The sequence below is a fragment of the Cyprinus carpio genome, chromosome B7 (assembly GCF_018340385.1).
Source record: "Cyprinus carpio isolate SPL01 chromosome B7, ASM1834038v1, whole genome shotgun sequence".
NCBI classification, from domain to species: domain Eukaryota; kingdom Metazoa; phylum Chordata; class Actinopteri; order Cypriniformes; family Cyprinidae; genus Cyprinus; species Cyprinus carpio.
In genome coordinates, this window is record NC_056603.1 from 15,253,870 (window position 1) to 15,393,260 (window position 139,391).

At 37.4% G+C, this 139,391-nt stretch overlaps 9 protein-coding genes, 1 long non-coding RNA gene and 2 other non-coding genes across 17 annotated transcripts in view; 4 read left to right on the top strand and 8 right to left on the bottom strand.

Annotated features, from left to right (window-relative positions):
• The first annotated feature begins 22,358 nt into the window (after nucleotides 1–22,358).
• Nucleotides 22,359–28,531, top strand: vgf (VGF nerve growth factor inducible). The gene is made up of 2 exons (XM_042727473.1): nucleotides 22,359–22,606; nucleotides 24,823–28,531. Exon 2 carries the CDS (start codon nucleotides 24,844–24,846, stop codon nucleotides 26,794–26,796), a length of 1,953 nt encoding a protein of 650 aa, XP_042583407.1. The 5' UTR covers nucleotides 22,359–22,606; nucleotides 24,823–24,843; the 3' UTR covers nucleotides 26,797–28,531.
• A 6,142-nt stretch (nucleotides 28,532–34,673) lies between these two features.
• ap1s1 (adaptor related protein complex 1 subunit sigma 1) lies at nucleotides 34,674–41,036 on the bottom strand. Its single transcript, XM_019106726.2, has 5 exons — nucleotides 40,698–41,036; nucleotides 37,919–38,097; nucleotides 37,215–37,323; nucleotides 36,084–36,221; nucleotides 34,674–35,859 (listed from the first exon to the last, which is right to left on the bottom strand). The coding sequence occupies exons 1-5, from the start codon at nucleotides 40,698–40,700 to the stop codon at nucleotides 35,812–35,814; spliced, it is 477 nt and encodes a 158-aa protein (XP_018962271.2). The 5' UTR covers nucleotides 40,701–41,036; the 3' UTR covers nucleotides 34,674–35,811.
• Nucleotides 41,037–41,697: 661 nt separating this feature from the next.
• serpine1 (serpin peptidase inhibitor, clade E (nexin, plasminogen activator inhibitor type 1), member 1) lies at nucleotides 41,698–45,098 on the bottom strand. The gene is made up of 9 exons (XM_042727474.1): nucleotides 44,942–45,098; nucleotides 44,080–44,321; nucleotides 43,638–43,862; nucleotides 43,297–43,491; nucleotides 43,011–43,209; nucleotides 42,812–42,912; nucleotides 42,590–42,676; nucleotides 42,394–42,477; nucleotides 41,698–42,267 (listed from the first exon to the last, which is right to left on the bottom strand). Exons 2-9 carry the CDS (start codon nucleotides 44,318–44,320, stop codon nucleotides 42,221–42,223), a joined length of 1,179 nt encoding a protein of 392 aa, XP_042583408.1. The 5' UTR covers nucleotide 44,321; nucleotides 44,942–45,098; the 3' UTR covers nucleotides 41,698–42,220.
• A 6,157-nt stretch (nucleotides 45,099–51,255) lies between these two features.
• On the top strand, nucleotides 51,256–52,906 carry LOC122137954. The gene is made up of 3 exons (XR_006155167.1): nucleotides 51,256–51,388; nucleotides 52,021–52,110; nucleotides 52,770–52,906. It is a non-coding gene; the product is annotated as an uncharacterized LOC122137954 (long non-coding RNA).
• A 4,238-nt stretch (nucleotides 52,907–57,144) lies between these two features.
• trnat-agu lies at nucleotides 57,145–57,218 on the top strand. The gene has a single exon. It is a non-coding gene; the product is annotated as a tRNA-Thr (tRNA).
• A 227-nt stretch (nucleotides 57,219–57,445) lies between these two features.
• On the bottom strand, nucleotides 57,446–62,515 carry zgc:77439 (uncharacterized protein LOC378987 homolog). 5 transcript variants are annotated; one of them, XM_042727476.1, is made up of 9 exons: nucleotides 62,415–62,505; nucleotides 61,463–61,613; nucleotides 61,112–61,326; nucleotides 60,681–60,819; nucleotides 60,178–60,320; nucleotides 59,864–59,916; nucleotides 59,071–59,195; nucleotides 58,110–58,424; nucleotides 57,446–58,003 (listed from the first exon to the last, which is right to left on the bottom strand). In XM_042727476.1, the coding sequence occupies exons 3-9, from the start codon at nucleotides 61,324–61,326 to the stop codon at nucleotides 57,653–57,655; spliced, it is 1,341 nt and encodes a 446-aa protein (XP_042583410.1). In that variant the 5' UTR covers nucleotides 61,463–61,613; nucleotides 62,415–62,505; the 3' UTR covers nucleotides 57,446–57,652. The 5 variants fall into 5 exon arrangements, with proteins under 5 accessions (XP_042583410.1, XP_042583409.1, XP_042583412.1 ...); XM_042727475.1 differs by having other exon boundaries at nucleotides 61,112–61,365; nucleotides 62,415–62,504; XM_042727478.1 differs by lacking the exon at nucleotides 61,463–61,613 and having other exon boundaries at nucleotides 62,415–62,515.
• On the bottom strand, nucleotides 62,045–62,126 carry trnas-uga. The gene has a single exon. It is a non-coding gene; the product is annotated as a tRNA-Ser (tRNA).
• A 10,563-nt stretch (nucleotides 62,516–73,078) lies between the features above and the next one.
• Nucleotides 73,079–93,543, top strand: LOC109092563 (zonadhesin-like). The gene is made up of 51 exons (XM_042727480.1): nucleotides 73,079–73,181; nucleotides 73,754–73,779; nucleotides 74,383–74,526; nucleotides 74,785–75,050; nucleotides 75,445–75,529; nucleotides 75,624–75,773; nucleotides 75,874–76,038; nucleotides 76,257–76,357; nucleotides 76,502–76,580; nucleotides 76,698–78,470; nucleotides 78,563–78,756; nucleotides 78,854–78,998; nucleotides 79,178–79,422; nucleotides 79,553–79,701; nucleotides 79,798–79,926; nucleotides 80,021–80,159; nucleotides 80,244–80,385; nucleotides 80,492–80,688; nucleotides 80,786–80,924; nucleotides 81,376–81,492; nucleotides 81,707–81,831; nucleotides 82,173–82,318; nucleotides 82,516–82,659; nucleotides 82,800–82,907; nucleotides 83,066–83,235; nucleotides 83,644–83,846; nucleotides 84,521–84,662; nucleotides 84,799–85,046; nucleotides 85,147–85,324; nucleotides 85,441–85,549; nucleotides 85,676–85,770; nucleotides 86,120–86,296; nucleotides 86,619–86,821; nucleotides 87,015–87,159; nucleotides 87,274–87,515; nucleotides 87,721–87,885; nucleotides 87,987–88,114; nucleotides 88,288–88,559; nucleotides 88,863–89,071; nucleotides 89,769–89,913; nucleotides 90,209–90,456; nucleotides 90,572–90,701; nucleotides 90,882–91,080; nucleotides 91,206–91,367; nucleotides 91,508–91,638; nucleotides 91,892–92,094; nucleotides 92,201–92,336; nucleotides 92,572–92,715; nucleotides 92,837–92,927; nucleotides 93,057–93,109; nucleotides 93,210–93,543. The coding sequence occupies exons 1-51, from the start codon at nucleotides 73,108–73,110 to the stop codon at nucleotides 93,284–93,286; spliced, it is 9,387 nt and encodes a 3,128-aa protein (XP_042583414.1). The 5' UTR covers nucleotides 73,079–73,107; the 3' UTR covers nucleotides 93,287–93,543.
• Nucleotides 93,544–94,139: 596 nt separating this feature from the next.
• Nucleotides 94,140–105,855, bottom strand: trappc14 (trafficking protein particle complex subunit 14). 2 transcript variants are annotated; one of them, XM_019106724.2, is made up of 11 exons: nucleotides 105,698–105,855; nucleotides 105,101–105,595; nucleotides 102,597–102,692; nucleotides 102,167–102,296; nucleotides 101,812–101,898; nucleotides 100,159–100,279; nucleotides 99,536–99,683; nucleotides 99,149–99,383; nucleotides 97,426–97,562; nucleotides 97,100–97,299; nucleotides 94,140–95,896 (listed from the first exon to the last, which is right to left on the bottom strand). In XM_019106724.2, the coding sequence occupies exons 2-11, from the start codon at nucleotides 105,584–105,586 to the stop codon at nucleotides 95,743–95,745; spliced, it is 1,794 nt and encodes a 597-aa protein (XP_018962269.2). In that variant the 5' UTR covers nucleotides 105,587–105,595; nucleotides 105,698–105,855; the 3' UTR covers nucleotides 94,140–95,742. The 2 variants fall into 2 exon arrangements, with proteins under 2 accessions (XP_018962269.2, XP_018962268.2); XM_019106723.2 differs by having other exon boundaries at nucleotides 105,101–105,837.
• A 3,060-nt stretch (nucleotides 105,856–108,915) lies between these two features.
• Nucleotides 108,916–113,160, bottom strand: LOC109092990 (galactose-3-O-sulfotransferase 2-like). Its single transcript, XM_019106722.2, has 4 exons — nucleotides 112,707–113,160; nucleotides 111,997–112,107; nucleotides 110,923–111,232; nucleotides 108,916–110,521 (listed from the first exon to the last, which is right to left on the bottom strand). Exons 1-4 carry the CDS (start codon nucleotides 112,727–112,729, stop codon nucleotides 109,532–109,534), a joined length of 1,434 nt encoding a protein of 477 aa, XP_018962267.2. The 5' UTR covers nucleotides 112,730–113,160; the 3' UTR covers nucleotides 108,916–109,531.
• A 17,186-nt stretch (nucleotides 113,161–130,346) lies between these two features.
• On the bottom strand, nucleotides 130,347–133,947 carry her8a (hairy-related 8a). The gene is made up of 4 exons (XM_042727481.1): nucleotides 133,666–133,947; nucleotides 132,959–133,054; nucleotides 132,664–132,736; nucleotides 130,347–132,501 (listed from the first exon to the last, which is right to left on the bottom strand). The coding sequence occupies exons 1-4, from the start codon at nucleotides 133,726–133,728 to the stop codon at nucleotides 132,041–132,043; spliced, it is 693 nt and encodes a 230-aa protein (XP_042583415.1). The 5' UTR covers nucleotides 133,729–133,947; the 3' UTR covers nucleotides 130,347–132,040.
• Nucleotides 133,948–136,587: 2,640 nt separating this feature from the next.
• Nucleotides 136,588–139,391, bottom strand: part of LOC109046792 (lysophosphatidic acid receptor 6-like) — a 3,873-nt gene continuing 1,069 nt past the window's right edge. Inside the window, exon 2 of the mRNA XM_042727482.1 lies at nucleotides 136,588–139,391. This exon is cut by the window's right edge and continues 263 nt beyond it. Coding sequence (XP_042583416.1) covers nucleotides 138,647–139,391 — 745 coding nt within the window. The 3' untranslated portion in view covers nucleotides 136,588–138,646.

The window sequence follows — 139,391 nt, forward strand, 5'->3', positions numbered from 1 at the left end:
ATGCTGCCACCACCGTGCTTCCTTGTTGGGACTGTATTGGATAGGTTGATGAGCAGTGCCTGGTTTTCTCCACACATACCGCTTAGAATTAAGGCCAAAAAGTTCTATCTTGGTCTCATCAGACCAGAGAATCTTATTTCTCACCATCTTAGAGTCCTTCAGGTGTTTTTTCATGTGTCTTGCACTGAGGAGAGGCTTCCGTCGGGCTACTCTGCCATAAAGCCCCGACTGGTGGAGGGCTGCAGTGATGGTTGACTATCTACAACTTTCTCCCATCTCCCGACTGCATCTCTGGAGCTCAGCCACAGTGATCTTTGGGTTCTTCTTTACCTCTCTCACCAAGGATCTTCTCCCCCGATAGCTCAGTTTGGCCGGACGGCCAGCTCGAGGAAGGGTTCTGGTCATCCCAAATGTTTTGCATTTAAGGATTATGGAGGCCACTGTGCTCTTAGGAACCTTAAGTGAAGCAGAATTTTTTTTGTAACCTTGGCCAGATCTCTGCCTTGCCACAATTCTGTCTCTGAGCTCTTCAGGCAGTTCCTTTGACCTCATGATTCTTATTTGCTCTGACATGCACTGTGAGCTGTAAGGTGTTATATAGACAGGTGTGTGGCTTTCCTAATCAAGTCCAATCAGTATAATCAAACACAGCTGGACTCAAATGAAGGTGTAGAACCATCTTAAGGATGATCAGAAGAAATGGACAGCACCTGAGTTAAATATATGAGTGTCACAGCAAAGGGTCTGAATAATTAGGACCATGTGATATTTCAGTTTTTCTTTTTTTAATAAATCTGCAAAAATGTCAACAATTCTGTGTTTTCTGTCAATATGGGGTGCTGTGTGTACATTAATGAGGAAAAAAATGAACTTAAATGATTTTAGCAAATGGCTGAAATATAACAAAGAGTGTTTAAGGGGTCTGAATACTTTCCGTACCCACTGTGTATATATATATATATATATATATATATATATATATATATATATAGAAACTCTACCGACCTCAGTGTGTATCAGTCTCTCCTCTCCTCCTTCTCTGCAAATGTCTTCACTGCTAAAACATCATATTACCACGACAAGATTAACAACTGTTGTGACGCTCGGACACTCTTCAAAACGTTCTCTTCTCTTCTTAATCCGCCTCCACCATCGACTCTTACAGCTGACGACTTTGCAGTTTTCTTCACAAATAAGACAAGAACCATCAGTGACCAAATTCTCCACACCGCAGACTGAGGATAACTTCACAACGACTAATGCTCACTCGTTCTCCTCCTTCTCTCCACTCTCAGAGACGGACGTTTCCAAACTTATCCTGTCCAGTCATCCTACTACTTGCCCACTGGATCTGATCCCCACTCACCTCCTTCAAGCGATTTCTTCTTCAGTCGTACCTTCACTTACTCACATTATCAACTCCTCTCTTTCACTCTAGAACATTTCCCTCAGCATTTAAGCAGGCTCGGGTAAGCCCACTGCTGAAGAAATCATCTCTAAATCCAGCACTTCTAGAAAACTACAGACCGGTATCCCTTCTTCCATTCATTGCAAAGACACTCGAACGAGCTGTGTTCAACCAGCTCTCTATGTTTCTTGTACAGAACAACCTCCTGGACAGCAACCAATCTGGCTTCAAAAGTGGCCACTCAACTGAGACTGCCCTGCTCTCGGTTACTGAAGCCCTGCGACTGGCAAGAGCAGCTTCAAAATCCTCAGTACTCATTTTGCTGGACCTGTCTGCTGCTTTTGACACTGTTAATCACCAGATTCTCCTATCCACCCTCAGAAAGATGGGCATCTCTGGAACCGCACTCCAGTGGCTTAACTCCTACCTGTCTGATAGATCCTTCATGGTGTCTTGGAGGGGGTGAAGTTTCTAAGTCACAACAACTTGCTAATGGGGTTCCTCAAGGCTCAGTACTTGGACCGCTTCTCTTCTCCATCTACATGACGTCATTAGGATCTGTCATTCAGAAGCATGGCTTTTCTTATCACTGCTACGCTGATGACACTCAACTCTACTTCTCATTCCAACCAGATGACCCAACGGTAGTTGCTCGCATTTCAGCCTGTCTGAGTGACATTTCTAGCTGGATGAATGACCATCACCTTCAGCTCAACCTTACTAAGACTGAACTGCTGGTGGTTCCAGCTAACCCATCGTTTCATCACAACTTCTCTATACAGCTGGGTTCGTCAACCATAACTCCTTCCAGGACAGCCAGAAACCTAGGAGTTGTGATGGATCGTCAGTTAAGCTTCACAGACCATATTGCTACAACCGACCCGGTCCTGTAGATTTGCCTTATTCAACATTAGGAAGATTAGACCCTTCCTGTCAGAGCAATCCACCCAACTTCTTGTCCAAGCTCTTGTTCTCTCCAGACTGGACTATTGCAATGCTCTCCTGGCGGGCCTTCCTGCATGTACTATCAAGCCTCTACAACTGATCCAGAATGCAGCAGCGAGGGTTGTCTTCAATGAGCCGAAAACAGCCCATGTTACTCCTCTCCTCATCAGGTTACACTGGCTACCAGTAGCCACTCGCATCAAATTCAAGGTACTGATGCTTGCCTACAAAACGACCACTGGCACGGCGCCAACTTACCTAAACTCACTAGTTCAATCTTATGCACCCTCCAGAAGTTTGCGCTCTGCAAGTGAACGACGCCTTGTGTTGCCATCCCAAAGAGGTTCAAAATCACTCTCACGGACTTTTTCCTGGACTGCTCCCAGCTGGTGGAATGACCTCCCAATCTCAATTCGAACAGCTGAGTCTTTACTCATTTTCAAAAAACAACTAAAGACTCATCTTTTTCGCCTGCACTTAACCAACTAATACTAGTACTTAACTTTTTTCTTTTCTATCATATTCCCAAAAAAAAAAAAAAAAATGGCTACGTGTTCTGTACTAGACTAACTGAGACTTGTCATAGCACTTGTATACCGTTGTTGTTCTCGTTGATCTGATTGTTTCTACTGTTCTCATTTGTAAGTCGCTTTGGATAAAAGCGTCTGCTAAATGATTAAATGTAAATGTTAAATGTACAACTACACCGAGTGTGGACCTGCCGCGTGTACAACAGCTTTCAGCCGAGATCGGCCCATAGAGAAAAAGCAGTCTGTCAGCCAGCAGTGTTTTGTAAAGTCGTCGCGGCTCTGGTCCATTATCTTCTCACCGATGCCGAGACTGAACCGACAGAGATGCATTTCAGCCAGAATCAGCCCGAGTGTTATTGCTATCTGGGTATATATTTACATGTTATAACTTAAACATTTGAATGTAATGCCTTTTTTCCTAATTGTTTTGCGATCAAATATTTTGTTATGTTCACGTATTATACTGAGACGATGCGCATCAAAGTTTTAGTGGAAAAAGAGAGTTTCAGACAGTCCTCATCTCTGGCGCACATCAGTGCTGACGCACACAGTCTGATAAACGCAGCTCCGCTGTGCAGCGCGAGAGAAATGACAGAGACGGAAGAAGGGAAAGTGCAGAAAATACAGCGTCTATAGGGCTTGGGCGCCGCGTTGCATTCTGGGACGTGGCGGCCATGTTGATGGCGTCGTGAATGTAAACATACAGCAAGTCGAACGAGAAGAAACAGAGTTGGGAGAAAGAAAAAATATGTTAAAATCGCGAAAAGGTTGTGGGATTTACAGGGATACGCTAAGTAGGGATGCCAGGGATCGGTATGTGGACAAAATCGGCACTATTAACGGTTTGGATCAATATGAAAATCCCAACAAAGAGTGGAGCACCGACGACGAGTTGCTGCCGCACTTTTGCATTACAGATATCTTCGGCTACCTTGTTTGTTTTGTGAGCGCCTACACTTCAGAACAGTTCCGAAGCTACAAGTCATTGGAGTCTCATGTGCAGTTCACAAATGGATGGGTTAGGGAGCTGCAGATCATAAAGCCGGCAAACAGTATACAGTAATCCAGACAAAGGTAAACTGCACTCCGCCTAGTTGCTAGTTTAGTAACCGTTAGTGCTAACAACCATTCACGTGTACTTTTAACTAACTTATGTGTTTCAAAAGTTTAGTTAGTAGCTGTCAACCCTCCCGTTTTTTTCCGGGGTTCTCATGTATTTGAGCTCTTTTTCCCGCTGTCTTCCCGTTGTAGTATTTTCCTGTAAAATATCCCGTTAGCCCTTCCATCGGACCTGTCAGTCTCTGTGCTGTTGTCCTGTTGATACACAGTTGCCCTTCCAGCAAAACAGATATTTTCAAACCATCGTTTTGCTTAACGTTACTTGAATGCAACCTTAGCGTGATATTGGCCTTTTTAAGATAACAGCGTGGTTGTTGTGAGAGCACGATTTCACACCAATGTAAGCAAAGTCACGTTAGACATAGCTTCACAATCTCGCTTAGTTAATGCAGCAGTTTTGTAGTACGAATTTTTGCTGTCAGCAGAGGGACAGCAACAGAAAGATGAATGTAGAAATTTTCCGGTTTTTTGGATGAGTAGCCCAGGAAATTTCCCTTATTTTCAGTGTTTACTTAAGCTATATAAATTAATTTCAGATATTATACCTCACTTGGTCTCCGTGGTCGCGCCTCCAAGCAGGAAAGCAGTGGCAAGTTAATCCATTTTTTTTTCAAAGGGCGATTATGTGTTGCGCTATTACACCCCACAATACAGCAACGGTTTACCATGGTTGAAATAGATTTTTAATTAATCAAATTAAGACACACGGCTGAGGGGGAGTATGTCTAAACACTGCGCAGTAGTCCGAGTAGCAGTAAAGGAGGCCATCAGCATGGCGGCCACGCCAAGTAATGACGTCACGACGCCCAAGCCCTATTTCATGCACAACTTGAACAAACTAGAACAGGTAAAGCTGTCAGCTGTGTGGATATTGGCAATATCGTTAACAATTCTCGTTTATAATAATTACTAATTTGGCTTCTTCTAAACAAGATCTTGGTCTGTGTTCTTTTAATGCGTGAACTTCATTATTTGAAGTGCAACTGCCGTCCAGTAATCGCAAAAAGCTCTGTGCTTTGTCACTTTTTAATAAAAAGTACCAGCTTTAAAATTATTCCGAATTCATAACGAAATTCAAACAATGCAGTTTTGGCGCTCCTCAATGGGGCAGGCGCGGTCGCTTTAGCGCCTCAGTTCAAGGGCAAGTGAACCCATTTAATCTTTCTCTTTACTAATATAGTACATAATGAACATGAATTAACATCAAAAGGTAGGCTATTTTATAAGAGATCCTACAGTACAACTTACTGAAATCTCTCATGTAGGAGGAGCCCAAGCTACACTCAGTGGCCAAGTGATGCTTATGCTCCGTGATACTGGTACAGATTCTGTGTAATGAACAATTCTTTCTGACTGTAGATTTCAAGCTGGAAAAGACATTTAGTTCCCACTTTAAGTGAACCTTAGTTCCCAGGTCATCTAAAAGATGGATTAAAATGCTGATAAAGTCAAGAAAAGATGAGACCTAAACACATGACAGTATGATTGAAATGTTGAAATGTAAATAAATAAATAATAATAATAGTAAAATAAATAAAACACGTTTATTCTGTGGCACCTAAAAAAAATTATTTGGCTCCTAAGTTTTTTCTTATAGGAGCCAATGGCTCCTTACTCAATTTTTTTGTTTGAAGCCCTGAAAATAGTATTTTTGATCAAATAAATGCAACCATACTGAAGTGTAGAACAGAAGACAGAACAGCAGTGAAACATTAATACACACAAAATCAGCCTTAAAAATGATTCACACACACTTCTAATGAGGCAGAAAAATCATAGTCACAGGGCTTGTTACTCGTCATGTTCTAGTCATCTGCTGATACAAGAATAAATAAAACATTTCTAACAATAACACCAGGTCTTACCTTATAATATTATAATGAAGTGAGCTATTACTCTATAAAGGTGATCTCTTGACATCTGTGTAACCCTGTTATTTTAAATATATTATTTTACATTTATCTGGCAAGTATGATTACTGTTCCGACATCCACATTTGAAACCCCTGGAACCAGTAAAAGCAACATAGATATTATAGTTGACAATAATGTATTATGCAACAAGCTGTATTCTAGAATAATGCATTAATTTATTATGTTATTGTTATATTTTCTATATAATTTTTAGCACAAAATAAGCCAACCAGTCAACAATTTTTATGTGTATACATTTATCAGTTGAAAAAGTGCCTTATTTAAAATCTTTAATTTTTAACTAATAATTTGAGGATTAATTCATACGTCCTTAATATGTTCATGTATCAATTACATCATATATTATATACTCTATGTTTAAATAAAATGTATGCAGTATTTGTCTCAGTATAAGTCTCAAGTGTCAGTTTTTAGTCATGCACAATTGCCACCGGGTTTGGCCATATAGTGTCTCACAAATGTCAGCAACAAAAACTTGTTTTGTTTCTTGAAAATGACCTTTTCTATCAGAAAATCTGTCATATCTGCCTGACATTTGTTTCACGTCCTTACTGCAAACAGTTCTATACAATCCATATGACGAATATCTTTATCATGTGGTATCTACACATTTAACCACCAATATTTTAGGTAATCTGTAGCAATACTTACAGGCACTGCAAGTACCAGTGTTATATAGTGTGTGTGTGTGTGTGTGTGTGTGATTTCTAAACCTGCTCACAGCTTTAAATCTCTACAAAATAAACTATGAGTCATCACAGTATGCACTGTGGACATGTGCAATTCTATTATCCTTTTCTGCCTTTATAAACCAACTACTTTCTGTATATATATATTCACACACAAATGAGCTTTATACAGTACAATTAAACCCTCCAAAACAGCAGCAAAGACATCTGCTGTCATATGGAGTGACATAACAGTTGAGAGACTGTAGAGATCTTTGTTTTTACCTTAAGCACAAAGGGAAAACAATGTGCCTGCCTCAAATGTGACACATACTACTTTCCCTCAAGTCTCTTAACCCCACTAGATATGGGCCTACACACAGAGCTGACACATAATGCTCTTTCACACTCCCTCTGGTGCTGCACAATCCATAAAACAGTGCATCAGCCACCCACCAACTCCGAGAAAAAGACTATTGCTGCCTCTGAATATGCATACTTCTATATTATATAGTATGTGAAAAACAGTATAGCAAAAGAGCAGTATGTCTGAATTCATAGTATTTGAAAAACGTAGATGAAAAGTATCTGGATGACCTACTACTTCGGCTGAGATCCTGGAGTTTGTATTCAAATGGACACTTTATGGCTATCCCAGGAAGTTTTGAAAGTGAATGGAAGTGAAGTGACATAACATAACAGACATGACAGCGCCATATTCATTATCCATATAGAATATATATAGTTTTAACATCAGCATATGAGTAAGAATAACTACCTGGAAAGAATGTGGCTTTTCAGCTGTGGATTCCTTCAATAAGACCTGTATTTATAATTTAAATTAAAACTCAGAAAAAAGTACAAATCTGTCACTAGGTTGGTATCCTAAGTTAGAAAAGCTAAAATGTATTGTACCTTATTTACACCTAAATGGTATATATTAGAACTTTAAAAGTACATATAAGTACATAAAGAGTACATACTACTAGTTTTTTTTTTTTTAAGTACCATCCCAGTGACAGTTTTGTTCCTTTTTTCTGACAGTGGCCCACACAGCAATCAATATTTATTATAATATTGGCTGTTCTGATTCATACACAACCTTAAACTCCATTTTCCAAATGTTAAGCCCAAACATAAGACATACGTGATAAACAGCAAAGTTGTCACAAATGTGTTTTTTTTTTTTTTTTTGCCTTTTTGTCATTATGTTGTATGGAATGTTCATTGATGTGTGGAAAAAAAGTATTTGTAACAGTTTTACATAAGGCAGAAACATAACAAAAGGTGAAAACAAATTAAGGGTATAAAAACTTTCGCAAGGCACTGTATACATATATGTGTGTGTGTGTGTGTCTGTGTGTGTGTACTTGTTTATGCTACATTATGCTACATACAGGATAGTAAAACCTGACATTTTTGACATTGTGAAAAAACATTAAAAATAGTAAATTATGTTTATCTGAAGGTGAAACAATGCAAAAAGGTTTTCTGTAAGACTGCAAACTGGTTTTCTGTAGGTTTAGGGTTGGGTTAGGGGATAGTAAATATTGTTTGGTCATTATAAAATTATTAGAAGTCTGTGGAAAATCCCCACAATTTACAGTAACAAATGTGTGTGTGTGTGTGTGGTTTATTTAATATGTTTGTTTGTTTATTAGCACTTATCTTACAAAATTTACATTTGCACTTCATTCACACTTATGCCTTTTCTCTAATTGATCCTTTTTTGTTTCACTTTTTTACTCTAAGTCTTCACATTTGTTCATGGTCTAGTAGTGAGCAAACAAGACTGCAGGCATGAAACCTCATTACTGGGAAGAGAGAGTGAAAGAAATAACAAGACAGAGAGAGACACATGCAGGGAACAAAAGGGGGACAGCTTGAGAAATGAAAAGGAGAACAAAATGAAGAGGGACGACAAAGACAATTTATGAAAAGTAGCAGGTGAAAAAGTGAAAGAGGAAGGACGGATGGAAAAAGAGCAACAAGAAGAAAAGCGAGACTTTGTCAGTTAAAGATTTAATGTTGCTCCTCAAGTGAATAAAGGCTTTATGACCCTCACTAAAGGTGATAAATAAGAATAATAGAGAAACCTTTATCATTGAGCAGCTAAAACTTGGGCACACACAAAACTTGTTTCATAACAAATCAAAATCCAAAATGCATATCTGACTATTAAAGACTGCTCGACCTCAGTATGCAATTCTTTCCAGACATCTACATTTTTGTCCAGCTTATTTGTTCACGGCTTTGCCCCAAATGCATCACCATGAGAAAAAGTATATTGCTGTGAAAGGAATGATCTAGTGCCTTGTAAAGAAAGGCTGGGTATCAGATAAGGCACACCACCTAGATACAAGTAAAACTAGCTCAGTCATGTCACCAAAAACCTCTGGCAATTTACCACCCTGAATTTGTTTAGTGTTTTAAACACAAAGCCATTTTGATCCATCCGCTAATGTGAGACCCTTTAGTAGGGTGTAGGGTTTAGTCATTTAGCATCCGCTGTGTGGCCCTTGATAAGCACTCTTTCTTTTTTTAAGCCTGACAACCAAATGTGCATCATCAATTCTGCCTTCCTCTCCGGTTGCTCTGATTAAATTCGCTACATGTTGGCAGCAACAGGCTCTTGTAAGGTGCTATGTGACAGTAATTGAGATTATGATGATGCACTTCTTCATCATGCTGTCATTATTAATCATGTAAGTACTTGTTGCGTTAACATGGTGCCGGTTGCGGGATCTGCACAGAGAAAAACAAACAGGGAGCGTCACTGTCACTGCAACAAGCTGTTCCTTCATCTGGTCCAATAGCAGTTTACTCACATAACAGAGATAGCACCCAATGCAATGTGCATCTCTCTCGCACACACAGTCAGAATGAGCATGAGCCACAGCAGCATACAGAGACAGCAAAATGCCTTCCAAACAAACCATTCAGAATTATACACTTCGAAAAAGAACACACACTCTAGTCAAAAAGATATGTTTCTAGACATGTACACACACTGACCAAAAAAAAAATTAAATATATAAAATTATATATATCAGATGCAGAAGCCTCTAAGTGCCTTCTGAAATTTTCATCTAAAATTACCATTTTTATCAGGCTCCTATATTTATGTTCAGATCTTTCACTTTAATGGAATAGAAAAGGACCTATACATTGCCATTAAAGTAAAATTACTGAACCTAAACATAAAAGCCTGTCAATGCTAATTTTAGAAGACAATTTCAGACAGCACTTAGAGGCTTTTGCATCTGAACTCTTCTGAAATTCTAAAACAGCTCACAGCTGCGTTTGCTCATATTTACCATGGGTGCCAGTATTAGTGCAGGGCACTGTATATATGATATTGATCATATAACTTTTACAGCGTACCATTCAAAAGTTTTCATGTTTTGTTTTTTTCCTATTTCTCTTATACTCAACAAGGCTGCATTTGTTTGATAAAAATACTGTAAAACGGTGACATTGTGGACAATTAATTATTACTATTAAAAAAATATATTTTCTATTTTTCTATGTTTTAATATTTTACTAAGTAAATGTAATGGTAAAACTGAATTTTCAGCAGCAAAATGCAGTTTTTAGTGTCACTTCAGAAATCATTGTAATATGCTCAATAAACATTTTTACTGGATTATTTGATAAATATAAAGAACAAATTATTTATTTAAAACAAAGTTAATTATGAAAGCACAAAAGTCATGTTTGATTAATTTTAGTTCTGATGTACTCTGCTTGACTGAAACCTGGCTCAAATCAAATGACTATACTGGTCTAAATGTGTCTACTCCACCAAACTACTGTTATAACCATGAGCACCGTCAGACTGGTTATGGTGGCAGTGTTGCAACAATATATAGTGATATTCTCAATGTTACTCAGAAAACAGGATACAGGTTTAACTCATTTGAAATACTTCTGCGTAATGTTACACTGTCAGATATGCAGAAGAGATCTCTCCTATCTCTTGCTCTGGCTACTGTTTATAAAATAAACTTATCACTGCATCTAAACCAACAACGTTTATTAGATCCTGTACCCACTAAATTACTGAAAGAGTTGTTACCTGTAGCAGAAGAACGGCTTCTCAATATTATTAACTCGTCGTTGTCTTGAGGTCACGTCCCAAAACCATTCAAGCTGGCGGTTATTAAGTCTCTTATTAAGAAACAACAACTAGACCCTAGTAAACTGGCAAATTACAGACCCATTTAAAATCTTCCATTTATGTCTAAAATTTTAGAAATGTTGTGTCTGCTCAATTGTGCTCCTTCCTGCAAAAAATTATCTCTATGAAGAATTTCAGTCAGGTTTTAGGCCTCACCGTAGCACAGAAACTGCACTTGTTAAAATTAGAAATGACTTGCTTCTTGCGTCAGACCAAGGCTGCATTTTATTGCTAGTTTGTACTTAATCTTAGTGCTGCGTTCGACACCATAGATCACAACATACTCATAGATCGATTACAAAACCATACAGGTATTCAAGAGCAGGCTTTAAGATGGTTTAGATCCCTGTCTGATCACTACAACTTAGTTTATTTAAACGGGGATTGATCTCAATTATTACCAGTAAAGTATGGAGTGCCACAAGGATCTGTCCTAGGTCCTCTGCTATTTTCAATATACATGTTACCCCTTGGTAATATTATTAGAAAACACTGGATTAGTTTCCATTGTTGTGCTGATTATACTCAACTATTTATCTCAACAAGACCAGATGAAACTTTTAAATTATCTAAGATAACAGAGTGTGTTAAAAATGTAAAAGATTGGATCAATAATTTTCTCTTATTAAATTTGGATAAGACAGAGATAGTACTTATTGGACCAAAAACAGTACACAGAATCTTTTAAAATATAATTTGCAACTAGACGGATTGTACTGTTACTTCCTCTACAGTCAAAAATCTGGGTGTTATATTAGACAGCAACTTGTCTTTTGAAAATCATATTTCCCATGTTTACAAAAACAGCATTCTTCCATCTCAGAAACATTGCCAAGCTATGAAACATGTTACCTGCTAGAAAAGCTAGTTCATGCATTCATGACCTCTTGACTGGACTATTGTAATGCACTGCTAGGTGGTTGTTCTGCATCTTCAATAAACAAGCTACAGGTAGTCCAAAATGCAGTGGTTAGAGTCCTTACCAGGTCAAGAAAATATGATCATATTACCCCAATTCTACAGTCTCTGCACTGGCTACCTATTACGTTGCATATCAGTTTCAAAATATTATTACTTACCTATAAGGCCCTTAATGGTTTAGCACCTGTGTGCCAAACTTGTCTTCTACCAACCACAATCCATCACACTCCTTAAGACCGCAAACCTCTGGACTTTTGGTAGTACCTAGAAGGCAAAGTCCACTAAAGGAGGTAGATCTTTTTCTCATTTGACTACCAAACTCTGAAATATCCTTCCTTATAGCGTTTGGGGTTCAGACACACTCTCTCTGTTTAAATCTAGATTAAAGACATTTCTTTGGCCAAGCATTCAAATAATGCACCTCATAAGCTTGAACTGCAGTTATATCTGATCAAATGCACATTATTATTCTTTAGGGGTTAAACAAATAATTTTTGCTTGGTTGGAACAGCAGCTAAGCTAATTATGCCTCTATTTGTTTCTCGGTTTCTGCCACGGGATTGACATCCTGTGGTAACTAGGATTTACACAAGCTTCAGTCTGGATCCAGAACACCTGATAAGAGATGATGCCAAACCCTCAGAGGACCTCAGATGATGCCAACCCTGAAACAACATATAGAACTAACAAATTTTGCCTTAAGTTTGATTGTTAATCTTATTTTGATAGATTTTTTATGCAGGACCTTTTGTTTTTGCTCCCTTTTTTCACGAGCTGAACTCAAAGATGTAAGACTTTTCTATGTACACAAAAAGCCTATTTCTCTTAAATATTGTTCACAAATCTTTCTAAATCTGTGTTAGTGAGCACTTCTCCTTTGCCGAGATAATCCATCCACCTCACAGGTGTGGCATATCAAGATGCTGATTAGACAGCATGATTATTGCACAGGTGTGCCTTATGCTGTCCACAATAAAAGGCCAAAATAGGGGCAAAACCAAAAGTGTTGCATTTATAATTTTGTTCAGTGATTTTTACAGTACCTTTCTGCCATATGTACATCAACTTGACAGTCGCCACTGATAAGCTACTACTAAATATATTGTAGAAACTTAATTTTCTGTAAAGCTACTTTGCAAAGATTTTTATCGTGGAAAGCACTATACAGATCAGCTTGAATTGAATCGAATTAAATTTTAATTTAATGCATATATATAATATATATATATTCTGTTTTTTTATATAAATATATGTGAAGACATTATTTTACTGTATGGGTCAATTAGCACCATTGTTTCTAAAGGTCTTGTGTAGAATGAAAACATCCATTAGCATGATAGCAGATTCATTTTCCTCTCTTAACAGGTTCTAATACATTGGCACCATTGAGGACATTGTCACCTCATCTGTAATGATTTGCTTTGGGGCTACATCCGTCCACGCTAGTGACCTGATGAGGAGGTGTGCAGATAAAATCATGCCCAGCCCCCCCTTCCCACATGTCTCCACCTTCCATCTGAGCACCGCCTTATAGCACGTGGCTCAAGTCAACAAAAGGCACGAGGTCTTAGAATGTGCCATCGACCTCTGTAACAATTCATTCAATATGCATCCTTTGCTGACGTTTTAATGAGTATACATTGCATAAATGCAACTCTATCAATCCGTTTCTTTGTTTTATTCACGCGCTAATCTCATTATGCTGTAGCTGTCTGTATTAACATTGATTATGGTTACCTAATGGGCTAATAAGAAGAAATAATTAGAGCCAAACCTGTTTGTGAACAACAAGCTTTCATAAAGTCTAATGCAAACAAAGAGTGTGGGTGTATACGTGTATTTGTTTGTTATTTAGCAGTCCATTTCTCAATATGGCCAATGTCTGTTTATTTGTGTGTGTGTGCAAAAAAACATGTTTGACCTTTTTCTGTCAATCTCCACATCTGTTAATTGATTATGTGTGTGCATGTGTGTGTATCACTACAGTGCATATAAATTGGCAGGCCATAATTAAATGCACAGACCTCTCCACTATCTCCACCTCCAGCACCGCGCCAGTGACGCACGAGCCAGCAGCAGGAGAGTGAGTCATACAGCCCCCGGGGAGCCGCACCCCTCCTTCCTCTAGCTTCTCTGCCTCTCTCTCCTTCTCATTCATTCCTTTTGCTCTCATTTTTTACCCTTGTCCTTTTTTCTCTGTTGTCCTTTCACTCACTTTAGCATTCGGCGTATGGTTAAAGACTTTTATTTACATTTATACATCGCTTGCTTTTTTCTTTGTTTCTGCTTCATACTTCTGTTCTATTTGCTTGCTTCCTCTCGGATACACATAAGTTTATTTGTATAGCACTTTTCACAATATTGTTTCAAAGCAGCTTTATAGAAAATGCTTGTGTCAATGTTACAATTAGAAAGTATTTTGTTATCAGCCAGAGATGATGAAGTAATGTCCATATAGCAGTAATATATAGCTATAATATAATGGTTCAGTGGTGGTTAGTTAACGTCATCAGTTAAGCAAAAATGCAAACAATGTTAGGCAGTGATTACAGCTTGTGATGATTACAATATATGGATAATGACATGCATTGTAAGAAAAAAAAATCCATAGAAAAATGGAAAGTGTACTGGTAATTTGTAAAAATAAAAATAAATAAAAATAAAAAATACAGCTAACACAATAAAACAATAAAAACATGATAACATGATAATATAATTTAAAAAAAAAACCTGAGTTACCTGTTTTTGCAAACAAAGTCTTCATTTATATATATATATATCATTTATATATATAATATGGTTTCTGTATTCTGTATTTTAAAATAGAAATATGAAAATGTATCATTTAGCACTGTTGCACTTATAGCATTTTTGTTTCCAAAGGTCACATGTGGACTGAAAAAACATCCACAATTCAAAATACAGGTAAAACACAGGTGAAAAATCTATATGAAAAATTCCTTCATATTAACAGTACATTGAGCCCTATTTTTAGGACATTGATACTTTTCTGAGTGTGCACAAGCCCAGTGCCAAACCATTGGCCTTTGAAATGCCTCACCAGCCTCAATGAAATGGCCAAAGGGAGACCCATTGTACTCGCAAGCCCTGCTATGGACTGCCAATCCCCTGCCAACTTTCTAGGTCTTTCATTTTGATTATTTGGAGGGGGAGCAAAGCGTATTTACCAGCATCACATAAATCTGACCCACCCTGGCAGCTCGGTAAGACTCACTGGTATCCTATTTAGGGTATGCAGAGTGAGAAGTATGTGCATGGGTGTGTTATCAACAGATGACACACCATCTGGAGGCTAAAGGTAATGGTGAGATCAAGCACATGGCTGCACACATCGCTGCCGCAGTCTCCACGATGTTCATTAATCATTTCATATTTAATGAATAAAATTCCATGAAGCAATATTAATATGACATGATTGTCCTAACAGTGTCTTAAGGTATGAGTGAGTTCTTGTGCGTAAAAGAGCTTGTGAGATGACATTGAAAAACTGTTTAGACAGTTGTAGGCACTGCAATGGCCCATCTCTTTCTCTCTCTATCTCTCTCTTTCTCTCTCTCCTCGCCCACACATGTGCAGTGGGGGGTGAAAGTGTGTGGGAGAGAGTCCGGTTCCAAACAAGGTGATAAATCGTCAGGTCCAATAACATCAGCTCTTATAGTACTACAACAAAACCACAGAAAGAGAGAGGAAAAGAAACAGCGAGGGGGTGGCATCATCAGACTAATGCGTATTGACATTATGGGGGGATCTGAAATTAAATGGGAAATAAGTCTGCATCATTTATATTTTATTTATTGCATTTGGCAGATCTTGGCACTCTTAAAAATTAAGGTTCTAAAAGGTGGTTTTCGCAATGATGCTATAAAAGAACCATTCTGGGTTCCCCAACAAGTCTCTCAGTGAACAGTTCTTAAGAAAGAAGGGTGCAAAAGCTGACACTATGGTGGTACCTTTTCAAAATGTACACCTTTGTACTTAAGGGTGCATATTAGTACATTAAGTACCTAAGAGTGCCATATAAAAGTACTGTACCATATAAAATTATTCTCAAAGCACCATATCAGATTCTTCATGAAACCATAGATATCAATAAAAAGTTTTATTTTTAAAGTCGCAATCAAAGTCCAGAGATAAGTCCAGATTTTCGCTAGAATGTCCAGTTATGACATATTTATTAAACATGAGACATAAGATTTTTTAAAATTGAAAGCTAACCACAGATAAACTTTGTTCACAATAAGATCTTTAACATGCATTTAGAATATAGGGTAAATTATTTCATGCCAATTTTAAGTTTGTAGTATATTGCAGATTCACTGACTAGGTGTGAAACCTCTCTGAATTGCTGCATTTGTGCAGCTTGAGAAGCGAGTGCAAGCGTCTATATAAATTTGCCACTGCCTGCATTATTTATCTTTTTCTCTGAATTACACTTCACTTTTCATTCATCTCCTCTACTCCTCCTTTCTCTCCCCATCTTTCTCTCTGTGCTTCCGTCACACCCCACAGATCCCCTTCTCCCCTTTCATCATTCTCCTTTTCCTCCCAGAACACGTTCAATTTCAGGCCCCTCCATTTTTTCCTCTATTTACATTCACAATACATCAGTTTTTCAATCAATGCTAAAAACGTGCACTTCAGACTCAAATAAAGCCAGCTAATCTTACAGGGATAAAGCACAGAATAAAAGTCAATAGAGGTTATCTTTGCATAGTACAGCTAAAGCGAAAATGGTTTTAAATGTTGAAATCATTTCCACAATTTATATAGTTTGTAACTGAATGCAAAGGTGATGAAAGTGGCTTCCGAGGCTATGGAATTAAAAGATGTAAGCTAAGACAGAGAGTGTTTTATTAAAATAAGTGTGAGTTTGCAGATATAAAAAAAAAAAATCACAAATCAAAATAGCAGGTATGAGAGAAAGTGACAGCTGTTGAAATCTAAAAAGAAACTTCTATCCCCTTTTTTGATTTAAACCAGATGGATATTAATGTTAAATCACTTCACCTCAATCATATAAAAGTGGGATACAAATATAAACTCTCCAAAGTGATCATGTGATGTGCTACTGTACCTTTGTTGCAATGGATATGCTTACATCTTTGAACTGACATTACTTCAAATATTGTTTATAAGATACACAGCATTTCATTGTCTCACTATATACTGCAAAGCTGCTTCTCTGCTGTAGAGCAATAGGATATGTATCAATATCAGTGACACTAAAAAGGGCACTCGGCCTGGAGGCTCAAGAGGAGGGAAAAATGAATCATTCAACATGTTCTTTACCTCCTTGATAGCTGCCTTTGTCTGGTTCAGTCCCTATCTGTGTCTAGCTGTCAAATCATCTGTGGTAAAAGAATATTCAAATGGTGCACTGGGACCCCAAATGTACCAAAGTGATTCTTTAAGCCATGTTTTTGATCTTCCAACATTAATGTCATGTAGGCCATTCATCAAAACAATGGATGCTTATAAATCACGTCAGGCTGTGATTTTTCATTCTAAATTGAATCTGCAGGGAGGTGGAAAATGCCATGCTATTTCAAAGACAAGTAGCCATAGAGGACATCTAAATAGCTTAATAAGTGTCAAGATGTGCAGAAGATTGCAGATCAGTTTCTCAAAATGCACTGTTTTCATTCACAGGGTTCTTCAATATCACATCATCCTTTATGGGAAAAAAATCAAGGTCACACATTATTTTAAGGTCCAACTCTCGCTATCAAAGGGGTCATATGATGTTACTAAAAAGAACATTATTTTGTGTATTTGGTGTTATGAAATGTGTTTATGCAGTTTAAGGTAAAAAAAACACATTATTTTCCACATTCTGTACATTATTGTTTCTCCTCTATGCCCTCCCTTTCTGAAACGCAAAGTTTTTTACAAAGCTATTTGGTCTGAAAGCGAGCCGTGCTCTGATTGGCCAGCTATTCAGTGCATTGTGATTGGCCGAATGCCTCAAGTGTGTGATGGAAATGTTAAGATCCTTGCCATACTGTGACACGTGTCCCTGTCAGAACACGGGCGCTACAAGACAAAAACAATAAAACCTTTACAAACAATTACAAAGATAGAATTTGTTGCATCCAGTGGGGACATACTGTAATTATGGCTTATAATGACTTATACTGTGTTTTTACGTGCTGTGTTGCATCGCGCCACGCAAACATAAAACCATGTCTGCATTTTTGATCAGAGAAACTACAAACAACAAGCTCTACACTACACCAGCGGTTCTCAGTTCCTGTCCTTGCACCCCCCAGCTCTGCATATTTTGCATGTCTCTCTTTGTTAACACACCTGATTCAGATAATCAGCTCGTTAGAAGTGAGCTCCATGCATGAACTGTGTTCCACTGACATGGTCCCTACACAGTGTTCATTGCTCCCTACTCCCTAAGCAGGAGAAATCTGTTGAAGTTTACCTCACTTCGGAACATTCATTCATGGATTTGCGCTGCGCAACGTCTGAAGCCATAAGAGAAACATACAAAATGTGCAGAGCAGGGGGTCACGAGGACTGAAATTGAGAACTGCTGCTCTACACTGCTCAAAACTCGCGTTTGAATCATCAGTGGCAAATCCTTTACATATGTAAACGTACTTACAGACTGTGAGTCAGAACAGCCGGCATTGTAGTCTTCTCTCCCAGGATCAGGAAACAGTCCTCCATAAAATGTGCTGCACACACTCAAATATTTGGGTTGAACTGTTCTGGAACAGTGTTGTAAATACAACTTAACCACTGATTTCTTGTTGTGTCCTCTTTTGGAAGGCCAAACAAAGTATTTTCACTTTCAAAACGAAACAGTGTCTCCACGAGATGGCGCCGACGGAAACAGTGGGAATCAAACGTTACGCCTTCTTTCTTTGCATGAACATGTGGACAGCGTTATGCAAATCTTCCCACATCATGACGTAGACATGTGGGGGCGTGTTTAAACCAGGCATTTTAGGAGGGCGTGGACGAGTCTCAACTTTCTCTTTGGATTTGAGACTTTAGTCTTTGCAACTTTACAGATCTTCTTTATGCACCAAGAGCTTGTAACACTCCAAAGAGAAAGGAAAACTTGAAATTGCATCATATGACCCCTTTAACAAACCATTAACTACAACCTTTGCATCAGTAAACTCCTAATTTGCTGCTTATTAATAGTTCGTAAGGTAGTTTTTAAATTTTGGTATTAGGTAGGATTTAGGACATAGAATATGGTCATGCAGAATATGTGGTTTATAAGTACTAATAAACAGCCAATATGTGACCCTGGACCACAAAACCAGTCATAAGGGTCAATTTTTCAAAATTGAGATTCATACATCTTCTGAAAGCTGACTCACCCTCAAAGCATCATAGGTGTATATGACTTTCTTCTTTCAGACGAATCCAATCGGAGTTATATTAGAAATTGTCCTGGGCCCTCCAATCATTACAATGGGGGTAAGCGGGTGCTTTTTGTAAACAGTCCAGAAGACGTGAAATAAAGTGCACGCATCCGTAATAAAATGTCTCACACGGCTCCGGAGGGTTAATTTTTTTCAGACTAAAAAGCCTTCATGTAAACACGACATCCAGATTCATCATTCGGAATGAATTCAGTCCAATTGAAACATGTTGTGCATGTAAACATGGCCATGGATCAACCTTGTTGGGTCTGCAACTACATGAATCTTTTTTTTTACGGAAACTGGGAATGTGGTTTTGTTTTCCCAGCATTCTTTGCTTGGGACTGCATGGAAATTGCACAAAAAAACTAAAGAATAACTTTATACAAAGCAATACTACCTTGTAATGATACTACCTTCTACTAGGCCAGTTGAGAGATAATGTGTTAATTAATGTGACTTGTTTCTGCTATTCATTTAATTGGAACATCCCTGAATCTTCATGTCACACAATGTTAAAAGTTGTAGGCCTTTTAAAAATGGGAAAGTGGTGCTCGCATGTTGTCAAACTGACAGGGGAACTCTGTTTGGATAGTACTCTGTGTTAGCAAGTCTCGCTTTGCTTTGTTTGTACGTAAGCGTGGGCAGGAAGCCTCTGTCACATATCCAATCTCAGGGCATTCCTCCCACGGTTAGTTGTCTGAATCGATTATAAATGTATTAATTTTTTTTAAGGCTTCGAGTGCTGAAATTATGCTTGCTATAGCGAGAGAGATTCATCTGGGGGAAGACCAAGACACGGTGGATGCCGCCTCATTAACTCCCAGTCAGAGCCGGGAGAACAAACGATCAGCTTGCACCGCCGCCTTTGCAAAGAACGCCAACGCGGCGTTCCCCATCCTGCGACTTACGCAGCACAGTGTGGAAATGATGGAGGAGGAAGAATTTCTCTTTCGGCTTCAGGAAATCATCGTGGGATAGGTCATTTGTCAACAGAGTGCTGTTAATTCTCTGAGGCAGAACGTACCTCTTCAGTCGCCTGTTACTGTGAGACAATCGGCGTCCCCTGCACGGTGAAGTTAACGTTAACAGTCAGCTGGTTGCAGAAACACTATCTTTTCCGACAGCCATGTACAGCCACTGTCAACTCATTCTCACCATGAGCTAATCCAATTCGTTCATGTTTAACTCCACAGACATTCTGAAAGAATCCACATGGCAGGATTTTCTTAACGTTCATTATGGAATATTCATTATCGTGTCGTCACTGTAACCAAAACATAAGTGACACATTTAACGACTTAAAACTGCTATTCTGCATTATATCCTGTATAAATGAGCAAAACAATAGAGGTAGAAATGGCATTAAAACTTTAGATCGATATATAAACGTTTCTTTAATTACACAAGTAAAAGAAAGGTTTAAGCACCCTCAAAATAATTTAACTAATGGCCCTTTAGCTGTCGTACTATTCGAGTGAGCCAAAAGAACTTCGTAATGAAGAAAAATAAAGGCAACAAATGAAAGCCTAGTGCCAGGATCATCCCGCATTTTTGAGAATGCATGAGCTTGCTCACTCCCTTAATGGTCAGAATAAAATATGGGGAAAAGTACAACTGAGAGAACGCTTGGATAGACTGCAGGAAAAGAGCTCATCACATTTTGAAACTGATGGCTTTCTACACTACTTCAGGTACGTTGATAAGTTTAAATGCGGCTTTGTCAACGGTCCTTTCTGCATCCCTGTTCTTGACAACAAGGCTACTCTGAATAAAGGCGTGTCTCCACGCTACAACAAAGTTGCACTTGCAGTCCCAGAGCGTTATTAATTAGTTCTGTAAAACAATTTCGCTAGAGATACTGCAACATGACATGTAATGCGTGCAAAATGAAGAGTTTACATTTTAAAAGAAAAAAGATGCGGTCCACCTGGAAACATTATAAAAACGAGCTTGAAAAATGAATGGAATAAGGAATAATTATTGCAACACCTCGTTCTTTATTGTTACACATTTTAATTTTAGTATACTATGGCCATATAAGTTGCTTAAAGGAATCCCAAAAAAGCTTTGATCATTGACTCATCCTCATGCCAAACATGACCGTTGTTTTGTGGGGATGAGAGCGACTGACAGCCTGAGTCACGTTAACTTTCTTAGTACGGAAAAAAACATGAAAGTGAACGGTGACTGAGACTGTCAGTTCCTAACATCTCCTAAAACAACATAAGAGTGAATAATAATGACACAGATCATTGGGTGAACAGGTTTTTAAAATTTCAATTGTCAGTTCGTTTAAACCGATAAAGTGCATGCATGGTCCCTGAAAACTACTGCTGACAAAAGCGAATGTTTTCTCGCACTTGCATTTACTCTGCATTTACCGAAGAGTGTCTTTTTACACACTACTAGTTTAAAGCAAACCATGACTGCGAACACTCCTGTACTCATGATATATTTTCCTATTTTTATTCAAAGGCTACAATAAAGGTCACCCGAACATTTAGGAAAGAAATGTGCATTAAATATAGAACGACATAACTTGACATTAGATGTGACATTAACGTCCGGAATGATGCATTTTAAAACAATAGGTTTTTGTTGCAAACTGAAATTGTGTTTACTTCGAGGATATTTTAACCTGTCATCTCTTTGCAGTTTGGATTTTGACGTTGCACAATGGATAACAACATAGTACACTGAAACACTGTACTGTAACATTGTATTGTAAATGTTTATTGTCCATTAGGCCATGCAGAAAACGGTTGCAATAGCTTTCAATAATGATACATTTCAAAACATCCTGTCACGACCTGGGTGTGGAAGAGGCACATTAGCTACTCAGTAAATACAGATTAGACAAAACATGTATAATATGCATTTATGATCTCTTTTTTCACCATGCACTGACGATTCAAGCGCCAGCTGTTTCCTCTGTGGATTTCATAGAGTAATTGCATTTATACATTTTGCTAGTGAGGCAATGCACATCGTGATGAGGATCGTTGGTTCCTTTGTGCACGCTGTCGTATGCAGCTGCATCTGGAAGGGACCGGTCTCGCGCTCCCCGTGTTGTCTAGCCCTCTCTACCCGGCGAAAAAAAGTACCATTTCATTCATCCCGTTTCCTTCCATTCATCTGGGCACTGCAGCGTAGCGAAGACTTGGGGTTCGATCAGCACCAAAATTCTTATCAATGGAGAGGGTGACGTCAATGAGCTAGAGTGACGTGCAGTCACGTGGGCGCAGTGGGGCCGAAATAAAAACACGGAGAGCTGACCGTGGTACTGAAAATATCCCCAACGCGCCGTGCAAGAAAAGCCAACCATACGGCTTACACAAACGAAATCACTGTACAAACAAAACAGCAACATTCAAAGAATTTATTGTTGAAGTGGATTCTTACACGTAGATCACGAGAATAACTTAAATACAAAGTTTGAAGAAGACACAACTGGTGCGTCGGACTGCGCTGCCACTGACAGGATTCCCGGTAAGTCCCGGCTTTCTTTTTATAGTAACAGGCAACAGTGATGGCAGAAGCCGTGGGAAAATAAGTGTATATTGTAATGTGGACAGAAGAAACAAATTAAAAACGTAAAGATTTCGCTGTACTAGCAAGTTATATATATATATATATATATATATATATATATATATATATATATATATATATATATATATATGTGTGTGTGTGTGTGTGTGTGTGTGTTAATATATATATATATATATATATCAAAAATATCTGCATTTAAAAAGAGGAGATAAGAAAAACGTAGAAACTAAAAGTAGGCTATAACATTTAATAAAATCTATATAATTGAATTATTGGTCAAGGAGCTAATGCAGTCTATTAAAACCACTTGTATATAGTATAGTGTATATGTGATTTAATGCATATGTATACTTAGTGATGAAGGTGACGGGGTTGATCAATGGCACAGCTCTTGTAATGATTTTTACCACGCCCTTGCTCATGCTTTCATCATGTTTCTCATCACCATAGCATCAGATACCCAAAATAACAACGTTGAGTCCAATCACAAAAGCACACGAGAGACACTGAGATAAAAACATGTTTTGCTTTGGCTTACCTTGACTTTTGGCGGTTGGGAGTCCAATTTGACTTTTATTTTACATACTTATATGTACCTGCTTATATGGAGCAGATAAATCTTGACATGAAATTTAACAACAGAGCATACATTATCTGTTTTCATGTCTTTCAAATGTTGTTGATTGGGTTCAATTTGGGATAGCAGTAAGGCTCAGTTTAAATCCTAAATCTAATAGATCTGTCTTAAAGCAGAAGATTATAGGCCTACTTGAGGACAAGGCTTCTTAGAGCCGGATTACTTAAGTGCTTTGTTGATGAGAACTCCCCAGTGTGCGCTGTCATTGGCGGCAGTGAAAGAGGGCGTTAGAGTTGTGCTTACATTGTGGAGACACGATTCTTGCAAGACCAAAAAAGTGCATTGGAGAGGAGATACCTACAGACTGTTGTTTTTTAATAAAAATGAGAAAAAAGTTTCTGCAGCATCTAGCAAACACCGATGGCAAACTTTAGACATGTAAATCCGTGCATTGTAAGTCAGTTGGCACATGTTTGACGATTGCTGCAGTGTTTTCTCGTGCAACGACGAGTGAAAATCTAGCCACATAACGAGATTTAACCATAAACATAGGTGTCGTGATGATCAAACCTTGAGCTCCAGGATCGCTTAATTTCAGAGTATTCATTACAAAATGAAAGTGAGATAAGAATGCGGTTTTATTCACGTTCATTGTTTTTGCGCTTCCAAAGCTTTAAAATCCAAATTCCATGGACTGCTTCATCCATATGAGTTTTGTTGTTGTTGTTTTTAAATCTTAAACTTGCTTTTCGTGGTCATACTGAGATCCTCTGATCATCTTTGTATTGCTTACTCATTAACCTCCCACGCATCGGAAGGGCTCCCCGCAAAGGCGCTTTTCCTCCTATACCTTATTAGCACCGCGCCATGTGTGCGAGCAATCACATGCACAAAAGCGCTTCAGAGCCCTCACGAACCGCACCAGCTCAAGCCGCAGAGCCATTTAAAACGCCTTTGCAAAATCAGCTAAGCAGCAGGCAATAAAACATAAATTATAGCTTAACAAAAATATTCCCCACTCAAATGATTAAACCATTTTTGTGCAAAAATATACATACTGTTAAAATGATCTCTTCAGAGTAGAAAAATCCTCATTGGATTATTTGCTAAAGTGTACAATAACATTAGTCCTTCCATTATACAAATCCATTATCCATTATACATATTCCATTATGCAAATGGGTCATGAAATGCTCTCAGGTATCAAAAGCAAATCATTCATACAAATTTATAATTAATATACAGTGACTGTTGCATTCAGGAAGTCTGGAAAGAAGTGAATCATAAAATGTGTCCACCATCTTACCTGAGAAAAATGTTCATCTTGAGCTACATTGCTCTGCATTGATGTGTGATGTTTGTGCTCAAATTCATTTTTTCATTCATTCTAGTACAATTATCACAAAAGGAAATTCAAAACACTATAGAAATATAAAGCACATATATATATATATATATATATATATATATATATATATATATATATATATATATATATATATATATATATATATATATATATAATCAGTTATCTGGCAGTAACAGATTTGAGCATTTTTGAACTTCTGTCTTTCAGGTTCAACACATATGTGCGGTCATGATCTGGTGCCGACAAACTTCAAATGTCCCCTTCATTTTCCTGTTCATGTTATTTAATCTCACAGTCAGTCCTGCAATCTTCAGTCCAGTGACAGCAGATAGAAACACAGTAAGTGATAACTATGCAGCATCCTCCTCTGCTCAGCAACAGGCTCAATATACTCAACCAGCTGAGGAACAGGGCACCCAACATGAGAAAAATGATGAAGGTGATGAGCTTTTCAAAGATGTGGATCCTAGAACCCTAGCAGCGGTCCTTCTCGAAGCCCTCAACCAGCCCCAGAAGGAAAGGATGAGTGAACGAGAAAACGGGGGAGCGGAAGTTGAAAAGGAGAAGGATCTCCAGGGCTCAGACAGAGACAGAGATGGTCACAAAGAGCTAGAGCTGGTCATGGCAGCTGCTGCAGCGCAAGGAGAAGATGAGAAAGAAAGAGAGGAGGAAGAGGAGAAAAAAAGGGCTGAGGAGGAGGAACGGCTAACGGAGAAAGTGACAAGCCGCACCACTAGTCAGACGGTACCATTAAAAGAGCAGGTGGTCCAACAGGAGGGGGCCACAAAAGAGGAGGTGATCAAGGAGGAGGTGAGGCAGGAGCCAGAGAGAGGAGAACTGGCAGAGGAGGAAGAGCAGCTGAGTCCAGAGGAAGTGAAGAATCCGGAGACTATGCTAGAGGAATTCCAGAGCTACAGCACAGCCACTAAGAGAGAGCGTGACACATCCATAGGCCAAAGGGGGAGCCGTGGAGAGTATTTTGATTACCTAGACCGTAATGGCCTCATGAATAATGAGATCAAGTCTAAAGCTAAAGGCAATGACCTAGCACTGTCCAAGAAGAAGCTAAAGTGGCAGCTCGATCAAGAGAAGAACAAAATTCAGCCCTTGCAAAGAGGAGGCAACTTCATGGATGACTTTTCCAACAACCTTGCTGACCCAGAGGAAGAAGATGAGGAAGATCAAGAGGACGAAGAACAGCTGACCCCCGAAGAAGAGGAAACTCGGGCCAAAGCAGAGCAAGAGGAGGTACGCAGACAGGCAGCAGAGGCACAAAGAGCCAAAGCAGAGGAAGAAAAGCTAGCAGACATTGCATCGGACATGCTCCTGAAATACATTGTGAAGCAGGACAAGAAAAAGTACCAAGACAACAATGGAGCAGAAGATAAGCGCTCTGATGAGGAGGACACTAGTGACGACGATGATGACATTGACCCACAGACCATCGATAAGTTGATTGAGATCTCCAGCAAGCTGCATCTTCCAGCTGATGATGTGGTGGACATCATTAACGATGTGGAGAAAAAGAAGAAAAAAGATGCTTCTGAAAATCTCCCATGGCAACGTCCTCTCGTGCCGCCTCCAGCCCCCGTTGCACCTTCTACACTGTTACGTAAACCTCCTCCCTCAAAGCCTCCTCAACCGAACACAAACCCAATAAAAGCCTGGTTCAAAGACAGGGCCTCGGTCAAGCCCAGCAAGCAAGACATTTGGACGAGGCAGCAGTGGCCCTTTCGTAACTACCCTTCCTACAGTTTCTATCAAAAACCCTACCGGGGATATTACCCCATCTACGTCCAGCCTCCAAAACCGAAATCCCGCTACTATCCCAAGCCCTCTTTCTCCCTCAATGATGTCTTGGGAAACTCTCGGGACTATGACTTTGATTACTCCTCCAGACGGAAGTCCCGTCCCTGGGCACAGTCTCGCCAAAGAGTCCAACCAGCTTTCCAGCGAAACTTCTACTTCCCTCACCCTCGGACTTTCAAAGCCGTACCCATGCCTAAACCCCGGTCACCTCCGCGTCGTTGGCCATCCTTTTATTACCCAGCCCGAGCTCCTGTAGTCACCAGGGAAGATGATTACTACAGTCCGCTGAGGCAGCCGCCACAGGACAGCGAAGAGGAGCTGGAGAACTTTATTGAGAGAGTCTTTATGAAACATCCCAGGATGTTTCAGTGAGCAGACTGGGGGGAAAGAACAGAGTGATGAGGAGGAGGAGGAGGAGGAGAGGAAAGCGAAATGGAACAACTTAAAGACTGTTCATGGCCAACATATCATGTTCTGGTTTCTTTTGCTGAATTAAGTTCAGCCATACTCACTCATTTGCCTCAGATTCAAAGTTTAGGATTCAGATTCAACATATTCAGGATCCTCATGTCTAACTAACCACATCTTCCACCCTCCTCCCCCGGAGAGACTGAAAGACCAGCAAAGCTGCTGGAGCGGTGGGAGGAAAGAGTGCTTAAATATCTCAAATACCCAACACTGATGTTCTGCAGACCCCTAGAAGGCCTTCATAAAGGAGCAGATACTTGATAGCATTAAACACTATGTTTTCATCCAATACAAAGACATTCAAGATGGAATCCTGAAAGACTTGCCATTATTATGAAAGCAACTCCATTAAGTCTTAAGTATCTTTTTTGTTTTGTTTTTTATATTTTGGACATTTAAAATCCCAGTGGTCAGTATCATTGGTCATAATGTAGAGAGGGATAGCAAAAAATACTCTAAATGCACCTTTAAGGAATGCAGACGCGCAGATTTATTCAAACAGAGAAACCATTACAGTGCCATAATGGTGGAAATATTCATTTTGTTTATTCTATACACCAAATGTATTAAGTCTTACTTGTACCTCAGAGTATTCTGCTTGAGCATTTACCATTTGTGCGTTCCCTTGTGAAACAAAGGACGCACTCTAAGTCTTGTACATAGAATTAGTTTCTTATCGCTGTCTGCATTTTGAATTTTTTCCTTCGATGTGTTTATACCATTGTTTTTTACGCAAAAAGACAGAAAGCTGGTGCAAAGGACATTCATACATTCCAACGATTTCTAAGAAACAAATCTATTATTTCATATAAGCTGTTTTGGATACAACTTTTAATTGCCTTAAAACACTCTCTTCCCCTTTTCAGATGAGCAGCATTTTTGTCACAGACTAGCTGAAAGGTTTGCTCTCAAGCTCGTAAACTGAAAAGTAGTGATCAGCCTTTCAACATGTTTTACAAATAAAACAATTATATATAAAGATAATTCAAAACATGTATTTCATGTTTGTGGTTTTAAATATGTCAAATGTTAATGGTTTATTCAAGAGTAACCTTGCCCCTACGACATTTACATCTTACCAAAATCAATCGCTGGGCCAATGAGAGCTCGATCAAAAAGCATAGACAATCTATTAAATGATTACAGTTCACATGGGAAGGAAGCAATCCAGATCTACTCAATATCAGTGGTAACATTAAGTGAAAATTGAAATTAGAAAAAACTAAACCTTGTAAAAATGATTAAACTGGCTGAAATGAACCCAAATGAAATTATTCAAAAGTAAGAAACTGGTGCTTGTCAATCTGAAAAAGAAATGTAAGGGGGAGGCATACACAGTTCTAATTTTCTTTAAATGGTCTGAAAGACTGTTAGACGAAAGCTAGGGGAAAAAATGGTTGAGAATAGCTGAAGCAGTGGAGGAGTAAAGTTTCTGCACGTTACTGTAAACTTGCATCTAAAATGTGTTGCTTCTTTGAAGACATTATGAGCATTGAAAAAAAGTATAAAAAAAAAAGATGAATGACTAGTGTATCCAAGTAAAAATGCCGTTAAGTCTTGTGAGGAAAAAATGTTTATGTCCTTTCTAGATGTATCTTGTACGTAACATAATAAACATGCGTTTGCTGGATGTAAATAACCGCATGTTGATGACTAGTTTTGCTACACAGAGAGAAATAAATAAACTTGACTATTTTTTATTAAGATTGTTTTTTTATTCCTTCTTGGAAAGAACATGGTTGTGAGATTTGCTCACGTCATACATTTATTTACACACTAATAGTTCCTGTATATAGCACACTCAAATTAAACAGCACAAATTACTACAATTAAAGTTTTGGTTTACTTGTTCCATTACCAGATGGTACCATAATAGCTTATAACAGAAAGATAAGTATGCTAACACAATATATTTGACAACAAAATTTGCACATAGCACCAAAACAATACTGAGATCGGAGTGCATTACCATAAGGAAGTTAAACATGAACATTCACAGTCCCAGAGTGAAAATCTTTCAAAGATGATCTCTCTAATTAGCTCATTTGATCAGCAATTAGCCCAACAAACTGTGTGAGCCCCTGAGCCAATCAATGCCACATAACATCTCTCTAATTGCATGCCAGGTCAAATTTTCTCTTAGCTTTGATACGGCATACGTGAGCAAATACAGGCATGTATGTGCACACACACATTATTAAGAGACAAAAGAACATTAAAATAGGGCCAGAGGACAGACTTACTGTTGAAAGGGATCATGAAGGGAAAGTGTGGGCTATGTAACAAGAAAGCAAGTGGGGCAGGGGTCTCGACTAATGAGAGACTGAACACATTAGTAGTCCCACTAGGACTGCTGCGTGCAATCAAAGACTTTCAGCAAGGAAGGCTGTTCTGGGGAGAGACGTCCCTCTATCACACCACATGAGACATGTTTAGGAGTGAGGTTTGCTTTGCATTTATGTAAATAAACTTAAAGGGAAAGTTCACTGGGAACAAAGAAAACAAAAAAAAAAAAAGATCTTTGGTGGAATACACCAATAATGTTTTTTTTATGTCTTAAATGCTTTTGTATATACAATGAAAGTCAAAGGGGTCCAAAACAATAATAATAATTAAAATAAAAAAAAAACCTCATCAATCAAAGGCACTGGAAGATATTGTGAAGAAGTAAAAAGCCTTTATTCACATGGCTTTAACATTAAAAACAGCACACATGTGCACGTCCAAAACAATATTGGAAAAAAAAAAATCTTCTTTTATGTTCCATGGAAGAAGAAAAATCATACAGTTTTGCAACAACATGAAAGTGAGTAAATCATGACAACTGTTTTGAAAGAATTTAACTCACCTGCATTAAAAAGCCCATATACAGTACATGATGCCCAAACTAATAACTTTTGTCCTTGCTCATGTTTAATTAGTTACCACACTATAATAAATGATATAAATGTTTTAATTAGTCTTTCTTTCATAAAACAAAACAATGTAAGATCAACTTACCTGTTAAGCAACACTGCATAAGGTATAAAGACTTTTTAATTAATTTAAATAAGTAAAAAATACTAGTAGTACAGTTAGATGCACTTATATAGAAATACTTTCATTCTCTGACATTCACTCTTAAGTTATATCATATGGAGATGAAGTGTCATTTCTCAAGTAAACTCATCTTGTTTCAAAATATACATTTTTAAATTACAAAACACAGATGAAGAATGATTTTTGTAGTGCATTTAGATGGTTTTTTTATTATTCAAACTGTGACTATGAGACAATCTTCTCAGAACAAACTGAATTTGAGCTTTATTTAAAACAACGTGGCAGAGCAGTAAAAAAGTAATATATTGAAAATACATTTATTTCATACTAAGTATAGTTCAAATCTATTAACACAGTATTTATACATATACAGTATTTAGACATTTCGCTCGAGACTTGTGATTTAAAAATTATAATTTAACTTTATTTGGAGTACTACTTGTGCCTATTGCACATTTCTTAATAGTATGCCTAAAATGTGGTTTAATGTCATTATTGATGAGGATTTAAGGATCTTTGAATAATACCAGTCTTTAAATGCAATATATTTAAAGTGTACCTGAAGTGTACTTGCAACAGTTCCACTTTAGCACAATCCCATTTACTTCAGTATATCTTTATTTGGACTTCAGCACTACTTCCACACAATTAAAGTGCATTAAGCATAAAATTAGTTGTTCCAATTTAGTAGACTTGAAGTATACCAGTTTAGTATACCACACGTACTATTGCAGGGTATTTTTGTTAAATAGCCTACATAAATATGTAAATGTATCTGTAGTATACTTAGCATAAAGGCATTTCAAATACATTTTAGAATATTTATTTTTCAATAGGGAACCTTAACGTTAGTAACAGTCTTTTGTGGCTCCAACTTAACCTTTTAAGTAACTACTTATATTAATTTTCCTAATAATTTATTAATATAATTCCATCTCTTACTAGACCCTTCAGCAAAAATTATTACATGACAACCTCAAGGGTACAAAGACAGCAGTTAAACGTGGTTTTGTGAACAAGGACCTTCATATGCAAAGTCCTTAGCACTTAATCACTTGACTCCAGGAATTTTCACTTCGCAATCTTATCATCAGCAAGTACTCAAGACAATGCTGGAAACAAACAAGTAGTGACAATTTCCCATGAATAAATCAATAAAACAAGAAAACGTTGATGAAGGTTTTCATAAGAAACAAAATTAGACTAATGAAATGACTAGTGAAACTGTAATTAACAACAAAAAGGCTTGGAATACAGAGATAGCAAAGAAGTGGCGAGAGGTAGTCAATAATAATGTTAATGAAGAAAGTGAGGGGGTGGCTATGAGAAAGAGAAATAGAGAGAATGGGGCGACGGAGAGGTTGATAAGGAGAGCGCAGCCCACGGAGGAGCAATGATTCATGAGTCACATGGTTGAGAGGTGAGTCATACTCGCTCTACTGCAGAACCCTCAGCCTCCAACACACATCGACAATCCTTTGTCATATTCACTTACTCAAGCACAGCCACTGGGAAGAGTAATTGTCAAATTCAGTCTAACAGACTCTATAATGCCACCCGATTCAATTAAATATAAAGAGAAACATCTAACAATGTGTGTTAAATCCAGTGGTGCACAATCAGGCAATTTTGTACAGAGACAAAAGCCAGAAAAAAGCATGTGCACTTGTCAAAGAGAAAAACACTCCCTTTTTGTGACACCTGCGCACCAGCACACAAACGAAATGACAAACATGATTTCCTTGCCCTGAAGGCTTGCCCAGAAAACAGAGGAATGAAAATGCACTTTGTTCTCTTGATCAAATATCGAATCTGTCCGACATTCTCTATGACTCAAATCCCAACACCCCCGATGCAAGCTGGAAAAAAAAGCTCAGCATAATGGGAAAACCCACGGAAAGCCCATATGTTCCGCCTCCGCTAAAAACAATCTCTGCCAAGTCCATCAGTGTGTTGGCCTGGAGCGGTCTACACATTTCATCATGGAGGTGGGAAGCTCTAGGGTGGGTTTGCCTGTAAATGCTGTCCCAAGATCAGCTTACACTGGCAGTCATCCGAACGAAAACCTCACATCATTTAAAGGGCAAGTCTAAAACAATAAGGCCAAATAACAATACAATGGACTACTCATCGGGACAGAGATAGATTATATAGGGCACCATTTCCAGAGAGGTCTCAAAGGTTAACCTAAACATCACAGGAGTCACATTTATAAAGGTAAAGCGAGGATGAGACTCACTCTTTACAGTGGATGAAGAGTTACTGTCCATAAGGATAATGGGAAAGAAGTAACAACATGACATTAAAAATTCATCACGAGGTAGGCAGAGAGGCCAGGCAATTATGACCGGCAGAAGGAGGTGGGGGAGAAAGTGTGAGAGAGAGAGAGAGAACATGCAGAGGTACTTGGCAGAAATTCAGTTTCCACTGGAGATGCGCTGGTGCCAGATCAATGGAAAAAGACTCATACAGGGGAGAAATGAGGGCAGTCATCCATCAAACCATCAGTGTGAGACCAGCATATTATACTTACCATCATAAAACGTGCTCTACAGAGGCTAAACACTGTTTTAGGTAATCACAAAGACAAGTTTGATTAACTTTTCAATTATAATGATTTGCTCATCAAATGACACACTGTGGAAATGCATCTGCTGCAAAGAGGATGAGGCTGTGTTTTATTGGCTGTGAGTTTCCAGAATTTCCATTATCCTGTGAATTTCTACAGCCAAACATGATGGATCCGTTGCAACAAAAGGGTATAAAAGTGTACTTTTAAGCTCAGTCAGTAGCACAAATTCATCATTAAGACATTTTAACTTAAAAATGTCACTTCTGGATAAAATAATACAACACCTCCAGTGAAAAAGTGTCCTCTCACATCCAGCAACATATTTAGACCAGATGTGGACTTTTTTTTCCACTTGTCAGCAGTGCTTGATCTTGCATATTTCTCTTCTGATTCAGGCAAGATTCATTTTTTCACTGGAGAAAACAATATTATAGATAGAGACAGAGAAGATAGAGAGGTATATATTTTAGCTGGAAGAAGTTGAAAACATCTTGATGATGAATTTATCACAAACAATTAATGGATTGGAGTCATTTGGAGTACTTGTGGATTATTGTGTGGTGTTTGGACTCTCATTCTGACGGCACCCATTCACTGCAATGGATTCACTGGTGAGCAAGTGATGCAAGGCTACATTTCTCTAAAAGTTCTGGTGATGAAACAAACTCATTTACATCTTGGATGGCCTAAAAGTGAGCAAATTTTCAGCAATTTTTCATTTTGGGGTGAACTATTCAACAAGCTGTTGCCCTTAAACAGTACACAAGGTACACTGTTTTCACATTTAAATAATAATTATAAAAGAAAAAAATATGCATCCCTTTACATTGAATATACATTGTTTCAGGCCCACTTTAAATTACCTGTATGGTTTTAATTTGTTTATATTTTTACATGAAAAAATAAGCTCTTTACCTAAAATCTGACAATAATCTTTAAAAAGCTGCATATGGAAAATAATATAAATAAAGCATTTTACACAGAATTTCATGCACTACATGAACGCTGCATGCATATTAGGGTAACAACAACAACAAAAAAACACACATTAGTGGACTTGTAAACAAGCATTATAATCCTAAATCCATTAAAAAGACGAAGACGCATTGCATTTGCATGAAAAACCACAGGATACACAATTAGTCACTAAGTGCTGCAGAAATGCAATTTGACAGGAGGGCGAAAAGCTGAAAGGCACATGATCGTGTCCCTAGAAACAGTCTGCTGTCCATCTCCACTGAGAGGAGATAAAGGAAGACACTGACCAACAGCTGAGCTTATATTTAGACAAAGGAGGGAGGGTTGCAATCACACTGCGGGTCAAATCGTTTGACACCTTCACACTGACGGTGGTGAAAAACACAACCGATTTCTGTTTTCATAAATCCCCAACCAAGGGAAGGAAACACAAACAGACAATAACAAAGCACTGTGAGAATGAGAGATGAAGAAGAGTGACGTCGAAAATGAAGCACCTTCTATATTACCAATGCAAATTATTAGCTCATATGAAACTGAAAACATTTTTTCTTCTGTCTTTAACATATGTAGTGTGGTGACTTCCATCTATTTAATTATCACAGACTTCATAAACATAATTCTTTACTCTAAAAGCATGTCTGCTGACATTATATGAACATGTTGTGTCTTCACCTGTAATTTCTACTTTTCCATTGCACCTTCATTGTCTTTTTCTTGGCACAATGGTGGTGCAGTCAGCTTCACTGCACCACTGTCACAAACGGCCGACTGGTGACTCATCCACTTACATACTCAATCTCACTCTCTCTCTCTTGCACTCTCTCTCTCTCTTCAGCACTCTTTATCTTGGCTCCACACACACAAATATTAAAGCATTACTGACAAAGCATCCTTTTTTTTGGAGGATGCAAACATTATATCAATAGAGGTGACACCATGGTGTATGTTTAAAAAAAAAAAAAAGATTCAAACATGAAAACTGGTTAAAAGAAATTCTCCACAACTTTCCTCTAGAAATGGTTAACAGCTGTCATTGGGTATACAATTAAATTATTTAAAAAAAGGAAAGGAAGGAAGGAAGGAAAAGGAAAAAAACTTGAATATAATATAAATAATAATGATAATATAATACAAAAAAAAAAAAAAACATGAAAACACATGAGGAAGAAAAAGTCATTGTATTTGGAAGTTTAGGCTAAAATTGTCTTTTATTATTTATAAAATTACATTCAAACATAATTCTGTTTTAGTTACCTGACAGATTTAACACAGGTTTAAACATGCCCTCATGCGGAATTATTCAATTGCTTAAAAAAAAGAAAGACAGTTCATTTCAAAATATTCCCTTATTTCACACCACGTTTAAAAAGTTTGTAAATACATTACACTTAATATCAAAGCCCTCTTTAGTTATCTGAAACAAGCTACAAATACTCCCTTACTTATTACAACTCCCCCGCCATGCTTACAGTCAGGAACACATCTTTGGAAAGCAGGATGTAGACCAAGATAAACAGGAAAGAGCTTCAGTGCCATTTTGTGGTTGAGATTCTGTGCCCTGTTCTCAAAGTACACATTCAGACGTTTTACTACAGTGGCTCAAGGGACAGAACAGAATGAATAGACTGCATAATATAGTCCATTCAGTATTATAGCCATTTAAAAAGGTCTATTTAATATTCCTCCCGTTTGGGGAACATATCCTCAAAATCGGTCCATTAGAAAAAAAACATTCGAAGATTTACTTATGGTCCATATGCGGCGATAGCACTTAATTTAAAGTGGTACAAGTACAAATATTTGCATCTCACACAAATAAACATGGCTGGATGGTCAGTGTCATTGTTTCCTGAGCAGCTACAGCAGATGTATAGTAATGGCATTTAGGAAGATTCAGTTTGAGGTTTTTATCTACTACAGATAGCTTTTACAGGTCCACTTGATCAATGTAACAATAAATCACTCTTTGAAATAAAAGCTGAGATTGCATGACCTGTTGTTAAAACTCCTTTTTCTAAATATGCTTCTGATTGCTTAATTTGAGTGTCTATCTGCTGTCTAACTCTCTTTCTACAGTTTCTCTTAAGCAAGAGAAGATCCCAGCTAGGCAGCCATTTTAACATGTAAAAGACAAAAAAAAAAAGGTTGGAATTGAAATACAATCACATGCTGATCTCAGTAGTACCAAAATTACCCCTACCTACCCTCTTTTTCCCCTGTTCTCCTCCCAACCTTTGGACCCATTCACAAACTCCCCTTCACATAGCCCATGTGTCGCAGTAGTACCAAAATTTACCATCCATGCTGACTGCATTTCGAAACAAGTATTAGGCCAGCCCCATCTCCTCTAGGACGCTCCTGGGTGACTCATCCTCCTGTCCGGAGAAAAGGAGATGAGGGTTTCCATTAAGAGATCCTCACAGTGTACATTACACAATGCAGTGATTGCTTAACTTGCCAGCTTACAGTGTGCAATGCTCAGAAGAGCTGACAGGATATAAATGACTAAGGAGCCACAAGACGAGAATTCAAGTAACATGTTTGGACTTTTCCATGCAAACAACATTCAAAAATGCATAAATAACACGCATACACACACCTCTTGCAGAAGGTCGGCCTGTTCGATGGCCTTGAGCACGCTCTTCTTGGATGTGTCCTGAATTTCTCCCCCCATAAGAAACTCGTCCAGGATAAAGTAAGCTTTCTCAAAGTTAAAAATTATGTCAAGCTCACAAACCTACAATGAAGAAATGAGCACAATCTTGTTTACATGCACAAAATCTGGTGATATTCTAAATATGAGTGTGTCACATAACTGTGTTAACCTAACTGATGTAACCCAACTGAGTCAAAATGCCAGTTCACAGAAATATGAATATGACAGTAGTTATATGGCTGTATTATTTAATGAGTATCCTGTCTCAAGTAAACATTACAAGTCTCTCATGTTCATCAAGGCTGCATTTTTTTTTTAAATGCAGTAAAACAGTGATATTGTGAAATATTATTACGATTAAAAATTACTTTTTTCTATTTCATTATATTTTAAATATTATTTATTATTATTTATCTTAAAGCTGAATTTTCAACAGTCATTACTCCAGTCTTCAGTGTCACATTATTCTCCAGATATCATTCTGATAAACTGATTTGGTGCTGAAGAGACATTTCTGATAATTAAAACAGCTGTGCTGTTTAATATTTTTGTAGAAACTGGGTTACATATTTTCAGAATTCTTTGATGAATACACAGCAGCATTTATTTAAAACAGATTTTTTGTAACATTACAAATGTCTTTCCTATTACTTTTTAATGCATAATACATCCATTTCTTTCAAAACCAAGAACAACTTAACCGGAAATGTATGTGCATGGCAAAGTGGTCAGAAAGGAACATTGTGGATGCTATACTCCATTACAAATATAGAATTATGATGCACAAGAGAATTAACCTTAATAAATGACACGCAACCAAAACAGATAATCAAAACAGAAAAGCCATGTGCACAACAGCAAACAATATAAATACAGAGAGAGGTTAAGAAAAAAAAACTTCATGTGACATTTACAGAGAAAAACAAACATAGGACAAAAAAGCAAAAAAGATGGGAAAGTAAAGAGAATTTCACAGGTTTTGGGTTGCTGTGATGTGAGGTATGAAATAGCAAGAAAGGAGGAGAGAAAAAGAGAGGCCAGATGAAAGAGGGGTGGTGGCGAGGAATGACTCACACTGCCAAAGTACTTATCCAGCAGCTCCACAAAGCGATGGATGACCTCCAGGGTAATCAGCTCATTGTCCTGCTCCTCCACCGCACAGCAGAAATATAGACTGGCATACCTACACACCCACACACAAACACACCCCGATAAAAGGATGTATAAGATGTAACCCAGTCAAAAAGTGTATAAAAAGAGAAAATTACATGAAAATTAGAAATGTTGCCTAGGCAACTAACTGAACATTCAAATATATATAAAGAGTTTATTAGCAAAAACAGATAACTCCGTTTTTAAATTTTCAAAAAAAAAAAATTTAGTGCCCCCTTATGGCCAAAAATAATGACCACCTCTCTACACCTCTTTTTATTGTCTATCCTGAGTGCAGTGACAGTATTAGATGCTTACAGAAAGGTCACATTGTTACGCAATGTAAAGGGGCGGTGAGAGAGTTCACAAGAGGTTACCAATTAATTAAGTCAAAGCAGGCGTCTATGTGCGTAGGTGACTAGATATGAAATTTATTTTGATGTTTTAAGCAATTCCACTCTTCAATAATGACGCATTAATGAGTCATCGTTCACAATAATTTGATGTACGCTTCACTAGACAGTTATTGCAGCAAGAAATAGGTGTATAGTCTACGTACTATGTGATACATTTGCAGCCTACGTTTCTGTCTCACAAAGGCATCAAATGCATGCGCGGTTTTGTACCTCTTGTAGACTATCTTTAGATCTCTCCATTCCAGGAAGCTGCACATTTTAGGTTTTCTGGCCAGCACCACCTGCATGAGCTCTCTGACCATCTTTTTCTTGTCACGCTCAGCCGTAGCCGTGTACCATTTCTGGAGACGCAGCTTCCCCTGCCGGCTGAACAGAAGCATAAAGCGCATCTGCAGAGAAACAGAGATAGAGAAACACAGGAGAGGATTGCAGAAAGAAAAAAATAGTTATTTCATAAATACTAGACAATACTCCATATAGAAGAGAAGATAAATAAATAAATTAATAAATAAACTCTCAACACCAAACAAACTAAAAAAAAAAAGTCTCTGGTAACAAATAATTAAAGAAGTGTTATTTTATTATTTATGCACTATTATAGTACCGATCAATATTGTTTAGCTTTTTTATGTTTGTGCAGTTTTTATACTTTCATTTTAGTTTAACTTGTAGTACTTTTTTTATTTTTAATATTTCTTATTAGCTTGATTTTTTATATCAGTTTTTCAGTAATTTAGCATTTCTTTTTCTTTACATTTAATATTTATATTTTCTTTTTAAATTAATAAAAGTTATTTTTACTGGTAAATAACTGTAGTTAGTTAACAATAATAACATTGAACTGAATACTTATAAAAAAATTTAAAAAACCCAGCAGACTAAAAATATAAACTAACAATTTTTCACTAAAAACTGGATGCATGTCTCATGCAATACTTCACTAAAAACCTGTTATATGATAATTATTATACATGCAGTTTTTATGAGCTCATATTAATTTAGAAACTACTAGTTTAAAAAAATCATGTCACCACAAAACTAGGACAAAAAAAGCCAAAAGATATTAAAACTAGTGAAAAACATTTAAAAACTGTGAACTAAAATGTACTATTTACCTTACACATTCAATTAAATTACAACCTAAAAATCTTGTTGCTGGTAAAAAAAAAAAAAGGTTCATGTCCATGTTATGTACAAATGATGATTAAAATGTTGTAAACTGTGCTTGTAACCAGCATCTGACTTATCAGAAAGGATGAAGGCGTAATGGAAAAATTGTGTAAAAAAAAAAAAAATTACCTTTTTTTTTTTTCTAAAAGAACTTCAGCGTCATCATTATAAAATTAGAAAGTGAGCTGGCCTATGCATATCAGGTGTGTTAAATATTTAAGAGGACAGCTGAAGAGCACTGCATCTGCTCCCATCAGACATGGCCCACATATCCAACATGCTGCATTCAGCTCAATCCACTCGAAAGGCATTCCAACTATCACATTTCCTGATCACAGAAATAGTATGACACACTATGATTAAAACCACAAGACTATCACATGGAACACTACCCTAAAGCACACGTTAGTTTAACTGTGAAGCATTTTTAAACTGAGGACTTATACTTTGTGCCAGAATTTGTCAGCCTACATCAGCTCTTGAAATAGACTAAAATGATGCATTGCACTTGGCAATGAAAGGCTCTGTTGTACAAGAGATGTTTCATATCCGAAAATAGAAAGACAGAAAAAGATGAGATGTGGGAAAAATTAATAGGGGCCACGAGACGAGAATAGTAACCTCCTAAGGGAAAGAGCGACTATATTCTTCAATGCTATAATTTTTTTTTTTCCTGGTTTCAAGTCCATATTTAGCAACCAAATCAAGTGACAATTTAGCATCCACACATACAGACAAGTTAGTTAAAACCGGCCACTGTTTTTACGTGATCAAAGCCGTGTCTCATAACACGTGTTAGTAGTTTAAACACAAATATTGGACATTAAATTCACACATTCATGAAATTCTACTGTTAATAACGAACATAAAAATCTACAGAACAGAAAATCAGATCACCATCTACTGCTAAACTACACGTCTTTACTTACAGCGATGAATGCTTTCTGCTGTTTTTCTAGTGCCATAAAAAGAGGGAAAAACAAAAGGTCTTATATGGAGAAATAAATGCTGTTTAGATTGATACTGTAACAACGTGTTTATCTCAAAGAAATCCAGTCCAGGTCAACCTGTTTATTGAACATGGCAAACAGGAAAATGATGAACAGTTTGTACAGCATACAAAGACATGACATTTTGCTTCCATCTGCTATGATCATTAGTACTTTCTTCAGTTAGTAAACACTGTTGTATGATGTGCTGGATGTTATCTCTCAGAGCAGCACTTCCTTTCATGCCTAACTGATTAAACAAAGGAAATATGTTGTGAAATACTTCTATAACGGAATATTTTTGCGAGAACACACTGTTATGACTCTAAAAACCGCAGTGAAATGTACTGTGTGGGATTAAAGGCAGTCTTCTGACTCACAGTTGAATCTCAAGTACAAAGCAGCAAGTAGACAACCGTTTCCGGGTCGAATCGAGAGTCAAAAGACAACTTTAAAAATAGGATCTCTAATGAAACCTGATGAAACGAGATCTCAAGTATTCAGAAAACGCTTCACATGAACGCCAAGCTGTGAATGGCGTCTATGTGATTAATTAATAGTACCAATCTAACATATCAAATCCAGCTGTCAAACTGACCCGGCTAGTGAACAAACGCTTTTCAATACATAACAACGTGACAATTTCACAGTGTATTTGAGAGACGTAAACCACATAAAGAGTCCGAACTGAACAGACCTCCTAGGGCCCCACAGGTGAGATGTAAATTTTTAAACAGGGTTTGAGGTGTCCAGGTAGCTGACTGCACTGACTTAGCCTTAGCTAGCTAGCTCTGCCAGAGAAAGTGCGGAATAATGTGAGCAGAACTTACCATTTTGACGGCTTATCGAGAGCAGTCAGGTGTTTTCAGGGAACAGCAAACCGCTTTTAGCTAAATACCGCAAGATATTATCAATACATGTCTATCTGACTGCTCGTGGTTTCAGAGCCCCATTGAAGCAGCCTGGAGTAGCTTTGTGAACGAATTGTTCTTTTGAGTCGGATCTTTTCAGTGCAGCGGTTAATCTGATTCATTCACGATTTATTAGAACACTTACAGTAAACATCGAATGACATTTACTCGAAAACTCGTGATAGACGGCAATATGTATTATACTTATCCGACCTACCAATCCTAATCCTAAACCTACCCTCTCTATAGCGCCTACTAGAATTCGGTGTTACAACGGCATGGCGTAAAAGAACGGCCGAGTCGGTTCACTTGAACGAACTGTTTGAAGGAACCGATTCGAGGAATTGAGCCGGACTTCCCGTCACTACAGAGGAGTCAGGTAACGTTAGCGTCATCACCACCAGCGCGCATGCGCTCTGTGCATCCCTGTCTCCACAAGATCTCTTGCAGAAAGTCCGCTTGCTGCCTTTACAAGAAACTTCCCGAATGATTTATGCGTTTACGTTTTCTAAAGCAATAAAATGGGCTTCCTTGTCTATTTGTAAAACTTAACAGCTTTGCCTCTGCCATTAGGGCAAGATTTTCAGAAGCGGCTGCCATGACAAAAAAGGGGGCCCGATTCAGGTTGCCATGGTAACGGAGATAGGGTGAGGGTAAAGAACTTAAATCTGTTCATAATATTGATAAATCCAGATTCATGCTGCTCAGTTTTGGTCATTGCGACAGTCATCATAGCAGCTCATATCACAATGCCATTTGTACTGCTAGCTCGTGTTAAGCATACATTTATCTGTAACTTGATTATTACAATATAGATCTGAAAATAGCTGTAATATATTTGACTTTTTGTCGTTGCCAAACTTTGAACACAAGATGTCGCCAGCACCAAAGTGATTTAATAACGCAAAACTAAGTCATGTTCGCGTATAGTCGCTTTTATTATAAAAAGGAAACAATTTCAGTAAACAGTCTTCAAGAAAAATATAACCTTCGACAATAAATTAATAAATACTGTAAAATCCAACTTGTAAAAAATATATATATAAGCACATTAAACAAAGCATTCAAATTAATTCACTCTTCAAATTATTAGTGCAGGTAGAACCTCCGTCTGCTGAGGCTGTAAATTTGTTCATGAAATGTCCCTGATGTTTCAGACATGTGTTTTAAACAGTAATCCTTTCTTTTATATTATAGATCTCTCCCATAGCAAAAGGACACACACTGAATAAACACCTGTACATTTCTTATTAACATTTGGCACTTCAAGCTATGCTCACATGACAGATATAGAAGGTTTTGCATTTCAAAAAATGATCAAAATCATTTTAAAACTGAGCTCTAAGCATCTCCTGTCTTCAGTAGTATGTTGTGTGCAGACTTGTTGGCAGTTTCTTTGGTCCTTCTGTTTGTGTGGGCACTCCAGACACAACCTTGGTCTGTTAGTATTCCTGAGGCTGGTTCACTTGACCGCTGAACAACAAGGCACCTGTGAAGATAACCGGGGGATTTTAATATTGAGGGAGACAGCCAACAAACAAACAAAACCACACCGACACATATCCAGTTAGCAAAATTAAATGTGAGGTTAAAGCACATGAAAAGCACAACTGACCAGTTGGTTTGTGTTGAATGAGGAAATAGAAGGGTCTGTCCAGTGTGATCTCCTCTATAGCCATGCGAGAGTAGATGACAGCCGCTGGGGGAAATCACAGAAAAATAAATAAGTAAAATATGCATTTTGGTTTCACTATAATGACTGTTAATGCTATTGAATACTTTTGTACTGTATTGTAATTCAGTGTCTGTACCTGTGGCAGATGAGCCTTTGGTTCCTTCTTCATTCACCTCAAGTTTTACCCTCTGAAGGACCTTGGATACACATAAAGGTTCCTCAGCTAATTGGAAAAAAAGGCACACACACACAACACTATTAGTTTCATCAAAAAGAGCAGCCATTAACACGTATTTATTCTTTAACAAAACAGCCACATAATTTCTAAAACTGAAATCTGGTCATTTCCAATACTCACTGGTAATGCGAGAGAAATCTGCTTTGCTCTGGCTGAAAATGTCCTCAAGACCCATCTTACTCAGTGTGGACTTCAGATCAGTTTCTGTATCCATGGAGAACCTGAGATATCATTATATAACACACATTAGGCCTCCTGTTTTAAAACGTCCATCACAATATAAAAATCCCACGCAAGTTCACAGAAATAGATGCGTTACCTTGGAATAGCAAGTTGTTTGTTAATCTTTCTCATCTCTTTTCTCCACTGGTGAATCGTGCTGCTTCTCAGCTCTTTGTTCAGGGCCAACAGAGGCACATCCCTCTCAAATGGTAACACCAGAAGCATACTCAGCGACTCCCCCTCATAAGGCACCTCGATGACATCATAGTCCACACCGTCTTCAGTCACAAACTCACCTAGATGAAGAAAATTGTAAATAAACTTTACAAAATTCTTTATCTTTTTTAATATCAGTTTATTTAACACACATCATCGACACTCACCACAGTTGAATTTTGAAGTCAAAGTCATCATAGGAACAGATACAGCACTGCCGTTGGCTCTGTGAAATAGCTGTTCCCTAGTAAGTTTAGGGTCAAAAGGTGTCTTCCAGACCCCATGGAAGTGGAGAGCATTCAACAGGACCAAGCGTGTCAGTTCACTCAACACCCCAGATGGGAGGAAGTCAGAAATCATTCCTAAAAAAAAATTAAACCAATAAATTATTTAAGCATCTTGAAAATGTGTATGGTGAGCGAGCTTACATTTAATCATTTAGCATACATTTTTATCCAAATTGATGTGGAACATCACAGGCAGTGTATTCAAAACAGCAGTGACTTACCACCAGTGTGGTCAGATGTCCAGGAGTTGATCACCTGCCGGGCCATCTCTGGTTGGCTGAAGTCTATTTGGTGTGGGACGCTCTGGAAGGCTTTGGACAAGCTGCGCCTAAATACCTTTTCCAGGATTATTTTCCGGTCAACCATGACACCGCTGGCCACTTCTACCCCGTCTTCACTGGCCAGATCTCTCTGAAGAAGCCTCTGTAGCTTTGGCATTCCTCGTGCTATCAGAAAGAAAGAGAGCGTTAGAAAAACAACAATCTTTACACATTCAATTAGGAATGTAAAATATTAGGATTTAAATATGAAAACGTAAGGTATAAGTGATGCATATAGGCCTATTCTCTACAAATATTTGCTTTATTAAAAATGATACATTCTCCTTTTTCTAAGCTGTTCCAGAACATAATAGAATTACATCTACTGCTCTCATTCATCTACCTTGAAGTGAGTAGCCCATCTTGGAGGTAAGCATTTGAAGAGTGCTGCCATAGGCACCCAGTTGGACCATGCCCAGCACTGAAGAGATGCCATAGGGAGAAAGAACCAGATTTCTGTCCGGAGCAGATTGGACTACTTCAGTGAAAACCTGCAGCCCAAAATCTGTCTGTTTTTCCTGCATAATGTTGCCCAAGCCTGACCCGCAAAGGGTCAAGATCAGCAGCACATTCAGGCTCTGCATTCTGAATGACCGAGGAAGATAAGAGAGAGAGGTCAGCTGTGCTTATTCAAAATCGTATAATGGTAAGTACAGATTTTACGAAAAAGATCATTTCAAAAGCTCTGTTGTTTTTTTAATTTCTGCTGAAGCATGTTTCTGATCACGATATGGGTGTGTTCACTTGGCAAAACCATGGAGACAAATAAATGTTTCAGCCTCCTCCTTGTGAAAATCCTCCCTAATGTGCAAGATACAACACCCACCACTCAAACGCTACGATGCCATCTCTGTTTGTCTATCTTGACTCATGCCTCACGTGTTTAACCTACAGAATACTATGGTACATAAGAAGCTTTGTCTATAAACACTTCTATCCAAATTTTAAAGTTTATAAATGTATTCTATGTATACTGATGTCTGGGTAAACAACTAGTAATTTATATCGGCAATTACATTTTCAAATTTCACATCTAATTCAGTTCTGTCCATGCTTGTTAGTCCAAAACATACGGACAAAATCTATTAGATCAAGCAATCAACTACTTGAGCTAAATGCTACCAAAACTTTACAACGTCTAAAGTTTTAATCATTAAGTTGTAGTCTATTTTCGGTATGAAGCAAAACAAGAACAGAAAAATTACCTGAAAGATGCTTTGATTTTGAAGAGTTTCTTTGTAGATTTAGTTAGTTACTGTGATCTTCGCTGCAGTGCAAGCCTAGAGCTGCTCTCAATGTGTCTGTGAGTAGCTCTGTCGCTATTTAAAGGACTTAAGCCCTCCCATTCAGACGCGCGCACACACTAGCGGAAGTTATGAAGTCATCATTGTATGCTTTTCCAGTCCCCCTCTCCCCTTTTTCACACAGACAAACATAAACACTTTTTTTCACCCAGTCTCTTTCCTTGTCCGTCTCTCCTTTTTTTACAGGACCGTTAAACAACCAAGCTATAGCTATGTTTAGTCTAAGGCAGAAGTCATTGCCAATTTTGGCATCATATCAGTCTTTAAAGCTTTGAATGAGTTTCTTTGTTTCAGTGAACTCTCACATCTACTTATATATTAGTATATTAATAAATATCATTATTTAATTATCAGTTGCTGACTTTAACATCAGTATACTTTTATATATATATATATATATATATATATATATATATATATATATATATATATATATATATATATATATATATATATATAGAAACAGCAATTAATTACAAACAGTTACTCAATAACAAAAGGTGTTTGAGTAAGCATGCACCTAATTCATTTTAATAAGGCCACTGACAGGACTGGATGTTTTAGCATCTATGTATGTGCCAAAAATAAAATTTGACATAATCCATCCCCTTATCACTCTGTTCAGCAACCACGATGACAGTAAAAATAGGTTCTTCATCTGGAGTAATTAAGAACATTAGGCTGAAGCATTGACTCACCTTTGGGAAAAAATGACACATCACATGCCCATATTTGGTTCTACCAAAAACGCATTCCTTCACACATGCTCATGAGGAAGGCCACATTTTCTTAGTATAAGGAATAGTTAGGCATCTAGGGACAAAAGGACAGAAGCCATGGAAAAACTACTGATGAAATAACTTTAAACTCTTTCAAGTCATGTCTAATGATCCCTGGTATGAGCTTTGTCATCAAGGCCAACGTCTTCAGGGAATATAACACAGACTGAATGTGTAAAGAAAGTCTGCAGAGGAGCATGTCTATAAAACATGGAAAACACACACAAGCCAGGTACTTCTTGTGAGGAATGTTATAGTACTTAACAACTGTTTTACTAAAATACAACATCTGGCATCTTGGCAACTAATTGTAGGGGCTTTAACTGCAAGAGCTTTAAAGGAGCAGACAATGAAGTGTCAAAATGAAAATTCACAAGTCATAAAGTTTGTATACTCTGAATACAAACATTATGTCATGCTTTAATTAAGTTCACAGATGTGTTTACATGTCTTTGATTTCAAGTTTCGGGTGCAAGATCTAAACAGTTAAATGCATCGTTAAATGTACTGTAATATCTCCTCTCTCTTGATTTCTGTCATTTACACACTTACACGTAGGTGTTTTATGAATTTAAGTTTCATTCCCACTGATATAATGGCCTATATAAAAATTTTGCTATATCATGGATTATTTTATTAGTAGCTTACCCTAACAGTGGTAGAACACTGATGTGTTACAGTAACATTTTGCTTTTAACTCCCTCAAATTAATTATGTCATGTGTCATGTTGTCATATCAACTGAGCCTCTCCTCCAGTAAACTGGTGAATGGAAAATTGGACTCACAGCACTCAAAAGGAACGCCAACTTCATTTCCCACTGGAATGAGCATGAGAATCTAGTTAGCTAAGTTTCATTGTAACCACAGGCAACCAACCAAGAAAAGTTTGGGAAAGGAACAAACCAAAACCACATTTTGTAAGATTAAGTGCTTTTATGCAATATTCAAAAACTCCAGCTTCCCGCTCAAGAACAAAAAACTGAAAGTAAAACTGATTGTTAATTAAACAAGTACACATTAAAACACAACAGCATTCACATACAGATTTTTTTTATATACATAACATAATATTAATTATATGTTGTTGTTTTTGGGGTAACCTTGTTAGCATATATATGTTTGTGTGAAATATAAACATGGGTTTCAATATAGTCTCATGGATTTTACAAAGACATTGTCCTCATGTTTCTCAATCAAGCAAATTATATTTCCAGTATTTGGTTGCAACATTCACTATGACAATCCACCACTAACATATCTAAATTCCATAAATGTTTTCTCTCTTTACCAGAAAGTACAATTCAACTGACTTGATGTGGATGTTTTTTTTTTTTTTTTTTGTAAATTTTTCAATTTTAATCATTAAAAGATCATTAAAAGATCATAAAAATCATTAAAATAAGTTTTATAGCTTTGAAATACTTATTTAATTCTATATATAGAAATTTGATATTTTAATAATCTAAGTCTAATTGGAGTAACAGTCTTAATGTGCTGTTTTAAAACGACTCATTAATCATAATTGTGTTATGGGGTTGGGCTTTTCTCACTTGACCTTTTCATTTGACCCTACGTTAAATCGCAGCACTATTTTATTCTGTTGTCATGGAGTTCAAACAAACAGTCAGAAAATATTGAAATATTTTGTTTGTGGTCATTATGACTAATAATAACTGATAAACTACAGCTGAAGTGTGGGCGAAAGACACCAGATGTGACTGAGGAGAACCTTATCGAACACAAATGTGGGAGCATCTTGTCGTTGAAAAAGGGAGATATCTTAGAAATCCTGAAAGTAAAACTGATGCATCTTTTCCCAGAAACATGAAATCAGTATATCAGAGCCATTGAAGAGTATAATTCATTTATACATTTACAGGACCAAATATGAACTTAATGAATAAACTGAAAATGCAAAATATGAACCTACACCTACTCTTTGTGTCTATAAGCAAGATTCTGCTGATGTATTTCTATCTGTACTACATTCTGATTGGTCTGAAACTTGCTTAACTTTTGTGCAGTGTCCCTGGAAAATGCCAGCCATGCTGATTAATGCTCTTCAAAGTGTAAATCTTGATTTATGTGGATTTAAGGAACCTATTCTAGACTAAAAAGTGCTGATGAGTGATAAAGTGATAATGAACAGGAAATTATGAAAGTGAAATGCTTTTCAGATGTTCATAGCCTTTATTTAACTTCATAGCCTAGAAAGCTTGAACGTCACCTCTTGCCTCTTTTACTTGCACATATGTTTGCATTTCAGATTGCCCAAATAAGCATCTGGCAGATCGTCCCATTTAATAAAGTTTTCAAGAAGCTTATTTACTATATAACCAAGTCAAGTTTCAAGAGAATGAAGGAGATACCAGGTGATGGGCCGTTACGCAAGTAGAGCTGGACTGGATCAGTATCTGCTCCTTTGTGCAAGGAGGAACAGGAGGAGCACTGCCAGAGCCCTTTCTGATTAAACTGTCAGAATCATGTCAGATTGGGTGGGTGGTCTGGGGAGGAATATACTTGGAGGGCCACAAAGACGTCTTAGCCAACGGTACCCTTACTGCTGTCAGGTAGGAATTAATTCCTCAGGGCCACTGTCAGACCTGACACTGGTGCAGTGGGCCCTGGGTTCCCCCTGATGCATGACAATGAGCATGTAGGCAGTTTCTGGATGATGAAGCCATTGATGCTATTGACTGGCCTTCATAATCCTCAGACCTGAATCCAATTGAGAACCTGGGATGATATGTATCGGAGCATCCACAGCCACCAAGTAACAGCACAGATTGTCCAGGAGCTCACTGATGCCCTGATCTAGGTCTGGCACAAGATCTCCCAGGGTACCATCCATTATTTCATCAGGAGCATGCTTAGATGCTGTTGGAAGTGCATACAGGCATGTGGGGGCCATAAACATATAAGTATATAAGTTACATGTTAACTGAGGTCATGTTTTTTATTTTTTTTTATTAAAATCTTAGAGATGAATTTGTTTTACCAAAGTATTTGCAAATGTTAATGTAATATACTAATATGGAGAATAACAATGACAACATTTGAAGCACAAAGCTCTTGCCAAACAGATAAGGCACAGGATATGACCAATGAGGAGAGAGCGTTGAATTAGGCAAAACATGTCCTGTGTCTCACCCTTGAGCTCCGAGAATCACAAAAATTTATATATCCAGGACTACCAAAACAGCTTGTACTTAAAGAGTGAGCAAAGTGCTTCAGGGGGTAAACAGGAAAGTTGAACCATCCAATAGGACATGCCATGAACTCTTTAACGTTTCCACGAAATTGCATGTTTTTCTAAAGGGGTGTTGGGTGTTTCTGATGGGAAATGTGGAATTTTTTTGAAGGCCAAACAATGACAATGACAATGAGTATTTTGAAGTAGATACAGTATGCTTAGATCTAAATATATGTGTTTTTCAGTTGAGAAATGCGGAGGAGGCATCTTTTATTTAATGCCCCCCAAAATCTATACTTTATATTTTGTATATATTTTTTAATCCAATAGTTAGTTTTGAGTCTACTTTATTTAATTTGACAATATTATTACATCTTTTTATCTGTTTAAGACATCACTGTAACATTAAATATCAGGGCTTTCCTTTACTGGCCAACTAAAACTAGGTTGCTAACAAGAGGCATTTTGTTCAAGGTTACATAACTGAAGACATAACATGAAAAAAACAATTATGTCTGGCAAACCCAAAGACACCAAAACACAGCCTTAAAGGGTGTATACAAAAGAATATAATTAGTCTTCAGATTTCTGAAATGATTCAGAGGCTGAGAGTTGAAAGCCTTGAGAGTCAACACTTGTGTTAACCTGTTTTGTGGCTGCGGTGCCTAGGAATGGAAGCTGTGGTTACAGTCAGAGTACAAACTGTGGTCAGAATCTTCTCCTCATCTGCACGCACATCACAGCCACATTAACTGGTACAAAACACACACACACACACACACACACACACACACACACACACACACACACACACACACACACACACACACACACACACACACACACAAACACACACACACACACACACACACAAAAAAAAACAGTAATATATTAAATGTTCTTGCAACAGTAAAACAGACCAACCCTTTTTGCATTTGCAACTTTCCATTCTGGAATTTTTTCTTCAAATCTCTGAATTTTAGAACTATTTCCAATAACTGGGTTTTTACAATTTGCAAATGCTACAAAATTTGGAAAGAAATGTATACTTTTATACAAATATGCATTAAATTGACCGAAAGTGACATTAAACACTTTTACATTGTAAAGAAAAATTTAATTGCAAATAAATGCTCTTCTTTTGAACTTTCTATTCAAAAAATTATAAAAAATCCTGAAAAAAAAGTATCATGGTTTTAGCTATTTTCAATATTAACAAACAAAAATGTTGTGAAGAAATAGTGAATGAAAAATTAACAATAAAGGAATGTTTCTTATGCACCAAATCTGAATATTAGACTGATTTCTATCAGTATCATGTGACACCGAACACTTAAGTAATAATGAATGATGAAAATTCAGCTTTGTCACCAAAATGAATAAATTACCTCTGAAAATATATTACAATAGAAAAAATTATCATAGTGTTTAAATTGTAATATTTCACAATGTTTCTGTTACTGTATGTTTGATCAAATAAATACAGCCTTGGTGAACATAAGTGACATCTTTCAAAAAACTTAAAAAAATCTTAAATCTTACTTTTTTTTGAAGGGTAGCATAGCTGATGAAATAAATTTACAAACTCAGTATCTGAATTGAGACCAAACGTTTTAATAACAAAACAAAAATGTCATTATGAAGTTTTTATTTGAGTTTAATTACATTCTATTCAACTATATAAGAAATAGTTGAGCATTTGTGAGAAACAGTCACATTCACAAAAATAAACATGCCATTTGTTTAATTCATTGCAATAGTTACAACACTGTAGACTTGTATTCAGAATCAAATCTGCAAAAGTCTCTGGGTGTCTAGGTCATGTATCATTTTTAATTTCTTTGTTTATTTTTACAATATGCATATCAATTTAACTCTTATGCCTTGTTTAGGAAAGTCAGGCAGCTGCAGGCCTCTCAGCTCATGCACACACAAATGTGCACAGATCACAGGATACAGACGCTTACATAACTTCAGCCTGTCTTCACTTGACGAAAACCTTACAGAAACATATCTCCCTGATTTCAAAGCAAACACATCAGACAGACACTGTCCCCAGGAAATTTCATGTAATCAGATTTCTATGGAACTAACAAAGCAGAAAGCATGCAGCATGTGTGTGCATGTGTATGAGCATCTATGACTCAGTGTTTAGCAGTCAGTACAGGAGCTGCTGAATCACGTGTGCTGCTGTTTGTACTCTTACCTTGATACAGCGCCTTTCCCCACAGTCACTGTCTGGGATGGTTCAGGAAGTGTTCATCTGTCTGGAGAAAAATGGTCATTAAGGAGCAACAATATCCCACCGTACACTCATACTGACTTTTGACACGCTTATTTGATTTGCAGTTTGGCTCGGACTGAATCATCAGCAGGTAAGGATGTGTTGTATGAAAATGTGAGTTTGACACTTTTTCCTGTGGCAATTACCATTATTCACTTTACTTACAAAATTAATACTAGCCTGCATAGGGACATAATAATTTGGACTTGTTATTGACACAAAATTCACTATTCAATATGATTTTGCATCACAAGTTTGTGATTCAATTCAAATTTGATTCTGATTCTATTCAAAATCGATTATTTTGGATATATCAGGTACACTATACTGTAGGCTACATGGCAAATTTTCTCAAACAACAACAACAAAAAATTTCTCAACTAATGCTGTAAAATAGGCTACGGTCAGTTGGTACTACATTAATATAATATTGAAGGTTAAAATTAACTGATTTGTATGCAAACACTTAAATTACACTCAATTAAGTTTTTATAATAATGAAGTTATAACTTTATATTCACATGATTATGTTTCTCTACTCCTATTTAAATGGCTGTCATAAAAACGTTTTGAGATTTATTCGAACATAAATTAAATACTGAAGAACAGTAAAATTATAATGGTGCATATTATTTGGCAAAATGCTCCTCTCTGGGGTTTATTTTTACTAGCTGACTAACAGGTTTATCATCACCGACTATGTTTTTTACTAATGAAATGTAGGCTACGTGACAATGTTCGCAAGCTGTTATATTGACGTTTACGAGGTTGAAACACAGAATGAGGAATTACATGGACAAGATACGGATTTCGGTACGTTGTACTCTTTCTTTTAACATAACTTTATATGTTCATTCATGTTTATTTCATGCTGTAACTGGAATTAAAGCAGGGGAAATTATCAGTTCGCGCTGTCGATTCTCTTAAACTGAGGTGCTACAGCGATCTGTCACTCCACACTAAACAGTGCCAAAACTGTATTTATTTTTGTAATATTTTAATAAACTGGACATAATTTGAAATCTGAGACTTTGTTTTATATCAAAAGTAACGAAGCACAAAGCTCATTGCGATTTATTTGATGGGAGGTTCCGTTCATTAACTGAAAACGGGCTAGACTTATCATTTCTCGGGATTTAAGCATATCGTTTCATAAAAATGAGAATCAATAAAAACAGGCAAATCTACATATTTTTACTCAGTCCTAGTAATAATTTCTAATAAGCTAATAATAGCTTATGTACAGTAAAATGTGCATATTATGTAACGAGGAAATATAGGCCTATGTAATGTGTAACACAAAGCAGAAGATACTGTCAACTCACAAACAAAACTTCACATTTATGCATTACTGATGCGTTTATCTTAAATTCAGTAGTATATTCGTCATTAAATGCATGTTTGATGTTTAATATTTAAAAGAATGCGGCCTTGTAAGACCTTATTCAATCTGTTGAAATGCTTGCTCACAGTTTCCCAGTGCTCGGGGAGATGACTCTATGAAACCACAGTGATTCACATGGTCTTTGGTGTGTGTGTGTTCAAGACAGAATGGAAAAAGTGGGACCCTTAAGATTCTGCATACAGAAGACATGCTGTTCTGCAAAAGCCAACATAAAAGAAGAAAAATGTTGAGTTGCTTCGCCAACAACCACACAAACAAACATTTGTATAAGGTCATTACCAAGCACACAGAACACAAAACAATCAACTCTCTTTTCTATAATAATCAGAAGCATGTGAGAATATTCTAGAAAAGGCTAATACAATCAATGGAACAAATCTAAACTAAGTCCATCTAAACAAGCCTAAGAGGAACTCTGTTTTGGGAACCTGACCTTTGAGCAAGATCTCTCCTCACAGTCACCTCACTCTCCCATTTCTATAGTGAGAACAAGAAATAACTCCACTACCACTGGTTATTCCTCATTTAAAATCAGTTTATCTACTGAAATACCTTTGTGACTGTACTTGTAAATAATATTATATAGTACTATACAGAAAGAAAGACATATTGTCTGAGTTTGATTTCATTTTAAATTTGACTCATCAAGGAAGCTTCGCCCTTTCTTCTGTTTTGTTTTTTCTTGTTGACTTTTTTATTGCATCATATACTTATGTAATTACTCGCTATTAATATGTATTCTAAATGAGAGTGCAGTCCCATTTTGCAATTGTGAAACTGAATTCTGTTAGACAGCAGTTGAAAACACCCCTACACATGTGTTTTTCTGTATGTCAATAAATGTGCTTAATCTGTCCAAGATCGTTTGGCTCTTGCCACCTTCCACTGTAACCACATTATAGCTCACAGAAGAAAAAAAAATAAAAATAAAAAATTCAGCCTTAGCATAATGTCAATTCAACTTTTAATCATCACTACCTATGTTTTGGTTAGATTAAAAATAAGCGTAATACAGTCACTCTTGATCCACATTAAATGTGAAATTATTATTACTGCATTAATAAAGTATAGAATTTGCAATGAAGAATGATGCATAAAATAAACATATTCACATTCCATTATGTGTGTGTCTCTGTATGTATGTGTATATACAGGTCCTTCTCAAAAAATTAGCATATTGTGAAAAAGTTCATTATTTTCCATAATGTAATGATAAAAATTAAACTTTCATATATTTTAGATTCATTGCACACCAACTGAAATATTTCAGGTCTTTTATTGTTTTAATACTGATGATTTTGGCATACAGCTCATGAAAACCCAAAATTCCTATCTCAAAAAATTAGCATATCATGAAAAGGTTCTCTAAACAAGTTATTAACCTAATCATCTGAATCAACTAATTAACTCTAAACACCTGCAAAAAATTCCTGAGGCTTTTAAAAACTCCCAGCCTGGTTCATTACTCAAAACCGCAATCATGGGTAAGACTGCCGACCTGACTGCTGTCCAGAAGGCCATCATTGACACCCTCAAGCGAGAGGGTAAGACACAGAAAGAAATTTCTGAACGAATAGGCTGTTCCCAGAGTGCTGTATCAAGGCACCTCAGTGGGAAGTCTGTGGGAAGGAAAAAGTGTGGCAAAAAACGCTGCACAACGAGAAGGAGGTGACCGGACCCTGAGGAAGATTGTGGAGAAGGACCGATTCCAGACCTTGGGGGACCTGCGGAAGCAGTGGACTGAGTCTGGAGTAGAAACATCCAGAGCCACCGTGCACAGGCGTGTGCTTTTGAACCAGAAACAGCGGCAGAAGCGCCTGACCTGGGCTACAGAGAAGCAGCACTGGACTGTTGCTCAGTGGTCCAATGTACTTTTTTCGGATGAAAGCAAATTTTGCATGTCATTCGGAAATCAAGGTGCCAGAGTCTGGAGGAAGACTGGGGAGAAGGAAATGCCAAAATGCCTGAAGTCCAGTGTCAAGTACCCACAGTCAGTGATGGTCTGGGGTGCCATGTCAGCTGCTGGTGTTGATCCACTGTGTTTTATCAAGGGCAGGGTCAATGCAGCTAGCTATCAGGTGATTTTGGAGCACTTCATGCTTCCATCTGCTGAAAAGCTTTATGGAGATGAAGATTTCGTTTTTCAGCACGACCTGGCACCTGCTCACAGTGCCAAAACCACTGGTAAATGGTTTACTGACCATGGTATTACTGTGCTCAATTGGCCTGCCAACTCTCCTGACCTGAACCCCATAGAGAATCTGTGGGATATTGTGAAGAGAAAGTTGAGAGACGCAAGACCCAACACTCTGGATGAGCTTAAGGCCGCTATCGAAGCATCCTGGGCCTCCATAACACCTCAGCAGTGCCACAGGCTGATTGCCTCCATGCCACGCCGCATTGAAGCAGTCATTTCTGCAAAAGGATTCCCGACCAAGTATTGAGTGCATAACTGAACATAATTATTTGAAGGTTGACTTTTTTGTATTAAAAACACTTTTCTTTTATTGGTCGGATGGGATGAAATATGCTAATTTTTTGAGATAGGAATTTTGGGTTTTCATGAGCTGTATGCCAAAATCATCAGTATTAAAACAATAAAAGACCTGAAATATTTCAGTTGGTGTGCAATGAATCTAAAATATATGAAAGTTTAATTTTTATCATTACATTATGGAAAATAATGAACTTTTTCACAATATGCTAATTTTTTGAGAAGGACCTGTATAGTAACCCTGGACCACAAAACCAACAAGTCACAAGTCACAGGGGTATATTTGTAGCAATAGCCACCAATACATTGTATGGGTCAATTTTTCTTTTATGCCAGAAATAGTAAGTAAATCATGTAAAGATCATGTTCCATGAAGATATTTTGTAAATTTAATACTGTAAATATATCAAAACTTAATTTTTGATTAGTAATATGCGTTGCTAAGGACTTCATTTGGACAACTTTAAAAAGGATTTTCTCAATATTTAGATTTTTTTGCACCCTCAGATTCCAGATCTTCAAATAATTGTATCTTGGCCAAAAATTGTCCATACATCAATGGAAAACTTATTTATTCAGCTTTCAGATGACGTATAAATCTCAAAATTGACCCTTATGACTGGTTTTGTGGTCCAGGGTTATATATATATATATATATATATATATATATATATATATATATATATATATATATATATATATATATATATATATATATATATATAGTTTACTTTGAATTTCATTAATATTTCATCAACATGAATTTCAACATTACACATAACTGATTTTGATATCTAAATATATTATAGCTAAAAATAGTCTAAGTAAAACACAACCATGTGTGATGCATAGAAATTTTAAGTCATGACTGTACCTCTGGGACATTGTGGTATACAGGATATTACATCACTTGGAAAACCAGTGGCTTGGACTGAAATTAGAAAAATGTGTAGAGAAGAACAGCAGAGTGGGATAGTACAGAATAGATGAGTAAAAACATCTGGAAGCAGTAGCTACACGCATCTGGGGATTATGCCTAAAAGAATCAGATTTCAAAAAGAATTTAACAATCATTAAATATGATGTTTAATGTAATAATAACACATCTGGAGCGGCGAGAGTCTGTGCTTTAACCTGTGTAGCATTACCTTTTAGTTTTTGGCCATGTGACATAAAAGTTTGAGGTGAACCCCATCACTTTCTTCTGATGAGTCAAGCTTCCATAAAGAACAGAGCGCCGGTGAATAAACAGAATGTGAAAGAATGAGAGCACGAAATTCCTGAACGATGCTGTTGCTGAACCAGTTGAATGAATAATTCGTGGTCTTTCCTTATCTCCCTGGTATACCCCATTTCTGGGATGGCGACATCAGTGAAAGTTACTTACATTGAAAAACCACAGTGACTCAGAATTGAGCTTGGATGGTGTGTCTGCATTGTATCAGTTGTGAGTGTATGCACGCACGGCACATTGGTTAATCGCGATTTCAACAGTCTTCGCTGTTTAAAATTTCCAGTACGTCCATGTTACGCTCGCTCTTGGTCGCGTAGGACGCGCTGCCACCGTGTGGCTGGAGATTTAGTCGCTGTTTTGCACTATTAGCATTAGCTTCGTGAGTTATATAAACAACCGCAGTAATACAGTTGCTTTTCACGGAGCTCCATGGTCGAAATTCTGAATTGTGTATTGCATCAAAACCGGCAGAGTTAACGTTACATAATGAAATATATTTAACACTCATAAATTGCTTAAAAAGAGTGTGTGTGTGTATTTAGAAGGCTCATATGTCAGCGTGAATCAGAATTACGGAAAAGTTAGCGTGGGACATTTCAACGTCCAAATGTTTTTAATACAGGAATGAGTTCAATAGCTTTATATAGTTCAATAGTTTTATTAATAGCTGATATGAGATATTCTTAGTATCAAAATTTCATGGCGTCGCCACGAGGCGCCGTGGCTTAGTTGGTTAAAGCGCCTGTCTAGTAAACAGGAGATCCTGGGTTCGAATCCCAGCGGTGCCTTTTGTCTCTGTGTGGTATAATTATTGAATAAAACTGACCATTCATTGACTATTGTGCTTGTACCTTTGGTTGTGAATCTCTGGTGTTGATGGCAAGTTTTAGATGATGACATGAATTCATCCTTTAAAACACTAAGTGCATACTGTTTATGTTCATTTATGGTTTATTAAAAAGCGTCTGCTAAATGCATAAATTTATTATTTAAAAAGCAGCTTATCACAAACAACTAGATTAGAAAGATATTTAATTTAGAAATGTTCTATAGGGGCTCATCTCATAGAAATAACAGTACGGTTAAATATTAAAATAAAAGAAATTGCAAAACATATTAGTACTGAACAATTTGTTAATATCCTAATTGTACTTGCTACACTGGCATATTCTTGTAGCACCTTAATGATGGTGTATTTTTTTCCCATCACATCTTACATTTGTTATTTAACAGCCAGAGGCTTCTGCAGCTGCTGGCCATGCAAATCATGCACCTTCCACTCCATGTTATCCAGGACAGTGTAGTTGTAGGTCTTGTAATTAAGCATGTCTCGGGCACGGAACACCTTGTTGGATTCATACAGGTTGCTCCAATAGCGTGGGAGCGGTTTGAATCCCCCCAGATGAGCGAGCTCGTCATTGTAGGCCCATTGCTCAGAATCCAGTTTAAGGATATGGCGGGTGGCAATTCCACGGGCACGACGGGCCGCAATGTCCAGCTCAATGTCTTTCTCCATTTCCTCCCGGGATGGCAGGCGGAAAGAACCATCCAACACGGACAGGACAAACTGAGACTGGGGATAAATGTGAGGAAGCAATTTGGAGATGTAAGGGAAATTTGAGAAGTACCTCAGTGACACATATTTCCTTAAACAAAATATTATTTGCTTTGCAACTAACCTGAACATGGAAATGTGGGAAGGGGCATATAGCTCTACAGATGCCCACTATAAAGAGTGAAGGGTAGGCTGGAGGTATTAGGAACTTATAGAGAGGCCAGACGAGGTGCTCCTGCACTTTTACACCCACTTTCTTATCCAGGAATGGGAAGGTGAAGTTGTAGCCTGTACAAAACAGGAACACCTCTGGCTTGGCTCTCTCCCCATTTTTGAACTCTAGAGTGCCATCTTCCAGTACAGAGGTTACTGGAGGAGCCTGCTGGACTCCTGGAGGAAGGGGGCAGGTCAACGGCCGCTGTCCATGACTCAGGATGACCTGGAGGTCAATAATGGTACAAAGTAAACAAGGAATTCCAGATGAAATACTTCGGATGGTAAGCATAAGGTAGTATACGTAAATTGTTACAGAGGAAAATCTGGAGGACACAAGTTAAATGACTGAAGGATCTAAAATACACTACAGTTGTTTTATAATCTGAACAGATTTTAAAAAACTAGGCATTGTAAACTTTGTAAACAACTTTGCAAATAGTCACAGAGGAAAGACTGGCCATCATACACTAAATGATTGAGATTCCCACGCTACCAGACTTTAAAGTCATTCAGAAAACAACAAACTCATGCAGAATCACATGCCTTGTTGCTAGGAGATGTGTGACAAATGAAAATAGTTCAAAAATTGGCTCAAAATATCAAACATGTTTGATATCCTTCAACAGGATAGATTCATAGTCTGTGCCTAAAAATTCAGAGTCTGTGACCATCATACACCATGCCATTGTCTATGAAATCTGTCAACTCAAATCTGCAGACTGGCTCTGACTTTCAGCAACTAGTGTCAGCTTCTCCAGACTGTAAATTGAGCCAAAAATCTGGGCAAAATTCATGTAGTGTTTTCAAGCATGTTAAAATGTAAAAATGCAGCATTACAAATAGCTAAACAATTTAATACTGTGAAAGACCTGAGCATCAACACTGGAGAGCTCCATGGCAATATCTAGTCCAGAGAGACCAGCTCCCAGCAGCACCACTGACTTTCCCGCCAAAGGTTCAGCACTACGATAATCATGACTGTGCATCAGCATTCCTAAAAACATGCAAAATACAACATTTTATAGAATAACTAGAAAATATTTAAATCCCACATGCTACTCAAACTTACATCATCACCAAAAATATTAATCAGCAATGTTTTGGTCAATCAACCTTCTTCAAGCTTCCCCTTAAGCCTGATGAATGTTGATTGACTAATACATGCTTTATACAGTATATTTTCTAGTAGTATACTTTCATGTACGCCCCTATGAATGATTTTCAGTGTGCAAGGCACTATATTTTTTTGTCACGTTTTAAAGTAATAACAACAATTACTAAAACTGCAATCCTTTAGCAAGCATGCACTATATGAAATGGATAACAAAGACTCAACATCAAAAGGAACATAAAGCTTTAACTTAATTTGACTTAATTTACATAATGATGAATGTTAAATCATTTAATGATTAACCGAAACTGGGTCTACTTTCCAGCCAAAGCCATGGTTCGATCTAAAGCATTTGTCAGTAGATCCTCACTCTGACTGATAAACTGATAACATGTTGCAACAGCAAAGAACGCCTAGGAATTTTTAAGTCTAAGCTAATTTCAAAGGTATTTTGCTGCCAAGTACACAGATAATTGCTTTTAAAGATGTCAGATTCTTTTGATTTACTTTGCCAAGTAAAACCAGATTATATAATTTAAGGAAGGGAAAACCTTTGAATTTTTCCAGTCCAGGTATTGCAGGGATGTAGGGGTCATAGAAATGTCTGGAATAAACACACATAATTTAGTTTGTAAGACTCAATTTTTTATAATCAATTTTTTCACCTGATTATGCAATGAAATCGTAGCCTAGTAAACTGGCACCGTGTATAAGTGAAAGTGCAATACAGTTTTATTGCATCATTAGTTACTGTTTAATCCACTGCACTCAATGGCCTTATTGATCTAACCATGTACCTTTTAACTATAGCTGCACATAGGAAGGTTTTACATAGAATGTTTCACTCATTTTGCTGTATACTTACCCATTGCACACCATAACAGCATCAAATCTCTCTGTAGTGGACTTGCTGTGGTCTACACCATTGTTGGAGGTGACATCCCAAGCCAACCCATTCCACCCACCCTTCACATCTACTGGGGTCACTGAAGCCACTGAGGTGCCAAACTTGTTGGAAGAGAGAAATACACCTATCTATACTTTTTGACATTCAGACTGATAGTTATCAAGCAACAGCAACATGCATCAGCAACATTCAGTCCTTTGTACTGGCCACCATTAATTCTCTAGTAGTTTTCCACAATCCCACAGACTGATCATAAATGTACAGTAAAGATAAGGTATGTGAATTTTTTTTTTTTTTAACAAGTTAGTCACTTTGACAGACTGGTCATAAACAGTGCAATTAATAATTATCTGTCAAAACTATGCAATGAGCATGAATTTACCTGAAATGCTGAACATGAACAAAGAGGTGTGAGCATTTAAAAAATGTAAGAACTGGGCTACAAATATTATCTTTTTCACCTGTATGTGGTCCCACAGGCGAAAATGATCACAGTACTGCTCAAGGTACTTCCGTACCTCGGTGTGATGGACAAAAGAGGGTAGATGCTTTGCAAAAGGAAAGTCAGGGAAAGACATCACCTCTTTGGGAATATTGGTTCTAGCAAGTGGGAAGAATACATGGCAAACCATTATAAAGCCACAATACTGCATTAAAATTTTGAAATATATCACAAGCTACTGATATTTCACGAACAGTCCATAAATAGAATAAGTAAAAATAAAATAAAAAAGTTGTTTTACAGTATATTTCAATAAGCAACAGTCCGTATCACATGGCATGTAGTAAGATGGTTACAAAACATACTGACACTTAATATTTAATAAAAAATAAATATAAAGTATTTCAGTTACATTAGTGCCATAAAAAGAATAAACACTTCTAAATTCACCTGAGGTCCCTGTACATGCTGCTGTGAATCGGCAAGCCATTGTCGTAACATCCCACTCTTTCCTCATAGACCCAGGTTCCTCCGATATTCTTGGTGAGCTCGTACACCACAGGTGTCGCGAAAGTGTCCCGGCGGGAGAGAAGGTGGCGGGCCGCGCAGAGTCCCGCAGCACCGGCTCCGATCACAGCGACGCGCAGCTTCCCCAATCCAGACATCTTTATGCAAATTGCGGGTATGAGTTAGGAAGTTGACACCTGGCAAAACAGATGCAAAACCGCAGATAGCCTACATTTCGTTTCCCTGAAAATGGAAACCGTGTGCAGATTACAATTATATTTCCATTCTGCTTACTGTATTTCGAGCTGGGATCTACAGCTGTCCTCGGGTGACAGTGTCGGGGTCTGACTGTCAGTCTCTCAAAGCGACTGCGAAAGCTCGTCTAATTATATCGAAGACGAGTTGGAATGGGTCCAGCTATCCTGGCAGCTCAATCAAATTAACCCTTCGTGTTTTGAAGTTGCATTTTCATTGCAGATTGACGGGGGAAAACAGTAAAATAAATTTGATTTTTATTAAGTTTAGGGAGAAAGTAAGTCACACGGACATGTCTTCTTCATTTACATGCATGATTTTCATAATAAAACAGCTTAGAAAACATTCTATCTAGGCCTACATGCACTTTCGTTTTTACATTAGCAATTGCAATAATTGTTTAAAAGTTTAAATATGAATTGCGGTATGCTTGAGACGATGTCACTTGCCAGCAATAATGTTAGTTTTTTTCAGTATTTCAGCACTCAAACCATATGGGTACAAGTCATGTCGTTGCTTGTTGGATTCAGCATATCTTTCATATACCAACATACCTCGCGCACTTTTCTGACATATGACTTCAAATCGTGCAGTTTTCACTTCCTCAAAACGATAAATTCTCGCTGCGAGCAGGGTTCGAACCTGCGCGGGGAGACCCCATTGGATTTCAAGTCCAACGCCTTAACCACTCGGCCATCGCAGCGCCGGAACTACGTTTTTTAACTTCCTCCTTTGTTATTGACGTACCGGAACAACAACTACTTGAATAAAGTAACTTTATTAAATTGCAAACGCTCCGCGCAAAAAAAAAAAAAAAAAAAAAAAAAAAAAAAAAAAAAACCTTAAACCCATCTTGCTTTTACTAACTAAAATGCACGCCAATGTTATTGTTAATGGGCCTATGCTATTTTATTTTGACAATGAACTAATTTCCACATTGATCTTGGTAATAATTATTTGCATTTGAGTTTAATGAAGGTATAAATCGTACCGTTAATGGATGCTAAGAGGACAAATGCAGCTTCCGCGGACCTCCAGCAAACAGGCACTGGCCTACTTTCTCGTTTAACCAAACAGAACGTCACATGATGGATTTGGTTGCCAGATGCCCTCCCCCCATTCTAATTTTTTTGGGTTTTAATTAATTAATAAACCGGTTTGTTTCAGTGTAACTTAAGGCAGATAGTACGAATAAACTATCCACTATAATAAACTACTCAGTGATTTGATTAAACCGTTTGTTTTATTAAATTAAGTTTTTATTTTCTGGAATGTCTAAAAATTACGAGCGCACGTCATGGAAACTTCGCGAGCCCAGGGCTTCACTGAACCCAAACAGATCTATTTTATCCGGATTGTTGGTTTCAAAACGAGGAGACGTCTCGCCTTTATCCACCTCACCTTTGAATGCGTAGATTAGTAAAACCCATTTGGCACCTTATTTTTTTTCTTGAGAAGATTACAGATTTGCCCTTATACTTATTTAATTAAACTCTGTCTGTGTGTCGTGTTAAGACAACTTAAAAATACAGAAATGTCTTCCATTTTTGTGGCTGTTTTCTTTTATTTTTCGATTGAAAAAATACACAAATGCACACATTCCTTATAGCTGTCCTTTTGGAAAAGGTGCAGTATGCTATGTAAAAAATTTTGCACCTAAAAAAACTACAATGTGATATTTTTTCTCTCCTTGCTGTTATGAAGTACAGTCAATGCCAAAAGTTCTTTTCAGTATTTCAGCACCCACACCATATGGGTACAAGTCATGTCGTTGCTTGTTGGATTCAGCATGTCTTTCATATACAAACATACCTCGCGCACTTTTCTGACATATGACTTCAAATCGTGCAGTTTTCACTTCCTCAAAACGATAAATGCACTAAGAAGTACAGTCATGGCCAAAAGTTTTGGCAGTGACATAAATTTTGCGTTTTGCAAAGTTTGCTTTTTAAGCTGTTGTGGTGTTCATTCAAAGCGTCAAGGACAGACTGAAATTCTGCAGGAAGTACAAGGATTGGACAGCAGAAAACTTGTGCAAAGTGTTTTTTTTTTATTTATTTTTTTTATGAAGCTCCTTTCCGACTGTTTGGGACATCTGGAAAATCAATTATCTAGAGAAGAAAATGTGAACGCTACCATGAGTCATGTGATGTGCCAACAGTGAAGCATCCTGAGCTTCATGTGTGAGGTTGCTTTTCAACCGAAGCTAACATCCAGCATAACAGAGTGAATTGCAGAGGTTATGAAGAACAAGTGTCAACACTGTAAATATTGACTCACTGTATATATATATATATATATATATATATATATTGCCAATAAAAGCCTTTAAAACTTATACCATACTTATCATTGTTTTTCAGTATACCATAGAAACATGTGGAAAAATAATCTACAAATACTGAAGTAGCAAATTCTGCAAAACACAAAATTTGTTACTGCTGAAACTTTTGGCCATGACTGTAACAAGCATGTATGTTTCAGGCAAAGTCCAGTAGGTGGAGGTATAATAATACCACAGAAATGCCAAAATCTGCATTGTTACAGCATCCAGAAAGTATTCACAGCGCTTCATTTTTTCCTCATTTTAGCCTTATTCCAAAATTGATTAAATTTATTATTTTCTTCAAAATTCTACAAACAATGCCCCATAATGACAACATCAAAGAAGTTTGTTTGAAATCTTTGCAAATTTATTAAAAACAAAAAATGAAAAAAATCACAAGTACATAAGTATTCACATCCTTTACCACTGCACTCAAAATTGAGCTCAAACTTGAGCTCAGGTGAATCCTGTTTCCACTGATCATCCTTGAGATGTTTCTACAACTTGATTGGAGTCCACCTGTGGTAAATTCAGTTGGACATGAGTTGGAAAGCCACACACGTGTTTATATAAGCTCCCACAGTTAACAGTGCATGTCAAAGCACAAACCAAGCCATAAAGTCAACGGAATTGTCTGTAGACCTCCGAGACAGGATTGTATCAAGGCACCGATCTGAGGAAGGGTGCAGAAAAATCTCTGCTGCACTGAAGGGTCACAGAAGCATGTAGTCACTGTTACCCTTAATGGAAGAAGTTTGAAACAAACAGGACCCTTCCTAGAGCTGGCCTCCTGGCCAAACTGAGCAACTGATGGAGAAGGGCCATGTCTAGACTGGTGACCGAGACACTGATGGTCACTCAAGTTGAGCTCCATGATCATATATGCAGATGGGAGAAACCTACAGAAGGAGAAACATCACTGCAACACTCCACCTATCTGTGCTTTATGGCAGTGTGGCCAAACTCAATCCTCAGATTGTGAGTAACAATTTTCTCTGGTCTGATGAACCTAAACTCTATGCATCATGCTTGAAGGAAACCAGCTCTGCTTATCACCTGCAGAATACCATCCCAAAAGTAAAGTGTGCTGGTAGCAGCCTCATGCTGTGGGGCTGTTTTTCAGTGGCAGGGACTGATGGACTTGTCAGAGTAGAAGAAAAGCTCACTGCACCAAAATATTGAGACTGAAGCCTTAATGTAAACCCAGTCCAGAGCATTCAGAATCTCAGACTGGGCAGAAGGTTCACTTTCCAACAGGACAATGACCCTAAGTACACAGCAGGAGTGGCTTATAGACAACTATGTGAATGTCCATGAGTGGCCCAGCCACAGCCTGAGCTTGAACCCAATCAAATATTTCTGGAGGAAACTGCATCGGGCCCCCATCCAACCTGACAGAGCTTGAGAGGAGAAGAGGCAAGGAGGCAAGGAGAAGAATGGTAAATAATTGCCAAATGATGATGATCAAAGCTTGTTGCATCATACCTAAAAAGATTTGAGGCTGTTGGTGCCAAAGGTGCTTCAACAAAGTATTGAGCAATGTCTGTAAATACATATGTGCGTGTGATTTTTTATTTTTTATTTATTTTTTTTAAAAAAAATTTTAATTTGCAAAGATATCAACAAACTTCTTTCACGTTGTCATTATGGGGTATTGTTTGTAGAATTTTGAGGAAAATAATTAATTTAATCAATTTTGGAATAAGGCTAAAATGAGGAAAAAATGAAGCGCTGTGAATACTTTCCGGAAGTGCTTATATCTTCAACTTTACTGACAACTTTACTAGCTATATGTGACCCTGGACCACAAAACCAGTCTTAAGTCACTGGGGTATATTTGTAACAATAGCCAAAAATACATTGTATGGGTCAAAATTATTGATTTTTCTTTTATGCCAAAAATCATTAGGCTATTAAATAAAGATCATGTTCCACAAAGATATTTTGTAAATTTTCTACTGTAAATATATCAAAACTTAATTTTTGATTAGTAATATGCATTGCTAAGAACTTCATTTGGACAACATTTAAAGGCGATTTTCTCAATATTTAGTGGTCCAGGGTCACATATATTTAAAATAAAGTCACATTTGAGTTTATGCCCTATGATGAATATCAGGATCCTGAAAAATGTGAATATATGAATTAATGAATAGAAGCTTTGCTTTGAAGATAATTGGGCCAAAATTCATTTGAATTTGAGAAAAAGGAGGATATGCTTTAGACATCCTAGTATAAGCCATTGGCATTTATTATCTAATGTTTATAATTATGTCTATATTAGAGGAGCTATATATTCAAAATAATGTCACATTTGAGGTTACGCCCTATGATCAATATAATCTGTTTGGAATCCTTGGAGTGCAACCATTGTTATTCTCACATAACAAATAATAGCAACTAACAGCACAACTAGTCATGTTTGTTACTAAAGAGTCATGTAGGTGTCTTTAAACTGATGACTTTGAATCAGTGCCTATCTATTCTTTGAATTAGCTTTTCTATTCCCTTCCATGATTAAGGTGTTTTATACAGTAAGTGTTTCATATAATAAGGGAATCCCTGCTTTTTACATAAAAAGATTTATGCTTTCTTCTACACAATTTATCAGTCAAGACCAAACAATAGATATCTGTCTATGTTATAGCACAGTAGCTAGAATCAAACAATGACGATGAAAGTGAGTCAGCATTTGACCTGGATGGACCAATAATAACAGTGGTCACCAGCAATATGCTGCATTAGTCATGACAAAACTATTCTAGAAAGTCAAACAACCTTACAACAGGGCAGACCAAATCAAAACCACACCCACAGTATCATGCAACAGCTCAGTCAAGTGGACTTCTTTGTACAAAGATCAATGCACTCTACCCAGATTTCACAAGTACATTGTTTAGTTTTGTTGCTGGCAACCACAACTCTCATATCCATATGCAATGCCAATTAAAAGTTTACAACTTTTTACAAAGACTACCAATAGAATCTAAATATCAGATGTTTCTGTAAATGACGTATCTTTAACACTCTCAGTAGACCACATATTGTTTGAAAGACAATTGTTTGAACAGAAAATCTTCAGTAATTTCAGTTTCATGGTGGTCATTTTAGTTAAAGATGCAGGCTTATTTAAAGGATCTTTTTGTGTGTGTTATGAAAAGATAAGTGTTTTATTTTTTACTTGAGACCCTATAAAAGGATTTATTATTTCCACAAACTGTGAGACACAATATCATGTTGATGTGGACAGAATAAGTCCCTGGCATGTCAGTGATAAGTTTCAATGAAAAACATGTAAAAATCAAACAACCAATCAACAAAATAAAACGATTGTTGTGGACTTTAGACATTTACATGATGACAACAGCCATCAACAAACAACAAATTTCCATGACAGACTCAATTAAATCATGGAAACCAACATCTACAGCATAGAAAAGCATATCAGAGACTGCTCTTCATCAAACAACTGCCACTAGTCTGTTATTTCAATGCCATTATAGAAAGTATACTCTAATGAAGCAAAACCTGAACACTTGTCACCAGAGCCTCAAAGATCACAGGTACTCATGAAATACCTGTACATCCATCACACCATCACAGCCAAAACATCCCGGTTAAGAACTACATCTTTCCAATGGCTGTCAAGTTTTCAAGTTTTCAAGATTTCAAGATTCAAGATTTTTATTTGTCACATACATGGTTATATGGGGAGCATTTGACCAGCAGTGAAATGTAAGTCAGGTCCGCTCCATGGACAGAGCAATTATTAAGGAACACAAACAGAAGAAAATTATACAAAAAAAAAAAAAATGATATGGAAAAAGTAAGATAAAAAAAATAAGAATAAAATAAGACGCTTAAAAACAAAATTGTGCAGGACAGTATACTGTAGACTTGTAGGAGCAGGAATGTACAAGAGGAGAATGTGCAAACAGGTTGTACAGGGTATTTACATAGCAGCAATAGAGGTAACAGTAAATAAATAAAAATAAAAATTATAGAAATTGCTGTGTGCAAGTTTCAGTGTCAGTATATTCAGTATCTTACTGATAATTAAGTGAAGTCATGTAGAGTTTAAGAGACTGAGTTTGAGTTAAGGAGCCTGATGGCGTGGGGGAAGAAGCTCCTCCTAAGTCTCTCAGTTTTTGCCATCAGGCTACGGAAGCGCTTACCAGATGGCAGCAAAATGAAAAGAGAGTTACCAGGGTGATTTGTGTCCTTAATGATTTTAACAGCTCTGCTGTTGCAGCGTTTGAGGTAGATGTCCTGCAGAGAGGGGAGAGCAGACCCTGAGATGCGCTCAGCTAAGCACACAACTCTCTGCAGGGCTTTGCAGTCTTGACTGGAGCTATTCCCATACCATACTGAGATACAGTGAGTCAATACACTTTCTATGGCCCCTGAATAGAAAGTTTTCAGGCTTTGCTGGTGAGACCCTTAATTTCCTCAGCTGACGCAGATGGTACAGTCTTTGCCTGGCTTTCTTAACCTGGGTTTGAATGTGGGTAGTCCAAGTCAGGTCCTCGGAGATGTTTACACCAAGGTACTTGAAGCTGCTCACCAGAAACCAGTTGCATAGTGAAGAATTCAGGCCAAGGTCCATGAGTTTAGAAGCTAGCTTGATGGGGACTATATGTTTATGTAACACACTGTCAAATTAAGTATCTTAAACTATCATTCTTTACCTTCACTACAACCTGTCTATACTATATCACAGTTTATGTACTGTTTGTATACGGCACTGTATATGGTTTGATATTGTACTCTACCTTGTACATTATTGTATATTGTATAGTCTTACACTTACACTCTTAAAAACAAAGATGAAAATTTCTGGGAGCAGTTCTTGAAAGAACAATGTGTGTGCATGTGTAATCTTTTAAGAACATTTTTACATTATAAAGAACTTCTGTGAAAAAATCAATGCCAATAAAGAACCTTTATTTTTAAGAGTGCAATATTTATTTTAAGGTGTCCTTGTTATAGTGTAATTATACATTTAAGTACTGAGTAATAATTAACTACATGCAGTTACTATGTTTAGGGTTAGGATTACTTGCATATAGTTATGCATAATTTATTGTTGTTACACGTACTTACTATTGTAATATGTGTAACAAGGACACCTTAAAATAAAGAGTTACTGTGCAATATTGTAATGTAACTGTCCCACAGTGTATGTCAAGCTATCCTGTGTGGTAATGAATTCTATTCTACATTATATGATCTATTCTATAATCTATAAATTATGTTCTATACTGTGCAGTAATTCTATGGTCTATTCTATAATCTATGAATTATATTCTGTACTGTGCAGTAATGAATTCTATTCTACATTCTATTATCTATTCTATATCAATTCTGTTCTATTTTTATTATATTAGTATGTTGTACCTGTGTATTTGTAATAAATAAAAAATCTGTCCACTATCAGCATTAATAAGCAATTCAATCCTATTTTAATGTTATTTTCAGCAGATCATCAGATTGATTTATCTTCATTGTAATCAAAAGGTTGTTCTTGACTAATTCTAAATTCTTCATTTCTTGTTCCAGATAGCATATAACAGACGTGTTCATGTTTTTCCTTCTATAGGTTTACAGTATTAAGAAAGTATTAATATACTCTATAAACAGAATTTTACTCAGATTTCTAGTCTAAAGTATTTAGGTGTGTCTTAAGGCTGTGTCAGGAGAACCAGACACCCTGGATGAACCCCACGAAGCAAACATAACTACTTATAAATCTGGGTTTATAAGGCTGTTTCAACAATTGCAAAATTCATCATTCCACAGTGATACTGAATAAACAGAAAAAGATCAACATTTGATACAGTTGCTAAATACAGTTGAGATGTGACAGGATCCTGAGTAAAGTTTGTCAAGACAAACTTTAAGTTGGCTTGAGAAAGCCTGACCAGAAAGTTTGAAAAAGTTTAAGAAGTTTAAAAAGTTAAAAAGTTTAAGTTTAAAAAGTTTTTAAAAGTTTTAAATGTTTAAAGTGACTTTTTCAGTCTGAAATAGTTTGAAGTTTAAAGTATTTTCAAAAGCTTAAAGTTTGATAGATAGATAGATTGCTAGAGTACCAGGGGTTGTTGCTATGGTGTTGCTATGCAGAAGCAATGCTGCAAAGATGAGTGGGGCAAAATTCATTTGAATTTGAGAAAATGTAGGATATGCTTTAGACATCCTAGTACAAGCCATATGATATTGGCATCTATTATCTAATGTTTATAATTATGTCTATATTAGAGGAACATTTTTTATGGAAAAAACAAAGACAAGCAATTATTTAAGTCCTACGTTTTTGTATAAAATAAAATTAAATTAAAATAAAAACAATCAAATGTTCTTTGATGTGAGATTATTATTGAGATTATACACAGATGAGTAACAAAGTGTGGGAGGCAGTTTTGAAGAGAATTTCTAAGATATATGATGATATAAACATTATTTTTGCAGAACAAACAGAGAATAGCATTCAAAGAACAGCAGGATCTGCATGGGAAGACAGATTTAAGTAAGTGATTAATTAAAGGAGTCTGTACATTATGTGTGTTTATTTGACTCACTGTGTGAACATAGTGATGGTGTGTAAAGGTGATCATTAAATCATGCGATTTATCAATAGCAACAGTGAGGAGGTTTTGGTATAGTCATGACTCAGAGGACTGTAATCTACCATAGTCTACCATGGGACAAAGGTTTAAATTATTTTATCAGTGTAGTTTCCTGGGATTAAGCAATTTACGTTTTGGGCGATGAAAATAAAAAGCTTTCAACATACAAGAATAGATAAAAAATTCTATGTGTAAGAAAAAAGACCTACAAGTTAACATACGTAATGCAATAGCTAATGAAAAATACTACAAGCATTTATTATCTTTTTAATGTTAATTTTTACATACAAAAGTTAATACAGTAAAACAGAAAAAAATGTTTAAAATAACAGTTTTCTATGTTAATATATTTTAAAATGTAATTTATTCCTGTAATTGTTCTTAATATATCACGGCAATTCGTACATATTTTACGAGGTGGCTAATTCGTACGAATTCGTACGACCACACTCGTACAAATTCATACGTTTTTTGCCAAATCGTACGTATTTTTACGAGTTGCACATTCGTATGATTTGTACGAATTACCTACACCAAAACCCGCCCCTAAACCTACCCCGTCACTGGGGTCTAGGCAAATCGTATGAAATCGTACGAGTGAGGTCGTACAAATTCGTACGAATTAGCCACCTCGTAAAATACGTACGAATTGGTCGTGAGATAGCGTTGTATGTTAATTTGTTTTAAATTGTAATTTTTAGGTGTTATTTCTTATTGTCAGTGTTGAAAACAGTTGTGCTGCTTAATATATTTAATATGTTAATATGTATAATGGAAACTGTTATACATATTTTACTGGATTCTAAGAAAGAGAAAGTTTAAAAGAACAGCATTTATTTTCAATAGAAATAATTTGAAACAAATGTCTGCACTGTAACTTTTGATAATTTAATGCATCCTTGCTGTATAAAAAGTAATATTTCTTTATTTTTTACCTTTTATTTTGCATCCTTTAAACCTCTGAATGATAGTGTATATTAAATTACATTTTTAACATTTAAATTTTGTACAAGGAACACTCCTTACAGTAATTAACAATAAATAACAGTATATCTAAAAATGACCATTACCATATATTTATAAAAGCTGTAAAAATAGTTATTTCATAATAAAGGTTAGGTGTAACCTTATTGTAGTGTCATATGAACTGAACCACACTCATTGGTCATGTCCATACATGAATGCAGGTACAATACATTTGTTAAATTTTTTTCCCAGCTGTGTGCCTTCCTTGACTGTAATACCATTAACCTCCAATGCTTTTACGTTAAAAAAATGATTAATCAGCTAAGCAAACAGATGCAAAGGTTTCAGTTGCAAAATAACATTTCACATTTTGAAACTTGAGCGAAACTTCTTTAAGCCAAATCCCTTTATTAATTAAAGTGTCTTTAAGCAAACAGTTCTATATTTAACATCTGGGGGAAAAAAAGTAATAGTTCAAGATCTTCAGTTTTCATTAACAAATGACAAATCAGCTCATTTCCATTGGGAGGCTACATCACGTATTCAGATGATTCAGTAACACTTTACAGTATTAACAAACATAATAAAATGCTTAACAGATCAGTATGCATATTCAAATCTGTTAAACATTATGTAAATTGATGTGTGTTAATGGCGTACTAATCAAAGTATACAGATCTTATGTATCTAATATTCAAACGATCTACTGAAGTATGTGAAGAAAAAAGGTTTGAAATTATCTTCTTTTTTATCAGTTTAGTCAAATACTTTAGAATAATTTAGAAGGGGGTTGACCTCTCATCTAGCTTTAGTGGCTCACTCTGCTGCATGGGCTGGACCTGATTTGGAACATCATTCACAGGGAGCCTCTTTTTACAGGCATCATAAACATACATGTGTTATCAGAAAACAGGGTGGAATCACATAGGAGTGATTTCCATCCGTTCTGGTCACAAGACAAAAACTAATTTTGCATCAGAAGTAATAGTTGTAAGCACTGATTCATTGTCCTAACAAGAATCATTATTTCAGTGAAAAATTACGCTTTTGTATGTTGTTAACTTGCTTCATTAAATGGCAGACTGAAAAATCTTAATTTGAATTTAAATATTACTTTAGTCATTTTGCAAATGAATATTCAGGCACACACAGTTTATTTTCATACTGTAATGAAAAACCAAACTTGTGTATGCATGTATTTTATATTATTTTTATAAAATACTCAACAAATTGAGTAATTAAGTTGTGGGTTCGAGTCTCAGGCCGGCAATACCACGACTGAGGTGCCCTTGAGCAAGGCACCGAACCCCCAACTGTTCCCCGGGCGCCGCAGCATAAATGGCTGCCCACTGCTCCGGGTGTGTGTTCATGGTGTGTGTGTTCACTGCTGTGTGTGTGCACTTTGGATGGGTTAAATGCAGAGCACAAATTCTGAGTATGGGTCACCATACTTGGCTGTATGTCACGTCACTTAAAATATGGGGATTCCTGATTTAAAAGGTCACTTCAAAGGTCTATGTACTGCATGAGCTGAATTTCACTGCATCTTCTGATAAATGTTTCCACCCATAAGACATAAGAGAATGGGGGAACACACCCAGGTCCTATCACGAACAGTTACTGATTCACTAAACTGGTTTTGTAATAAGCTATGTTAAATTATATTCATGAAAGTGATAAACCATGACCATGCATCACACGACCCTTTATAAACTCAAACAGCTTTCTCACTTCTGCTAGTGAACCTAACACCATCCATTAACCCAGACATGGGACATCTCGAGTTAATACTAGTACTAACATGGATAACAGGTTGCTTTACCATAGACAACAATGCAAATAGGTGAGATGCTCATGATTTAGTAATTTGGTATAACGATTCGGTAGGAATGTGAATGTAAATCTTATTTTGCTTTTATTAAGTACCAGATTCAGTAATAGATTTGATTATAGTTTATATTAGCAAAATGATGTAGCCTACATTGTATATTTATATGTATAACAAGCAAATATATATATATATATATATATATATATATATATATATATATATATATATATATATATATATATATATATATATAATATGCTAACATATCAGAGTCTTGCTATTTCTTAATTTTATACACAGTATTTATTAACATATTGCCATATTAAATAACACTTCCTAACAGTTTTTATTCAAATGTAATTAAGCAGTTAACATCTGACCATAATGATGGGAACAAATTATAAATATTATAATGATGCTATGCAACTGAATTACACTACTTTTATGTATTTGTAGATAAGAAAATCACGTGATTATGCAGCTAATCTAATACTTAACAAGCATGGTAAAATATAGCCAGCTCCTTCATCTTTTTTTCTGATATTAGTCAACTCAGCCTGCCTTCTTATTTCCTGTTTTTACAGATTTGACGTGACAGAGAGAGATGCGGGTAAGTAAATTATCATGTAAAATGTAATAAGGACAATGAGTAACCAGAAAATTAGTGCTATTGCAAAATTTCTATATTGCAATCATTTATTTTTACTTAATTCTTTTTCAGATATTAAGTAACATTTTATAGAAATCAATTGCTACAATACAACTAAGAACTCCTATTATCCTTTCCTACAAATCTGTGCAAAGAGTATTATCTTGTCTGTAATGAACACTGGGGAGAGACTTTGTTCTGTCACAAAAAACATGCTTGACTTCACACAAAGTGTTCATGCTTGCAATCAAGCAAGGACACGTGATTACAAAATGACATGAGAACTGATTGTAAACGGGTGGAGTATGGTAGGCCCCCATAAAGCATATCTAAGGTCCATGCCCATTACTAACATATTATGAACATATAGAGCATTTATTGCATTGTACCACTGGAAAATGATTCACATAAAAAATGTAAGCATTACTCATTCCTCATTTTAGGACTGGTTTTGTTCGAGCATATCCTTAAATAAGTAATCTGAAGTCAACTAGAACATTCCTAGTATCGTCAATTCTATACAGTTTCTACCACTGAAAACTGAAATGTCTTGTTTTTAAGCAGCGTTGGCCTCTTGTGATTTCAACCAAAATGAAGAACCGTTCTGCAACTTCCAACAAGACACTGCAGATAATGGTGACTGGACGCGTCACACTGGACCCACCCCCACCCCAGGCACTGGGCCTGATGGAGACTATCCGGATGGAAGTGAGTATGAATGCCAAATCAACAAACAACAATCCAGTAATCAGTCACTGAACTGAAGATGCAAAATCACTTGGAAATAATGTTCAAAACTGAATATTCCTGAAATTATTGCAACTACAAATGTTTACAAAATCCCAGTACATGGACTGATGAGACATGCACTAAATGGTTTGTCAAGCAACCTATAAAATGCTAAAGAACCTACTGTTTTTTTTTACTGTTTCTTGCTCTCATTAAATTGAACCCTTTCCCCCATAGCTGGCTATTATATATATCACGAGGCTGACAACTCCGTAAATGGACAGAAAATACGTTTACTCAGCCCAGTTATTAGTAGTGGACCTTCTGAGATCTGTGTACAGTTCTACTACTACATGTATGGCTCTGAGAGTAGTAACACCCTGACTGTGTTGGCCAAACGTCCTGGCTCTGAGGAACAACTGTGGCAAAAAACTGGGATACAGAGCCCGTCATGGCTTGGAGCCTCTGTCACTGTGCCCATACCAGCTGGACAGACTGTTCAGGTAATTGGGTCTGCTTAAAAACAGTAAAATATAAAACAGTATAATGCTATAAATGTATATCATTTGTTCTTCTATAGTTCTAACATGCATTTTTAAATGAAATACATATGAGTAGAGTCTTGTTATACCTCACTAAATTGCCTTAAAATTGCTTGAGTGTTATGACCTATTGACTCATTCAATTTCAGTGTGGTCATTGTGTTTAAGGCAAAAGGCTATGCATTATGTGTCTAATCTATGTACGCCTTTTCTTTAGCATCAGTTATAAAAATCAATGTTACAAAGACAAAGAACACTTCTGAAACTCATGATGACAAAATTAACTTTGTGAATCTTATACAGTTTGAAAGAAAATCCCCTTTCAGTAAATTTTAATGCCATTTTTCTTTTCTAGATTGTGTTTCAAGCAATGCGTGGGCTCTCCTCATCATGTGACACTGCCCTGGATAACATTGTCATCACTGAGGGAGCATGTGCTGGTACTTTATTTTACCCTTATTGCATGTTACAAATATAAACATTTAATATTAAAATTATGATTTTATAAACAACATTGTGTTTGCTTTTATACAGGCTGTATAGCTGGGTGTGATTTTGATGATAAGGATGAATGTGGCTGGAGGAATGTGGTACCTAATGATGAAATTACTGGTTGGGAGTTTTGGACTGGACAGACAGATACACCAGGCACTGGCCCTGATGATGACTTCTCCAAACCAGGATGTAAGTCCAATATTCCACCCTGTCATATCAATGATTTTAAGGACTGCTTTCTGTCCTCTTTGCATTCTCTATTTTCTCAAACTGTTTCTTTCCAATGCAGTGGGGTCATACCTGTTAATGGACTCCAGCTATAGTATTGAAGGAAAATCCGCTCAGCTCTGGAGTCCCTCTACCTCAGCCTCTGGTTGCCTACAGCTGGACTTCCATTACTACATGTATGGCAGCGCCACCAACATGGAGCTAAATGTCCATGCAATCACCACCGGTAAGATTTACAAGCCTACAGTCATTCTATAGGTTAAAGATTAAGAATTTATGAAATTATGGGAAATTATGAAATTACAATTATGATATGACAATCATATTCACATATACATGCAACGAAACCTAGATGATCAATGATTTTCAAAAATGTTATTATGCAGATTAATTACAGAGATTTTGGCTCAGGTTTGTTTTATGTTTTTTTTTTTTTTTTTTTAGGTGGAGGACTTGGAGCCCCTATTTTCAGCCTCAAAGGAAATCAAGGTCAGGCCTGGAAGCCTACAACCATTCACTACATTGGTTCAGCCGATTCAGTGGAGGTCAGTTTTATTCTCTCAGTTAAAATTTTGTGAATGAGCTTTATACATTTTTGACATAATGATCTGGCCCATTTGAGTGACAAAGCAATTTATATTCATCATGTATGTTGCCAAATGTTCACGTTTTTATACGTTTTTATTCAGTTTGTAATTGTAGGTGTTTATGGTGAAACAGACAAGACAGATATTGCAATTGATAGTGTCTGCATTACCACTTGTACAGGTAAGTAGGAGACAATATCATCAATGCTATTGTAAGTCTAAAAGTACCAGCTGTCATATAATACATAATTTATGGATGATGCACCAGTCCATTAATTGTTTTCTTGCTTGATTTTAGCAACTCCATCAACACCTAAGCCATCCCCACCCCAACCCACTACACCTAAACCATCAACACCACAACCCACTTCACCTAAACCAACGACACCAGGTCCATCATCCCCTAATCCATCTACACCCCAACCTACTTCACCTAAACCAACGACGCCAGGTCCATCATCCCCTAATCCGTCTACACCTCAACCTACTTCACCTAAACCAACGACGCCAGGTCCATCATCCCCTAATCCGTCTACACCCCAACCTACTTCACCTAAACCAACGACACCAGGACCATCATCACCTAATCCGTCTACACCCCAACCTACTTCACCTAAACCAACGACACCAGGTCCATCATCACCTAATCCGTCTACACCCCAACCTACTTCACCTAAACCAACGTCACCAGGTCCATCATCACCTAATCCGTCTACACCCCAACCTACTTCACCTAAACCAACGTCACCAGGTCCATCATCACCTAATCCGTCTACACCCCAACCTACTTCACCTAAACCAACGACACCAGGTCCATCATCACCTAATCCATCTACACCCCAACCTACTTCACCTAAACCAACGACACCAGGTCCTTCATCACCTAATCCATCTACACCCCAACCTACTTCACCTAAACCAACGACACCAGGTCCATCATCACCTAATCCATCTACACCCCAACCTACTTCACCTAAACCAACGACACCAGGTCCATCATCACCTAATCCATCTACACCCCAACCTACTTCACCTAAACCAACGACACCAGGTCCTTCATCACCTAATCCATCTACACCCCAACCTACTTCACCTAAACCAACGACACCAGGTCCTTCATCACCTAATCCATCTACACTCCAACCTACTTCACCTAAACCAACGACACCAGGTCCATCATCCCCTAATCCATCTACAGCCCAACCTACTTCACCTAAACCAACGACACCAGGTCCATCATCCCCTAATCCATCTACAGCCCAACCTACTTCACCTAAACCAACGACACCAGGTCCATCATCACCTAATCCATCTACAGCACAACCTACTTCACCCAAACCAACGACACCAGGTCCATCATCACCTAATCCATCTACAGCCCAACCTACTTCACCCAAACCAACGACACCAGGTCCATCATCACCTAATCCATCTACAGCCCAACCTACTTCACCCAAACCAACGACACCAGGTCCATCATCACCTAATCCATCTACAGCCCAACCTACTTCACCCAAACCAACGACACCAGGTCCATCATCCCCTAATCCATCTACAGCCCAACCTACTTCACCCAAACCAACGACACCAGGTCCATCATCCCCTAATCCATCTACAGCCCAGCCCACTTCACCCAAACCAACGACACCAGGTCCATCATCACCTAATCCATCTACACCACAACCTACTTCACCCAAACCAACGACACCAGGTCCATCATCACCTAATCCATCTACACCACAACCTACTTCACCCAAACCAACGACACCAGGTCCATCTTCACCTAATCCATCTACACCACAACCTACTTCACCTAAACCAACGACACCAGGTCCATCATCACCTAATCCATCTACACCACAACCCACTACACCCAAACCAACGACACCAGGTCCATCATCCCCTAATCCATCTACACCACAACCTACTTCACCTAAACCAACAACACCAGGTCCATCATCACCTAATCCATCTACACCACAACCCACTACACCCAAACCAACAACACCAGGTCCATCAACTCCTAAACCAACAACACCTAAGCCAACTACTCCAGGACCAACACCACCAGGTAAGCTAAACTTGTTCTATTTTGATTAGAAACATTTATCAAAACATTATAACATTTGTTTAGATAAACAAACCCTTCTTGTCTCCAAACAGTGAACTGCCCTCCAGACTCTGAGTACATTGATTGCGGCCCAGCCTGTATTCCTACCTGTGCAGAACCCTCTACTAACTGCTCTGGTTCTTGCATCAGCGGCTGCTTCTGTAAACCAGGATTTGTTTTCCGTGGCCGGCGCTGTGTCCCTATTGAGCAGTGTGGATGTCTGGATGAAGAAAATAATTACTTTGAGGTACTGTACAAGAGTTGTCATTGTAGGGCTGCATTTTTATTCAGCTTTGGGACCTAAAGTTTTGCAGTAAAAAATATTGGTTTGTATTTTCACTCAGCCTGGTGAGATCATATTTGGAGATGGTTGTTCCAAGTTGTGTCGCTGTGGTGGCAACTATACCTTTGACTGTGTAGACAACACCTGTGACCCTGTGACAGAAGAATGTCGGGATGTTGGTGAAGTGCATGGCTGCTACCCTAAAGGTATTTCAGAAAACCACAGCAACCCCTTATTCACAACTACCATAACTGACAAGTGACAAACAATACACTAATTTGCTTCTGTGGTAGCTCATGTTTCAAAGAAGCTACAAACACACAGATACAATTTATGATCAAGTTTGTATTCATGTCTTTGACACCAAGGGATTTTTCATTCACAGGAACCTCCACCTGTATTGCCTCTGGTGACCCCCATTATAACACCTTTGATAACCGGCGCTATGACTTCATGGGAAACTGTTCTTACCTGATGTCCGAACCTTGTAACAGCACAGATGTGCCTTACTTCGCTGTGTACACAGACAATGAGAATCGTTACAACAATCCTCATATCAGCTACGTAAAAGCAGTTCATGTCCATGCGCTGGGAGTCATAGTGTCCATTCTGAAAGGAGGAATTGTTCAAGTAAGAAAAAGAACATTATTTTCAATATTAATGATTTATATCATGTATAGAATATTATTTGTGCACATATACTGCATACATATTTAGGGGCACATTCAAAATGACAATTATGTTTTCTGATTTTTCTCAGGTCAATGGAACTAATGTGAACATTCCTCTGAGTCCTGTCAGTGGTGTTGACATTTTTATGTCTGGCAAGCACTACACAGTGGCCTTGAAATTTGGAGTAACTGTACGTTACGATGGAAACCACTATATGGACATTAAAGTTATCAAGGAGTGAGTATGGTTCTTAAAAATGTCTTTTAATGATTTTATAAGTTTATAACTTGATTGACTTTTAAATGTCTCTACATGTTCGTGATAATTTTACAGCTATGAGGACAAACTTTGTGGACTGTGTGGGGACTACAATGGAGACCCTCAGGATGACTTCCAGACGCCAACTAGTGAACTGGTCCAAAGCCCCAATGACTTCGGCCACAGCTGGAACACAGACCCCGAGTAAGGCATTATACGAGGCACATGCTGTTGCAACTAAAAGACATGTTTCTATTAATTCAGATCATAGATGACTCACCTCTGATTCTGCGTTCAGTTGTAACAAGCCAGAGGTTGGCCCATCCCCAGGGTGTACAGATGCTGAGCAGGAGATGTATGAAGGGCCTGCTTACTGTGGTATCATATTGGACAGCAATGGCCCATTTGCTGCTTGCCATCCAAAAGTCAACCCAAATGTGAGTGAAATCGAATAAGTTAATTTGAAATATGCATATTTTCACCATAAAACATACTTACAGATCTTAACCTTGTGTATATAGGGTTTCTTCCGAGACTGTTTGTTTGATGTGTGTGAGCTGGATGGTGCTCATTCTGCTTTGTGTGAAGCAATAGAGTCATACGTCAATGAATGTCAGGACCGTGGAGTCACAATTGGACCCTGGAGAAACAGCACCTTCTGTCGTATGTCTGAAAAATACATATTCCTTAACAATAACTCTGACAAAAAAATACAGACATGAATGGCACAAAATTATGATTAACACTAACATAAATTCTCCCTCTTCAGCTCTAAAATGCCCACCCAACAGTCACTTTGAATCATGTGCACCAGTTTGCCAGCCTTCCTGCAGTCCATTTCCACCAAGTCAATGCAGTGGGCCTTGTTCTGAAGGATGTGTTTGTGACCCTGGATATATCCTCAGTGCTGGCCAGTGCGTGAAAGAAGAAACATGTGGTTGTAGCTACAATGGAAATTATTATAAGGTGAGGAAATTGAATGTGGTATTATTTAGGACAGAAATGGTTTGTTATTGTCAGTCAAACAGTATTTTCATTGACTTTCCTCTCTCCGTGGATTTAGCCAGGTGATGAGTTCTACACTAAGGACTGTGAGCTACTGTGTAAGTGCGACCCCCCATCTGTTTCCTGTAAAGCTGCCGACTGCCCACCAATGGAACAATGTGGAGTACAGGGTGGTGTTATTGGGTGTTACCCACAAGGTGAGCACTTTGGTTAATTCAGTAAGTGTTTTTCCATTCAGTTTTCAAACATCCATCCATCAAGTTCAGTCAGGCTTAAGCAATAATGTCTTTTTAAAATAAATGGATGACTTAAAATCATACAAGTCCAGTTTTTGCAATGTTGAACAAACAGATTTCGATGTAATTATAGCTCGGCCTTATCCAGCATATATATGGATTAACAAGACAACAGTTGGGCTTGGCTTTGTGCAATGCCTCTAAAATGACAGACGTGATATGTAATTAACCCTACTAATATTAGATTAAACATTCCATCATGTATATTTGGCTAGAGAGATGGAGACTGTAGCTTGACGATGCATGTTTACAGTTCACTATTTACAAATATGTGCAACAGTAAACTATTGAAATTTACACATTCTTTAGGGCTTCAAAAATAGTTGATCAATCTTTTTCCTCAATCTTCTAGAATATCAAGACTGTATTATCTCTGGTGATCCTCATTATAACACTTTTGATGGCAAATACTACAGCTACATGGGCACTTGCACCTACACTCTGGCCCGCACCTGCAAAAACAACACTGGTAAGCAATGACCAAAGCCAACTATCCACAATCAGCGGTTAATAGAGTGTTTTGGTCATCAGATAGGTGTTTGGAATAACAAATTATTGTATCCTTAATATTTATTAAATGTACATTAAATGTCCCCAAACTTTACTTAAGTTAGCTCAAATAAGAATTGAATACATGTACAGCTTTCAAAATAACTTCACTTTCTTCTCTCCTGGGTCTGCAGGCCCCTGGTTCTCTATAGAGGGTAAGAATGAAGAGAGAGGCATTTCTGGCGTTTCTTACCTGAGGAAACTATACGTGACTGTAGATGGCATTACTGTGACACTGATGAAAAACAAGAGAACTCTGGTCAGTATCCACAGCAGCTGCATGCCTTCATTAAACCATCAATGAAGTTATTCTGTAATCTTGAGATCAAGAATTGAGATTTTAAGTAAATGGCCACAGTATATTTTAATCTCTCTTAGATTATAATCTCTTGGATTATGTTAATGCACACAATAGTTTTGAGACATTACTCTTATTTTAGATATTTTTTCTAAATTGTTCCTAATCTGTTCATAGTAACATTATCCTTATGTCAATTTTTCTGTTTTCCAAGAGTAATCTTGCCTTTACAAGTTCTTTTTGTCAAATCTAGCATTAGCCTTCAATCCACCTTTGGTTTTATCTCTTTTCCACACACTCAGGTGAATGGACTCAGGGTGTCTCTTCCTCACTCCCCCTCTCCACTCATTTTGCTGTCTCTTGCTGGACATTATGTGATCCTCACAACTCCGTTTGGCCTGGAGGTGCAGTGGGACGGCAACCATTACGCCAAGATCTCTGTTCCCAGGTAAAGATAATGTGAAAAACCCTTCACTGGAATATATGCACAGTACTGACAGTATTTAGCAGAAAACACTAAGACACACAATGATTGTGAAGGGTTATAGGTTATGAGTAAATTCAAAAAGAAAAATCAAAAAGCATTTCTGGGAAAATTAATATCTTTACATTAATCTCTTTCTCTCTTTTTCCTCATTTTATCAGTTCCTACTATGACCAGATGTGTGGTCTGTGCGGGGATTATGATGGAAACCCCAATAATGATTTCACTAAGCCGGATGGCTCCCAGACGGACAGCTCCAATCAGTTTGGTGACAGCTGGCAAACTGATGAGGATGAGGATGCAACGTCAGTAACTTTTACTTTTCTTAATTTTATCAACCACACAACAGGCAGGGCAATGTTTTTAAGACTGTTCTTAAGATTTTAAGGTTGACTTCAAATTCTCAGGCATGTCTGTCATGATGATGACAATGTTATGTTTTCAGGTGCAAGCCAGACCCCGGGCCTCAACCACCCTGCGATCCTGTGCTGGAGGGTGTCGTGTCAAACCCAGAGAACTGTGGGAGAATAACTGACACAAATGGAGCATTTAGGTTAGGACTTACCAAACTATGACATTTTCTGCTAAAAAAAAAAACGATGTAAAATGAATCAGCGGGTTTTAAAACAAATATGCATGTTCTATTATTCATATTGTTTCTAACACGAGAAAGACTTGAAAAACTTTACGTGCTTAATTTGCTCCTCACAGGGACTGCATAAAGGTGGTGGACCCCTTGCCTTTCTTCCAGAGCTGTGTGTTTGATATGTGCCGTTATCAAGGACTGCAGCAGGTCCTTTGTGACCAGCTTCAGGCTTACACTGATGTTTGCCTGAGTGCAGGTGCTCCTGTCCATCAGTGGAGGGAGCCAGACTTCTGCCGTGAGTCATTCTCTCACATATTCTATCATATTGCATAAGGTATAGGATTTGAGAAATGGTTTGAGCATATAATAAAGCAGCACAATATGGCATCTTACATCCATGCAAGAATCACATTTCCCATTCCCAGTGGCAAGCCTGTTTTCAGCTCCCTCTAATGCACAATATAAATTATTGAAGTGAATGCAGTTCAGAAGGTTAGAATAAAAAAAGCTAGAGCTGAACACTTACTTTAACTTTAGCCTTATTGTTTTTATTATTCATGGGGCTTTTATGCCTATAATGGCCAAGGCAGAGAAGACAGGAATGGCATCACAGGAATGGTGCATGTGACTGGGAAACTACATACTGTATCCTCACTTTAACCATATTTTCATAATTTAATTGTGTTTTTCATTTTTTCTTTAGCTCTGGAATGCCCTCCAAACAGCCATTACTCCATATGTGTGAGCTCCTGTCCGGAGACATGTCTGGGTATCAATGGACCACCGGGCTGCAGTGAGAAGTGTGTTGAAGGCTGTGAGTGTGACCCCGGCTTTATCCTCAGTGACAACAAATGTGTCCCTTTAAAAGACTGCGGCTGTGTGGACTCCTCAGGCTCCTACCATCCAGTGAGTTTAACACCAGGGCTGAACCATGTGGTTCTGGGGCCATAGACAATGATGGGTCCCCCGTAGTAAAACCTGGAGTTTGGATTACAAATATTCAAAGAACCACTGCAAACACTAAACTAAAAGCACCCATTTCTGTTCATGACGTTGTTCACCATTTTAGCTCTTGTAGTTCACCTAAATAGCCGTTTGACAAATAAATTATTAAAGGTAGAAAGAAACGTGAGTAACGTTATAGCTCATACCTTTTCACTCTATGACTTCTTGTCATAGACTGAATATATGACTTCTTGTCATCAAGCCTGTTGTCTAAGTTAGTCATTATTCTTGAGCGGAAATGACATGCACAATGTCTGACATCCAAAAGTGCCTTAAACACTAAACAGCAAAAACACCAACTCAAATAGCCAAACAACAAGCTCTTCGATGACTTACTTTTTGTGTGTCTGTCGAACGTGAGCACATGTGACCAAAATGGAGGAATCTTTGGGTAAACGGATTTAAATGAGTCGAATTACTGTGATAAATCAACTCTCATTGTAGCGTCTGTATCACCTATATGATTGGTTAAAACACAGTGCAGAATTTTAACAAAGTGTTAATGTTAAAAAAAAGGAGAAATGTGCTTGACTTGTGGATTTCTCACACATTCCTATCAATGTGGATATATATAGGTAAATGAGAGCTGGTATCTGGAGGGCTGTACACAGAAGTGTGCATGTGCGGGTGGAGGAAATATTCACTGTTACAACACCAGCTGTCTTCCTACTGAGAGCTGCCAACTTCAAGATGGAGACTATGTCTGCAAACCACTTGGTAACAAATAAAATACTACTTTACACATAGTTTAGTTTTAGTATCTTATCATATACAAACATGCAGTTCTGCACAAACATGTTGACACATGGAACTAAAAGTTTATCTCCCAGTTTTTTATCTCTTTCTCTTTTAGGTACAGGCATTTGCTCAGTTTCTGGTGACCCTCATTATAACACCTTTGATGATAAAGTACATCACTTCATGGGTGCCTGTTCCTACACTCTCACTAAGCCCTGTAATGAGACCTCAGGCTTGCCATACTTTTCTGTGGAGACACAGAACGAGCACAGAGACAATAATAAGAAAGTGTCTTATGTAAGATCTGTCATCATCAATGTGCATGGCACAACCATCATTTTGGGCAAGGGGCGCAAAGTTCAGGTAAGGGACATTTCCGAGATTTGTGAGACGTAAGGAACCGATTACAGGAGATTAGAACAGCAGACCATTCTTGTGCTTACCTTATTTGTACATCCTGCAGGTGAATGGAGTTCAGGTCATTGTGCCTGTCACACTGTCAAATGGTGTTAAGATCTTCCTAAGTGGCAAATTTGTTGTGCTTGAGACAGACTTCGGATTGCGTGTCCGTTTTGATGGAAACCATCATGCAGATGTCACCTTGCCTTCCTCCTACAGCGGACTGTTATGTGGACTCTGTGGTAAGCACTGCAAATTCAGATATCTAACTAACTGATGGAGATTCAAAAGCTACTTTATACTGCTACTAACCAAATCATTGTTTGACATGAGTCATTTTAATAATAATATATTACAGGAAATTATAATGGTAATCCTAATGATGACAACATCAAGTCAGATGGAACGCCAACAGGCAGCACCAATGAGCTTGGAGAAAGCTGGCAGGTTCCTGATGACAGACCAGAGTAAGTGAAAGCATATTTAATCGTGCACTGCACCAATGATAGTTAGATTTCATTAATTTTGTTTCAAAATATACACTTTTTTTCATTGAAGCTTTAATCATTCATGCCTGTTCTTATCTTGCACAGTTGTACTCATGGTGGAGGAGACATTGAATGTGATGACAAGATCGAGAGTGAAGCACAGAAACCTACTAGCTGTGGCATGATCACCGACCCCAATGGTGAGACACACATGCACTCATACAAACACACATGTTAAAATGTTTTAATGATAAGGTCACTGAATGATAATAATAAAAAAAACCATAAAAAGCTTTGTCATGTTTATGTTAGAATGCATGAATTTATTTGTCTGCTTTGGGCGGTTTGAATACAATCATTGTAACACATTTTGGATTGAATGTTACCTATGACTTGAAGAGTAAAGGGTAAATGTACAAGAGGCCTCATTTTACTCTATTTATGACTATATTCCAGCACATCTGTTCAGTGCACTGAGCTTCTCTAATTTATAGAGACACAACACCTGTTTTATGCACCATAAAATCCTACTTACCATTCTTTTCCCAGGAATCTTCAAGCCATGTCATGCAGTGGTGCCTCCCGATCCTTACTTTGAGAACTGTGTGTTTGATCAGTGTGGCACTGGTGGCGCCACAGTGGCACTGTGCCAAGCTATTCAAAGCTATGCTGACCTGTGTGCTCAAGCTGGGGTGCCAATTAACTGGAGGAATAACACCTTCTGTCGTAAGTGTTTAAACCCTACAGACATTCTGTAAAGCGCCCTTAAAACCTGCAATTAACTGTATCCTGGTTACCTTTTCAAGACTCTGCCTTTGTAGTGTGCACCCTTCAATTAGGGAGTGATCAACGAGTGCTGTGTGTCTCTTTAGTTCCTAAATTGGCTGTGCTAAAACAGTTGTACTTTTATGTTTCTCCGTCTCTGCCCATAGTCCCAGTTTCTCATCCATCCTTCTCTCTTTTCTAACTATTTTCATTCATTTGTTCTCTTCTGCCCCATTGCATTGGTTTGTTTAACACCACTCTTTTATTTTTCTGTTTCTTCCAGCTATTAAATGTCCAGTTGGTAGTCACTATGAGCCGTGTGGTTCAGCCTGTCCAGCCAGTTGTCAGGACCCTGGATCTGAAGGCAACTGCTCTGAGCCCTGTGTTGAGGGATGTGTGTGTGACACTGGTTTTGCCCTCAGTGGGGACAAGTGTGTGCCCTTCAGCGAGTGTGGATGCACTGACAAAGACAACAACTATAGGCCTGTGAGTTCTTGAGAAGACTGAATGAAACTTACTTCTGTTTTCAAATTTTGAATCATTTCTTACAAAATGAACACATTTCAGTTCAGATTTTTGTTAATAAAGGTGTAGTTTAATTATGCATGATTTCATTTCTAGTTTAGGATTGTCCCTTTGTCCATTTCAATTATTAATGTGTATCTATTTGATTTTTTAGGTTGGAGACAGCTGGTTCACAAAAGATGATTGCACAGAGCGCTGTGTTTGTTCACCTTTCAATACAGTGACATGCGAGGCATGGCAATGTGGTCCCGCTCAGGAATGTAAGGTCAATGATGGTGAACTAGGCTGTGTGAACACAGGTACATACTCTACACAATCTTTGAATCTCTTTTTGTTTGTCAGTCTATCTTTTTCTGTGTCTTTCTATCTGTCTCTCTATCTGTTTGACACATGCTTATTGACCTTTTTTGCAGGAGTGGGCATTTGTCACATTGCTGGTGATCCTCACTACTACACTTTTGATGGCATCATGCACACCTACATGGGTACCTGCACTTACACGCTGGTGGCGATATGCAACACCTCTATGGTGACACCCTTCACCATTGTGGCCAAAAACGAAGAGCGCGGCCAACCAGAAGCTTCGTATGTTCGCTCTGTGACCGTCTACCTGCCCACTGCCAACATCACCATCAGCAAGAGTGGAAGAGTACTGGTGAGAGCCCGAGAAGGAAGAGGGAAGAGATGCAATAGTGATTTTGACTGGGATGCATTTGCATGTCTTCTTCTGATTAGACATCATGAATAGGGATATAACAGTGAAATACTGTTTAATATCATAGATAAGATTCTATGTATTTAGTGATATGATTGTGCTAAATATCTGGCTTGAACTCATATTTGTTCTGTCCACTGACTAGGTGAATGAACGCAGGATAAAGACCCCCTATGACATCAGTTCAGCCAAGGCGCGGGTGTTCAGCAGTGGAGTAAACACCGTACTGGACACTGACTTCGGCCTGATTGTGAAGTTTGATGGAGTGCACCATATTGAAATCACAGTGCCTGGAGACTATTTCAGCAAGGTTTGAAACTACGCTAAAATAAAGCTAGAACATCACCCTACCTGACAGGGGTGGGCGATATATCGGTAGACACGATTAACAGGTAGAAATTTGTCTTACAGGTATGTGGAATGTGTGGTAACTACAATGGAGATTCCTCTGATGACAACTTGATGCCTGATGGCAAACCAGCCAACAATGTCACTGAACTTGGTAACAGCTGGAAGGCAGAGGGAGACAGTGATCCTGGGTGAGTATTAAATTTTTTAGTCCCTCTCCATAATTCAGAAATAAACAAACATCGAAAGATAGCAGCATTGTAGGTGCACTTATGATACATATGAATTTGAGTGAAAAATCAGTAGTTTCACTTGTCTTGATTGTTCACTTGTGTTCATCCATGCCTCGTTTCTCCATCTGCAGGTGCAAACCTGATGAACGGCCTGATGACAAACCCAACTGTGACAAGAATGAAGAAGAAATCTACAAGTCACAGTGTGCGGCATCTATCCTATCTGATCTCTTCAAGCCCTGTCACTCTCTCATTCCTCCAGAATCTTTCCTGGGGAACTGCATCTATGACATGTGCGAGTATGATGGCATGCAGTCGACTCTGTGCGATAACATTGAAGCTTACGCCCAGGCCTGTCATAGCGCTGGAGTCATGATCAGCTGGAGAAACAGCACCTTCTGTCGTAAGTGAAAGAGAAAGAGGGAAGAAAAGACTAGGAGATGTGCTGAAAATGTTATGCTGAGCTGGGTGACAGGAGGAAGAATAATTTGGCTAGAATTATACAGATCAAAAGAGCAGAACTGTGATGCTGAGAAAATGAAGCATTTATGAGATTCTTCATTGATAACCACTAGGCTATGCATAAATATTAATTAATATCTATGCATATTTTGAAAGAAGAAATGGCCTCTGAATATGTCAGAGAATCATTGTCATTCAAATCCAATGCGTCAAACCTCTTTCCTTTGTGTACTGTAATTTCCAGCTCTCCCGTGCCCATCAAACAGTCACTATTCTGAGTGCACAGCACCATGTCCTCCTACTTGTGCCGATCTCTTCCCCGTATACTGCCCATTACCACCTAATAGTTGTGTTGAAGGCTGCCAGTGCAATGGAGGTTTTGTGCTAAGTGATGGCAAGTGTGTTCCGCTCTCAAGCTGTGGATGTGTTGACAGCAATGGAAAGTATCATGATGTGAGTAAAGTTGCCAGAATTGCATACTGATTCTACTACTTTATTGAAAGAAAGAAAGAAAGAAAGAAAGAAAGAAAGAAAGAAATTTTATTCAGCAAGGAACCATTAATTGATCAAAAGTGATAGTAAAACATTTATGGTGTTACAATTTTTTTTTATTTCAAATAAATGCTGTTTATATTTTATATTCTTCGAAAAATCCTGAAAAAAGGCATTAAGCAGCACAGCTGCTTTGATAATATTAAATGTCTCTTTACCACACGATCTGTTCAGAAATCATAATACCGATATTAAAATGATTTCTGAACGGATCACGTGACACTGAAGAGTGGAGTAACTGCTGCTGAAAATTCAGCTTTACAATAATTAATTAAAATAGAAGTTATTGTAAATTGTCATTTTACTCTTATGATCACATAATTGCAGCATTGTTGAACATAGGAGACTTCTGTCTAATATTTAAAAATTTTACCGACTCCAAACTTTTGAATGGTAGTCTGTCTATTAAAGACTTGTTTTCTTCAACTCTATTCATCCAATTCTTTTTTTTCTTCAACTCATTATTGAAATCATTTTCTAAACAAATAATGGCAAAGACATGATACATAAAGAATATGTTATAAAAAGGTGCTGTAAAGATGGCAGTGTTTTTAATTTTATGTCACAAAATGTTACAATACTGCCTGGTATATTTCAGGTGGGAGATTCGTGGATAACTGACCACTGCGAACAGAGGTGCAGCTGCAGCCTTGGAGGAGTGCTGTCCTGCACGTCCTTTGAATGCAATGACAACTCGATCTGTGATCTTGACAGCAATGGAGACCGTTACTGCAAACCTGAGAGTGAGTTCAGGGCAGTTTTGCAATGAGAAATACTAAAAATGAGAGAACAATGATATCGAGTGGCTTAATTCAGACAATCAGAGCAACCAAAAATTCATATTTACTATACATGAAAGACAAAAAGTTGGCAACTTTTAATACATTTTCTCTTAGCAAGGACTACTTCAAGTTTTTGGGGTTTAATGACTGCAACTTGTGGGCATTTAAAGAAATGTAAATGTTCGAGCCTTGAAGCAGGTTAGTCTTAATGTCCACTTCATGAATTAACTAACTCAAACTCTTTTACTTCTCATAGAATTCGATGACTGCAGTATTGCTGGGGACCCTCACTATCGTACCTTTGACAGATACAATCACCACTACCAGGGAGCGTATACCTATGTATTAACTCAGACCAACAATCTGCCCAGCTCCCTCACCCCTTTCATAGTCCGCAGCAAAAACCAGCGGCAGGGAGGCATCAGCCGAGTGTCACTCCTGCGCGAGGTCTATGTGGACGTATATGGCATTACTGTTCGCATGCAGCAGAAGAAGAAAGTGCTGGTGAGGGTTTCATGGGACATGAAGTCAATTCTAATAGTCTTATGTAACATACTTCATGTATGGACCATAATAACCACATAGTATCATGAATGTCTTTGCGTTTTTTCTCCATCAGGTTAATGGAGAGAAAGTTGGTCTACCGTTCAGTCCTGTACGTGGAGTTAACATAAAAACAAAGTCTCGCTATGTGATGCTCACAACTGACTTTGGCCTTTCTGTGCGCTTTGATGGCAATGCTCAAGCAGGTAACTCAAAAAACTCACATCCACACAATTATCACGGATTTTTTATGCACACCTTTGCATATTTTAGTATATATAGTAAATATACCTTTGCATATTTTAGTATAGTATATAGTATATTTAGTATATATTTTTATTTTAAGTATATAATAAAAACTCTCGCACTCTTCTTTTTCCCTAAAGTGGTGACTCTACCAAGTGTATACAGATCTCGTGTGCTCGGTCTGTGCGGTAATTATGATGGAAACAACCGTAACGAGTACACAAAACCAGACAGCACAGTTACCCGCAACCTCAATGAGTTTGGAGACAGCTGGAGAGTGACTGACAGACAGGCGGGTCTTCGTACCACATCTCTACCAAAGATGGTGCACCTACACAAGTACAGACGACTCAGCGTATCTGTTATAAATATAATTATAAATCAACTGAGATGACATTTCTCATGAAATCTGAAATAGTCTGGCATAGTCCTACCCCTAAAAATCCTGTCTTCTTTACTATTAGGCGTGAAGTGGAAGCTGATCCAGATTCAGGGTTTGATACGACAGGCTGCACAAATGCTCTGCTGGAGGAGCTGAACGGGAATAAAATGTGTGGGGCTCTCAGTGACCCTGCTGGTCCTTTCACTGCCTGTCATGCTGTGTTAGCTCCGGATGTCTTCCAGGAGTGAGTAATGTGTGCATGTGTTTGTGTGTGAGGGTTTGTGCACTCTAGTGACAAGTATGAGTTCACTTTCTGAGCTCAGAGGATAACGGGTGTTGATACGGATGCACAGTCCTTCACAACCATGTGTGTTTGCATTGCAGGGATTGTGTGTTTGACCTATGTGCTGAGCAGGGCAGTGAAGAGCTTCGCTGTGAAAATTACGCCGTCTATGCTCGGGCTTGCCAAGATCTGGGTGTCACACTAGGGCCGTGGAGACAAGAACTGAATTGCGGTATGAAAAATAAAATAGTTCATTTATGGAATGTGGACTTTATCCATTATGTAGCCATTTAAACATCAAATGTTTCATTTAAAAATGAAATAAAATAAAAACCTGGTTTAAAATCATGGTTTCCACAAAAATATAAAGCAGCACAACACTAATAATAATAAGAAATGTTCTCTGAGCACAAAATCAGCATATTAGAATGATTACTGAAGGATCATGTGACACTAAACAACATAAATGTGTGTTTGTGATTTAGGTCTGCAGTGTGGGCCCAACAGCACTTACTCCTCCTGTATGACTCCATGCCCGGCGTCCTGCGCAGACCTGGCGGCTCCCTCTGAGTGTGAGCAAACACAGTGTGTGGAGGGATGTCAGTGCGCCTCTGGCTTTGTTCTGAGCGACCAAGACTGTGTGCCTTACAGCAAGTGTGGATGCACTTACCTCGATCGCTACTATCAGGTGAGCCTTTTGATGCATGTCAAATACTACAGGTTAAAGGTTATGATGTCAAAGGAATTGCACAAGACACTGCTGATCATGTTTCTCTGTACCTTTCCACATGCAGCTGAAGGAGACATTTGTGACAGAGGATTGTTCACAGAGTTGTGAATGTACTACCACTGGTGCTGTGTGTCAAACAAAGGGCTGTGGAGACAAAGAGACCTGCACTGTGTACGACACCAAACGTGACTGTTATAAATGTGAGCTATTTCTGATGTAAAATATATTTGATAAATATATAATGCATAGCTTTCAGAGTTTTCCTAGTCTAGGAATGATACAGAATTTGATATCATATAGTATAGTTTATTATAACCATGGAAGCCCATTTCTGCCATGGGATAAAAATAATAGCAGAAATCTGCATTTACATCTCACAATTCTGTGTTTGTAACAAACTGATTTTTAACTTCTTTTGCCCTCTTTTTCTCTCAGCGAGTCCATGTTTGAGCTCGCCCTGTCAGAATGATGGTACCTGTGTGGATAAACCAGATGGTTCTGGTTATACCTGCACATGCACTGAAGGTTTTGAGGGCACAAACTGTGAGCTCTTTAAAATCCCCTCCGAGGGAGGCCTGGGTAAGTGAATGTGAACAGGACTGTATTCATTCCTAATGTAAAATTCTTAATCTAATCTAAAAAAATAAAACCATATATGCCAGTCATATGTAACAGGTTTTTCCTGCTTGCTGTTTTGTAGATCAAACAGCTTTTATCTTGATCGGAGTTCTTGTGCCACTTGGCGTCATCCTCATACTCACAGCAACTGTGTGCATTTACAAGAATTGCAGGTAAAATTTATTTAAATCTGGCAACACTGATCTTGCAAAAACTTACCAAGCCAAATATTCACTTGAAATAATTTAAAACACTGTGATTTTATAAGGCAAGTTAATCAGTGTTTATCTCTTTTTACACAGCCGCAAAAAGATGAGTTATGATTCAAGTAAATTTGAGCTGAACAAAAAGACAGGTATGTGGTGACTGATTATAATACTTTTTTCTTTCTAAAAAAAAAAATCTGAAATGTATAATGTGAGCTGTTATTTGAGTGTTTCTAAATTTGTCCACAGATCATCCTTATAAAACTCTAGATGAGTGTAAGAAGCAGAGAAAAGACAACAGTGTGCTGAAGACAACTACATTCTGAGGCAAAATTAGTATTTTGACAATGATTTGCTGATGAAATTGTTTATATTTATTCATTTTAAACGCCTTTGTGGAATATGTGAACCAACTGGCAAAACCTGTTAATATTTTAAATTTTTCAACTTTTCAGTAACTTATTTGTAAACTTCATTGTAAGTTTTGGTGTAAGCTGTGTTTTGAGTTGGGGAATGAGTGCAATTATCAAATGTCTATGAACATCTGATGCAAAAAAAATTATATTTTCTTCTAAAAAAAATATTTATTTTTTAAAATATTTTAAATAAGTTAACAAGACAAGTTATGCCCTAGCTGCTTTTATTTAACTTGTTCAAGTGCAACACTCCAATAACCAACATTTCTTATGACTCTGAACACTTTTGTTAACACTTCAAACAGCAATTAAAGGCATATAAAAACAAACAAGTTCATAGAAGAGTATAGTCAAAATTGTCTTGCTTGACCAGCTATCTAAATGATTGAGTTCCACAAGGACTTTCCACCAGAAGAGCTTCTTGGCAGGTCTTGGCAATTCCAAAAAACCAAAACAAACAATACAAGCGCAATACTCAACATATATTTGCTCTGATACCCTTTGTATAACTTCTAACCTCAAGCTATTTACACAGACTGGGAGTTAATCCAGTGGTTAGAGTTGTCAATTAACAACTTTTCTGTGACATGCCTTGCCAAGAGGCTAAAAAACAAAGAATCCAAATGTTTTTGAAGAGAAAACACCAGTCCTTTGAGCATTCCTTCTTTTTCAAAAAAATGTTACAAAAATGAAATAAAGTGCTTACAAAAAAAAATAAACATGATAGTCTAAATCTTTTTGTTCTGCAATAAACGATCCACTCGAGCCAATACATTTTTCAATGTTAAATAAAAACAAAGTCCAAAACAAGAAAACTGGCCAAGATGCAAATATGGAAATTGCAAGTGAAATAAATTGCAAATGTGAAAATTAAAATACATCACAGTGCTTATATTAAAACGCATTACCTACATCCACAAAACGGTTTTGAATCATTGTTACATTTCCACAGAATAAGTAGTCTGTCTAAACAATTCAGTCTGAAAAAAATTAACATTCAAGATCCTATATTCGGACACAGTATAAGACCATGTGCAACATTCCACAACAAAGAAAAAGGTTTCTCAGTCCCAAGGATTAATCAGTAGTCCTCACATGTGCACAGAAATGTAAACATTGATAAAAGAAATCAATCGTAACCCCATTAAATGGCACAATGGGGTGACGCTTTACGCCAGTTGATTATTGATTATCACTACAGCCTGAGGGGTTGTACATATCAAGCTCTCTGTTAAAGTCCGATGTTCAGTGTAAATGCATAGAGATCAATACTACTGTATGACCAGCATCTGCCCTGATGCTAGCGGGAGAAGGGCGAGATCATTATGGAGCAAAAGAAAAATTATCCCACATTTTTTAAAACAAACAATGCAGCAGGAATGTGACAGAATATTTCTAAAGCCATGAAAGGAGGAGCAGAAATAAAATGGCATCTGCCAATAACACAAGCCCCACCTCCACCAGAAGTGATTTGATTTGTGTGATTACATGGGAAACCTGTAGAAATTGAACAGCCTGATGAACTGGAGTGTTAACATTACAGCAGTGAAATAATTTGATGAATTAAATAAATACTAATTTAACAACACGCACACATAACTACTGAGTAAGGAATATGGGCGATACAGTTAAACTGCAGGGTACCATAAATGGCAGACCAAAAAGATTCCAGTGTTCAGGACTGAAAATAAAAGAAACTGTCTGACTGCTCATAGGCACAACATTGCAAACCATCTTTCAAGTAATTAAGGAAAACAATAAAAGCACTTGTACAAAAATGAATGCAAAGAGGAATTCAGTTTAGGAAGGGAAATGCTGGAAGTATTGACAAATGAATTGTAAAGACATTAAAAAAATTATCCAATAGTAAGCAGTAGACAAAAAAACAGAGTGCTAGATTAATTTGTAGATGAAAACATTACCAAATTAGGCAAACCATTAAATAAACAAGTACGCATGGGTCCGGTCTGGGTATGACTAACCATAACCATCCATTCTCCTTTTAAACAGCCAGCAATACAATATTTTAACTTGTATGTAAAACAAGTCTCAAAACTTCATGACACCAGTGAAATGTCCTATGGATAAACAATAAAAACCCTTTTTGTGTTTATGTCTTCTTTTCATTCCTTCTGTCGAAAATGTCAAAAACACTAGCTGCATTTAAATTGCTTTGAAATGATTTAAAATAATCATACAGCATGTAAACAATGAATGCTGGTAAAACAAAAACAAAATAAATATAAATTGAACCGAAACTGACAGACATTAAACCACGTATTCGATTTACACTACTTCATGACACATGATTCTTTGCCAAAGTTCAAAAATATCCCTACTTCGTCTCCCTGTGTGTGCGTTTGGATTCAGGTGTGTGAATCCAGTACAAGCACCTTGCACTCTCGCTTGGCAATTTTGTCGAGTGACAAGATGTTCCTGTCTGGAGGGAGGTACAGCGGCCGTCCAACAGGAGAGCCCACGGGAGGGGTGATGGCCCTGCGCTCCATAACACTGCCTGTCCTGTAAGACACAAACAAACATGAACATAGACATCGACCTGTGCTGCATAAATGAGACGGTCATGATTTAACAAAGAAATCTGGATGTACCAGTTATAGGCTATTTCAGAGTTCCCGCCTATGAGAAGGTTCTAAATCAGTACAGAACATTGTAGTGTTTTTTTAAAACAAGTGTTTACTATTTAAATATTGTTTACAATGTAATTTATTCCTGTGATCAGTACTCCAGTCTTCAGTGTCACATGATCCTTCAGAAATTCATTCTAATATGTGGTGCTTAAGAAACATTTCTTATTATTATTAGTGTTTAAAACTGCTATAAATATATATACACACACATACATACATTAAAAATACATAATATACATAAATATATATATACATACATATGAAGAGTTCAGATGCAAAAAACTCTAAGTGCCATCTGAAATTTTCTTCTAAAATTAGCATTTTTGTCAGGCCTCTATGTTTAAGTTCACTTATTTCACTTTAATGGTAATGAAAATAACCTAGTCATTGCCATTAAAGTGAACCTACACACAGTAGCCTGAGGAAAAAAAACTAATTTTAGAAGAAAATTTCAAACAGCACTTAGAAGTCACACATATATGTGTGTGTGTGTGTGTGTGTGTGTGTTTTCTTTCAAGATATTTTGATAAATAACAAGTTAAAATGAACAGAAATTATTTGACAAAATAGCAAAGTCTTAAGTACTGTCACTTTTTATCAATTCAATGCCTTTTTGCTGAAGAAAAGCATTCATTTCTCTTAAAAAACTTACTGAACCCAACCTTTTGAACAGTGGTGTATACTGTCACTGCACTAAGAAAAAACAATTAAAACTGATTCAATTATTAACTGAATTTATTGAAAACATGTTGGTTGGCAGTGGATCTTTAAAGTAGATGTCCAGTAAAATCAAACCTTTAAAATGATTTTAAAATATTTTAATTACTATTAAAATGGCGGTCAAAAGAAAATATTTTTAATCCAAACAGAATAGAAATATATATATTAAAAAAAAAGAAATGTACTGCTATATTAAATTGTTAAACATATTTAATTCAAATATAGTGTGTATAGTGTATGTGAGAGAGAAACTGTAAGATTGTACCGTATTTACATCAAGTGAAATAAATGAAGACCATCAGTGTGTGTGTGTGTGTGTGTGTGTGTATGTTTGTGCGCATGTTTAACGCTATACCTTGTGAGGTGAAACTTTGATGGTTGCTGGTGAGAAAAGGACTGAGAGCGGCCCAGACTGAGACTGGCCTGATGTCGGTCAAGAATATCTCTGACCGCTGGACTCGAAGGACTGTTCTTGCGGGACAAAGGACGAGCATCAGGGGGAGGGTTGGACACGGACGCTGTGAACTGTAGCTTTAGTTTCATGTGCTGACTCAACTAAAGACAGAGAATAGAATAGCCGATACTGAGGTGTGCAGATCCAGTTATGTATCTCATTGGTTTTTATGAAGGAAGTGAAATAAAATACTGAATTGCTCACACACACACTTATTTACTTTTTACCTCAAAAAGACCTGCTCGCAGTATCTGGAAAGCCACACTGACGGAAATTGTACTGCCTTTTCGACAGTAACCCAGGTTACTAAGAGGAGAATGACACACCACTGCATTAACTGCAGGATCTTCTTTCTGTCCACGACCTGAGAAGAAGAAGGATTAAAAACCACGGGGACATACAACAGAAAGCATTAAACACAGACACATCAGGCACATTGAGATGTGCTGCTCATGCAAGATATGCAGGTTCTAATCTGACCCTGGTTATGTCCTAATCTTCACCTCACCATCATTTCCTGTTCTCTCTGCAATTTCCTTATCAATAAAATAGCAAAATATCCTAAAAAAAAAAAAAAATAAGAAGCATAAAAAAGAAGCCAAAAGCTACAATAACATTAAATATTTTATTCATAAAGACATTAAAAAAAAATCTAATTTGAATTAGTTTGAAAGTGTTATTGTCTGTCTGCAATGCAGTCAATATACAGTCTGGATTCTTTTACTCATACGTGTTTGATGTGCTAAGCCTGCCATTAGTAGCATTACATTACAGATACTCACAAACACAGCTCTAGCCTCAAACTCTGTGTTATCTACATCTACAAGCATTAACCACACCCCTTATGAGCAAATAACATTAAGCAACTTTTGCCTTTGCTCTGCACTTTGCTTTTACCAGGCCCGTCTCTGATAGCGTGGCAACACTTTTTTTTCCAGGGCTGCGATATTTTTTTTTCTCAACTTCACAAACAACACTTTTTTACTGATTGGCAAACTCTCACTGCTTAACATACTCTCACCTCTTCTGCTATATTTCCTCCACTTTGTTTGAACATTCTTCTTGACATTATTTTTGAACATGATCCAAGAAGTCTTTCTCCTCCCTCTTCAAACCAGTTTTGTTAATGTGTAATAAAACTAAAACTATTAAAACATTGCATTTGTTAATTGCAATAAAGCTTAAATAAAATGTAAACTATTTATTATAAAATTAGAAATGGTGCCTAACTGATAAAAAAGCAACAAATCACATAAAAAAATAATATTTTAAAATAAAATTATATTGAAACAATTATAATGAAATTATAATGAAAACTGAAAATATAAAAATAAAAGCCAACAATATAATATTACATAAATAATATTAAAATAACATATCCTAGACTTAATCATATACCTACTAGCAGGAGCATTTCTAGCCTTTCATAAGTACTGATCCCTCATCAAAAAAAGTGTTATTTGATATTGATATGGATATATAGATATAAATTGTCTTTACCTGCAGTACAAAATCAGTCACAAGCTGCCTGCCCAGTAAACTGCTTTACAGCTGACAAACTGATGTTTCCTACAATAGACTGCAGGTAAAATATCCGCCTCCTCCTCCACTGTCTCTGACTCAAAAAATATCCCATTACACTATGAGAAACCTCTGCAAAGGATTCAGTGCTTGAATGAACTGTCCATATGAATCAAACTGAATCACGGACAATTTCAGACCTTTTAGCAAATCTTATTTGTGTTCTGGCATCACTAATTCTGATGCTTAACAGCTGATAGAGATCACTCAACATGATTTCTGAAATATTATCAGAGAAAATGATTTTTGGGTGTTACGTGTTAATATGTTAAAGCGGTCACACTAATCAATTCAACAACCATGCAGCTCCATGTACCCATCTGTTCTTAAAATTAAGGCACTTGCTTTTATTATTTTACTCATCCTCACCTTCAGGCGTCCAGACTAGTCGGACTGCCAGGAAGTCCTGCAAGTTGTTCAGAAGGGTGTATCGCACCCGGAAATGCTCACGAGCCTTGACAGCACTGGGGCAGCTGGCGGTCATAATGAAGCGCGGACGGTCCAGTCTCACACTAGGGAGACTATAGTGAGTGTAGATAGAGTTGGTGAAGGGCAATTTAGAAGTGGACCACTGTAAGACTGCAACTAATGGCACCTCTAGTCCCTGTTGTAGAAAGAAACATAAACTTTCATTACTACTATTTAATTTTTAAATACATTTATATCATCAATTTTTTTAATTATTGCAAAGAAGACAAATGACTGTGGGATACATATTTGTAGCCTGTTATCACACAAAATATAATGACAGCCCACCTCATTTGAATCATCTTGTGGCTGGTTATTGAGCTGCAGCTGGAAGAGAAAGTTCTGCTCCTCTAGAGCACTGAGCATGCTGGGAAGGTGACTGGACTCACTGTCCATTCTGTAAAATGATGCCATGGCTACTTCTCCTGACTGATGACTGAAGCCAATAAACAATGAGATAAACAGCAATACAAACTCTCTCAGATTCATCTGGCAAGGGTAAAATATAAATGCATGTAATATCAAAACATTCAAAACTAAAAACTGTAATTTATTATTAATGGATGGCATATTTAAAAATAAAATCCTTGTGCATGATTGTATTTTCCCTGTGAGCTAACAAGAATAACAATGACATTTGCATTTCCTCAAGGAAATAGCAGTGCTGTTTTATACAGTTTGTTTTTGGGCTTTGATTCTGTATTTTAAAAAATAGTGTGAATAAATGGTTCAATGTATTCCAAGAGATCAAAGTGAATCAAAATTGGGTATGCATCGATTTTAATAAAGCATTTAAATATTATTTTGACATCATCATGATCAGTCACTTTTTAAATGCTGAACATTCTACAACTTTTCAAAATTTAGTGTCAAATTTCTTTTAAAAAATTACACATAATGTTTTCTCTTACCAAACGTTGTCCACCAGCAGCACTGAGCCATCTGGCATCATTGGTAAGTATGAAGCATTAAAGTTGGGAATGATTTTGACATCACGCACACACACTTCCTCTTGAGAACTCCCATTTAACACTGAAACAATCAAATGTTCAAACATACATAAACAGGGTGTCTATCACATAAAGATACAGGAAACCACAAACATAAGAGACGGTACATGCACTTCAACACTACAGAACTACTGCCTACTTATGCACAAATTATGTCTACTGATGTGCTCACACTATAGCAGCGGAGACAAAATCTATGTTTGAAGCTTTCCAGCCATGAAGCAGCTGAATGAAACCGAACCATGTACAAGTCCTATGTTTTCCCCATAAATGCATTAAATCTTTTTGAGAGTAGTTGAGAGATTTAAAGAAAAGACAGCCTAATAAAGCCATATAAACATATCCAAGCATCCTCCCTTGAAGACTGGTTGGGTAGATATGGGCAATCATTACTTCTATAATAATGTATGAATGTCTTTTTTCACTCACTTACATTAGGACCATTAAGGACAAATTCACAAGATAGCCTTTTAGGTAGGAGATTTTAGGGAGAATCACAGGGATTAGGGATTTTAATGAGAATCACAGTTACACTGACAATTAAAACACCAGCATGCCTTCAAAAGTTTAGGGTTGGTAATATAATGTTTTTGTTTAATCTTACCAAGGCTACATTTATTTGAATAAAACTAAAGTAAAAATGCTAATACTTTGAGAATATATTACAATTTGTAATGTCTGTTTTTTTTATTTCAATATATATTTTAAAATGTAATTTATTCTTGTGATGTCAAAGGGAATTTTTTAGCAGCCATTACTACATTCTTTAGTGTTACATGATCTGGTGCTCGAATAACATTGCTTGACTGTTTTCAACACTGATAATAATAAGCAGCTTAATATTTTTCTGGAAACCCTGATACAATCCCCCAGGACTTTTTGATCAATAGACATTTTAAAAGAGCAGCATTTATTTGAATAATATTATAAATATCTGTAACATTATAAATGTCTGTAATGTCATTTACGACCAATTTAATACATCCTTGCTGAAAAAATGTATTATTTCTTTAACAAAAACTTAATGACCCCAAACTTTTGAATAGTAGTGTTTATATATATCATTTGTGCTTATAAAATGTGACCCTGGACCACAAAACCAGTCTTAAGTGACACGCGTATATTGTGGCAATAGCCAACAATACATTTGGTCAAAATTATATTGATTTTCCTTTTATGCCAAAAATCATTAGGATATTAAGTAAAGATCATGTTGCATGAAGATATTTTGTAAATTTCCTACTGTAGGAAATATATATCAAAACTTAATTTTTGATTAGTAATGTGTTGCTAAGAACTTCATTTGGACAACTTTAAAGGCCAATTTCTCACTATTTTTTTTTTTTGCACCTTCAGATTCCAGATTTTCAAATAGTTGTATCTCAGCCAAATATTGTCCTATTGTCCTAACAAACCATGCATCAATGGAAAGGTTTTTTATTCAGCTTTCAGGTGATGTATAAATCTTAATTAAAAAAAAAATTACCCTTATGACTGATTTTGTGGTCCAGGGTCACAAATGTGAAGAAAAGCTAGAAATAGGACTGACATTACCTTTGAGGACAGTTAAGTGTCTCCCTGAGACTGTCATTTGTTGACACTTTACAGTCGGAGGGGGCAGGACATTAAGTGTGGTGCTGACTGTTAGCAAGCAAGAGAAAACAAGACCAATTTAAAACAAATTCCTAAACAGCATTGGTTTCTAAAAAAAAGTGACACAGCATGAAAAACTTAAATCTAAAAACAAGACATTGACACTTACAAGAACAGCAGATAAAGAAATGAAGAGAGGAGAAATAATGAAAGGAAAGCATTGGCGATGATGTGATGAGCGAAAAAGGTAGATCCCTGAGGTCCTAAATCAATAATGACAACATGCAGTATTGTGATGAAGGAAGGAAGAGCTCACCCTGCGCTTTGAAGGTGTTTAGATCCTGGCGAAATGTTTGGCAGGGGCTCTTTTGTTGGAAAATGCTGAGGTAGCCATGCTCTTGGATCTCAGCTTTCTCCTCTTCTTGCTTCCACACAGTTACAATTATCTGCATTGAGGTAACACACATACATTCATAATGTATCAGAGCAACACATGCAACATGATATATTATGAGCACTGGTGTCTGATTTTATCTACATTTCTTGCACACACACTCACACTGCTTGGCATTGGAACCTTGCAAAACTTGTACAACTAATCAGCAACACAGTTGTGTGTAAAGAAATGCATTCCTTCCTGTTCTATTAATACTAATGCCACCATACCAATATCAACTGAAAATATACAACCATATGCTTGAATACAAGAAACACAGAACACAAAAACAAATACACATCAGTCATACCTTCACTTTGAGAGTGTTGACAGGAAGCTTATCCAGGGACACTGTCAGGGGGAAGATGACTTCATCACTTAAAACAACTGGCTCATCCACAGGAGACTGAAAAAAACATAAAGTGCATGTCTGCAAAAAGTAGTAACTCAATCAAAACATTTAACTCATGCTTCAAAACATAGTTATTGTGTCAGTGATTTGGCCAGTGGCACCAAAACACATGCAATTTGCTTAAATTCAAATTGAAATTCAAATTTAATGTGAACAAGAAATTGTTCAGACATCTGAACTTATTGCTTTGAGAAAAAAAAAATAATTTGAGAATTAAGCCAAAGCAACTGAGGCAAAGGTGTAATGTGCATTTAGGAGCACAACGTATGCTAGGCTCACTCTGTTTTTGTAATTAGAGTTAATATAATAATAATTGTTGTTGTTATTGTTGTTATAATTATTAGATTAGGTTCCTTAAACACCAGTGTGAATATAATGTGGACTGAGCCACTATCACAACTAAGAAGAGGTTTGGGTCTACATTAAAGTTCAGATACAAAAACACAACAAACCACTTACTAAAAAAGATATTTCTGTTGCTTTACAGCAGAATTTGAATTTGTCTCATATTTGAAGTAGTTTGCGTCACTGATTCTGTTATTTGCCTGTTTAATACTGTGAAGCTGCTTTGAAACAATCTGTATTGTATAAAGCGCTATATAAATAAAGGTGACTTGACTTGATCTGTTTAGTTGCATGTCATGTGACTATTAACCAACATCAGAGAACATGTGATGTGTTATTGTATTATTGGAAAAATTAACTTAAAACCTCAGGGAGTACTTCAAGCAAATATATTTTGTCTAAGGAGTCCTGCTGACAAAAAAAAAAAAAAAGTTTACGAACACCTGTTGTAGAGTTTGTTCTTGTACTTCAGAATCAATATCAAAGCCATACAACCTTGGCCTACAGATGAGTATCATAACTCCGTAATGTCTGACTTCTGAAACTGGATTGGTGCATTTAAAAACATTTACACTACTGGGTGTGTGACTATGTGACTAGCAAGAAAGCAGTGCAAATAGGAGACTAAGCCCTCATTTCACAAAGTGGTATGGACCTCTTTTTAAAAAATTAACCGCCTTGCTCTGCTTCTTATGAGAATTTTGCAACAGGAAAAAACACAGAAGCATTAAATGACACCTTGGTGGGCTGTCACAATTTTGTTAGGTGTGGAAAATGTGTCCTAAACTCTTGATTTAAACTCTTGACTTTATTACAATGACCATATTTAATTCTCCAGATGTCATTTACAAACTGCAGATGGTATTTTTCTCTTAAATAGTTTCTGTATGCTGGGCTGGGGTATACAGAAATTTGAGAGAATACGGGTAGCAAGCAGGTCCAGCTTCTGAGAAAAATACTGAAAAAGAGTTCCTGAAGATACTCAGGTCAAATAGGGATAAAACCTCTCTTAGTATCAAACCCAACTTAATTTTGATCTAAATATAGCAGAATGCTGTTAGAAGACCTCAAGGTAAATGTTTCTGTTTTTTACATGTAACTTTCGTGGTCGACAAATTATAAAATGATAAAAAAAAGCAAAAATAAAAAGCTGATGCTCAACCATCTGTAGAGAAGGTTCAATAATAAAGAATCCAAATTCTAAACTTCAGAGTTAAAGTGCAACAATCGGATGTCTGATGAAGACCTTAAAGTTAGCTAAATCATCACTGTGTTTAAAGAAATAAACTTCCTATATTTGTGGAGTAAGTGATGAACTTTTCTTCTTAAGTTTGAAATTAAATATAGGAATTATATGACTTTAATCTTCATCCCCTTTTAAAGTTTAAAGTTTTACATTTACCCAGCACTTGTTTGCTTCAGAAGTGGTTATGGGTTTTTACTTTATCTGTGCTGATTCATGAACATCTGTGTTTGTTGACTAACGTTTGATTGCTTCACACTGAAGCTGACTGTTTATCTTCTGTCTAGCTCTTTTTTGTCTGTTTTTCTCCATCTCATACTACAAATATCAATAAACAGGACATCATTTGGACATCAGATGTTTGGAGTCTTCATCTAAATGTCTTTTTCTAGAAGATGTTTGGAGTCTTCATCTTATGTAACTTAATATCCTATAATTTAATTATATTTCTCAAAAGTGCTGTTCATTTCTTTTTGTATAAAATCTTCTTTAGCTAACAAAAACTTCCTGAGTGCACCTGTAAGGGTTAAAGTCAGGACTGTTATAGAAATACACCGCATGAAAGACACATGGTAGCATTCTGGCCAGAATACTAAAACAGGAAGTCCTTTCCATTACTGGGACTATCCTCAATTATAACTTGAAAGAGACTGTTCTGTATGGTTGCCAGCCATAAGAAAAGGCAAACATCTCTCTAACAGTACAACAGGAAATATCAACACTTCCGTGTTGTTATCATCAAATATATTTGCATGCATAGCAGTGAACTTTAACTGTACAAGGAACAGCTAGACTACAGTGTTTGTTTAAGCACCTGTACAGGAGCCTTGCGGAATTCCCTCACGCCGTTGCCGGGGTTGTTGTGAATGAGGAGAGGCTTGCATTCCCTGAAGCCCCGGTACCTCGGGCCCCCTCGACCAGCGCAGCCCACCTCCGCAGCATCACCATCGTCCGTATCCTCCACACACTCGTCCCCGCTGCTGTGGTAGTCGTGATACAGAGGCTGTGTCCGCTGCCGGTTGTCGCCGGGGCTAACGCTGGCCACGGCGCAGAGAGAGCCGGCCAGCTCCCTCCACGAGCGACTGCTGTGATGCTCCGAGCCGCTGCCGTCAGACCCTGACACCGACGCGACGCTCTGAGAGCGCAAAACCAGCAGAAAGCGCACGGTTTCCCCGAGGTAAAGGTGACTGCGACGCGGAAGCGTGCGGTATTTGGCCGGGTCCGACAGGTCTGAGATGGGGACGGCCGGGAAATACATAAAGTACTCGCATTGCGATTCCATCATTAACACCATGACCATCACAGCGCGCTGCAAGCAGACATACAGCGACGGTATTCGGTTAGCCTGAGCAGCCCGCAAACAACTCTCCCATTCAAACAAGAATCTCGAAATTAAACGAGACCGTTTTACCTTTCACCTCGCTAAATATCACGGTTTCCCAGACTGAAGGAAAATTACATTCATCCTATTTTGTCCCATTTCGGTTGACTGCCAGTTGACGTATACAATACATTCAAGTGCGCTATATGACAGGCACGCTTGTCGAGTTAAGATGGAGTAGAGCTGGATAATAACTAGGCGTGAATAGTCGCTTGTCGAGAAAGGTAAACAATTGGCTCGTGTTATATTATTATTTCCAACAAAATAACGTAATTATATTTGCCATGCATGGGGAAAAGCTGCTTTGCATCTACGTTTAAATGTAAAAAAAACGAGCCAATGAAGATAGTAACATGGTAAATATGGTTAAACCTGTGTTCTTATTGAGAAAACTATAGCTTTAGATTTGACTTCATAAAATCCACTCTTTTTTATCATGCATTTTACCCATTCCTTTATGTCAATAAATGCTAAACTATAATTTATTGTAGCTTATTTCATTAAAGGCAACTCATATTAAATTTACTGATTTTAATGTTTGCATACTGAACTTTGAATCATGTCATTCAAAACTGAATAAAGTTGTAGCTGTTTGAGAGTATTACATACATGTGCTAATTGTGTTTCTGTTTGCAGGCTAAAGGTCACAGCGAGTGCCCGTGTAAAGACACATGCAAACTTACAGTTCCAGTCCCTATTTCCATTGTGTTTAACTTTGTATATCCAACATGCATCCTGTAGAAGCGATCTAATCTCATTCAGTACTGAGATCCTGAGGTGCATGATAAGAACATCTATCTATTACAAAACATCAGAAACAAATCCATCACATGTAAAAGTTTTATTTTACTACATACAAGTAAACCGAAATCAGGTTCATCACACGCAAATATCTACAGAGGTTTCCCCATATATTCAAGTAACAGAGAAAAATAATAAATATGGTAAACAGGTTTGAAAAAACTTAACATAAACATCACGTGGATTGCATTATAGTCTTAAAAGTGCAGAAGAGAATGAATGTAAATGATTTTAATTATCCTGCTCAAATAAAACTGACTGATACTGACTTGCAGATTGTGTTGTAAGAGAACTGCTGCATTCTTCTTATTTGGAGAGCACACTTTTAATTAAACTACTACCCATTTCTTTTCCTTCCCTTATGAGATGATCGTTGACGCAGACCTTAGGCTGCATTTGCACCTTTGCACTCCATCTGAATTAATTTTTTTGGTCAACGAATGTAATGAAAAACTGTGCCAATTGTTGATATATATCAAGAGTCCAAGAAACATCAGTACCTCTTTGGTTTATCTTTAAATTGCAGTCCCACAGTTAATCTATCTAAGGAGTCATGAAGACACTGAACCAACTGATTTGTATGACACACAGGTATTACAGCACAATATTGCCAGACTCATTAGAGCTTTCTCTAAAATGAGATGAACAAATGTAAAAGCTATACATCTCAAGCTTAACAGGAAATCAATGCTTAAATTCAATTTACTGTGAATTTCTTCAAACACGATTCACAGTAATAGCATTATTGTTTTCTTTTTAATGGAAGAAACATTAAATCTGCCGACAGCAACGTTTATAAAGAGAAAAAAGGTATGATCAAAATGAATAATTATCTTGGATCATTGACTTTCAAATTATATTTAAAATATAATACATGTTCTATTACTTCATATTCACTGTAAACAAAATTTCATAGTTGTTTTTTAAAATCTGAATTTAAATCATTTAACTGTTTTTTATTTTATTTTTTTTTATCTCCATCAATAACCATTTAATGTGAGTTGCAAACACAGAAGCCACTGTGAACAGAAAAAAGTGAAAGATAAAGACTGTTAATTAACTGGCAATAGCACAATCCAAACTAGAATACAATGGGGTATTAAAATGCAAGTCAAATTATGCAGTTGTTTATCAATTACACAAGGAAATGATTGCTAACTATAGCCATGCATATAAATTCTAACTATACAATAAACAATGCACATGAATAGGCACGCAACAGTGACCAAACTAGTGTTTTCTTCATTTCAATACCGTCTGCCTTAGAACAATGGAAATAAATTCATTGGTAAGTTTAGATGTCATCTTGCTCTGTGCATTGAAATCTGCATATAAAAAGCTGGCTGTTCATATATGGGGCAATTCGCACAGTGCATTCCAGTCAAATTTCTACACTACGTTTTCTCAGCACTCACAATAAGAGGAAAAAACATTTTAGTTTGAGAGTATAAATGCAGAAGATACAGAGAAATTTATACAAAGCATAATAAATACAGCAAGCTTTGATAGTAAAGCACTGCTTCACAAAGGTAATAACTGTAAGGCAAAATAACCATTGAGTTTTGGAATTTCAGGTGGAACGTCATTTAAACGTCTATGACAGGCCTCAGTAATTACAGCATTTACCATGCCAATGAACATTCACCATCTACTGATTTTTTTATTATTATTTTTTTTTTTAGATTTGATGTTTATTCAAAACTTCAAAATAAAAAGCGAAAATATCAACCTCTAGTAAACATCAATAAGTAAACAGATTGTTATAGGAAGTGCAATGGCCAATCACTGAAGGTTGGTAAATACAAATCTACAGCCCATTTTGCCCTGTATGAATGGTCATATTATTTCACAGTGTTAAAAACTGGAGATGTTGTTCTCACAGAACCATGCGAGTCGTATTAGCTTATAATGTGTCACTAAAAAATGTGTGTGGCATAGAAATCAAAACTTTACAATGAATTCCTCACTTCCACACTGTCAAGATTCCTGTTGAGCAATTACCTATATAATTGGATATAAAATTAAATTCCAGCAACTCTGAAGAGTACCACTGTTTGAATCTTGTGTGCCAGACAATGAAGGGTCTGTGATTGCACTTTTGTTGAATTTCATCATGCAGCAAATTGATATCCATTGTGTCTTAGTACTATAATCAAATTAAAAATTAGCATTTCCAATATCATTTCATTATTTCACTGGATGCACAAGCCTACCTTAGTGACACTGGATGTACAGCAGCACTAACATTTAGAAGTTTGGGATAGGCTATACTTTTTTAAAGTCTTGTTTTCACAAAGGAAGCATTTATTTGATCAAAAATACAGTAAAACGGTTATTTGAAATACTGTTTTCTATTGTATTATATTTTATAATGTAATTTATACCTGCAATGGCAAAGCTGAGCTTTCAGCAGTTATTACTCCAGTTTTCAATTTCATATGAACATTTTTTCAAGATTCTTTGAGTTCAAAAGAACATATTTTATTTGAAATAGAAATATTTTATATCATAATGAATGTCTTTACTGTTACTTATTTAATTTAATGCATCCCTGCTGAATGAAATTGTTACGCTCTTTCAAAAAGAATTTTATTGACCTCAAACTTTTGAAGGCTAATGTACCAAAGATACTTTGCCTATTTAAAAGTGGGCTTTTAGCAGTATGTTTGAAACACTGCAACATCTTACATAATGTGCACTGCTAAGTTTTTTTTGTAACATACCATGGATCATCATGGACAGGGAAGCAGCATTTTCTCACTTCTCCCCAATATCAAACTCAAGACAGTAAGTCTGTGCATTTAGCCTCCACATGGCACGCTTGTACCATTATATCACCCCAACCAATGCAATGTACTCACAGACCTCTTCTTCACTTTGAAACTCTGTGTTGTGTAAAATAAGAGTGTAGAAGGGCAAGATGGAGGAAGAAAGAGACTATGACAAAGTAGTGTGTTGTATGTCTTGGATATCCCTTCTCCTCTAGTAGTGCAGCACAGAGGCCTGTCGAGCCAAAATGGGTCAGAACTACTGACCTTGAGGCAAAAAGGTGCAACTAGCTCACTATCTAAGCCTTACTTTTGAATCAACCTGCTCTAATGATTGATTCCGAAACAGAATGGTCCCATCCCAGTCCTTCTCCACCAACCTCTTTCCCCCACGGTCTTCATCCCTGAGTATTGAGGGCTCCCTCTTTACTGGAAGCCCTCCAGCGGCTGGGGGTTGTTGGGCTCGAGGGAACTGCCGAAGATCCAGCAAGTGTTTGAGAGCTGGTATCGTGCTGATCATGCGTAGGCAAGCTTCCCACGTGGCGTTGTCTAGTCCCGACTGCAACTCGTAACCCAAGATCTTCACTAATCCACTCTGGAAAGGGCGGATGGTCTTGTCCCGGATGCGACTGGCCTCTATGGGGCGGCCACCATCACGCAAGCAGATGCGAGTGAGAACCTCCCGTTTGGTCCTAAGCAGGGCCATCTCAGACTCCATCCTACTACGCCCGAAGCGCTCTACGTCCTGCCAGAAAGTGAGATTAAAAGCTTGGTAAAGGTGCCAGTCTAGTGCATTCCATTCACGTAATTTCAATCTTTGCTTGTCTGTTAATGCCAAAGGAGCTGGAGCTGCAGCCTTGCCCACCCATCCTGATCTTCCACTGGGCATTTGCTGCCTGGCGTTCAGGCTAAAAGAGACCACAGCATCTAGTGGCCAGCAAAGTGCGTGACGGAGCAGCACCATAGATTGGTCGAAGTACTCTGAGATAAGGATGAGCTTGAAGTTCCGACGCACTGCTGCCACACCGCGCTTGACCAGCGCGAGGCTGAAGTTGGAGGTATGATCCAGACCAAAATCATACCACATCAGGTTGCGGGCATAATGGTTGTTTCGGAGTCTGGGGTCATAGTACTTATAGGGGTTGTCTGCAAATTCACCCAGTCCTTTGGCACGCCTGAAGGCAGGGGCAACATTTTTATAGTAGGCATAGGAGGATTCAGCTAGTGCCACAGGGTCTCGAAGGATGGAAAAATAGAAAGTGTCAGCTGGCATGACCTTTTCAACCTGCAACGAAAGTAAAAAAGCGAATCATATTACAAAAAGAAACAACTTTAATCATGAAACTGAAATCAAATATTGAATTTAAATGTTCATAGGAGATTTCTATAACTTTTCTGCTTAGGTTTCTGTTTAAAAAAATAAAGAGGCATCAATCAAAAGAATCTGATTATAAAATAACTTGCATGATTATTTGGTTTTTATAATTAATGAAAACATAAATATACTTAATCGGATTTACGCTTTTTGATGCTCAAACTGATTTTCACCAGAAAAACTATTTTAATACTAAAGAAGTAAATCGATTTTTATTGCTTGGACCCCTAAATAATTTATCAAATCTCTATAACCAGAGAGTGATTTTCAAAAGATCTTTTTGAGAAAATGCCAGCTATCATGTGATGTACCTCTGGTTTGTTGAATCGCATATGATTTCCCATAATGTCAAATTCTGCCACATGAGGGCCTCTGTATCCTTTCACCCTCTGGGCGATAAAGGGAAGTGGGTAGCCAAATTGGTACCCCACAGGCAGGGCAAATTTAAGGCCCCGCTCCTCTCCAAAGCGATAGAGCAAATTGAGAACGGTGCTGCTTGCTGTCTTGTGAGTCTTCAGGAACATGATGTGGGTGTGGGGCTGGCAAGACCCCAGAGAGTCCCCTTGGGAATTCTCAGAGGGAAGAGCGTAGAGGGAGTGAGGTCTCTCTGGCTGCATCCAGCTAATATGCAGAAAGAACAAATTATGATGTAAAAATGGTAACGAGAACAAAAATGAATCTCCCGTTCCACTCAATATACTAAGAAAAATTACAAGATGGAGAGTGAAATGAACAAAAGAAATTAAACAAGACAAAAAGGCCTGCCAAGTTACAGATAATTAAACAAGAGTGATAATTGGGATAAAGTGATTAAGGAAGTAGAGAATAAACAACTTCAAAGAGAATGGCTGAGAATAGATTAGCCTCAAATAATGAATTCAGTGATATTCTGAGAATGTGACATGAATATCATCACTTATTATTGCTAGGAGGGACATTATATATTATTAGAATAAATAAAACAAGAATACCACTACAGATACTCGTGACTAGTTAAATTCTTTTTCTTAAAGGGATCGTTAAAAGGGATCACTTCAAACCTGTATGACTTACTTTTCAGAATTAAGTCTTACAGGTTTGGAGCAGCATTAAAATGAGTAAATGATAACAGATGTTACGGGGGGGCTGTGGGGGTGGTAACCTGTTTAGGTGAGAACTGAATTTCTTTCTCAGAAAAGCAAGCCACAAAAGCTTTTTAAAGTGGTTTACTAAAGCATTATAAGTTTTTTACAGCTGGAAATAATCTAGAAACATTTAAGCCACATAATTTATTAACGCTGAGTGTTAAATGACAAAAATATGTAACCAAGCAATGCGCTGTATAAGAATCCAGTACAAGATAACAAGACAAAGGAATGAAGACAGGAATGACAGCATTTTCTTACCTCTTGTTGAAGATGACTCCCAGAAGTTGTCCCGCAAAAGCGATGACAACAAATACCAGAAGTGCTTTCCATACGGGCCCCAACCGATAACATCCCAGCCACCGCATTCTCCTATGACCAAGAGAAAGGAGGGTTAGCCTCAGTTATGAAATTGTGCAGCACAGAAAGAAAGTGAGATGTTCATTAATAGAGCATGAAATCATAAAAGACCAACAACAACAACAAAAAAAAAAACATTAAAGGATAAGAATGTGAGCATGTGAAGAGTGAAACGTGCAAGAAAGGAGAAGCCATAATTGGAAACACAAAAGGTACATTATGAAAAAGTGTAGTGTCTGAAAATGAAAGACAAGCGATGTGACAGGAAAAAAGAAGAGACAAACAGACAGGTGTATCTGCTGTCAGATCAAATCCACATATATAATAAAACACACAAAAAGCTTGAAGGCTGTTATCAGAAACTCTTTCCGTGCCTCTATTATACATCAGCAACCCAGACTCTCTGCCACACAGGCTTTCATCAAAGCGAACAGACTTTTGTCCAATGCTTTTTGCAAACTATGTTTGCATTAAAACGGCTATAAGAGGAAAGTTAAACAGGCAGAAGAGATGCAAAAAGGCCTGTCTCAATACGCTTGCCTTGTCTTGCTAAAAAGGGTGTTACAGAATTCGCTCAGACAAAGACAGAAAGCCGCTGTCTTAAATCTTACCGAGCTGACCGTCTGAAAACCATGATAAAACCCGGCCGGTATCACTATAGATCGGCGCTTGGTAACAGCAGCCACGGTGCATCTCGGCCAATGCCTTTTAAATCTGCTCGACGGCGTCTGTGTAATGGAAGTGCTCTCTCCGCGCATCCATGGTCCGACACCAGAACGCCTGCACGACTGCAGTCAACTGCGTTAGATTTCCAGTTTGCTTGAGATGCGTGTGCGATCAGCTTCTCGAAGACTCGAAAACCAGTAGCTTTATACGGAGAAAAGAGACTGCTTTGTGTTTTTGGATGAATGTGGGCGGGTGTTTAGGGACCAGTCTACCGCTATGTGAGTCGAAGCCTGACGTCAGATCGCCTCTTTGCTTAGCACTACAGATTCTCTGAAGGGATGCGCGCGGACGTGATTATTATTAAAAGTAAACAGCACATCCATCACTTTAGACGTGAGATTTCCACGGTTACTCCCCGATGTCCTATTTCCTTTTTATATAACATTATGAGAAGTACACATGCAATGTTTTTTATTGTAAGATACACAATTATTACATATTAATTGCATATAATTAACTTGGTATGTAAAGTAGGCTATATGATTTGAACACATCAAGTGTTTCGATAACTTTTCGTACTCCTATGATCTACTTTGCTTAAACTTAAGGCCGTTTTATTTACTAAGGGAGTTCGGCAGCATCATTATATGTGGAACTTACTGTATGTTCCTCCCTATTGTAAAGCAGTAAAAGCGGCAGAGCATACTAATGGCTGTGTTCATCAACAACTTCAACGTTCACCCATTGCACCTGTCTTCATACTGGGGGATTTCAACCATTGAAAATTGGAATTGCCACTGCCTGGATTTGAGCAATAGCCTATGTCAAGTGTGCCGCAAGAGACAAAAGAATTTTAGATAGAATGTCAAAAGGGCCTATATAGCAAAATCAAGACCCCCACTAGCAAATTCAGACCACAATACAATGCATCTAATTCCAACATATAAGACAGTTTTAAAAAGTCCTTAAAGGGGTCATATGATGCTGCTAAAAAGAACATTATTTTATGTATTTGGTGTAATGAAATGTGTTTATGCGGTTTAAGGTTAAAAAAAAACAAATTATTTTCCACATACTATACATTATTGTGTCTCCTCTATGCCCCGCCTTCTGAAAAGCGTTGATTTTCACAAAGCTCATCGCTCTAAAAAGCGAGGTGTGCTCTGATTGGCCAGCTATCCAACGCGTTGTAATTGGCCAAATGCCTCAAGCGTGAGACAGAAAATGTTACGGTGCGGCAGGCAGATTCTACAACCACATGTAACGCCCCCGGGCTGGACTCCACTTCGTCCACGGTGAAAGCTCATTCAGCGATCCACAGTGCAAAGTTGATGTATTTCCTCAGCGACCAGCACGGATCAGCTACAGGCATGATGAAGCGGATATCGTCCATCTGGGCGGCGTTATGCAAATCTTCCCACATACTGACGTAGAGATGTTGGGGCATGTTAGAACAAGCTATTTCAGGGGGGCGTGGACGAGTGTTAATTTTATAAAGAATATCTATTTGGATTTGAGACTTTAGTCTTTGTAACTTCTTTATTCACCAAGAGCTTGTAACACTCCAAAGAGAAAGATTTTGAAAATTTGAAATCGCATCATATGACCCCTTTAAAAATGTTTTTGTGTGGTCTGAAAATAGCATTGTATCCTTAAAGGGATGTTTTTTCATGTAGTGATTGGAATGTATTTAATAGTGTTGACCTGGATGAAACAACTGAAGTGGTAACTGATTACGTAAATTTCTGTACTGACAATGTGATCACTAAAAAATGAGTCACTATCTATTCAAATAATAAAGTGCATATCACTAAAGAGATAAAGCACTGTATTAATAGGAAAAAAGCTGCTTTTAGAAGGCATGATCGTGTTCAAATTGTGCAGAAACAACTGAATCAGCTACTAAGATGCACTAGGATAAAATAAAAAAATATTTTAGAAGAAAATTTTTATCAAGCTCGATTAAAAGTATAATTAATATGCAACCAGCTAGGAAGATGTTAGCCACGATTGATGATACACAAAAAGCAGGTGATTTGAATGGGTTCCTCTTGAAGTTTGATACTCAAAATTTTGATCTAGAATGTAAAATGGAGCTGAGTTATATATCTGCTGCTGACTTGGGGGATAATAGGTTGTTGATTAATTGTGACCAGGTTCAATCACTATTTAAACAGATGTGTTCGAAAGAATCTGCTGGTCCTGATGGCATCTTGTCCTTTTTATTAAAAGTCTGTGCAGAGGAATTGTCACCTGTATGGTGCTCTATATTTCAAAGGTCTATTGATGCTAAAGTAGTCCCAGCAATCTGGAAGAAGTCTCATATAATTTCTGTGCCAAAAACGGCTCGTCCTGTGGTTAACAATGATTTTAGACCAATTGCTCTTACATTAGTAGTGATGAAATGTTTTGAGAAGTGTATGGTGTGAATGTTAAGAGAAAATGTTAGTAATCAATTAGATCCACTCCGGTTCGGTTATAGCAAAGGAAGGGGAACAGGTGATGCTATTAATAGCTTGATGCATTTGGTCTTAAATCATTTGGAGGATTTTGATGCGAATGCACGTGGGCTTTTTATTGATTTTAGCTCAGCTTTTAATACTATTCAATTGTATATTTTAATTAGAAAATTTAAACAGTTAGGTGTAAATCCTACAATTATACAGTGGTATCACTCCTTTTTATCAAACAGAACTCAGAGAGTTAAAGTAAATAATAGTTTTTCCCAAGAAAAAATACTGTAGTATTGGCATCTCACAGGGCTGTGTTAGTTCACCAGTTCTTTTTACACTATACACTAATGAGTGCTCAAGTAGGCACCCACAGAACTTTGTTCTGAAGTAATCGGATGATACAGTAATTTTAAGTCTGTTGAAAAAACAAGACTCTTCTTCAGTTTATTACTCTGAGATCCCCTCATTTGTTGAGTGGTGTGATGCTAATTTTTTTAAAAGTAAACACTAAGAAAATGGAGGAAATCATCTTTGATCCTAAGGGTACTGGTGATTATATGCCTGTATCTGTTTACAATCAAGAAATTACACAGGTGCAATCATACAAGTATTTAGGAGTGCATATAGATAAATCTCTTACGTGGGACACTTGTTAATTGGGTTTGTGAAAGACTTCACCAGAGATTGTATTATCTATGTAGATTGTGGTTTTATGGAGTTGACAGGAAAATGATGTATCTCTTTTATCATTCTATATTAGAGAGTGTTATCAGGTATGGTTTGTTCATCTGGTATAGTAATCTTTCTGTAAAATCCAAATCAAAGATACTGTATATTGTTCAAACTGCTATGAAAATGATAGCACTGAAAGACTATACCAGTATTCAAACTCTGTACAAGCAATGTATATTGAATGAGGCAAAAAGGACCTTAAGTAACCCGTCTCATGTACTCTATCACTGTTATGAACTCTTACCCTCGGGAAGAAGGTATAGAATTCCCCAGTGTAAGCGGAACAGCTTTAAAAATTATTTTATTCCAGTGTTAATCAGACTGTTGAATACTGAGTAGTGATGTTTATGCCTTTCTGTATCTGTGTGAATGGTTGATGTGTATATTGTCTATGTTTAATGTTTTTAATTTTTAATGTATCAGGATCTGTCGAATTGCTGGCTATTGAGTCCACTACAAATTTCCCCTTTGAAGACAATAAAGTATATTTCAATTTCAATCTTTTGACAAGTCTAGGTCATATTTTAAATTATACTTACTATACTAAATTATATACTAAATTAAAAAAAAAAAGCTTTCAGAACCTTTGCCAATTTGTTTCTATTTTAATGTCAGTGATCTGATAGCAATATAATATTTATTATAGCGATTGTTCATTTTAAAGTCACAATGTAATTGACGTTAAACCGAGTGAAACAGATTATGGAAAAAAAAAAGCTGGGTTGATGATTTAATGGAAGCAGATGTGAATGCGAGATTGCAGTCAATTGTAAAAGAAGCAGTGTTTAAATGCGGATTAAACGATAAGAGAAATCCAGCATATATCATCAATTCAAGCCAATAACTCATAAGTTAAATGAAAATCTTTTAAAAATTTGTTTAGATGAACTCATAAAGAGTCATTTGTTCATGACTCAGATGGGTCACTCTGTGTTCAGTGTTGCCTGGAGCGAGGACAATGCAACAAAGAGATGCTGAAAAGCAGAAAACATTGGCATGAACTCTAAAGATGTAATTAACTAACACCCCCTCACCACATGAAATCTAATAAAACTGCAAAACTGCATCAGGGATTCTTGGGATGACAAATAGCTCTAAAGCCAATAACACTCAATAAGCATCTCTATTCCAAACATCTCCTAAACAATTTACAATTAAGCCCTGTTCACACCAGATATCTGGGTGATCCAATCACAGAAGCCCTACCTTGTATAAAAAGATAAAATCTCTTGTGACCACTTGTCAAATTTTGTTGAGGGAAAGGATTCTGATGTTACCACATAGACTGAGTTTGTATTAGTGTTGGGTTTGAGTCCACCCAAGTCGAGTCTGAGTCTTTAACCAATCGAGTCCGAGACAAGTCAGAGTCCAAAATGGGCTGAGTCGAACTCAAGTCCTAGTCCCAAACAGCCGAGTCTGTGTTAAGTCCAAGTCCAACGAAACACTATTATTTATTAGTATCTTAACATTGTTTTAACCTTTACAACTAGAAAAACGCAATGTCCATTTAATGTAACAAAAGCAAACCTCTATTGTATCTTGCCATTTAGATTTTTGATTAATTAGTGTCCTGCTTAATGTTACATGCATGCATTCTGTTACATGACTTAAAGTCATGTAACAGAAGTTATGGCTGAATTTATTTATGTATTGTGACATATTTCAGAGTGAAACATGTTTTACAATGTGAAAAATTAAAGGGTGGGACTTGCCTTTATTCATCGTTAAAATACATGTATAAATTCAAGGGTGGGGTATCTTGGTGAATGGGAACTTAAGAGCGGGAAATGCACCTTTTATCTCAATAAAAAACAAGCTTTATATCATTTTTAGAATTATTTATGAAATATGAATTTTGAATAATCCAAATTAGTTTGTTTCAGCTTATTGTATTAATCAGTGTTTGAACCATTATAGAACAAACTGCATTTTAAATTCTTGGTTAAAAAAAAAGAAAAATAAATGGACGCAAAAGTACACGAACCCCTTGGGCAGAGCATTTAGAATTTTTTTTGGATGAAAATGAAGCTGTGAGGGATAAACCTGGTCTGTACAATGGCACACACACACTGTGTATGAAAGCCCTACATATACTTTTCCATAAGTCACAGCCAACTCACACCTGTTTTATTTTTGAATGCATTTATAGTTACATTAATTACAATAAATTACATTACATAAGTAATAGGATAACTGATGAAGGGCCGTTGAATTATTCAAATTATTTAGCCATAAAAACTATTGCCACAAAGACACTAGAAACCGCTACTGTTTAAAAAAAATCAATAAAAAAGCAAAAAATAAAAAAATAACTAATGTAATAAAACATTCTCAAGCTTACTGAAGGTAAGTAAACACTCCAAGTATTACTTACAAGCTAAATGATAAATAAATATATTAATCAAAAATACAAATTAAATATTTTTTTTTTCTTTTTCAGATTGGCCTAGTAAAGGCTTCTACATAAATAGCCTACTACAGACATTTCACGATGCAATAAATGTAAAAATAATCTTCACTGTATACATTAAATATAGATGATTATTATTAAGGTTAATAAGTGATTCAGTCAAGAGCAGTGAGTGATTTTCTCCTTTTCTTTTGTTTGCTTTACATTTATGACACAGTCAGCATTTGCAGGTTTACACTGTTGCTTTAAGATCTGATGCATAGATCAAATATTTTTACACATCTGTATTTCTCCCAGCTGTTCAAGTTCACTTAAGACAAAACTGACTGCATTTACATGAATTGTCTCCAAGACAGGCATTTTGACATAACTTTTCATGTAAGTGTGTAGCAATAACAGAACTTAAGAGAACTTAAAGGGGTCATATGATGCTGCTAAAAAAAACACATTATTTTCCACATACTGTACATTATTGTTTCTCCTCTATGCCCCGCCTTCTGAAAGGCGTCGATTTTCACAAGGCTCATCGCTCTGAAAAGTGAGGTGTGCTGTGATTGTCCAGCTATCCAGCACGTTGTGATTGGCCGAATGCCTCAAGCATGTGACGGAAATGTTACACCTCTTATCATACTGTGATGCCTTGTCCGGCCAGAGCGACGAGACATAAACATAAAACCCATTATAAACGTGATATAAACATGATTTCTAGTCATGTCTTCTTTTGGAAGGCAAAAACAAAGTAGTTTCGCTTTCTCAACAAAACAGCATCACACACCATGGCCTTGAGCAGAGGCCGGAGGCCTAGAGTGAGCCGGGGTCTAGAGTGAGCCACGGGCAGCTTGAGTGAGCAGAGGCGGGCGGCTTGAGGTGGATTCTACAAAGGAGCGTACCTTGTGCTTGCAGCAACCACATGTAACAACTCTATCTCTTTGGATTTGAGACTTTAGCCTTTGCAACTTTACAGATCTTTTTTATGCACCAAGAGCTTGTAACACTCCAAAGAGAAAGGAAAAATTTAAATTGCATCATATGACCCCTTTGAAGGTCATCCACACCCCCCTTAAACGGCTCGTTCTAACGGCCCATCCACATGGGGCGTCGGCATCAACGCCTCTCATTTACTTTGAATGGAGTGACGTCAAGCGTTGGCAAAATGAATTGTGGGTCCGTCGCGTCACGTTGGGTCCATTCCTCGTGGCAGAACTTTTCAAGCGCCAACGCAGGCGTCAACCAATCAGATCCCCTTATGCAAATACCCTGGTGCAGATGCTAGCCAATCCCGTTCATACAACACCAGAAAACTAATGTGATTGGCTGTTGTCACTATTACTGTCCAAGTTTCAGAAACGCCCTCCATCAAGCATCAACGCCAACGCCCCGTGTGAATGTACCGTAACATGCCCCCACATCTCTACTTCACTGTGTGGGAAGATTTGCATAACACCGCCCAAATGTTCACGCAAAGAAAGAAGGCGTAACTTTTATTCTCTCTGTTGCCGCCACCGCCATGTCTTGGAGTTGCTGTGTGTTTTTTTTTTGTGAAAGCGAAACTTTGTTTGGCCTTCCAAAGGAGGACACAACTAAAAATCAGTGGTTCAGTTGTATTTCAACACTGTTCCAAAACAGTCCAACCCAAATATTCCAATGTATGCTGCGCATTTTATGGAGGATGTTTCCTGAACCAGTAGCCTGTAATGCATCTGTGGTGTACCGGCTGTTTCTATAAAGTTGGGCAGTTCAAAATTTGCAAGGACAGTTTGGTGCTTCTGACTCACAGCCTGTAAGTACGTTTTTTACATTTAAATAATTTACCAATGATGATTCAAACGTGACTTTTGAGCAGTGTAGAATAGGCTTGTTGTTTCTCAGATCACAGAACCAGTCAAACCAGTTCACCAAATCGAACTGAATCGTTTGAAATGGTTTGCATCTTCAGTGTGCACTAATCCACAAATTACTTAAGTTATTTGGTTTATAAACGTGCCTTGCAATCCCTCTGGATGCAAAAATAAACCAATATCCTGAGTTATTCAGTTACTCTTAACAGTACATTGACTGACTGCTAAAAGAGAACTGATGATGGGATGTGCACGAGCAGAACAGCTGGACTGAGTCTTGTGCTGCTGGCCTGGGAGACGGCATAGTATGTTAAGGGACGTAACATTTTCGTCACACGCTTGAGGTATTCAGCCAAACAAAGCACACCTAGCTTTTTCAGAACGATGAGCTTTGTAAAAATCGACGAGTTTCAGAAAGGCGGGCCATAGAGGAGAAACAATAATGTACATTATATGGAAAATAATGTGTTTTTTGAAACTTAAATCGCATAAACACACTACATTACACCAAATACACAAAATAATGTTCTTTTTAGCAGAATCATATGACCCCTTTAAGCGAAAGAACATCTCGGTTACGTATTGTAACCCTCGTTTCCTGAAGGAGGGAACAGAGACGTCACGTCGGATGACCGACGAATTGGGATCTCGCTTAGAGAGACCAATCCACTATGAGTGTAAACTAAATGAACCAATAAGCATTGGCATGCGATTATTGCATCCAGCTGCCGCTGATCACAGCGTGAGTATAAGTATGTAGCTAGGTTGTACAGAAGCTGTGGCAATGGGACGTGACGTCTCTGTTCCCTCCCTTTCAGTCGGCCACTCTTGACGTCACATCAGATGACCGACGAATTGCCACATCTGGCTACCGAGGGGATGGAAGAGCTCGACAGGATCTACGATATGGACTCTCTGGAGGGGTTTTAGCAAGCCTACCCCAAGCCGGGGCCTCTCAGTACTTCTACCCGTTTGAGGTGAGAACACAGGAGGATACCACACGAAGGCTATAGAATCTAGCAAACGTGTTGGGGGTCGCCCAGCCCACAGCTGTACAAATATCTGTCGGCGAGGTGCCACGAGCCAGCGCCCAGGAGGATGCAACACTTCTAGTAGAGTGAGCTCACAACCTGAACGGGCAGAGCACACCCTGTGCCTGATAAGCCAGGGTGATGACATTCACAATCCAGTGGGCCATCCTCTGCTTAGAGAAGGCATTCCCCTTCTGCCAGTGACAGACAAAGAGCTGGTCTGAGGTCCTGAAGCTTTGCGCCCTTTCTACGTAGCTTCTCAATGCCCGGACAGGACAAAGCAAAGCTAGGGCTGGGTCTGCCTACCTGATCCCTGAAGGGAGTAGTGGGAAACTTGGGCACGTAGCTGGGCCAGGGCCTCAGGATTACCTGGGAGTCAGCCGGCCCGAACTCTAGGCATGAATCGTCGGCTGAAAATGCATGCAGGTCCCCTACCCTCTTGATGGAGGCCAATGCAAGTAGGAGCAGAGGTTTCATTGAAAGAAACTTCAGCTCGACTGTCTGCAAAGGGTCAGATGAGACCTGCTGTAGTGCTCTGAGCACTAGAGACAGGTCCCAAGAGGGTATAGAGGGGGGCCATATAGGATTTAGCCTTCTCACCCCCCTAAGAAACCTGATGATCAGGTCATGCTTCCCCACCGACTTCCCTGCCACAGGGTCTTGGTTGGCAGCAATTGTAGCCATGTAGACTTTAAGGGTGGAAGGAGAGAGCCTATGCTCCAACCCCTGCTGCAGAAAGGACAGCACGAATCTGATTGGACATTTCCGGGGGTCTTCTCGGTGAGAAGAACACCACTCGATGAACAGGTTCCACGTCAAGGCGTAAGCTTGTCTCGTAGATGGTGCTCTCGCCAAAGCGATTGTGTCAACTACCTCTTGGGGTAGGTAACCTAGAACCTCGGCATCCCGACCAGGGACCAGACATGAAGTTTGCGGGTGCCACAGGGTGCAGTCAGTAGATCCTTCCTCAGAGGAATCTGCCAAGGAGAGGCCGTCACGAGGAACATCAGTTCTGGGAACCAAGTCCGAGTGGGCCAGTAAGGCGCCACGAGCAGGAGCTGCTCCTCGTCCTCCCTGATTTTGCACAGTGTCTGTGCAAGCAGACTCACTGGGGGAAACACATTTTTGCAAAGGACCCACAGCCAGCAATGTGCCAGTGCATCCATGGCAGTGGGAGGTTTCTGGAGAGGCAAACAGGTCTACCAGAGCAACTTCAAAATGACTCCAAATCAGCTGGACCATCTGGGGATGGAGTCTCCATTCTCCTGGGAGTGCAGCTCGTGACAGCTCGTCGGCTGCCCGGTTGTGCAGACCAGGAATGTGAATTGCATGAAGCGACCCTGTCCAAACCCCTGACACTGCAAGCCTGTCGAACGTGGCCCCCCCAGCCGGTGGTAGAGGCATCCGTGTGAACCACAACATGCCTGGAGACCTGTTGTAGGGGCACTCCTGCCCAGAGAAATGCAAGGTCTGACCACGAGGTGAAGGTTGGGTGGCAGGCCGGTGTGACTTGGACCCGGTGAGTGCCGCGTGGACCTTGTACTGATATGCCCGTCCTTCGAATGCAAACCGCAGGAATGGATCGACACATGGAAGTACGTGTCCTTCAGGTCGATCGCTTCAAACCAATTTTGGGGACAGATGCACCTGAACATACATCTCTCGCCACTGGCTGCGATGTGCTGGCGGAAGGAGGAGCCCCCTTACCATCACTGTAAGACCAGTCCGGCCAGTGCCAGAAGTAGCGCCCCCCACACCCTAGATCTAGGCAGAAGCACGGGTTTCTTTGCAGGAAACAGAGCTTGGTCCGCAACTCCGAGATGGTAATTTTTCCGCAATGGGAGCATGACTCGTCCACGAAAGCCACCTCAGCGTGCTTAATGCCCAGACATCATGATCATCACCAGGCTCCAGGTAACGACTGCATCTAGAAACGCATGGATGGAAGGGCATCTTTAAAAAGACGTTCCACCCACGAATCCTCTTTTAGAACTTGCCCTTTTAGTGTGCTGAAGCGCACAGGGGAGATGGCCGCCTGCAACACAAACAGGGGGTAGTGCACCCTGATGTGTGCAACCCACTCGACACAGGAAGAACCACCGCCACTGAAGCACCGTAACACCAGCACGAGAGCTTCCAAAGAGCATGCTGTACTCGATCTGTAGATCACACAAAGCAGAAGGTCAGGAGCAGAACGATGAGACTGCTTGGCTCCGAAGCAAAAAGCTGAAGATACGCTACACCTGCTGTCTACTTAAACTCACGCTGTGATCAGCAGCAGCTGAATGTAATATTTGCATGACGATGTGCATTGGCTCATTTAGTTTATATTCAAAGTGGATTGGTCTCTCTAAGCAACATCCCAATTCGTTGTGATGTCGAGAGTGACCGGCTGAAAGGGAACTCGGCATTCGCACACTGACTGAGAGGTGCGTTATTCTGTGAGTGCGCTTTTGGTGTGTGAGCACAAACCTGTCAGCTTTCAAATACTGGTCAAGACTTAAAAACACATGCAAATACTGAATATCACTGTCATGATAATTCATAGAGTCAGTGACATTTCCATCAACTATCCCTGGACTCGGTTGGACTTGGACACGTTTTCCGAGTATGAAAGGCTCGAGTCCGAGTCAAGTCTGAGTAAAAATGCCTCCAAGTCTGTGACAAGTCTAAGTCCTTTAAAAATTGTACTCGAGACAGGACTCGAGTACGAGTGCGAGTCTGAGTACCCCAACTCTATTGTTTTCTCTGAAATGTTGTCATGGCTTCTGATTTAAGATCATCATTTTGTTCAAGAGTGTCTTGTTTATTATCCCCATTTGGTCTGACGCAGTGCTGGCTGAAAATCAAATCAAGTTGGCATTACTGGACTTCCAAAAATACATTATTTTTTATATCCCCACAAAGGTAAGGAGTAAAATGTCTGTTATTAAATTTGGCGAGCACCTATATTACCAGAAACACAACAGCTGTCATTGCCTCAGGGGCAAACCTTACCCTGAACTACAAATTGATGCAAACAGACAAATGGTTCTTGCACAATTTATACATTTTCTAGAGAAATATGAGATTGCTTGTATGTTATTGTAGATTTAGGAATAAGTAATGTTCAAAGATATTTATGGCTACCAAAGACCATACCAGGACACATATCTCACCATGTGAATTTCCAAAAGGCAGACATCAGGTTTCCTGCCTTGACACAACTAGATAAACTTTGTTTGTTGGCTTTCACCACTTTTACCTGATTGGTAATGTTCTTAATCTTTATTGTAAGTGAAAGTAAACAGGCTTGACAGTTTTGTAAAAACTCTTAAAAATAAAGGTGCTTAAAAGTTTCTTCACAGCGATGCTATAGAAGAACCATTTTTTTTTTCACATTCAATCAAAGGTTCTAGAACCATCTCTTTCTTACCTTTTTATAACCTAAAGAACCTTCTTTCGCCACAAAGAACCTTTTGTGAAACAGAAAGTTTCTTCAGATGTTAAAGGTTCTTTATGGAACCATTTAGACAAAAAGGTTCTTCTGCTATTGCATCGTGAAGCACCTTTATTTTTAAGAGTGCATGCCTGCTGCATTTAGTTGCCATTTAACACATTTTTCTAAAGCAGCTTACAGTACACTAATTGCAGGAACAGTGCCACTAGAGCCTGTTAGATTGTGCTGACATAAATAAATAAAATAAAACAACACAGAAGTTGGTCACTGTCTTGAAGCAACGAATACAGGTTGCTATTAAGAATCCTTAGATTCTTTAAGCCTCTTGTAGTAAACTGATAAAGAATTGTGTTTACATTTACTCAAAAAACCACAAGTCAAACCACAAATCTCTTGTATCTCTATATACTTTATGTCTATGATAATCAACTGCCTGAATGGAAAATTTGTATATCAACCATGTTTCAGATTGTTGACACTTCACATAGTAGTGTGATTTGGTGGTTGGCTGAAGCACTTACCCAGTTATCCCACTGCATGCAGCTGAGAATGCAGAAAATCTCATGACAAGCTGTCTGTAACCTGAATTATGTGCATGAAATATGTTAGTTTATATATCTTGATGGCTCTATTAGTTGAAACATTCTTCAAAAGCACAATTTTGCATGGTTTTGCTTCATTGTGGCATTATTATGCAAATATAACAAAATGCAACACATTCTCACTCCCTGCTCGTCACATTTTGACACTTGGTCAGGTTATGAGCACGTAACCCAACCCCTGCCCCTAAACCTACCATGTCAATAAAACACAAGATATAACAGGCAGATACAACTACAGTCATAATTTTTTGCAATAAATGCCTGTGACTGTACTTATATTTACCTGATACATGTTTTATATTGTTCAGAAGTGGGTAGGTTTAGGGTTGGGGTGCTCCAATGAAAGTACAAACTGTGTTCAGATCCAGTTCCAACAGCCCTGTCTTTATAGTTTGAGTGTTTTGGTTTCTAAATGTATCTTAAAGTTTAATGGTTTCATTCTCTCTGCATCCAGTATTTCACTGCACAAAACACATTGCAGTTGGCACAAAACATTTTATCCTAACTGTAAGCGAACACTTATTTAACATAGTGTGGGTTGTTTTACCTTTTGTTAAGTTTTTTGTTGTTGTTGTTGTTGTTGTTGTTGTTGTTGTTTTGTTTTGTTTTGTTTTGTTTTGTTTTGTTTTGTTTTGTTTTTTGTGGCTTTTTGAGGATGAGATCATGTTATGCAACCTGACCATTTTGGCATTTACCTAAATTGGCTGCTTATATTGGATGCACAACCTTTGACATCAACAACAAAAGGCATGTGAAGTGTTTTCTCTTCCCTTTTATAACTTGATATGTTTATTTATTTTGCAATCCTTTACATGATATAGTTACATTTTATTAATATCATTCTGTACTTTTTCCTCGCTGCCTGGATCCTGTCAGAAGAGATGTGTGTCCAATTTTTGAGTGTTCCACAGGTTGGCCTACTGAATTATATTGACTTAAGGTAGTCCTTTACAAGCATGCCTATATATAGACTTAAACCCTATAATAGTTTAACTGTGGTAGACCTCTGGCCCACCACCAGATACCTCTGCCCTCTTAGCATCAATGACTGGACAATCTGTTCAAGCAATCTAGAGAATATACTGTAAGATGGTTCCTTGAAAAGTGTCCTTGTGTGTCAATGTTTTCTTTTTAAGAAACAAAACTAGCAATATACAGTGAAAAAAAACAGTGCAACATAATCTCATCTGGAAAGTTCATCTGGAAATACACCTCTTTTGCGCTGAATTGCTGTATTGTTACAATTTGAAAAAGCTGTTTTTATATATATATATATATATATATATATATATATATATATATATATATATATATATATATATATATATATATATATATATATATATAAAATATATAATTTATTCCTGTGATGGCAAAGCTGACCATAATTTTAGTCACACAGTCCTTCAGAAATCATTCTAATATGCTGATTTGGTGCTCAATTATTATAATTTATTAATTATTAATAATGCTTATTACTATTATTAAAAGACAACAGAACCAATTTACTTATTCCTATCGGTGCAGAAAACCATAAACCAGCGAGACAAGACAGGCTTCAAGGCCAGACATATCTGCCCCACTTTCTCCAATCACAACTTTAATATTTTATTAAGGCGAGAATGTCACTGTTAGTTCAGAGACAGCCTCAACAATCAAAAAGCGGGGCTAATTTTACAATGCAAATGACCGAACAAGCATTGTGTTTATATTACATAACAATTGCCAAACTGGATGTGCTGTAATAAAGGCAAAACCTGTGTAACTTTATGGACCACTGCAGACAATTTCTATTTTTATATATTTTAAAATAAATTGTATTCTTGTGTAATTTTGTACTTTTACAGTACAACACAGTACAATACTGTTTAATTTCCATTTTTTTTGGAAGTGGAAAAAATTAATCATAGTAGATAAACCATAATTCCCACAATTCCCTTTATGCCACTTCACTTTTGAAGTTTTTTGTTGAAGTAAATATCTTACATCTATAATGTTGTTAAATTAATGTTTATTAATTATTCATCACCACCTGTTTTTGATGGTTATTGTCAGTGTATTACAATGTTACAAATAGATATTAGTACTTCAATAGGTTGGTATATTAACATTATATCAGTTAATGAAATATGTTTTTTTTTTTTTTTTTTTTTTTTTTTTTTTTTACCGTGAATTTAAATTAAATCTCTAAAACCTAAAATGTTGCTACCATATTTTTTATGGTATAATACTGGCAGCTGTTTTGTTGTCAACATGTTTTGTTGATGAATAAAAGGTTCAAAAGAACAGTATTTATTTGAAAATTGTAATTGTAATGCTGTGGGAAGACAAACCACACCCCAACCACATACTAAAAATACTGTAAAAAGAACATATCTATATTCAAGAAAAAACTCACTACCTTAGATAAGATGGAGGAGCCTCTGCTGCTTACTTGTCTCTTCATAATGCTCCTGAGCTTTCCCTTTCTCAGTTTAAAATTAGTCATCACAAGGGAAGTAACTGGAGAGGACAACTCCTCCAAACTATAAAAAGGCAATGTTTTCCTTACAATAAAAACAAAACAAAGCAACAGAAACAATTGCTTCATGCCTCTTGGTGCAGAAAAACATAAACCAGCAAGACAAGACTGGCTTCAAGGCCAAACATATCTGCCCCACTTTCTCTAATCACAAATTTAATATTTTATTAAGGCGAGACATCTTCAGAGACAGCCTCAACAATCAAAAAGCAGGGTTAATTCTATAATGCAAATGTCAGAGCAAGAATGGTGTTTATATTAGCCTACATAACAATCGCTATGTGCCATTTGCTGTATGTGTCATACATTCAAGTGCATGTAAAAAGAAGAAAATAAATGTAATTTCTTTGGATTGTGTGTGACTTTTTATTTACACAATGTGACTCACTTCACAAAAAAATAAAAAATAAAATACAGCAGTATTTGATGCTTTCTTTCACAGATTAGTCCTATTGGCTCTAAAAAAAAAAAAAAAAGCTCTAAAAGGTCAAAATCTTGAAATGCTAATTCTCCTATAAATGTGCTTAGGAGAGCGAAATAATTTTCAGTGAATATTGACTTTTGATCTGAACTCTTGTATGTATTGCAAATGTCACATGGGTCACTTTTATGATACTTGTATGTGTTTTGTTGATTGTTTTTGTCAATTTGGAGCTTTACAGCTTAGTACTCATTCATTTTCATATACTAAAATTAGTGTCCAAGATATTATTTTAAAAATTACAGTTTGAATTACACAGAATCAAGTCAATTAACCATGTTTGGAAAGACATGAGAGTGAATGGGGTTTTTCACTGTCCCTTTAAATTATTTGTAAAGGAGACAATCCTATAGTGAAACTCCAGAGCAGCACAACAGTTGGTCCTTTGCAGGAACTTGTCTCTGTGTGGAAAATTGGAAGAATTTTTTTCTTAAAGTGGACAACAGTCCAGCCTTGTCCCACAGGCCACTCATATGAGACCAAAGCACTGCTTCTAAAACTAAAACAGCTGCTAAACAAGCTTACCCTCACTAATCGACCCCATTGCCGAATAATCTGTAATTACTCGGGATGACTATAGCAACTGAAAAGCGCTTTAGGGTGGATGTCATTAGACCATATGTTGACCCAACACATACTCATACAAAAGTATGAGTAAATAAACATAAGACTGAATAAAGTGTAAAACTGAATAGAAGAGCATGTGGTTTTCAAGGGGAAATATCCCGAACAGTGTCAATGTACAGTAGCCTATGTGGTCAAAGCGTCTGTCAGATGGACTAAAAATACCCCTTAAGACAATCATTAATTAGTGTATTTGTTTGCATTATCAGGTCTACTCACCCAGAATGTGTTTCAGAAGCAAACTGTGGTTGTTTCTTTAAAAATGTGAGTTTTCGCAGCACTCCAGACTTCAGAGAATTGAGTTTCCCGTTATCCACCAACTGGCACCAAATGCAACAAAGTTTTGTGTTGATAAACAGCCCACCACGTAGAGATGCTTAACTGTCCTCCAAACTCTCGCGTCTGCCTGTAAAGACAATCCATCTGCCCCAACCCCCATCCATTAGGCTACTTTATCCCAGTCTGTCTCTCTGCAGTCCACAAGGAGAGTGTAACTTTATCCTTGCTGCAATCTTGATACCAGGCTACATTTTCGTGCTATTGCTGCCACAATAAAAGGGATAGTTATGTGAGTACAATCATTTGTTCATTAAAGAGATGTATGTCAATATGTGTGAATAAATAGAAATATAAATAGTTGACAACATTTTGGTTAAAAATTAAATATTCAAAATGTAATGTGTAAATTAAATTTAATAAAAAAAATGTTTTAATAACATATCAGGCAAAAATGAACACACACACAAAACATTATGTATTATTTTAGGTTTTAAAAAGTTATGTTAGAAAGTTACCTGATTTTTTAATCACATTTTTAGCTTCAGTAGTTTTCACTAAATTGCCCTGTGATGTGACAAATGAATTTTTAGAAGTTCAGATATTCTCTGCTGCCTGATGTCATGTAAATCGAAGTATATTAAGTACAGTATGTCACTCTACTCTATATTTAATATAGGCCTATAACACACTTACATATTCCTAGATTTGCTTTTTGTCTGTCATGCAAAATGAATAAATGTGAAGAATGTAAATGTGGGATCTATTGCTTTCCTATGAGACTGAAGAACTGACAACTCCAAGGTTTGATGTGTCACTGTACACCCAAACTATGCGACCCCCATCTGTTGCACTCGCATACAATATCCAAAGCCTAACAAAAGCCCCATTCATCTCTGTGCTCTTGCTCTGCAGCTGATACTGAATAATGAACCTCAAGGGGAATCTGGGGATCACAAGGATCACACTAGTTTTCGTCGTCAGAAACCTGATTGAGCTTGGTCACACAGCTAATTCTTTTCAGTAGTTTAAGAAAAAGGCTTAGCACCATGGCCAATTTTAGCATGTATGTATTTAATAACAAGCTTCAAGAGAAAAGATGCAAGTGTGCACAGGAAGACTGAGCAGCCCGAAAGAAGGGGCCAGTCAAGGGATAAATGTGGGCCATCACAGACCTGTTTTGTCTTGTTGAAATAGTCCATTGCCACCTGGATGTATGGTGAACATGAATGAGTGCAGATTTAACACTTAACTACCAGTTAGCATTCAAAGACGTGTCTAAAGACACCTGTGCCCCAATGAACCTCATGCTGAATGAAAAATAGACCCTTGGACGGTCGGTTGCACTTTTTTTTCCTATTATTCATATTTTTTAATGTTGCATGAGCTGAAATATTGCCTCCTAGTTTTGTTTTACTTTGTACAAAATTGAATACTATGTTTATCATGGATAAGTTATATTTCATTTCTGACTCCAACCTGCTTTATTACACTCTATATCTATTATTAACTAGAATGCTAGACTAAATATGTTTTATGGTGAAATTAGCTTTCAATGTAGCAGAACACTAGATAAACCAGGGGTAGTCAGTGCCGGCTCTGGGGGCAGACATTTTATTTTAGCATGTGACTAGTAACTGTGGGATTGTGGCTAGTAAATAGTGACATCTAGTGGCTGTTTTAAGTTATAGCATAATTTTCTGACAATATGGCTCAAATGTATATTTTGTTTACTTTAAATGAATAGTTCACCCAAAAATGCTAATTTGTTGAAATTTACTCAACCCCCAGGCCATCCTATATGTAGATGAGTTTGTTTCTCCATTGGTATAGATTTAGAGAAATTTGGTATTACGTCACGTGTTGACCCATGGATCCTCTTTTGATTCTTTGATAATTTGTAGATCTTGTGCCCTTTTCTCTTTGGCATGCTAAACTATCCATCAAGAAATTGGCAAACCTGAAAAAGTTTTTCTTATTTTCTGTATTAACACAGTTTATTGAATGTAATGTTCAGGTTCAAATTGTTGGCATAACTAATAAATACAATAGGATTGGGATGTACATAATGTTGAATTTGAGTGAACTAATTTTGAAGTAAGTGCCTGTGATGCTGTTTGTAAATGTCAAAAAAAAAAATCTAAATTCGACCAATATTTGTTTGTCAGTGGAATAAAGAGCCAGTTCGTATATATGACAGATTAAATAAAGAGTTTAAAAAAATAACTAATCAGCCTCATTTTCATTTTGAAAAATCATCTTTATTACAAATTTTTGAGAATACAAAGTCAATACAGTTCTGATTTTTCATAAAGAAAATCAGTTTTAACTGCTTCAATATGAGGTACTAGTCAGACTCCTCTCTTCTTGTAATATACAAGGATGGAGTATATTCTTCACAAATGATCTTGTCAGTTCTACCCTTTCTGAGTCACCATTAGTGCTTTGCATTTAAGGTAGAGAAACATGCATAATTTCAACAAATCCCCTAAAACCCACAGCACACCATGTCTAAAACCCAGCTAGTAAAAAAAAGAGAGAAAAAGCAAGGCAAAGGTAATATAAGCTTTCCCTACAAGTGGTCAAGACAGCAATACTAGTATATACAGTCAACGAGGGCAGCTTTGGTGTCATCTGTGATCATACCCTCAAAACATGAACATAGCATAATTTTCTTCCAAGCATGCAGTACAGTGCTTTAAATGATACCAAACAACCCCATGGGACTTTGTAACTGAACATGACGCACCCCTTTGAGTGGAAAGCACTCCAACCTCCAAAGAGGGCAAATGTGATGGAAACTATTAGGTAGAAGAGGGCAGGCCAAAGAAGAGCAAGGGGAGGGCAAATGGGGGGGCTGGGCTGCATTCATTCACCAGGGTCTCCACATAGAGGGATCAGCTCCTGGAAAGAAAGGGGGAAGGGCCGATCGTGCTGGAGTCTGAGGGGAAGGAGACCTGGGGGGAGAGGACTGTTCGCTTGGTCTCTCTCTATTCGGTGGGACTCTGGGAGAGTGAGTGGGGCTGGAGGGTGGGGAAGGAGTTGGAGGGGTGTGCAGGTGGAGAGGATGGGGATGTAAGGAGGGCAGGTTTAGAGGGGATTGGGTAGGGGATAGGGGAAGAGGGCCAGGGGTGCCAACAGATCTTGTGCCGCCGGCCTCAGTGCTGATATGTGGAAGAGATTTCAGCAAGTGGTTTAGCAAACGAGCACCCAGAGTCTTGTCCATCCCAGGGCAACTCAGGAGCAGGTTGTGCACCTCATGCATGCATTGAATATAGCCACTACTGTATCTTTGTCGAGACTCAAACCCAGTGCCTGGACTGATGCTACCGCCTGGAAATAAAATATAATTTAACCATGGGAGTGATTTGACCTCATGTAAACAATCATGAAATTACCTTTAAAGACCAGTAGGGTTTGTTTTGTAGTTTTGAAACAATATTAACCTCAAATACGTGTGAAAAAAGGTAAGATATGGTTTTAGCATAATCTAACCTGAACCTCTTTGAAGGTTTTCCATGTGCTGAACTGTTATCTCAAGAACATCCGCCTTCTCCAATTTAGATTGCTGTGTGGAAAGTGAAAGAAAAAAATGCAATATAAAATTATTTTTAAATTATTATTTATTTTAATACAAAATAATAAAATAATTCAAATCAATTTATTAGTTAAATTATATGTATATATATATATATATATATATATATATATATATATATATATATATATATATATATATATATATATATATATATATATAAATTATTTATTGCTTATCTGGGTCACTTACATCCAAGTTGTAGGCATCCACCATAATACCCTTTAGCTGCTCAAGGCTTGAGTTTATCCTCTCTCTGCGTTTCTTCTCTATCAAGGGTTTCCGCAGCTAAAATGATAAATAAGACAGTTTTAGGGTGTATGAAATATTCATTAGACATCCTCAAGTGATTCATTCAGCACAAATTGGACAACACAAGACACACAACACATGTGCCAGTTCTGTAAGGTGTATGTCTGAAGTGTGAAATATTAATTGGACATCCCAAATTATTATTTGCATGTGAGTATTCAACATAACTAGGCCTATACCTGAGATTTGAGCATTGAATTAGGAAAAAAAACATACTAATTAAAATTTATTTTCACTCATAAGGTACTTATAAAAATCTAAAACTAAGATAGCCTACTATATATACTGTGGAAACAATAGTGAGATTAGCAAAACAGTTATTTGTTATATTAAACAGAGCCGCTTTATTTATTATTATTATTTTTTAGATGTTGTCAATAAAAGATACTCACACAAATAGCAGTCCGGAACAAGTTCATAGAGGTTTTAAAGCTGCTCTGTACGTTTCACTAAAATCTGCTCCATTTCATCCTACGTTCTTATATTTGTATCGCTTTCTACATGTATCCCGCATTGAACAAGTACATTAATATTTTTGCCATAGTTGCATACATGAAAACAACACAAAATAACTATAATGTCACTACCTTTCGCTCATCTTTTGCGTTGAAATTCTTCTCCGAACCATTGTCGATATTAGAAGCCGTCATTTTTCTGCAGATCTGGGTATAGAAACCTTTCGCTTTGCCACGACTATTTACGAAACTAGAGTTTGCGGTGGCGTATAGTCTTGATAAATCTAGAAACTAAACAGGCTCACTTAACCTCGTTTAACATGTACTCACGCTCCCCCTCAAACCTCCACCAACTGAAATTACCATGACAATGCATGGGTGCTTTTTGCTGCGCAGTTTCCCACAGTCTCGGGGTTGGCCTATTAAATACCAAGAATCCCACGTTCCACGCATAGTGCTGGTGCACTGAGATGAAGCAAGAGTTCAGAAGTTTGTTCAAAAGTTATTCACTCCCAGTAATAGTTTTACGGAACTGACTCTGAAAAATGAAAGTGGCTCTCACTTTAGCGACTTTTAACACCAAAGTGAAAAGTGATTTTACCACGAAAAGGATGCAGCTGTGGATTTCATTGTCCCGTTTAATTCTGTTTTTACACCTGATATAGTGCATATAGATTATGGCATTAAATGAACTGGGATGCTGAATTTTTTATTTTATTATTATTATTATTATTATTATTATTATTATTATTATTATTATTATTATTATTATTATTTGTACTACTGAATGCCAGGTGCGATGTTTTCATAATTTGTTATTATTATTATTATTGTTGTTTTTTGTACTCCGACAAAGACAGAGGATGGTAAAGGTTGGAGGATGGTAGAGGGCAACAATAGCAAAGAAATCTTAGTTTTTAGTGTTTTCACAGTAGGAGAACTACTATTGTCTCTTAGTTTCCCACCCCTTCCTCCACAGCGCGCGACCCTTCCCCTTTACCCCCTTCACTGTTGTTCTTTTCACCTACGGGACGGGCATACTCCACTGAAACACGCCAAGATCTCTCTTTCTGCTGTTGTCGGGCAATAATGACCCACAGTCAACGGAATAATAGACAGGGTGCCAAATCCCTAATGGCCATCTTAAACTCTTCAGCAACCCAGAAAAACACATCCCATCGGGTTTTCCAAATAATGGCTTATGAAGGAGAGTTGAATAAATAGAATAGAATAGAATAGAATAGAATAGAATAGAATAGAATAGAATAGAATAGAATAGAATAGAATCAATAGTTGTGGTCTTGTGTTTACAGTATCTATTTATGGGTGAATCGAGATTCATTTATAGACAAATTATGTGATATTATAAGTATTAAATATATACTACAATAAATAAGAGCCGTTGCAATTAAACCAAAATCATATAGGCTATCGTGATTATGATATGTCTGACAATGAATTGATCATTTACAATGCATACGACAGACAAATATGTTCCATTTCCCAAGTGTTCAAGTAAAATATTTGATTTAACCTACCACTAGGGGGCGCTCAATTTACAACAATGACATTGGAGCTCAAACTCCAGAACTTCTGCCGGCCTTTCTGTCATGTAGGAATAAGGCAGTGGTTTTCACAATGACTCTATTTTTTCTTTTTAAATTGACGCGACTCATATATACAACCATTTACATGCATCAAGTAAATCATATACGTGACCCTGGACCACAAAACCAGTCATAAGGGTGAATTGATCGAAATTGAGATTTATACATCATGAATAAATAAGCTTTCCATTGATATATGCTTTGTTAGGATTGGCCAAGATTTGGCCGAGATAAACCTATTTGAAAATCTGGAATCTGAGGGTGGAAATAAATCAATGAGAAAATCGCCTTTAAAGTTATAATGTTATAAGACACTTACTTTTGCGTTGCTTCATGCATACTTTCACTCAACTTTCCTTGTCTTTTTAATTTGAGTTATATTCATAAAGCAATAATTTCTGTACTTGTCATAGTAACATTTAATGAATGTAACTAATATTTATGTGATTTACAATGTAATTTTTGAGTATACTTTTAAACAGTAAAAATAAAATAGTTACTAAAAAGATAACATGTTATTTGTTAACCTGCATGACATGTTACTATTAACCCACATCAGAGAGCTGTGAACATTATAATGTGTTGTTAAATTATTGAAATATTAACATCAATTAATCTCAGAGGATATTAATCTCGGGAGAAGTCAGGAGAACAGAGTTTGGCTGACAAAAACATTTGGGTTTCATTGTATGTAATAGTTGTAAAATGTGCAAAACAATTTTGAATATGTTCAAATGTTAAACATTATTAAAAATTTGGGATGTTTTCACACACCATTCTTAAACATATGACATGATGAGGTTGTTTTTCAGTGCAACATATAGTCAAAGAACAGACACAATGTATGCTTATATATGATATGTATAATTAGTAGTTCTTTCTCAGATTCTATAAACTGTTAAGCACTGTATTTGACTGTTAACTAAATACAATAAAGAAAAATGTGATATGCTATGCTAATATGACATACTTTGTAAATCCATTTTAAAGAGACGATTAATTTAAATATAAAAAAATAACTCACTCTCTTGTTGTTTCGATGTTTTATGATTACTTCTTTTGTAGAAGATACTTTAAAAAATGTCATTTTTTATTTTTTTATTTATGTATTTTTTGCTCATACTGGTTTCAAATGGGTCATTTTTGGGTGAATTTCTACATTTAATATATTATAATCAATTAGTACTTGGAGATTGGTGATTTCCAAACAGGCTTATGTGGAAAGAATTTGATGTTTAAAAAAAAAAACTATAAAATAAAATATAATAATAATAGTAATAGGAGAAAATATGTGACAGAAGTAAATGTGCATTTAGTGTGACTTTAATTATATTACCTGATATTTAGAATAATTAAAAAGAAGATACTGATGGGGCTGTGGAGGCTGGTAAAAACTGTTTGTTTAAAAAAAAAAAAAAAATTGAAGAAAGAATGACAGGATGCTCACATAAATTTTATTAGGCCACAGATACATTTATAGTGGTTTGTTTCAGGCTGTATACAAGCTGTACTAGTCTCCAATGACAACTAGGTAGGCTAATCAGAATAATGATTAATAATGTGTCACATACTTCAGTTCATCACATTGTCACAAAGTACCTTTATAATCAATGAACCTCTTATTACATTGTGTTACAGTGAGAGGATTCACCAGCATGCAGGAAAAAAAAATGCATCATTTAGAGACGAGACATCACAATGTCCAATTACACGTGTTCAAGAAATCGAGTATGTCTGTGATTGGCTACTAATCACGTTTTAAATTAAATCTTCTGGCGCTTTACAGAGCACAAACACAAATGCACACTGAAGCCTTTACCAAGTCTGATTGGCCAATATCCTGTTATTACTGTCTGAGGGTGCTTTTTGACTGCATGAGAAAATGGATGTGTCTGTCTCACACTGAATGCATGAGAGTTGGCAGCCCTGCTAACTATTAAGTTTACGTTTGCGGCTTCCTTCTTCACTGAGTCTTTAACTCTTACATACCAAACATTTTCCTTAAATCATCCTGGCAATCCATTTTTTTAAGTCTCTTGAGCAAGGGTCGGAAAACCAGTCTTCTAGAACAGTGATAGGTGACACAGGTTGAACGTGATAGCAAAAAATCCCTCCCTTTCGAACTTCCCTTGTGTCACTCTTCGAAGAAACCGCCCCTGCTAATATATGATAGTCACAGACTCTTGTTTTTTAGCTTCAGACTAGTTTCAAAATTTCAAACACCTTTGATCTGACTGAGCCGATTTTAGAACATACTGTTTATATTTGTCAGGCATCTCCTGGCAACAAGGCACAAGTTTCTGCCAGAACCATTGAAAAACAACGGCTTAGCAACACGTTAAAGTATTCTAATATTATAATTTAACAACAATAATTTATGCTTATTTATGCAATGAATTATTTGTCATCTTCACTAATGAAGATGAGGCTTCAAGCTTGTAAATGCAATGTTTTAGAGGAAAAAAGGGGACAAGAACATACAGTTTAAGCCGGGTGTTACAAAACGGGTTTCATTAGAGGAACATGTTTCACCATGTTCCATTTATTAAAATGTAGCCTATTAAAAAATAAAAAGTCATATGTTTTTATTTACCACTGCACTGTCTCCTGTTTGTTTCCCTTTGGCTTTAAAAAAGAAAACCACATGGACAGATAACAATAATATAAATTGCAAAAAGAGAACTAAACAAATATAGCCTACTTTGGTCTGTATTAGTAAGTTTTATTAAAATATTTACACAATTTCTGTTGGATTCTGCGCAAGTTAAACGGATGTGGTAGAGAAGAGGAAGGGTGTGGAAATAGGCAGAAAAAGGGGTTTTGGTGGTTTTCAAACAACTAATATCAAACATTCACAATGTAACAGGAAATTCTTAGAAGTTAATGTTAACTTAGACACATATGTCCATATAGACTACTTTTACTATGGTGAATCAAGATACAAAATGATCATGCACATATCAAAAATGCACACTTGCAAAATTATAATGCACAAATACTTACAAATATTAACATTTAAAATATGAGAACAAAAACACTGCTGCAAAACTAAAGGCTATGAACTTAGATGAGGAGGTAATGCTCTGATCTATCTGTCTTACGTTCACTGTCTTTTGTGTATGTTTATCAAAAAATAATTATCCTAATTTGTCACACTGTTATATTTATTATAATGCTTTCCCACTGAGAGTTTATTTTGAAAAAATAGGGGTTGCACATCAATGGCTAAATGAGTCATTTACTTTATCAGCGATGCATATATGATAAAGGCCAGGCTACACAGCACACTTACTTTTGCACACACTATGCTTGCATGCAGTCCTGAAAAGTGAAAAGTCAGACTTGTGGTTTCCTTTTAAAAAATGTAAAAAAAATTTGAGTCATACACGATTATCTCTCAACGTGTTTAGTTCTTATAAAAGCAGAAATCTATATGTGAACGATCATGTAAACTGCATCAGTGTAAGCATGAGAGTTGATCTTCAGAGTTGAGTAGACCCATGTTTTTATGTTGTGTGTGGGACACGACAGCGGTTGTTTCCATCCGAGCTGTGACTGTTCATTGGCCGTATTTTGCGTACAGCTTTAACATCCATTTTTCTTCTAAACGTTTCCGTTGTGAAGTAGTATGCCACGGGGTCCAGCATTGCATTCAGGCAAGCTACCATGAGGCTGTACCTGTAGGCCTTTAACAGTAGGCATGAACATTCACTGGCATGAAGTATCAAGAGCATAATATGATAGGGCAGAAAACAGAACAGAAAGATGGCCAAGTTTGTTATTATCATCCTTTTAATCCTTACGCTGTCTACTAGGTCACTGGTCTGGACAGCTGTGCTTTTGCTTATAGCCCGGATGAGCCCCCATGAGCTGAGGATCATAATGATCAATGGGATCCCAAACCCCAAAATAAGAGTGGAAACAAGAGGAGCTTTCTCAGTCGCATAGGAAGGAAAACCACCAAAACATGTGATGTTATACTTTTGATAGTCTTTCTTTTTTCTGAAATAGATCGGTAAGCTTGTTGTGATAGTTAGGATCCAAATTCCCAGACACACGCACCATGCTTTCTTGCGGCACTCACGGACACGAGAAGACAGCGGGAAGCAGACTGCTATGCAACGGTCAAAGCTGATGCATGTGAGGAGGAAGATGCTGCTGTACATGTTACCTAGCATTATGAGACCGGTAAATTCACACATACTCCGGGGCAGACTTTTCCCCAACCCACTGTGGAAATAGATCCGCACA

Bases quoted from the DNA above. Each gene is read 5' to 3' on its own strand.
- serpine1 (XM_042727474.1), bottom strand. From the start codon at position 44,320: ATGCAGAGCCTGAATGTGCTGCTGATCTTGACCCTTTGCGGGTCAGGC. The intron at 43,863-44,079 runs GTAGATGAATGA...TCTTTCTGATAG, and splicing joins GATGGGCTACTCACTTCAAG to CACGAGGAATGCCAAAGCTA. The intron at 42,677-42,811 runs GTGAGTATTGGA...TTTTCCAATTAG, and splicing joins AGATTTCTCTCGCATTACCA to CTGAGGAACCTTTATGTGTA.
- vgf (XM_042727473.1), top strand. From the start codon at position 24,844: ATGATCTGGTGCCGACAAACTTCAAATGTCCCCTTCATTTTCCTGTTC.
- LOC109092563 (XM_042727480.1), top strand. From the start codon at position 73,108: ATGGGACATCTCGAGTTAATACTAGTACTAACATGGATAACAGGTTGC. The intron at 75,530-75,623 runs GTACTTTATTTT...GCTTTTATACAG, and splicing joins CACTGAGGGAGCATGTGCTG to GCTGTATAGCTGGGTGTGAT. The intron at 92,928-93,056 runs GTAAAATTTATT...CTTTTTACACAG, and splicing joins TGCATTTACAAGAATTGCAG to CCGCAAAAAGATGAGTTATG.
- zgc:77439 (XM_042727478.1), bottom strand. From the start codon at position 61,326: ATGTCTGGATTGGGGAAGCTGCGCGTCGCTGTGATCGGAGCCGGTGCT. The intron at 60,321-60,680 runs GTGAAAAAGATA...TCTTCCAACAAG, and splicing joins GCCTGTGGGACCACATACAG to TTTGGCACCTCAGTGGCTTC. The intron at 58,004-58,109 runs GTTAGTTGCAAA...ATTTATCCCCAG, and splicing joins TCCCACATTTCCATGTTCAG to TCTCAGTTTGTCCTGTCCGT.
- trappc14 (XM_019106724.2), bottom strand. From the start codon at position 105,586: ATGGTCATGGTGTTAATGATGGAATCGCAATGCGAGTACTTTATGTAT. The intron at 102,297-102,596 runs GTATGACTGATG...ACCTCAATGCAG, and splicing joins TCAACACTCTCAAAGTGAAG to ATAATTGTAACTGTGTGGAA. The intron at 100,280-101,811 runs GTAATGTCAGTC...TGATTGTTTCAG, and splicing joins ACACTTAACTGTCCTCAAAG to TGTTAAATGGGAGTTCTCAA.
- LOC109092990 (XM_019106722.2), bottom strand. From the start codon at position 112,729: ATGGTTTTCAGACGGTCAGCTCG. The intron at 112,108-112,706 runs GTAAGATTTAAG...TCTTGGTCATAG, and splicing joins GTTTTCAGACGGTCAGCTCG to GAGAATGCGGTGGCTGGGAT. The intron at 110,522-110,922 runs GTACATCACATG...CTTTCGTTGCAG, and splicing joins TGCGATTCAACAAACCAGAG to GTTGAAAAGGTCATGCCAGC.
- ap1s1 (XM_019106726.2), bottom strand. The intron at 37,324-37,918 runs GTACAAAACCGC...GTGGGTGTGTAG, and splicing joins CTAAAGATAGTCTACAAGAG to GTATGCCAGTCTATATTTCT. The intron at 36,222-37,214 runs GTGAGTCATTCC...TCTTCATTGTAG, and splicing joins TGGATAAGTACTTTGGCAGT to GTTTGTGAGCTTGACATAAT.
- her8a (XM_042727481.1), bottom strand. From the start codon at position 133,728: ATGACGGCTTCTAATATCGACAATGGTTCGGAGAAGAATTTCAACGCA. The intron at 133,055-133,665 runs GTAGTGACATTA...TTATCATTTTAG, and splicing joins ACGCAAAAGATGAGCGAAAG to CTGCGGAAACCCTTGATAGA. The intron at 132,737-132,958 runs GTAAGTGACCCA...CTTTCCACACAG, and splicing joins TGGATGCCTACAACTTGGAT to CAATCTAAATTGGAGAAGGC.